At 42.9% G+C, this 144179-nt stretch overlaps 1 protein-coding gene across 2 annotated transcripts; it reads left to right on the plus strand.

Moving 5' to 3' along the window:
* The first annotated feature begins 27104 nt into the window (after positions 1 to 27104).
* On the plus strand, positions 27105 to 97049 carry LOC150082436 (uncharacterized). Of its 2 annotated transcripts, none has more exons than XM_090378608.1 (6): positions 27105 to 27665; positions 53800 to 54316; positions 84029 to 84314; positions 90537 to 90701; positions 90948 to 91024; positions 96389 to 97049. In XM_090378608.1, the coding sequence occupies exons 1-6, from the start codon at positions 27506 to 27508 to the stop codon at positions 96903 to 96905; spliced, it is 1722 nt and encodes a 573-aa protein (XP_090234734.1). In that variant the 5' UTR covers positions 27105 to 27505; the 3' UTR covers positions 96906 to 97049. The 2 variants fall into 2 exon arrangements, with proteins under 2 accessions (XP_090234734.1, XP_090234735.1); XM_090378609.1 differs by having other exon boundaries at positions 84029 to 84302.
* The last annotated feature ends 47130 nt before the right edge of the window (positions 97050 to 144179 follow it).

The following is a 144179-nucleotide window of genomic DNA, read 5'->3' on the forward strand; positions in this document are numbered from 1 at the left end:
CACGTAATATCACAGCTAATGGAGAAAGCAAATGAATATAAAACACCATTATGCCTGCCATTTGTGGATTATGAAAAGGCATTTGACTCCATACAGCATAAGGCAATGTTTCGGGCACTGGAAAGACAAGGCATAGATACCCCATATATTATGATTTTGAAGAAAATATATGAGAGTGCTACCTCCTTTATTAGACTAGACAAAGACAGTAGCAAATTTAAAATCCAGAAAGGAGTTCGACAAGGAAACACAATATCTCCGAAGCTGTTTACTGCTGCCCTTGAGGAAGCTTTCAGAAGATTAGACTGCTCGCAGAAAGGGGTCAATGTGAACGGAGAGTACCTAAACCATTTACGATTTGCAGATGACATTGTGGTCATAAGCCACGATCCCAAAGAATTAGAGGAAAATCTTAATCAGTTATGCACAGCTAGTAAGGATTTTGGACTAAAGATGAATATGGCTAAAACAAAAGTAATGATGAACAAGTATGCCACGGAAAGGGAAATAATGATTGAAGGAGCAGTAATTGAAAAGGTGGAGTCATATACTTATCTGGGACAAGTTATTAGCTGTAATAATGATAAATGGCTGGAAGTCAAGAGAAGAATAAATTTTGGATAGATAGCATTCAGGAAATATAGTCACATACTGAAGAGCAATATCCCAGTTTGTCTGAAACGTAAAATAATGAATCAATGTATACTCCCCACCATGACTTATGGAAGTGAAACTTGGGCACTCACCAAAAGAATGGAAGAGAACTACACAGCGAAGAATGTAACGAATTATATTGGGAATCAGACTGTTAGATAAGAAGAGAAACACATGGATTAGGCAGCAAACTCAAGTAAAGGACATTCTTATCAAAACTAAAGAACTAAAATGGTCTTGGGCAGGACACATAGCTCGAAGACATGATGACAGATGGACTAAGAAAATAACAGAATGGTACCCAAGAGAAGCTAGAAGAAAACCTGGAAGACAAAGGCGGAGAGGGATAGATGAAATTCATGAGTTTTTGAGTAGTAAATGGATGGAAAGCAACTTTCCAGTTCCAGAAGGAACTGGAAAGTTGCTGGAGAGGCCTTCATCCTGCAGTGGATTGAAAATGGCTGATGATGATGATGATGATGATGACTCTGCTCCAACTCAGAGCGAGTCCTCCCAGGCACACCGATGACAAGATCGTCTGCATAAGCCACCTTAAAGATTTCGTCTCTTTGTTCGATTAGCCATTGATTTAATACCGTATTCCAAAAATAAGGTCCCAAAACTGAGCCCTGCGGACATCCTCGTGTAATTTGCTTAGTATACACCAAATGCTTGGCAGAAACTTTAACTACTCTATTCTGGAAGTAAGATCTAATAACCTGATAGATATAATAATTACAATTTGCTAATCTTAGGGATTTAAGAAGAGTCTCCCACCAAACAGAGCCAAAAGCACCTTCAAAATCCACGAACACGGTCGAAACATATTTGCTCGAAGACAACTTGATATAATTCAGAAGAGTAGTCATTGCATCTTCAGTAGAATGTCCTTTTTTTAAATCCATACTGGTGATCAGAGCAAAGTCCATTTTCCTCAAACATCAACAAAATTCTAGGCACCAACAATCTTTCAAACAATTTTCCCAGATTCGCAAGAAGAGATATCGGGTCTGTACGCTTCGGGTCACATTTTGGTTTACCACGCTTATGCAGAATCTTAAGCAATGCTAATTTCGAAGAGCGAGGAAAAACTCCTTCCAACAAACATTTATTATACATTTCTGGAGTGGTCGAGATGAAGGGTTTGGAAGTTTAAAGAAGAATTGGGCCTTTTGAGGATGTGGAGTGGATTGATCGGTGGAAATTTTTCGCCGATGGCAGAAAATAGGTCTGTTCCTTGTGTCATTCAGCCATTATTATACTCATGGTAAGGGGACTAGCCTAAATGGTGCATTGATGAATCCTGATACTTTGGATAAAAGGTCAGATGGACAGCTTCGTGAGGCTTCTTTCTTCAGTAATAAAATTTTATTTATGGCACCTATTAATACTTTACAATTAGCTTTTGTTAATGGCTAAATATTAAGTATTAACTATTAACTATCAAAGCTAACTATTAATATTTAACAGTTAGCTTTCGTTAACCAGGACCTTGAAAAATATCGTTAGTTAATATTAAATAATACTTGCGAGCTTATCAACTATTATATTACTCGATATTTATGTTAAGATTAAGATTAAGGTTAAAGATTGAGAGTTAAAATTCCAAAGTTAAAGAAATGATGTCCAATGTTCACCACATTCGATCGCCAGCCTGTTGAGAATGGTTCCTTCAAGCGGACGAGACGGATGGGGCGAGGTTTAAGACAATAAATCCCTCTCCGTACCACGAGGTCACTAACCGCACGACAGAAGGCAGTAATAAGCAGCGCCATCTATGGACACCGATCGTCCATCCATCAAGCTCCCAGCATGACACGCGACATTCGGATTGATTTAAAGTCACTTAACTTCCCCTTTCGCTCGATCCGACACCTGCGCGACGTGGTCAGGATGTAAACCTGCGCGAATCCTCGTGCGACCATGCCGAGGACCCAGATTTACGACCACTCGCTGTGCCGTTAACCTGGCAGTGTTTCACCTTCACAAAGCAAGTAAATACACCCTGCAGGGTTGGGGGGGGCAGGCACCGTCCGTGTATCTTAGCTGTCAGTGGGAAAACTACTGGGCACGTGAGGTTTTATTAGCGATATTTATAGGACGCCCCTCGTTCTATCTCCAATGGTAAATGCAACGAGCAATCGGCACAGGTGAGGAATAGCTTTATCAGAAGACTCTGCGAATACGAGGCTGCATGTTCAGTGAGGTTGGCGTCCCTTCTCATTAATCTCGGACTACATTAATTGAAAAACCATTTACACCAGTGGAAGGAACCCAATGAATCAAACGAATCCTTGATTAGAATATCATTTCGTATACATCACTTTCAGTTGAAGTACTCAAAATCCAGTTGGTTTTTTTTTTTTTTTTTAATGAAAACAAACAAACATACACCGCAGCAAAAATGTATGAGGACACATATACATTGAATGGCCCCTTTATTAGGGACGCCTACCTAAGCGAGTGAGTTTGCAACCACAGGACCACTTGGGTGGATGCTATTTGGTTATTGGGTCAATATGGTGCTCCCGAGACACAAGTTGTAGGTGCAAACCTCAGGAAATTCCGAGATACTGGTACCGGCGCCAACTATCATGGCACGTGCGTAGTCATTTAAATTTTTAATTTCTTGCCCATTCTCGTACTGGGTTTATTTTATTGAATACTTGAGATTGGCGAAGAAATGAATGTGAGAGTCATTTGGAAATACTCCAGGAGCTTGCAGTCTGCACTAATTCTTCTGGAGTGAAGCGAATGGATGTTGAAATAGACACAGAAGGATTCTTAGTAGATACTGTGATTTTACAGGCGGTTCCAGAAGGGTGAGTTGCCAACAAAATTCTTGTGGGTGGCTTCGATTTGTTCTTAAGGGCGATCCTAAAGCATTGCATTCAGGAGAACCAAATTCTAGTCAGAGCTAATACAAATAAATTGTATAACGGCATAATTATGGCTTTTAAACCTTAAGTTGCTTGTGTTGATTCCGGATCTGATGAGTCCGGAAAATTTTAAATCCTTGGTGGCAATTTGAGACAGTAATGCTTTGATCCTTCACGTAATTACGCTTGCAGTTCGATTGGGAATCGTTGAAGAAGCAGATCCACTGATAGATGAGGGAGTTGAAGGAGATTATCTGACATTTGGAAGAATTTATGGTCATTACATCCAAACCAGACTGCTGACACAACGTATCGAGGTCAGTTGGAGTTTTCAACGTCCTCTTTGTTTTTTATTCGACAGTATGTTTGGGGGTCGTCAGCGCTATAAAGCGATTTTTTTCGCCATAGCTCGAAAAAGCGAGATAATAATTTAATTGAATCTTTTCAGCACGTGTGGAAAAGCAAGGCTGACTAAGGCTGGCCACGAGCACGTCAAATACAATCGTTATTGAGAAATCGCTGCAGGAATGCAAGTTCGTTGACTGAAAGGTCCCTCGAGTCCCAAGCAGCCAACAGAGACATCTGGGATGGCTTCGATGCACGTTTCCGTGGCAGCAAAGACATGTGGGATGAAGTTGAGGCACGTTTCCATGAAGTCATTTCTTTGGCCGATGAGCAACGGCAGTTTAGACGACACATTCCCTCCCAGTGGGTCAGAGGTAACCGCGAATTACAAGCCGCGTGCAATACTCGTGGCCTTCCTCGGCGATTTCGGCTCGAGCACCAACGTCAGGGGTTCGTCCGTCGAATGTTGGCGAACTTTGCTCCTACCTCACACACGGGGATCACGCTTCCCGAAGGCCCGATGAGGAAGGACTGCAAACGCGTGACGGCGTTCACAGTAATTTCGGTTGTAATTGCGTTCCATCCGATAGCGGCGTAAGTAAGTTGTCGGCAATAATCGATCTGTCATGCCTGGCATCTGGTCACGTTCGGCAGCTGATTGCAATGCGAGAGACAGAAAGGCAGGGGAACTGTTCTCCCCTCACGCGCGCACACACACCTCTCCGCTCTCGTGGGCAGAGTTAATGTCCAGGGTGCGCCGTCGAGGACTTCGTCGAAGCATTCTGGTTACGTCTCCCAGGTGGCAACCAGGTGGCGCTGTGAACAGCAGTAATACACGGGCACTGTTTGTGCGAAAGTTCACGTGGTCTCCACAAGGGGTCGCCCGTTGTCACCCCGCAGACTTTACTCGAGGAGATAACCGAGTTGCCTTCGGAAGAAGACGAATTGCATTCTTTCCATCCAGCTTCGTCGTTCGAGGTGTGCAACATGCACGAGCATTTTATTAGTGTCTCTTCCCATCACGCGTGGAACTAATCGCAGCCTGCTTGTCAGCCAACTGCCAATTAGCCCGATTCAATTACCTGCCGTCGGAATTAATTCGGCAGCCTCCCCAAGTTACCCGAAGAAGCAGCACGCGACCAAACAGAGATGACCTCAATACGAACCCCTCATTGCGTTTTCTCAGTCCACTAAGACGGAGATCTTCAGATAGCGCCTGCTAACACCGTTATCACGTGAGATTGGTGTCCGATCTCATTAATGCTCCATCGCGTGATTGATGCGAGCTTGGGGTGCACAACCAATCTGTTCCGATAAGCTTTGTCGGATGTCCAAAAACAGCGAATGAAGTTCGGCACGTTGTAAATCAAAAGCCACGTTGAAGGACAACTCCCTCGTTATTTAACAAGTGCAGCGTTCACAAGGGAAGTAGAGCGTGTATCGCTGTCCTCGGGAGAAAGTGATTCTTAGAGTACTTTTCACTTGATCTTAAGTCAGATGACTTATGACCATAAGGAAAGACACCAAAACTTTTGATTTCACGTTTAAAACTTCTGTGAAAATGAGAAACCCCATTTTTCCTTTTCAACGATATGTAAAGAAGATAAGATCTTAGAACCTCCTCCGAGTAGGAAGATATATCTCATCAAAAATTAACTTTCAAAGAACAGACATCCGTGCTGTAAGATGATCGCCATCTTAATTAACTGTTTGTTGTCAACCGGATGATAGAGAACAGAGCCCATTATGTGTGTGTAACATGGGCAGAACTGCTAATATCACACGCACTGGCCAAAAAAATGCGAACCTTTGAATTAAGACAGTCACAGACAGAAGAAATGCAAATGGTGCAGAGGAAAATTGAATTGTGAAGGGGGTGACGACGTGTTTGTCTTGTTCAGTGTAAAGAGTGGACAGGCGGTTCGACTGCAGTAATCTGAACCCCGAATGGGAGAAAACGAAGCGATATCAGACTTTCAAATAAGTGGGTGCACGTTTAGCAGAAGCCACGATTCAAGAAACGAAAGACATAACTGGTGTCTCAACATCATCCATCTCAAAGCTTTTTAATGACTGCAAAGCAAGCGGTTCTTCCACATTTCGAGGTTCACTGAAAATAGAAAAATAGTTCAAAGAATAAAGCCTTCGTCCTCTAGGGAGGACTGTATCAAAAATATAGGACATGCAGTGTGCAGTAGATAACATCAATCAAGAATTCAATCAAGCTGCCCTGTTTCAACCCACATGCGGCCCCTAGCCAAAAACTGCAAATCCGCTATATACATACATACAATGACATACTTAGAATCTGTTAATTACAATGTCATAAGTGCAATGAACATGTCACATGTCCACACAGCAAATCACATCACGCAACTAACGAGAAGTATAAATTTTGCCACAGGAACCACAAGAAAGCAGTCTTTTCCTGTCCTAGGAAGGACGAAAACCGCACCCACTGGAGGTTGTGCTATACCAGTGGGTGCTAGTTAATTCTGTACCCACGGCTGCCCAAATTTGGGTACTAGCTAAGAGAAGAAAAAAAAAAGTAGATGGCAGGCGATATCAGTTTTAAGAGGTATCGATAGACATTGCAGGTGTTGGGTTGGTTCCTTGTTGTTGAGATGATGATAGGCTCCAGAAGAGTTTCTTTCTTTTGATGAAATCAGCAGAGCAGAACTGTTGTTGAGATGATGATAGGCTCCAGAAGAGTTTCTTTCTTTTGATGAAATCAGCAGAGCAGAACTGTTGTAGAGCTGAGAACGATTGAGAATTTTCAGTCAGCGCCACTTCATTTCCTTCAGAGAAGTTGCTGACAGCAGCTTGTAGTGTAGATCTGTCGTCGTGGTACAAGCTGCAGCGATACAGAATGTGCGTCCAGGTTTCCTCAGCACCACACAAGCAGAGATTGGTGTCAGACAAGCCAAATTGAAATAGTTTGGAGTTGATGAAGCCGTGCCCAGTAAGTATATACGATGTTGTTAGGCTGGGAGGGAACCATTGGCGGACGTTCTTGCTGAGAGGGAAGGTAACTGCAGGAACAAAAGAGCGAGTGATTTGACCAGTAGTACTGGAATCCCATCGTGATTGCCACACACTGATAAGTTCATTCCAGATTCTCCGCTTCTCGTCTTTGATGTTAGCAGTTAAGTTGCATGCGATGCCGAGAATCTCGCCAGGAACTCTGTGCTTTACACGATAGCATAGTCCTTTGAAGGTGACATGCAGGTCTAGTGGTAAGATTCCAGGCAAGGACTTGTAGAGCAGCAGAGGACACTGTCCTGCAGGCCCGGAGCATGGCAAGCAGCATAATCCGTTGAATGGAGGTGAGCTTCGAACGGAGTTTAACGGAGTCCAGACTCCCGAAGCATTTGTTGTTATTGGTACGAATACTGCTGTATAATATAATAAGAGAGTCTTCCTATTTAGTCCCCAGTACGATTTGGAAATTCCGATAACTGCTGCAGTGAACTTCTTAATCTTCGAGGCGAGGTGGTGATTAATATGAGAGGAGAAGGTTAACCCGTCATCTAAAATTACGGCAATATTCTTTAATTCAGGAACAAAAGGGATTTGCTTTCCGTCTATCTTTATATTAGGGGGACTTCTGTAGTCTAACTTGCTCTTAAAACCATCAGTTTTGTTTTTGTGGCAGATATTCGCAGTTTATTTATACTTAACCACTTGATTAGCTCAGAAAGAATTATATTGGCTAATTATCCGAGTTGAAGACGCAATCGATCTGGAATTAGAAGAACCGAATCATCGGCGTAGGCGAAAGCAGAGATATTGTCAGTTTTTTGTGTGAGCCAGCTGTCCAAATCTATGTTCCAGAAGAGGGGTCCCAGAACTGATCCCTGGGGGCATCCTCTCGAGATGGTACTTGAGAGAGACTGCTGTTTGGAGATTACCTGGGCGAGTCTATTTTGGAAGTAGCTTCTGATAACTTGGAATAGTTGCTGAGAGCACTTGGCTTTGGTAAGACAATTGAGAGCGCTCTCCCACCAGAGGGAATCGAAAGCTTCCTCGAAGTCAATGAATATGGCCAGTTCATATTTACCCCTGGAATCTGATATATGGTTAACTAAAGAGACCAAAGCGTCCTCACAGGATTTTCCTTTCTTGAAGCCAAATTGGGATGGAGACATTAAGGTTTGGCCTTCAATTAAGTCTGTTATTCTAGGTACTAGCAATCTTTCAAATAGTTTACCACGGTTTGCCAAAAGAGAGATTGGTCTCTATGCTTTGGGATCAGAGTTATTTTTTCAGGCTTGTGAATAATTTTGATCAAAGCTACTTTCCAGAGATTAGGAAAAATCCCGTCAGTAAGACATTTGTTGTACATAGAAGTATTTCTGGAAAGATTTCAGCAAATTTGAGAATTACCGAATTTTCCACAAGATCTAAACCTGGACATTTATGAATATTTATTTTACTTAGGGCCAGCTTTAGCTCGGGAAGAGTGAACAGATCTGTTTCATATGAGGAGTGGTAAGTTGAGTTGCTATTCCTAATAGATATTTGTTCTGGAGTTTCTGTGGTGAGATCATCTAGGGAAGCAAGCGATCCCGAATGGCATTAGCTGGGTCATTCCAGTTAGTGGTTTCTGTATCGTTGTTCACTACAGTGTTGCGCACTTCATGATAGTGAAACTTGTTTTTGCCAATTTTATATAATAGACCCCAGGGATCAGGATTTCCTGTGGAGTGAACTAAGTATTGCCAGGAAGTAAGTTTCTTTTGCCATGGAACTGTAGTATGTTTTCTAATTTTCTTCTTAGCGGAGCGTACACAGAATGCATATTCTGAGGCATTGAACTGGTTCAAAGAGCGTAGAGTGTCAACGTTAAAATCCTGGTGAACTGAAGACATAAATAAAGATCATTTGATGGTTTTGATGGACAATCTTTTGGAGGATGAGAAGGAGGCGGACTTGTAGTATTTGGAAGGAGAGATACCTTAAAAGTGATTGCTCGGTGGTCACTGTTTGTGTAGTCAGTATATATGGTCCAATCAGAGATCCTCGATGAAGTGGCAGGTGTTGAAATGGTTAAATCAATGTTTGATTTGATTCTCCATGGACGTTTGAAAATATATATGGTTGGTTGGGTAAGTTGTTCAGATTTAAATTGTAGGTGAATAAAAATTCCTCAAAAATCCTACCTCTGTTGTCCAAGACACTGCTGAACCATAAGAAAGATTCTGAGCTAGAATCGGTTGCAATTATTAAATATGTGGGATTTAAAGTAGCAAACACCTGTTCTAGATATCTTTGTGATAAATTAATATCTGCTAATGGTGGACAATATAGTGGCAGTAAGTAGAACGAGAAAGTTGATGTAGAGACCAAAATATAGGAAGAATTTTGATTACACAAGCCCGAGATAACAGTGATATCCAGCTTGTTGTTGAATACGATGATGGCAGATTTGCGAACTGTTTCAGAGGACTGAATGATTCCTGAATCCATGGGATATCCCATAACTTTGGAAGATTTTCCATAAAAGTGCTTAGAGACATAAGGTTCCTGAATGCATATAATATCAAATAAATTTTACATTGCATTGAGCCTGATCTCATCAGCAACGCAACGCATCTAGAGTGTTGTGCATTGACCTGCATGATTGTAAGTTGGCAGGGACAGTCTGGTTCGCTGCCTAGCTATGCAGAGAGAGAGGCACACTGTCCGTCCTTGGTCTCGGGATCGCTTGTACCGCTGGTTGTTCACTATGATTACCAAACTATGCCATTACTAAGAGACTTGCGGCCAGATAGTATTAGTATTAGTATTAGTAACGGCCGTATGGTGCAAGAAAGCCTATGGCTTATGCTGCACCAGCCAAAAAAAAAAAAAAAAAAAAAATCCGAACAAAACAATGATAAAAACAAAAATTTAAATAAATAAATAAAAATAATAAAATGAAATTAAAAATTAAATAAAAAGGAAATTAATCCCATCATCCTTTGCGCTTCCCTTACCCGAAAGTACTATCCAGATGACCTTTGAATTTCCCCAAACTGTCGGCCTCTACCACCCATGAAGGCAACTTATTCCAGTAATTTATAACTCGCTGGCTAAAATAAAACTTCCTGCAGTCCAATCTAAACATTTCCCCCCGTAACTTGAATTTATGTCCCCTAGTTCTAGCATCATTTATAATCTTGAAAATTTTGTCCCCATTCATTTTACTGATGCCTCTCAGAGCCTTAAACACCTCAATCAAATCTCCTCTAAGGTGTCTAGTTTCCAAACTCTGCAACCCACATATTCGAAGTCTTTCTTCATAAGGACGCCCTTTTGCCGATCTCACCAGGCGAGTTACCCTTCTTTGCACCCTTTCAAGAAGCTCGATGTCTTGTGTTTAGATACCTTTCTTTGTTGGGACCTTTGATCTTAACCCAGAAATAGGATGGATGCCTGGTGTGGATCTTGATGGGAGTACCGAGTATGTCAAGCTGCTTCAGAAGGTTTTCAATTTGTTCTACCGTTGTTTCTGGACATAGTCGGCTTATAAAAATGCTGGAGGGCCTTGCCCTCCTTCCTCTACGCTGCACCGTTTTAATACCTAGTGTGTTAGGATTAGAGCCAATAACTGCATCACGATTCTGATTTGCTTGTGTGAAGGAGGGCTCCTTTCTAAGGCTAGTCTTGCCTTGCTTGGGAGGAACTTTACTGCTGATAGGTTTTTTTTTTAGGTGCTGATTTCATCCCCCATGCTCTTGGTTCAACTGTCTTCTTGGAACTACTTTCAAACTGAATGTGGTGGCCATCAGATGTATTTGTTGCATTACTGTTCGTTGTTGGTCGGAAGTAATGTTGTTGTATGTTCACTGCAGCTGTGTTTTGCTGCAGATAGATTGATTTGGGTTTTTTGTATTATTTATAGTTCAGTTCTGAACCTCTGACATCCGCTTTAGTTGGTCTTCTGGTGTTCTGATGCATTATTTCTCCTTGTGGAGCTGGTAATTGGGTGTAGTCTGGTTCGGTCGATTTTGCTGAGAGGGTCTAAAAAAAAAAAAAAAAGGTAAAGTGCAGCCATTATCAACCCACTGCAGGATGGAAGCCTCCTCAACAATTCATGCTGAGGGAAATGGACCATAATCTGCCACGCTGGTACAGTGCGGATTGGCAGATCTATCGTATTCAGCAGTCAGGGGCTTGAACCCCGGTCTACTCAAAGAGCGTGTGCTACTGCACTCCCGCTCCTGACCACTCGGCTAGGGAGGCATTCTGAGAGAGTCTATCACCACTTAATAAATAATCTGGAGTTTTTCTTTGTGTGATTTTTTTTCGATAAATCTGAAAAATCTGCTTGCTGAGAACGTCGTGATTGGACAGTGGAACAGTGGAAGAAAATCATGTGGCCAGATGAATCGCAGTACACGTTTTTTTGTGCTGAAGGTAGGTAAAGAGTGTGGCGAGAACCTCAAGAAGGGATAGACCCTGCTTGCCTCAATAGGACAGCCTAAGGCATCTGGAGGGGGGGGGGGGTATCATGGTATGGGGAATGTTTTGTTGACACCAACTGGGTCTGTTGATCCCGGTGGAAGGTCGGAAGTCATTCAGGCAGTACCTGAATTTTGTATCAGATCTAATGCACCCCCCCCCCAACCGCAATGTTACACTTTATTCTGAAAATATTGGCGCTTTATGGATGAGTGGGCAACAGCGGATACTGCCAGAATCATGCCAGAATGGTTCTGAGAACGTGACAGGGATTTCCATCATCTTCCCTGGCCCCAACATTCAACTGATTTCAGTCCTGTTGAAAATGTTTGGAACATGCTGCAGAGAACTATTCACCAACGAAGTCCTCCTTCTTCAACCTTTGCAGTTACGCAACATTTTGCTGGAAGAATGGTTACAATTAGGCCAAAGCACACAAAAACCCCATACAGCAGTGGTCTCAAACTCAAATTGCATGCGGGCCGAATGCACGATGCGAAAGCAGCTGACGGGCCGGAATTTTTTTTTAACAAAATGAGAGTGAATATAAGCACCGTGTTTACAACAAATACATAATTGAAATGTAAAATTACTTCGGGGGCCGGATGCGGCCCGCGGGCCGCCAGTTTGAGACCACTGCCATACAGAATCCGTGCCGCACTGCACACTTGCTCTTAATACAAAGGCGGCCCGAGTCGAATACTGAATAAAGTTTGTATTTTTTTGGGGGCAGTGTGTGTATTTCAATAAATGAATAACTCCCCCAACATCGGATGTACCACGAGAATAAAAGATGAAGGAAAACCATCTGATTCGATATTGAAGCCTAAGAGGTCTCTCTGGAAACCTTATCACAGGGGCATATCAGATCCCAAAGATCATGCTGGCAAGACTTTGTGCAGGAAATAGGTAATTCCGAGCCGTAGGGACTTCGTTTACAGAATTACGAGGAATAAAATGATTTGTGATGAAATATATAACACAGTTATTGACAACGGACAGGAATCCCAGGACCTCTACGGTCAAATCAGTTATTGAAAACCTCTTTCCAAGAGATATACCTGAGCTCGACTCTCCTTAACAAGCTAGGATTCGTGAGAAAATTGCATCCTACTTGGGTCCTTCAGATACCTTGCCCTTTACAATCTTAGACCTAGCCTCAGCCGTGGCAAAGCTAAACAGTAAAAAATGTCCAGGACTGGATTTAATTGAAAACACCATTATTCTTAAGTTTTTTGATCTTTATCCCCAGGTGTTATTGAACATGATGAATAAATGCTTTTTTGAGTCAGTTTTTCCTCTTCAGTGGAAGATTGCCCTCTTAAAGATTCTTGAAAAGCCGGGGAAATTACCATCAAACCCTCGTGCTTATCGTCCTATTTTTTTGCTGGTGAATTTGGGAAAGCTTTTCGAGAAAGCGATTTCGAGCAAGCGATTCAGGGCATGCTTGAGAACAAGCATGTAAATTCCAACTCTCAATTTGGGTTTAAAAAGGTCAGGTCGACGGAGGACTCTATTTATTCCCTGACAAATTACATTCAGAATACACCTCCAAAATACGTTCTAGTGGTGTTCATTGACTTTGAGGGCGCTTTCAACTCAATTTGGTAGGAGAGCGTCCTCAGGTCATTAAGGTCTGCTGACTGTGATCAATACATATACGGCGTTCTTAGATCCTACTTTGATGAAAGGTGTGTAAAAGGTTGCGCCAAACGTCTTACTTACAACGCCCAGATCTCCAGAGGATGTCCCCAGGGGGTCGGTTTTGGGACCGCTCCTCTAGAATGCTGTGTTGGACCGTGGCTAATACGACAATGTCCAGAGGTATTAAAGATTGCCTCCGCAGATGATCTTGTGATTGCTATTTAAGGTCTGTTGCTACTGAAGAGAAAATGCAGCCATTACTTGACGATCTTGAAGCATGGACGAGTATGAACAAACTTAAAATCTCTACGAGTAAATCCGACTTCATGACTTTTAAAAATCACTTCAAATATGCGAAACCCCCTAAGATTCTTCTGAACCATTCACAAGTACCGTACGTCTCACAAACCAAATATCTCGGCTTATTATCGGATGACAAACTGACGTTTTTGCCACATGCAACTAATTTGGTACAAAAATCCGAAATATTACAGCTTCTGCAACAAGAATTTCTAAGAAGGAATGGGGTCTGAACAGGAAAACATTGAGACTGTATTGCAAGACGATATTTTTACCTATTTCTCGTACGCTGCAAGCGTTTGGCATCAGAATGTTGTTAAGGTTGCTGTGAGGAGGAAGTTAACATCAATTCAAAGACCTGTTCTTCTCATTGTTCACTGCGTCCTTCGCACGGTTTCAAATAATGCACTCTAAATTCTTGGTGGTGAAATGCCCATAGATTTATATATTTTATTCAGAGGCACAATCTACAAGTTAAAGAAAGGAATATCTACAACGTTTTTTGGGCATAACATCAGACCAAGCAAATGACATTAAAGTAGAAAAGAATCTGTACTGAGATAACAGCTATTTGGCAATCCAGATGGGACGAATCTGTGTCTGGACTGGTAACAAAAAAGTTCATTCAAGAGGTGACTTCTCCTGGAATCTGTTTATGGTTCACACCATCTATGACTACAGCATTTTTACTAACGGGTCACGGTTCTCTCAGGACTAAGCTCCATGAGATGAGGATGCAGTCAGATCTCTTCTGCACTTGTGGTCCCAACGAGGATTGGGAACATGTCCTGTTAATGTGTCTACTGTATTCGGAGCAGAGACGACGCCTTATAAATAGGGTCCCCAACCTATCGGTGGATAATGCTCATATCCTTCTAGAAAATGAACAAAATTTTACCGCCCTCCAGATCTTCTCAGTGTCAGTTTTTCCCAAGAGAACTAAACTCAGGAATCAGCTTGGTTAATTAATTTTTAATCGAGTTGGTGTACAAGTTGCATGAGGTGCCTTTTAACGAACAAAATAGCCTGTTTCGTAATACCACTTGTTGTAAAGAAGGCAGAGATATTAAGTAGACAATGTAAATAAAAAAATCATCAATACTGTACTAGGAGGGAAGACCTTCCTGAGATACTTCGGGAGAAAAAAAAAACTCTTAAGTTCATTATTTGAATCTTGTAACCTCCTGATTGGTGGACTCAGGAAATCATGTATACCATACTGATCCAACACCACAGCTCAATATAAAATTCAAACTACATACTCAAAACGGCACTTTTGTATTAGATGATATAAATCGTGCCGTGACAGTCTCATTGCGACTGTTCACTGCAACTTTCATCACTCCTAATTTCCTCATCAAATGATTTCCTAGATTTGACAGCGTGGGACATGATGAATTGTGAAATAATGTATTATAGAGGCACAGTCTCATTGTGGCTGTTGACCTCTCTTTCCTGACGCTTCAAGTTTTTGTCATCTGCATCCAGTACACCTATTCTGGGGAAGATTGAAGATTTCTAATTGTTGAGTACCATTGACTGAGAGGATGACGAGGATCATTATGCTCTTCCGTGGCAGGGGCGTCTTGTAAGGTTGATATTTCAGATATATAACGTCGTTTTGGACCACCTAATATTAATGGGCTGTGGCAGTCTCATTGTGGATGTTCAATATTTAGAGGATTATGCTTCAGGCTCAAAAAAGGAATATCTACCTCCATATGGATATAGACCTATCGCTGAATGATGACAATAAAAAGGAAAAAGCTCGATGCTTTAAAGAGCTAATAAATGTCTAGCAAACAAGGTGGGACAATTCAACTGTTGGCACTGTAACCAGAAATTTTCTACTGGGCGTCTCCTTTGTGATGTCGAAGAAGGTTAGCTCATGGTTTACAATTAGTCTGGAAACATCTTATCTTATAACTGGACATGGGTCCCTTAACGAAAAACTCCACCAGCTAGGCCTGTTAAACACTGGCCTCGGTTTCTGTGGAGCAAAAGAAAACTGCGAAATGAGCTGCAAAATGAAGTCCCGTCCTTCAGCATAAATCAAATTGACCAACTTGTTCTGACCTCACATCACTTGTCTACACTCCAGGCTTTTGCAGCTGCTGTATTTGCCAGAAGGAAAGATATGCTTACAACTAATGCGGTAGCAACATACCCTCAAGCACGACCCACCTTCCCGTGGTGTGGACGAGTACCAAGAATCATCTGCCCTTGGCATTCCTGCCGTGAAGGGTACATTGTATACATCCTTTTGTACACAATAAAGATTATATATATCTGTCCAGGTGACTGATGCTTCTGGGTAGCCAAGAGGCCCGAACAGAACACACACACACACAAACCTACGTCACACACATATCAGGCCCATTTGCAGTGATACTGTTCTTCACAGAGATACGAGGCGGAGTTGAACGAATGTTCCAGGTACCGCCCTTTACATATACACATGTTCACATGTGGATGTTCATGGAAGTCATCATCACCACCATTAAAATTTGATCAAATATTCCTCAATTTGACTGCATGGCAATCAATGCTTTTAAAAGAAGCAACGCAGTCCATTGAGGCCGTTGTTTCCCTGTTGACGCTGCTGGCTTTACCATCTGCTTTCAGTACGCCTCTTCTCGTGGAAGACTGCAAAGATGTATTTCATTGCTGTGTATGTTGGAGCTGAAAAGACGAATATCAACATTCTTCCTGTAGCAGTAGTCTCATTGTGACCACTTCCCACCAGCTGTCCTTTTAAATGCTTTTGTGTATAGTTAAAGTTTTAACTTTCCTTGCAATGTCTTAAAGTTAAATTTAAGCAAAGTAAAAATCAGAATATTTCTGAGTTAAATAATTAATAGGTTAATTTACACACCGCTTTTTATTTTTTATTTTTTTTTTCGCTGGCTCTCTCTACGGGTCGTCCCCTCTACCAGGCCATAAGGAAGATAGACAAGCAGCGTGCCCCACTCTAATTGAGGGAACCCTCTCCCGCCCAGACGAAGAAACGAAGACAGAAATATGGGTAAAGAAGACACTCCATGGCAGACACTTCAATTACCTCCATCAAGACCACATAGATAAAACGGCTTCCAATGGACAGCTGACGAACGGGACGCTCTTCTAAGAGACTGAAGGATTCATGCTCGCCATCCAACACCAGTTAATTAACACTAGGAACTATGGAAAATGCATCGCCAAAGTTATAGATGACACATGCGTACGATGCCCTTGCACTTGCACTATTGGGATTGCGCCATAATAACGGATAAGACGATCCGCAGAACAGACCGAACAATTCCCTCGTTGAGAAGAAGGAAAAGACTATTTGTGTGATTGACATAGCGATGTCCAATTCTGTCAACATGCAGAAAATATCAGGAAGTACACAGACCTAAGACGGGAGGTCAAAGAGATGTGGCATATGCAACGAGTAACGACCATCCCGATCACCGTGTCAACTACTGGCATGGTGCCAAATACTCCACACAACAGCCTATCAGCAATAGGCCTCCCAGAAAACACGTACAGGGAACTCCAGAAAGTCGCAGTCCTAAATACCTGTAGGACAGTCAGAGAGAGAGAAAGAGAGAGAGAGACCAACAGTAATAGCCGGACATAACAACCATCACTCTGTGCACTTCGCAGCAGTAACTGTCATCAGGTGTAGCCCCTTTCATCAGGAGGGAGAGATAATAACATCAGAACAATAATAATAACAATCTGGCACAGAATAAGGATTTCTGTGGACAATGTCCAAGGAGAAATTAAAGCTAATTTTAAATCCCTTACTGTACTGGATCATGAGGCTTGAGCCCATGGTCCGCAGCTAAGTTCATATTGTTTTTGGAGCGCAAAAGCAATATTAACCCCCCCCCCACATCCATTTTAATTCGGATTTCACAAGGGTCATCTTAGATGTGGACTGAGAACTTAAAATTGGGGTCAGGTGCAATGCCAGACACACCAATGCTTCCTAGTTAGCGCGGTGATATGCATAAAATTGAATTTTTTTCATTTTTCACTTTTGGTCTGCCACACCGAACACCGACCTGTTTGTGCGCTGTCCATAATAAAAGGTTTTTCCTGTAGAGGGCGCTTTTCTAGTATTCAATTACCAGGATCGATACTGTGGGTTAAGGGCGTGAAGGCCCCTCTCACAAAGAGGCTATGACACGGCCTATTGTTGGTTAGTTTGTCTCTTTTCTTCGCAAAGTCAGTGGCGAAGGGGGGCCAAAGGTCAAGCTGCCGTACCTCGTGCCACATCTTTCTGTAGAATGGAAGCCCACCGCGGGGTGTCGCCATGTCATTGATCGGAGACCTCCCGTCGAGGACGAGGACGCCGGTGATGGTTGCAAATCGGGAGGGGGGGAGAGCAACTGGCGGAGACAGGGATGATCCCGACAGTGGTGGGGACCCGGAAGACACAATGAACGCGAGGAATTCCGTGTTTTGTTGCGGTTCGCCACGGTGGTGGTGTTGCCACCGAGTTCATTAACAGACGGCGAGCAGACACTCGGAGATGCCGAGTCGCAGTCGTAACGTGAAGATGCCCAATCAACGGCTGTCATGACCTCGTCACCGCTTCAGAGCGCTCACAATGTCACGTGTCTGTTGGAGAACAGGATGCTCGACAGACGTTGTCTTACGCCTGCGAAGAGACTGACAACGCGCGCACAATGCCTCGGCTCGCTAACTCCTTTGTCACGTGCGACCCTCTCGGTTGTCATGGAGACGGAAAAAAATGGAAAGTGAACCCGTCATTTGTCGGTTGTCGGCGAGAGATGGTATCGGCGCTCTCAGCTGTCACGAGACATCACGGTAAACACGAGGGGGAGGGGAGAGGGGCGCAGGTAGAGGAAGGGGGCGGACCACGCAGCGACCTTTTAAGTTGTAAGTTTTGAAAGAATCTGGGAGCGAGCAGTTGTGTCATCCCCCTGTCTGCGGTGATGCCGAAAAACGGAGAATAGACTATTTGGAGCGCCTTCGACCTTTTCGTAGAGTGCGATGTACAATTGAGGTTTCTTTCAGTTGTCGAGATGAGAACACTTCGTCTCGGTTGAGCCACAGGAAAGTCAACGTCTCAGAGATCATCTTTTCAAATTTCGTCACTACGCATCAGGCATCTTTAATGAGAGCAAGTTCTGCTCGAACGTAGATGGGTCTCCACTTTTCAATTTCGATTTTAAATGCGAAAATTAAGTGAAACGGAATCCGGTGGATCAGTGAAGGATGTACACCACTCGACAAAATTAACGGAACACGTAGGAAACGAGTGTAACTCGTGCAGCTTGCGATGAAGGGGGACAAAATTGGATACAGTTCTGTTCTCTGGCGAGTCAAGTTTTAGCCTACAAACAGATTCTCGACCCAACTTCATCTGGAGATAACGAGGAATGCAGCACCATCCCTCCAACATCAGAGACGGTGTTCAGTGTGGGGCAAATTAACGATCGTACTAGGTCCCTCTATACCCCAGTTTATAGCCCAATACTTCAAAGGGAAGATTGTCAAAAGCAATACTCAAATGAAGATATATAATTCTGCAGTTGTTTCTTGTATTCATCTGTTTCATGATCATCATGGAAGTTAACCAGACCAGTCAAGCAAGTCCGTTCTTTCCTGAACTAGCCTGCGATTCTTTTAGGCTGTTGCGGCACCATGTCCTTAATCGTAGACCTTATGGTTTTGCTGACCAAACTTAAGATTCGCAGGTCTGTAGTTGCCCATGACATCTTTAACACCTCCTTCTTGGATTTGGGAGATATCAATATTTCTGCAATCCAAGCGGGAAAATTTAAAAGTTGAATGGCAGTCTCATTAATACTATCAACAGGGTGGAGACCAGAACAGCTGAAGCTATGTCCACTCTTGCAGATACTCTTTTTGCTGTCCATTTTCTCATTCAGTTTCCTTAGAGCTTCATTGTAAAATTACCCAGAGGCAGCCCAACGCTTTTCCACGTCATTAAATTAACGCCTTTCGTATCGAAAAGGATGATGATGACACGCTTGCTAGAACTTTGCCACCTCCACCTCCAAAGGAGGCACGAACTGTACCTTCTTTGGCTCTGGACGTGGGCTCTGCTTCCACTGCGAACTTTGTTTCGTCCCTTTGGGCGGTTCTAATTTCAATTGTGACGTAGAATTGTATTGGTGGATCCGGAATTCATTTTCAGTTAATGTTTCGCCGAAGAAATTATTTTTCTAACTTTCGCAGGTTTCTGAAACGTAAGAATAAAATCTAACTTTCGGAAAACCCTTGAATGAAAAGCAGAAAAATTGTGAGGAAAACATCCGCGAGATGCAGAAAATTATTGAAAAACTGATGGATCCCACTGGCACTAACCGAACTGGAGCTAGAAACGTATTACGTGAAATTAATATCAGCAGAGAAAACTTAAAGGAAGCTATTAACTCGCTCCCCAGTAAAGCAACGATCGGGCCGGACCAGTTCCCGCTATTCATAATAAAAATATGTAGCGCTTACATAATCGACCCGCTCCACCACCTCTTCCAGCGAATACTAAGTGAGGGGGTTATCCCGAAAACATGGAAGAGATATTACGTAAAACCAGTTCCAAAAATAAGCAATCCTAAAACCAGTAAAGATTTCAGGCCCATCGCAATCGGATGCTCTCTGCAAAAAATATTTGAAAAAGCAATCCTGAGCACCGTCAATCAGCACTGCTTTGGGGACAGGCCAGAATACTTACATTCTGTGCTTCCTCGAAGGTCGACTATTACTAATTTAATGGAGACTCTACTACGGATACAGCGAGCATTAAATAATTAACAACAGTTGGACATCGTTTTCCTGGATGTAGCAACAGCCTTCGACAACGTCTCAATCCCAGCTATAACAGTAATCCTCAAGGAGTATTTCCTCATTTCAGGAAGCACTTTAAGCATTCTCACTAACACCCTTCAAGAAAGACATTATCGCAATAAACGGGAAACAAACAGCAACTTACTGTATCTCTAGGGGAGCACCTCAAGGGAGCGTATTGTCCGCCACCTTCTTCGCAATAGCACTAGCCCCATTTTTAGCTCAAAACTGTGAACAATTTATTACACATGCAGACTATTTGAAATTTTTTGTAATCTGTAAAGAACAAGAAACTGCACCCCATCTATCAGAGGAAGCAAACAAGGCAATCAAGAAGCTAGAAGAATATCTGCACTACATTGGCCTGAAACTTAATGAAAAGAAAACTGCCCAAATGACCTTCACCAACAAAAAGAAGAAAAATGAAATTACGATTCTAGTGAATAATACCAGAGTCCAAAAACCCCCGCAGATGTTGACCTTGGCCTTAACTGGGATGAAGGATTAAACTTCATACCTCACTTCGAACACATTAAGAAAAAGACATACGCAGCACTGTGGAGCACTAGACAAGAACTCACCGGTCTCCGAAGCCCTCATCTCATGATTCAATACATCCTTAAATGCGTTACACCGATTCCGTTGTACGCATCGACTATCTGGTCATCAGCCCCCGAGAGCAACATCAAGGCCTTCTTAGGAGTAGAATACTGGCTCCTGAGATGGCTAAACAAGATCGCCGGGAAACCGCTTACCATTTCAAGAGCGGTCTTATCTGCCAATCTGGACATCACACCCTGGAAGTATATCATCATAACCAGAAACATCTTAACTCTGGCAAAGCTACTAACGGAAAGAGAGAGAGAGAGAGAGAGAGAGAGAGAGAGAGAGAGAGAGAGAGAGAGAGAATAGATGCGCCGAAAGTGGGAACCGTGATCACTCACTCGCCCTCGGATGATACGACCGAGAATAAAGAGGGAAGAACCAAGTCTCAAGTGCCAACTGACTCAATTGGACTCTCTGGGGAGATTCTTCCTTCCCAGCAAATACTGTGAATTATTTTAATAATTTAAATATAGATGCAGAGAAACTATGTACAGGCAAAATGTATAGGACAGAAATCTTTGGTAATGTGTACCGGCTGATGTGTACAAATATAATGAGAAGACTAATTTAATAATTTATATAATAATATTTAGCATTTAACAACCATTCGCAATTAATCCATTAACACATATTCTGTGTCTTGTCATCTCCAAACATTGTAAATAAGTTCATGTAAATATGCTTGTAAATACTATAATATAACCACACCCTCTAGCCACGTGCTGTCCATGGGTGTCTCGTAAGAGAAATAAACAGATAATAATAATAATAATAATAATAATAACTTGCCTTTGTTCAAAGGTGCCCACGGTGAATAAACGTGTTATTCCTAAAGAACTTTTCAGATGCATTGCATAGCCTCATCACCCAATCCCTCTGCGCATTTTCTGACTGTACCACACCATAGTCGCATGAAACGTCGATATTGATGGAAAGCCTAAGTATGAAGTCATGTTTCCTGCTGGTTCTTCCATCTTTGAATTGCTTATATCTCAGTACAAGAGATCTGAGAGCAGCAAATTCCCATGAGGGTCGACCCTTCTCAAATTTCATTAAAATCGGACAAATAGAAATCCGACAATTATTATTTCTTTTTTCCATACAATTTGTATGGGAAAAGAATTGGTCCCCGAAAAGCTTTTAAGATCAATCACAGCTCCTCCCCCCACCACTACCACCACAGAAATCTATTCATATAAACGAAAGCATATTTCAAGTATTACTCTAGAACGAAAGGTTGGGTCGAGGTAAAATTTTCAGTCTATGTTCTTCTGTTGGTCCTTGGAGAAATTTCAGGTCCTCCTACGATTTCATAGCATTCCCTCCCCAGTCCCCCCTACAGAAATATTACTATATATTTGAAACAGGAGCTCTGATCCATTGAAATTGCTATGCATATTTAGAATATTTTAGAAATCTCTGTAATACATTTAGTTTTAGTTTTAAAAAGTGAAAGCCATCTCCAAAAAGTGAGAGCGAAGTGTCCAACAGTATATAATTGTTTCTTCACTGAATAGATGTCAATAATAGCATCCAAGTGGTTGGCTAAAAGTCTGATTCCACTCAGCGTGTTGCCAGTCCACGATTTCCTGTTTATGAGAGGAAATTAAACTGACTCGCAATGAGGGAACCGCGCTGGATTGCCCATTAAAGATGACTGGAAAGATTTTAATAATTGTCCTAGATGTTTAGCCTGCATGAGACTCGTCAATCATATTTTCTTTACCACCTTTATATCAAAAACCAACAAACACCCAACTTCCATTTGGACTGGTTCCTATTCTGGGAACGAAATGAACGCTTTCAGACCTTTGATAAAAAGTATAACCCAGTCTTCTCTATTTCAGGATGGTACCATGTACATCATGGTATCACCCCGATATAAGTAAACCACATACAGCATGGTCAATTGTTGGCCGAAACATGTTGTGGAAAATGAGGCAGAGAAAGCAAGAAAACTTAGTGAGACCACCTTGCAAACCTGGGAAGAATTCCAGGATCTTCACTTCCCGTACACATCCCATTTATTCTGGTCATGCTCGATATTCGCTATCACGTGCTTCGCATTTCAGTAATACGAGCAAAGTGCGCTACGGAATCTCTGGGCGTGTATTCGAACTGTTGAACAACACCGCATTCAATCGCTTACTTCAACTGTCTGTAAAAGATTCCAATCTTCTGGATTGTGACCAATACCAGTTTCTTTATAAACACCAATAAAATCCAAACAGTAGCACAAGGATTCTGCAACAGAGTATAAACTTGTATAAGTGACACGTCTTTCTGTATGCAGAAGTCTTTCAGCTGGGATCCATTAGATTCTACTCTTTTTAAGGAGTCTCAGCTTTTGGATTTGTTTAGGCTCAATCTCTCATTGAGTCATAGAGTTCTTGCTGATTAGGGAAATGTGGTGCTGTACTCAGACGGGTTTATAAGATGTAATCCCAGTTATCGTGGTCACCACATTCACCATCTAATTCTGAAGGTTCTTCTGTGGAAGGTACATTGGGAACGGTCAGGTGAAGGTTTAGAATTCTACCCGTGTGATTGGAGTTTTGAGGAGGCCAAATTTCTCTTGTATGGTCTGTGAATGTGGGTAAATTATTGAATAAATATACATTTGTGGACTAAGATGGGCAAAAGTGTCCCAATAAAGTTAATGTGATTTCTTTGAGATTATAGGTGTCTACCATCATCTTATTTCTATATTTCTTATCACTACACACTTTTTTATAATCGAATTTGGGTGCATTTCACAGTTTTAAGGGGTTTGTTAGAAGCATATCCTGTAGAGAACTCAGTTTCAGTTGCGTGTATTTTGGCAGGAGAACCTCTGCTGGATTGAACTTGATTTACGAGTTTCCACGGGGTAAGGTTGAGCGCTGCAAATAGCAGTGACTTCGAGGTGGTAGATATTAATCCACCTGAGAAACAGTATTGTATAGCAAGGAAGTTCCCAACTTACGATTGAGGAGTTGATGTCGGTCGAAGAGTAGGAATCATACGGCCGAAGTAACGCACTTTAATTATCACCATGGTGTACACAGAATCAGAAATTGCTGACGTCAGTAATCGGTTTCGAATAGTTTATAAAATGCGTCTTACTCCGTTAGTCTTTCTTAAAAATATCTCGTCTTAATAGTTAAATGGCGCTTACTGAAGCGAGTGTGGTTCGTTTGCTGTTCGGGCCAAGCGGGGATTTGCGTGATAGAAGCGAACGTCCCTAGGAGAGGCTACTCCGTGGGTTCACCTCAAAGTGGGGATGACTGATGTCTGTTAATGGTGTGCGAGGTAGCAGTTCTCCGACTCCCCGCTACAAGTACTTCCCTGTTATTTTGACAGCGTCTCGAATGGCCAACCGATTTTCCTGTAACCGCCAGCGAAATTGGCTGGAGTCCCTACAAGTTGTGGCTGCTAAGAGGGGAGCTCGACACCGAGCGAGACGTGTGCGGGCACCACGTGATCAGGGCACAATAGAGAAGCGATTCCCCATTAAAACCTTCAGTTATCCTTCTTACTAAATTTAGGAAAGCTGAGATAAATCCAGGAAAGCGACGGAATGCTCGATTACAGGGGATTGAGACCCGGAGGACATTCCCTCTCCTCCAAGATATTATCCCCTCTGTCTGTAAAGAGAGTAATGATTCAAAACAAAATACAATCTCGATAGACAGACAAAGGGCTTTAAAACGTCACTTTTCAGTGGGAGGGACCAAAAGTGGAACGCATTTTTACCACATCCCGACGTCTTTGGTCCATTCGCTGACTATAAACGCGGCAGCCCCTAATAATGTCCCGTTACACAGCCTTGTGCAGCCAGGAGGCGCTGGCAGCAATCAAAGATAAGAGGGAGTCGTCAAGCGGTATTGTCCATCAGCAGGTCGCCGTAAAGTGTGACCAGAAGCAGATTACAACATCTAGAGTGACCTTATCGGACGTTAGTGTGGGGCCACCATTAGGGGTCTGAGTGGTGCAGGCGCCATCATAAAGCTATGCCAGCAGATTAGGCTTAACACGTCTCACCAGCGTCGTAGTTATCGGCCTAGAATTCTTGCACTTTCGGTCCTTCCCCCTTCACTCGGCCCATCGTCTAAACCCCCCCCCCCCTCGGGGTTCATAAACATCGCAAAAATAGAAAGCGGTCTAAGATGACAGCCGCTGCTTTGTGGGCATGTGTTGTTGGAAGTTTGCTGAAGCGATACCGGAATTGAAATGTCGTGTGGAAAAACAACCCCCCTCCCCCAGTGCCACTTAAGAAATTTCTAAAGCATTAGCCCCTGACTTTCGATTTCATTTCTCTTTAGTTACTAAAGTAAATATGCAAATTAAAAAAGATTAGATCAAGCATATACGGGCTCCTGTCTTAAGACATTTTGAACACATCTTCGAGTGTCATAAACATCTTTAAAGATCGGTTATTTGACAACCTCGATTGAAAAGTATAATATCTCTGAGACAATAAACAAATAACCCTGAAACACGCCGGCCCTGACCGATGGCACGCAGTGCTATGGTGTTGGAGCTTCGGACATCCATAAGAATTCCAAAAGAATTCGATTCGAAATTGTTCCAGGCTTCGTTTCGCTACTGTCCTCCCTCGAAAGAATCTGCAGACAGCAGACCTCACTACTGGCGACCCGTTAACCGATCTGAGCTTGGGTTCAGCTGATATGGGTGGTCCCTTCGCTGTTTTGTGCTTGTGAACGGCGCCATGGCTTTGTACAATGCGTTGTCAAGATACAGAGGGTTATTAGCTGACCCCAGTAGTGCAATACACGGGAGAAGAGTCTTATCACGGTATCGGCGACACAGGGGCAATCGAGGCTCTTCTTTCCAGACGGGTTTCTCGAGACACGTGTAAGAACACACGATTTTCTTCGAAGATTTGCTTTCTTCTTATTACAGCACCCCATTACTGGAATGAACATTTAAATGGATTGAGTACTTCCTTCTCCCCTTCCCCTACCCTCGATGCATTATCTTTCAACCAAATATTCTTTCCCATCGTCCAAAGTTTTGCTCAAACGTGCGTCAGTTCTTTTAAATAATGGCAACAAAAACTTTTTACCAAGGCCTGTATAGCCATTAGGTGTTGTATTTGGCAAGAGGGATTGTTACTGTTTGATGCTCAGAAATCGAATTAATGAAATTAAGTAAGAGCTGAGTAGAATCTAAGAAGACAGTGACCGTTTAACATTCCTGGAAGATGCTTATTATTAAATCAGTTTAATTAGTCATTTGGATTCGTCCACTGAACAATATTCTGGCTCGGTTCGAATCCCTTTTCGAAATGCAGAAAAAGGAATTTTTCTGCATTTCTTACCGAATAACCAGAAATGGGTGTTCTCTACTTTTCTGTAAGAGGTACAATTTCTTGATAAATTAGATGATCTGAAAGTGTTTCGGGCTTTTTTTTCTTAATTAATATTTGAGACCAACAAAGCGGAGTTGCCTCACGCCATTCTCGTGTCACGTTTAAAATTTCGAATTTGGGGAATGGCGCTTGTGAGGCCACACTTCGCACTTGGAGGATGTGCAAAAGTTTGAAATTGTAATTTTCATCCGCGATTGCGCCAATGAAAACAGAAGGAAAAAAATGCGAGATTCTGACCAGAATCCTGAGGCTCACCATATTGGCGATCATCAGAATCTTCTTGGAGGAGCGAAGAGTTTGTTGGGTTTCCCTTCCCCCTGTGCCACTCTGTTACCATAGCAACCATATCTAAATACGCTGTATATTTTTGTGTCCCTGTCTCGACTCTTTGATCTCCACAGGTGAGAGGCGAAGGTCAATTTATGGCATTTGGAGTCGTCTGCAAGAGTGCAGCACAATTTCTCGGCTTTCAGGGCACCTCAAAGGGACGTTGTTGCACTACGGCAGTTGCAGATCTTTTAAGGCAGAGCAGAGGAATCCCTGGTCCTGAACAGGGCCAGTTCGTCAGTGGCCCTCAGTATTGGAAGAAGAAAGGGTGGAATCGCTCTTCACCCGCTGGACTTGGCTTGGACTTGAGTGTGGATGAGGACTTCCGCCGCCACGTGCATCTAGACTCCATTAGCGAGAAGTGCACACGTGATTGTCTATTTCCAGCTAAACGATTTCTTCCTCGCTCGGGCTTCTCGTGTCCCCTTCCGTCTCTGATTCGCTCTTCTTCAGCCACCGTCCGCGTCTCCGGCGGTCCCGCCTCTCGTTTCGTCACTGCAGCCCGCCCTGTCTCCGCCTCTCGCGGTGAATCAACCCTTGGCAAGAAACTGGTAAAACAGCGCCCCCTAGGCAGGCGTTCGCTGAGCGCAGGCGACTCACAACAGAAACCCCCGTCGCAGGTGCCGCGATCGCAGCTGGTGTCGCCAAGAGACGCTTCCGCCCGCAATTCAATCCCCGACCATCACCGGCGGTGACGCCTGTCATTGGACGCGATGAACTCGAGCACTTTGACATCTCGCAGCGGCCACTGAATCCTCCTTCGATGCCGAACACTCCTCGGTGCTTTGTGCTGGCAGAGGTGCCGCTCCCGAGCTCGCGCTGAACTCAGTGCTGTCGAAAGGTAGCGGAGCGGGAAGGAATTTTTGGGAGGTGGCGCGCAAGGAGCAGACGAGCTGCTCGTGCGAGTGATGTGAGCGGAAAAACCTCGCTGAAATGGAACTACGAAGTGTTTCGTCGTTGGTCTTCGGTGTCGCCCCGACCTTTCACCTGTTCGCAGAGACAGGTTAACGGACTGTCCCGAAAGGAACGCTGTGCCGTATCGATTTAACCCTCCTCGAACTTTTGCCTTCGCCCTCGCTTCAACGGCGGAGGTCGGACACTGATGCTCATCTTCCGGGGGCGTGCGACGATGGCTGGTCTCCAGTCGCTTGCCGCTACGGACTCCGTCGTCACGAAGCCTACTGCGAGTCATCGCGCCACGGACTTCTCGATCGCAGCCATCATGGCACGGAGCCGACGGGACCCGGAACAGACACCACTTGGTAAGTTCATTCTGTTTTTTTGTTTGTTGGGGAGATGGAAAAAGCCGAGGTCGTGGAACTGAAACAGCCAGGCCGAGCTCAGTTCAAATTGGCTGCGTTTGCGAGAGGGACACTCGGGAATTCATTCGACGTCCTCTTTACACCCTTCCCCTTGTTAGCTGCTCAATGGGTGGAAGCTTCCCTAACATTAACAAATAACTAAAGTGACCCTTACGTTGCCGCTTCGCTCAAATCCATCCGAAGATCGCAGCCTCCTCCTGCGGGGCCACTCGGTTTCTCCATCGTCTTCTGTCCACGAACTTATTGTCAAATTTTAACCCCCTTTGGGTAAAGGTTGCTGCGCCTCAAAGCATCCACTACGAAATCGAATCTTTAACTCTTATTTTCAATTTTTATCATAAAAATGTCCGAATGATTTTGGATATTGGTCAGAAAAAGTGTACCAAATAATAGTATAGGGCAGTGCAGCAAAACATTGCCTTTTGGGGGTCTTCAAATGTATTTCGTGTATCGGCCCTGTCGAACACTCGCCGAACATGTTTTTATAAAATACGCCCACATTGAAGCCAGTACTTCTCCTCAAATTTCGTTTTCCTGTCCCTTAAAGAAGGAATCAATTCAAAAGTAGTCGAAGAGATTTTTAGTGACTGTCATTGTCGAACATAATATTTTACTTGGAGGAAAGGGGGGGGGAACCAGATATGCAGCTTACTTGGGGATGTCTCAAGATCACCACACACCTTATGCCCTGTCTCCGCGCTCTAAGAGGTTTCTGAATGCGAGTAGGAACCCCCACACTGTGTCATTGTGTCGTCTATCTACCACCCACGGCGTAGATCACCCCTCGTGCCATCCCACTGCGGCAGTGTCCTGGACACCGAACAAGATGTATGGAAACGAGGGCAGCTCTGCGCGAAGGAGAAACGCCCGGTGGTGTTTTCCAGCGTCTTGCAGACTACATAATTTACGACAGAAAACCCCTGGCCATGAAGGGTCGTTATTGCAACGCAATAAAGATTTTAATTATACCGTTGCGGGCCACCCACTTTCGGTCAAGAACATACGAAACTGCGAGACAACTGCAGGGAAATCCTACAAGAAACAGTTGCCATCCTAAGGGGATCTGACTGAAAGGGATCATCTTTTTCCCACACCTTAATCCAAATTCAGTGGATGGCAACCATTTTGGTTGATGTTCTTTACCTCTCAGTTTTAACATTCTCCCGGAACAGTTCGGATGGCAATGAGGGCAACTTGCAAGTTTTGGGACATGATCAACGTTTAAAACTCCACTGCTCTGTCCAACAAATGCGTTATTTTAAGTTGCTTCGTCTTCAGGGCCCTGAATATTGGCAAAAATGTCTTTATGGGAGAGAGATTCAAAGTTAAACAACCGATAACAGTGTTTTATGATTAATTTTAATAATGTCCACTGGTGGATTTGGAATTCAAAAGAACTTTATGAATTCTAAATCCACGCCATCTTTATAAATAATTCGCGCCAGAGCGGATAAATTTAAAACTGACTACAAAACATTGTTTCATTTTGAATCAGTTTTGTATAAACATATTTCGGGAGTAATATTTTGTTCCCCGGAAGAACAGCCAATCAGCTTCCTCTCTAAAAACTTAGATTGCTGCTCAACATACAGTTTATGTAGACAAAACTTTCTAATTATTTACCCAAATCGAATTGAATTTCAAGGAAGTTTTATAAATTCAAATCAAAATATTTGTATTAAGCATGCACTCATAACCCTGAAACCTATGATATAAGACCAACCAGCAATTACCTCATTGACACGTCTGTATTATATTGGTAAATTTGCGTTTTTTCTTTGGTCGGTTTACCTGTTTATCTGGATGAAAAACCGTAGTTTCCTGGAGTCTGATTCTGAGACCGATTAACTGGGCCACGGACTGAAAAAGCTCTTAAGTTCCTCGCGGCACCAGTCTTACTGGTAAGGATCAGTGGTCCTGAAACGAATGGCCTCGTGTGCACTCTGAGGTCCATGATCATCACTAATGCAACTGGTGGTGTTTTAAAACTCTGGATGTTTTAATCTAAGTTTGGCCGAGGGTCCCCTCATCTACTAAATGTGCACAAAGCTTCGTCACGCTTCGAAAACACAATGCAACATATCCTGAGGTTTCAGCGGCTATCTCGCCTTCCACATATGGTTTATGATCATGTGACGCTTGCTTAGACGAAAGCCAAGGGAGCAGCCAACCATCGAGGCAACTAAGGATATGTGGTAACATTCAATCCTGTACTTTGTGGATGCGCGGTCTACTGCACGTCCTCGAGAGGAAAACTTCACTGAGAAGTCAAGTGTATTTATTTAAATGCGTAAATAAATCAAATAGGGGCCAGGGAGGGGGCTTCTTTTAGTCGGGGCTTCCTCCAGTTTACGACAATTATTTATGAAATGTATCAAATCTTTATATCCCTTATTCACAGTTCATCCATTTAAACCAGTTCCATCTCATGCGCGGCCACTTTCTGCAATTCAGTACGTGCAGTTGGGCGATGGGGTGCTGCTTGCCATAATTTGAAGTCGTTTGCTCCGTAGTGGTTTCTTTCTTCCTATCCGCGGCGCGTTGGTATAACGACGCAGCCAGCGTTGGCTTGTTAACCAGACGAGATTTGAAACATTGATCGAGTTCCGCTTGATGCGTATCCTCCATAAGCTCCCCCTAAATTCACATTTAGGGGGAGTGGGTGACTGTCTTGACCGTCTGTGTAACTGAAGCGAAATTCTATTGACTGCTGGTTGAACTTGTTGGAAATTTCGGCGAGGAAGCACCTCGAACGCAACCTGATAACAATCCTATGATACGAACCAAGAAATTCAACGACCTTTTTGTGTTGTTTACTTTGTGGCTAGTCAAATCCCATTCAGGTTTAATCTGCCTATTTATTTATTAAACCGCTAGAAACAGCAATGAAACATGCCCGATAGTGTAGCCACAAAGCATCATTACACAGCTTCAAAGAACAACGAGAAGTCTGAACGTTGAAGAACATAGCTCACCAAAGTTCTTCTTTCAAGTTCTTTGAAGAACCTCAAAGAACAACCATAACAACGGTCGAAATTTCATAATTAGAAATAACACACGAATCCCAAAATGGTGAAGGTTGACCCTTCCTAGACGGATGTCCAACTGTGTTTTTACACCGCAACGCAGGGTTTGCTACCCTACCTGGGATGCCGCCGGAGGTCATCAACGCCTTTATCGACATCCATCGGACCAAGCCGACCTAATGATGTTCGTAGATTTATCATTTTCGGATGGGGTAATTTGTAAGCTTATCGGTGAATTAATCCAGGAAAAGAGCGCTAAGTTTGACAGTGTCAACTTACGGCAGAGGAGGTTTTTCGGTGATTAATGAACGCTTCCTTGGCTGGCTCGCTCAATCTGATTGCGGATGATGGCGATAAGCCGCACGATACTTGCGCGCACTTCAAGGTCAACGCGAGACAATTAATTTTTCTCAGCATCTTGCATTAGCGAAAGAATTAATTAGGAAGGGGGAGGAACCGGCTAGGGTTAGGGAGCGGGCTGCCGAAACATCATCACCTACTGCAAGTGAGATGGGTGGCTTTGCACAGAACGCGGCAAATACGTGGCAATGAATACTCCCTGGAAGGACTACTCGATTACTAAGACATGGTCCGCCATTTTGTCTCTGCTCTTCTGTTTATTTCTTTATTTATGTGGACAGCAGCAGACCCAGAGGGGTGTTCCACCCATTTTTCTTTGTGTGTGTGTCAGTCTGTTAGACAAGGTCCCCCATTATGAAATACACCACAGGTGGTCTGCTTGAGTTGCTCTTCTACCATCGACCCCCAACTCCCTCTTGTTTCCAAGGGAGAGCAGAATCCTTTAATGATTTATAATTAACCGAGTGGTGCTATCTGTTGTTTGGTCACGATCTTATGTTTTCCGTTTCACCTTTCTTTTCGTGTCCCCCCACCCCCAACAAGATAGTGACAGGGTCATCCAAGAGAACTGCTACGGCTTCAACTTTTAACGAAACTGAAATTAAAATGTGCAGCGTTTATTCCAAGCATACACTGGGGAGTTAGCGACATCTGGTGACAAAATAAACCAACCGACTGAAAAGAAGGAAGGAAAAAAAAAAAAAGACAATTTAAAACCATTATTGCAAAATGTTCCCGACGACAACAACAAAAAAAGCAGAGGATTGCTACTTGGTCAGTGGCCCCCCACTAAGGAAACTGGGGTCGAGACAATCTACAGGTAATATATAGTCCCTCAACTCCTCCCTTTGGCCTTCTAGGCCCATTTGAACGTAATGAAGACGGATTAGACGCGAGGGACAAAAAGGCCGACCAAATTACTAGACGAACCCCCAGAAAACATTTACATAAGGGGCCAGCAACAGCGAGGGGAAATAATTATCATCGTAGTCTTGACATCGCAATGACTGAGTCCCCACTCATCTGTCGTGCTCTTTGAATGACCACAACGCGGAACACGTCAATCAAGCCGCGCATGCAACCCGACTCTGATTGGATGTTTGCTCAAAGCCGCGTTCCCACCTTGTTTGTTGACATCCTCCCCGAAAACAAAGAGTCGGCTCTTCCCTCCTGTGGTAAAGAGAACGAAATAAATTGGTCTCGGACTCAGCGGGGCGGAACAAATCACTGGTTGACCCCCCCCCCCAAATGTGCAACCTCGATTTCTGCGCAAGCTTTTTAAGAGGCCCTCTAGTGGCGACTCAGGTCATTAAGAATTAACCCGCGCACGGTTCATGGAAAAGTGGGAGGAACTTTGACCCGAAGATCGAAACGAAGGTGTCTTTCGCATGTCCGCATTACATTTAATTAAAATTGCGGTTTTATTTGCAATAAATGTGATCTCCCAACTGCGCATAACTCGAATGATTTTCCACAATGGAAGGCATCATTCGAATGATACGAATATAATCTAAATAATCGTACGATTTCCCATCGAATGATTATGCCCATCTCTACTCTTAATCCTGGGGATTCATGTCACAAAGAAACCCAACTTGTAGAAACAGGGTTATAATAAAAGGGTTATGCAAAGCTGCGAGTTGGAAGTTTATTTCATTTCGGGCTCAATTCGGTTGCCTCAGCTTGGAAGCTATCCGCGTTCAACGAGACCTCGGTGTCAAGGCCCATTGCCCACAGTTGCCATAGTAACAGGAAACGATCTTGTACTCGGAACCTTTTGGAGACTTTCGCAGGCCGCAGTTCGGAGGTTGCGGGAACAGCGAGACCTGCACGGGTGCAATTAGATTCGTCTTTCTTCTTCGGCTCATTTTCCAACGCTTTCCGGGGTCAAAGAGCGGACATAAAAATGAGCTATTAACGCGGGTCACTCGTGGTGTAAGGTTGGGAGACAGACTGTCTCTGATCGAAGACGACTTCATGCGGGGGTGGATGCGCTAGTCATCGGAGGTCGAGTGCTTTCCCTGACACCGAGGGCAGTCTTTATTATTACCCATTCCAGCGGGGGAGGTCTGTCTGCGGCGCTCTCTTCTTGCCAAAGTCATTGCACGATGTGACGTCATGATCCGAAAGAAACTCCAAATACGATGTCTTCCTCCTCACCTACAAATCCTCTTACCGTGGCTTTGTCCTCGGCTGCCTGTCGCCCTTCTCTCTGTGGGTTGTCGACCCACATATTCGTTGTCATTGCTCAGTTGTCTAACCAGCCAGACAGATGGGTCACCCACTCAGATAACTTGACACACAAACACACACGCACCCACGAGTGAACCCTCCGAAATCCCAGAACGAGAAGTGAAGGAGAAAGAGGGGCGGGCGCCTCTTATGCTCGATGGGGATGTTTCAGAGCATAGAAACGAGGATTTAAATGTTGGGTTTGAAATCGTGGAGTTCGAAGAGGACTTAATGTGACGTACTTCTTCCTCGTGACATCACAATGGAGACCACATCAGACCAATCATCACCCAAAGCCTTTCGAATTTGGCCACCTTTATAATCGCCCGACTAATGAGCAGCCTGTAATTTTCGCCTCTTGTCATGCGTTTGGAGAGAGAGAGATCTGAGGAGTTTAAGGATTTAAGGGAAGCCGTTAAGAATTCCTCTTATGAAGTCACCCATTATGAAGTTCAAGCAAAAACATTGCCTGAAAAAAAAAAAAAAAAAAACCTTTGTATTAAGACAGTCGCAGGCAGAAGAAATGCAAATAGAAAGACTGCACAGACTGTTCGACTGCAGTAATCTGAAACCAGATGGAGAGAAAACGCGTGATCTTCAGACTTTGAAAAGGGTCTAGTGGTGGATGCACGTTTAGCAGGATGGAAGAAACGAAAGACATCACTAGTTTCTCAAAAGCATCCATCTCAAAGGCGCAAATGTGGCAGAAAAACAATACTCCAAGGAAAACGGTACGGATACACAGGACAACATCCTGTGTGTGCAGAAATTACATCTGAATTCAACCGAGCCCAGAACTGCTCTTTTTCAACCGTACCATGAGCAGGGAATTGAAGAAATTGGGCAATGGGAGTCGCCTGCCTTTTTGGAAGACTCGTTTCACAGAAAAATAGAAAAATCCGATTGCAGTGGTGTCTGCTTGCCTTGTTAAGACAACCCCAGCGTTGGAGGTGGTATCGAAATGTTTCGTGGCACGGACTGGATCCGTTGATACAGGTGTAAGAAGTAATGTCATCCAGTTAGAACCAGAATTTTGTATCAGATCTACTGCCCCTACAATGTTATACTCTTATTCCAAAGGTAATGGATGACAAGGCAACGGCACCTCGTGCCAGAAACGTGAAAGAATCGTTTCGAGAACGTGACACTGATTTCCACCATCTTCCATTGTCCCCGCACTCGATCCTATTGGCAATGTGTGAGACACCTGAAGACTGCTATTTGGCAACGAAGTCCTCTTCCTTCAACTCTGTGGCACCTGTACGTTATTTTGCTTGAGAAATGGTTACAATTAGACCAAAACGCACCAAAGCACCTTCAGAATCCATTCCGCGCCGCTCAGTTTCTGTTTTTCGAAACAAAGTGGCCCGATGCGATACTCAATAAAGGTTCTTATTGTTTTTGAGACTAGTGTGTGTAATTACCAACACTTCCAACATAATATTTTGTAATTTCTTTGGAGCCACCCCAGATGGTACTGCGTGCTCTCAACAGAGTAGACTGTATTGCGAAAAACAGAGATTCTGTACTTCTTCACAAAGTGCTCTGGAGCAGATGTGGGAAATCCCTGTGGGACCTTCCACAAAACACTGTGCATTGCGAAATAGCGCAGTTTACTTATTTCTTCTTCCTTAATTTTAACAACTGCCGATGATGGTTATTTCAAATTATAAACTGTGCAGGCTGCACATTCGATGAATCAGATTACAGTCCATCGAAGTACAAAAGGAATTTCAAATAATACCCGTATGGAATTTCTTTTATGCGTTTTACTATTGCATACAGAGCCGGAGTTAGGTGTGATGACCCTAGTCCCAAAATATGCGAGAAGCCCCAAAATTGCAGATTTTTATCCTCACAAAAGAAAATGGCGTGGTCCCCTGGGATAGCGAATTCCAAAACCATTCGGCTTTATGTCTAAATCGGGCTTGATCGAATAAATCTTTCTGAAACCATCAACTGCTTTTTTTGTTTGAGTTAATCCCCCCTCCATTAGCTCACCGTTCTTATCACAAAGACTCTGGGTCTACTTCTTCTTCTTCTTCTGCAGATATTAGAATGGCTAAATAATTTATGCAAGGAAACAATGGGCATATTTCGATGGCATTGTTCTCTGAGCTGATATCTCCAATTCCATCAGTTTCTTCTAAACTAGCCCTTCACGGTTCAGTTCCGATCTCACCGAAGTAACAGCTTTTCTTTCTTCGTTCATTCCCCGAGGAGGATAAACTTTTCTTTATCCTTTTCCTGAAACTTGCTGCCTACTGAATTTCACGTCCAAAGAGGGCGACTGCACAGCCCGTCAATGGGCAACTCTGGGTTTCAACAACTTCTCGCGTTGGGGGTTATCGCAAAAAGAAAAGATGTTGCGAACAATGGTGTGTTCGTCCGTTGTAAACAAGCAGGGACGTGATGTTAATCCAAATGAACGAAGTCAAACACCATTCTGCTGTCAGAGCGCAAAGTGTGAACAGCTCCAATGACCATTTCAGCGAGCCAACATTCTATTGTTTTAGCCAAGCGTGACGCAATAGTTTAAGTGACAACCGCGTATTAAACACGCACCGGAACTGGGAGGACTTCATTAAGGGACGAGCAACGATGTGCGCAGATGGGCAGCCACAGTTTTTGTTGCATTAATTATCTCTCGGAGTCGCAAACAGTTGGTAGTGTGGAGCGGAAGAAATGTTTTTGCGGTGTTCGTTGGTTTCCACCCGAGTTTCTCATGACGTAGGGTGTGACACGAATCCTAGTGGCGTGTCGTGTGATCGCGTGCGATGCCTCCGTGGGTTCAGAGACAGTCCACTGCCGCTCGACGTTCAGAATTCGTATCATGTTTGGCGGCATATCAAAAAGAAGTGCCCACAGCTTGGCCACTAATAGTTGTGTGTGTGTGTGTACGCGCGCGCCCAGAGAGACAAATGTTCGGCATTTTTTAGATCGTAATTAAGGCCACGAAGATAGTCGGCGGTAGCGACAGGTCAACAAAAGTTCACACGCTGGCTGCTAAGAATCGCGTGCCAAGAGAGAGGTTTCTCTAATTGAGAAATGCTTCGAATCCACGCTGAAGCGGAGGGGGGGGGGAGAGAATAAGAAACCACGTGACACAGTCAGGTCATGGGAGGACGTTGGAAAGTGTGCTCGAGTTGAGTGGCAGAATCGGCGAAGCTCGCGCATTCCGAGCTCACTGTGGTGCTACGACTTAATTACTTTTGGCCTAAAAAACAAATGGGGAGGACACCCGAGACCCAGACGGAACGACTTTGCCAACGATCGCACTCACGTGGTCTTTGCGATGCTCCCCTAATGACGCGGGCATTCCTCCGTACCATTCGTCACGTGACTGCCGGATTTATTCGGCACCTGTCTCGTGATGCCTCCCCCTTTTGCCATCCTCCCCCGCCAGGTCTGTCATTTAGTAACGTCGTACTGCAGAGATTGAAGATGCTATCAACCGACTCGCTTTGAGTCCCTCATTGACAATATAAACAACCGCTCATGTGACCCAGGCTCGCTGCAAATGTAGCGTGTCCATCCCCCGTTAACTAATTATCCACAGTGTTGTAAAGCGTCCTCTGTTGGGCAAACGTTCATGAGAACGAAGTCGGGAAGAACCCCCGACAAGAGACCCCCCCCTATGTTCAGAACGTGAGCCTAATGGATGCTGGAAGCAGCTGGATGACGCTTTGAGCGATGAATGACTCTGACATCATTCATCAGCCAATGCGCACTCAGCAACCGTTGCTTTTTAAGTCCACTTGCACGATCATAGATGCTCGACAAATTATTCCTGGTCACTTCACAAAGGCGTTCTATTCTGGGGCATACCCCTGTTCCAGTAACTCTTGTGGACGAAACTCCTCCCTAGGAGGAAACAGAGAGAGAGAGAGAGAGAGAGAGAGAGAGAGAGAGATTTATCCTTCCTTTTCTTCTCTGATGATCTGCGTTCTACACAATACAAGTGTGGTTGTTCGGTGATTTGTGATTATTTGCTGTTTCCAAGAAGCGAGATCAAGATTGAAGAACAGGACGGCTCTTGAGATAGCTAACGAGTTACCAACTGCTTTGCTCAGTCATCTCAAGAACCAGTATTCCAGCCCAAGAAAAGCGTTGATTTCACAAGACGAGACAGAGGGCCACATTCCTTAAAAGGTTTCCTTTTAAAAAAAACTTTCAGTCATTTACTGGCCAGAATATGAAAACCGTGGTAGAATTGCAATGTGATATTCTACAGAAGTACAAAGTGCGTCTGTAAGGAAGGTAAGGAGACAAAAAAATTCTAAAATAAAAAAAAAAAAAAAAAAAAAAAGGAAACGCAAATATTCAAAAAAAGAATTTTATTGTGAAAGTTACTCAAAATAATCAGCATTTAAAATATACTCTGTACACTTCGTACACCTGTTTTGAATAGGAGGGATTGATCTCATTAACTCCCCTTTTTGAAAAAAAAAAAAAATCTTTAAACAATTAAACATGAACGCGCACGCGCATTTTTGTGCAACAACACCAACCAGTTCTTTTTCGTAAAAGTCAAATCTGATCCATCGATTGTTACGTCACTTCTAAATACGATTGTTGCACATTTATCTACTGATTGTTACGTCACTTCTAAATACGATTGTTGCACATTTATCTACTGATTGTTACGTCACTTCTAAATACGATTGTTGCACATTTATCTACTGATTGTTACGTCACTTCTAAATACGATTGTTGCATATTTATCTACTGATTGTTACGTCAATTCTAAATAGAGTTGTTGCATATTTATCCATCGATTTTTATGTCACTTCTAAATGTGATTGTTTCCCATTTATCCATTGATTGTTACGCCACTTCTAAATATGATCATTGCATATTTCACTAAATCGAAGTACAAAAAATTATGATTACATCTACCCATATATTTATTTTGTCTGCAAATTGCGTGCGTTCTCTGTTCGATTTGCCTGTTTGCTGGACGAAAAACCCCAGTTTTTTTTTGGGCAACAAAAACTGGCTCTCTACACCTGAGACCGACTAACTCAACCACAGAGTGAAAAAAGCCCACTAAAGTTCCTCGCGTCATCGACGGGATTCGAACCCGGGCCTTTTCCATTGCGGTGTGGGGAGGACGGTGTCGATACCACTGTGCTACTCGCGCAGTAAATCGAGTACAGTAGTTCAAACATTAGGGAGGGATGGTGGGTAATTCTATTCGATTACTTTACATAGGGCGTTGTGTATGCTGTTATGGGTCTCGTTACCAACTTAACATATTTATTGCCAACAGCTTCCATCCGTGGTAGGATTCAATGTATAAAACCAGGACACACAAGTTGTTTTAATGTTTTGACCTCCTTTTCCCATATAATCAGGATAGTATATTGTCCGGACCAAGGCACTTTTAGGATAACTTTGAAAAGTTTCAGTTAATGTCGATGGAAGTGTTGTTAATTCGGATTTATATTGCTCATTAGCATCCACCGATGAAGGGCCAACAAGCCTTGAAACAGTGCCATCTGGGTGGTGGTGCCCACTGAGAATAAGTAACAGTAGTCTTCTCTTTTAGTGAAGCGTTAGTTATTCGAGGTAGTGCAATACATGGCACTCGTTGTGAAGGATGAGCACGATGTGAGATACAGATGAAATTATGCCCTTTCACACTACAAACGTAGTTTTTTCGTTTAAGAGTTTTTTTATGGTGTATTTACACCAATATTATACAGATTGCTCATTAGTGTACTGTTATTTATTATTATCCGTAAAAGTCAGTGTTCACGAGCCGAGTTGCATATTGTGGTAGATGAAACCCTTTCTCCGTCTGCGCGAGATTGTCTTAACTCCATTTTCAATTGAAGAGGCCTTTAACAATTCCTGCAGTGAGGGCTTGATTTGAATCCCATTGTATTCGAATCCAGACCGCTCCAAACAAGTGACAAATTGCGAAACCACTATACGACCACAGAGGACCAAACCAATCGAAGAAATAAGATTTTGTAAATTTAAACACGAAATAAAAAAAAAAATGGGCCTTTTAAATTAGACAACCGACTCTTTTGGTGTCTTCAGCTTCCTTGTATTGTATGGATGGTCAATACTAATACTATGTACTAGTTTCAGGGGCGCATTTAGACGTTGTGAGCCCTTTCGCCGAAGCATAAAGAGGCTCCAAAATATATATTTTTATCCTTCTAAAATAAACAAGGCTACGGTGTTCTTTGAACCTCTTGCACAGTGCGGGGCCAAATAACATGGCACATTGTCGTCATGGAAGATCCCGTTTTTGTCCAGGAAAAAATGCGACATGAGAGGATGCACGCGGTCTCTTAAGAGTTGAGAGTTTTTCGTCAAACCCCCTTTCGAATTCGGGAATAGGAAACGAGGCTAATTTATTGTCTTTAAAATTTTGCTTCTTCCACATACATCGAAACAAGTCACTTCTGGGACGCCAATAGTGGTTTTCACTTCCTCTAAAGAAACAGTCTTATCCTCATTTTTATTTATTTCATTTCCTTTTTATTTAATTTTATAAAAATAAATATTCCCTGGATTTGGGCCACTCAGGGTGTGGGATTTATTGCTGTAATCCACCGGTATAGCACTACTTCCATCCAATGGGTGTGGGATGGATTTTCGCCTTTTAGGGCAGACAATGCGTCCCGAGGTCCACTACGTTTCGCGATTAGTTTTAGCCCACCTCTTCGTGGTGGAAACGGGCACTGGGCAGGCTTTACAGGTGATTGCCTTCTCAGTGGCAAAGTGGCCAGAAGCAGCTGAACAACACAACGCACGCGCTGCACAAACATGGGCCTACACACATCTCTGGCCTTTTACAGACTTCTGTACTCATCACAGTGTACCAAGGCGAAGTTGAACTGATGTCCAGGTGTCGCCCTGCATACGCTGCTATACGTGTCTACATGTCAACACTTTGCAATAAAACTTGGTCCATACGCACCAGGGGTCCTAGCTGTTTCCAGAAAATCATGGTCTATGTTAAACAACCACTGCCACGTGCCTGGATATTGGACGCCATGCACGATGGACCCATGGACTTGTGTTGCTTGCGCCACACAAAGGCGCAAGTCGACGTGTTACACCAGGTGTTTGGACTCACCCGACCAGCAGATTCGTTTCCAATCCTCTGCTGTGAAACCTCACGCGTCTGAGTGTGCGATGCATCGTCATTTGGGGATCCCCATATTGTATTGCGATGTGAGCTGTCGCACAGTGACCTGCTGGTGAGCCTGTACAACATGCTGCACCCTTCCTGAACACGAAAGTTCTGTCAGCGGGAGGTGGTTTGATCCTTTCCACACCATTCTTTCTACACCTCGCACATTGGGCAGTGAGCAACCGACAAGACTTTCTCTGTCTCATATCGAAGCATTGATTTTTGAAGTTTGCGGTTGTGCTATCCAGACTATTGATTATTAGTTGTTTTTTTTTTTTTCTTGCTGGCTCCTGGTACGGCCAATCCGGAGAGCCGGATTGCTGACACCCAATGGTATTGCACTACCTCCGGTGGGTGAGGGATTTCATGCGCGAATTGCACTACAGACTCAGGTAATTTAACATACTTTTCCAGGCCTGCTTTGTAAAGGCTACACATTCACAAGTTTTCAAGGTGGAGTTGGGCTTATGCCTGGGAGCCACCCTGATTAAGGAACACACACACAAAGTGTTTAATTATATGTACAGAGCATCTAATTATATGTAAATATATCTTGTATATAAATCATGATATACTTTGGTGTACATAATCTTGAGACTGTATTTGTCTGTAATTAATAAATGAATGAATATTCATTTATTAATTACAGACATTTATTAATCGCAGAGCGAATTCGAACTGCTGGTTAAAACAAGTAACGCGTACATAATAGGGCTTACAGAGACGTGGTGCCACCCGGAAATTGGGGATGATGAGTTTCAGTACGGCTTGTATAATGTATTTAGGAAGGATAGGTTAGATAGAAGGGGTGGTGGGGTAATGCTTCTTATCAGAAGCAGCCTGAGTGCGACGATAGCTTTCCCGGATTCAGACATTTCACATGCTAGTATAGAGTCTGTATGGTGTGAGATAGTTGGAAACAAAGGCATAATGCGAGTAGGAGTAATCTACAGACCAGGTGATTGTGAAGATTATGACAAAAGCCTCTACATCCAAATGGAATGGGCAAGTAAGCGTCAATGCCTTATTATGGGTGATTTCAATTTGCCTCTAATTGATTGGAGTAAATGGGAAGGAAACTCGACATGGGGAACAAAATTTTTAAATCAACTAGATGACTGTTATTTGTATCAACATGTCAGGGAAAGTACTAGAGAAAAGAATATCCTAGACCTCATCATCACACATGAATCAGATGACATAACAGGGCTGACAGTAGAGGAACCAGTAGCAGGAAGTGATCATGGTGTTGTACGGTGGATGATGACGAGAGAGGTAGCAGAAGTAAAAGGCAAAGGAATGGGTTTTAATTTCAGAAAAGGAAATTACGATGCCTTAAGGTACTACATGGCCTCTATTATCTGGTTAGATATCGCGCAGAGAATGAATACGATTGAACTGTGGTACGCTTTTAAAACATTAATCACAGATGCCTTGAATGCGTATATACCATTAAAAAAATACTCCACGAGAAGGGTTCCAAGTTGGATGAATAGTGAAGTTGCCACATTACTTGAGCAGAAAAAGGTGGCATGGAAAGGTTACAGAGCAATAAAAAGTACTGAAGCCTATAACAGCTACAAGGTGATGTGTAATAGAGCCACAGAAAAGGTTCGACAGGCAAAGGCAGTTTATGAGAAATCACTAGCAAACAGAGCAAAGAGGGGGGATAAAGAATTCTTCACATATATAAATGCCAAGAAGAGCAGGACAAACCAGATCGGACCTTTACGTAAGGGAAAGGGGATAGTAATAAATACACCAGCTGCCCTTGCAGATGAACTCAACAGTTATTTTGCATCGATATTTACAAATGTAAAGCCTTTTGTGGCAATGGGAAATTGTGGGGGCGAAGTTAAAAAATATGTAATTAATGATATTGAAATTTCGCAAGATTATTTAATGAAAAAACTTTCAAGCCTACAGACCAGTAAGGCTCCTGGAGTTGATGGAATATACCCTATAATCTTGAGAGAGGCGGCAAGCGAGTGCATTGAACCACTGAGGCTGGTTATGCGAGCATCACTAGACTCTGGGGAGATTCCCTTGGATTGGAAAAGTGCAAATGTATCTCCCATACATAAGGGTGGCTCTAAAAGTGAAGTGGGAAATTATCGACCTGTCAGTCTGACTTCAGTAGTAGGGAAAATCATGGAGGCATTGATCAAGGGTGGAATTCAGGATCATTTGGATCGAATTGAAATTCTCAAGGATACTCAGCATGGTTTTGTAAAGGGAAAATCATGTTTAACAAATCTGGTTCGCTATTTCGAAAGGGTCACTCACGAGCTGGATTTAGGGAATAATTTCGACATTGTTTATTTAGATTTCAGCAAAGCTTTTGACTCAGTCCCACATGAGCGGTTGCTTTATAAGCTGGAACAGGTTGGAATCACTGGGAAAATCCTTAGATGGATAGAAAGATGGCTTCAGGGCAGGAGGCAGAGGGTTGTGATAAATGGCTATTCCTCAGATTGGGTTGATGTAAGAAGTGGGGTTCCTCAAGGATCAGTATTAGGACCACTGTTGTTTTTAATTTTCATAAACGACATTGATGAAGGGATAGAGGGCGTGATGTCTAAATTTGCAGATGATGTTAAAATTGGTAGAGTAGTTAATGATCACTGTCAAGCTGAGCTTCTTCAGAGAGACCTAGATAGACTTCAAGAATGGTCAGAAAAATGGCAGCTGTGCTTTAATCCAACAAAGTGTAAGGTATTACACCTGGGAAACAGTAATCCCAAAATAACTTATTCACTTGGTGGAGCTCAAGTAAACCCAGTACTGGAGGAAAGGGACTTGGGTGTTACGATACGGTCAGACATGAAATTCTCTGAGCATTGTAAACAGGTTGCCAGGAAGGCCCATGGTGTCCTATCGATGATCTATCGAACTTTTGCAAGTAGAGATAGGGACGTGATAATCCCATTATATAAGGCCTATGTTAGACCACACTTGGAATACTGTGTTCAAGTATGGAGACCGCACCTAAAGAAAGACATCGAGCTTCTTGAAAGGGTGCAAAGAAGGGTAACTCGCCTGGTGAGATCGGCAAAAGGGCGTCCTTATGAAGAAAGATTTCGAATATGTGGGTTGCAGAGTTTGGAAACTAGACACCTTAGAGGAGATTTGATTGAGGTGTTTAAGGCTCTGAGAGGCATCAGTAAAATGAATGAGGACGAAATTTTCAAGATTATAAATGATGCTAGAACTAGGGGACATAAATTCAAGTTCCGGGGGTAAATGTTTAGATTGGACTGCAGGAAGTTTTATTTTAGCCAGCGAGTTATAAATTACTGGAATAAGTTGCCTTCATGGGTGGTAGAGGCCGACAGTTTGGGGAAATTCAAAGGTCATCTGGATAGTACTTTCGGGTAAGGGAAGCACATAGGATGATAGGTTTAATTTCCTTTTTATTTTATTTTTTTTATTTATTAATTATTATTATTTAGTTATTTATTTTATTTATTGATTTATTTTTTGTTTTTATCATTGTTTTGTTCTGATTTTTTTTTTTTTTTTTTTTTTTTTTTTTTTTGGCTGGTGCAGCATAAGCCATAGGCTTTCTTGCACCATACGGCCGTTACTAATACTAATACTAATACTAATATCGAAGCACCCGACACACCAACTCCCTCAATCGTGTGCTTTTGAAACTCTTTGATATCTTTGCTTTGTCCCATAACTACTACTTTAACACTTTGGCTTGCACAATCAGATGGAAATTTCCATTTCTCTAGCTGTTTGGCTGTTTATACCGCGAGCTATGCTGCACACTCCATTACTGATGGGTAGTCATAATTCAGTGATCACTGAGTGCATCTTTAGTTGATCTTGGAGCTTGGAATCCAGTGGTACAAGGAGCCCACCGAGAAATTTCTCATCGTCTCGGTGATCCAATCCACCCAACGATCTAATTCATCTCAGGTTCTGTCCTGTGTATTAAAGCACGCGAATCTCGTGGCATTCATCAGACATTTTTAACCAACGTAATAAGGAATTATAGTCTCAAGTCATGTTTATATTCCGGAGGATTATGTTGAAGGGATGTTTGCTCTTAGATTGAAAGGGCGATTTATTGACTCAAAAAAAAAGAAAATAAGATTGCTGTTGGTCATAGTCAGTAAATGCAAGTTGCGGTAGAAACCAGAAAAGTCAGTCTCTGAAAATGCAGATCAATGGAGAAAGAGGAGTCATAAATAAATTCTTTGGAAAAAAATTTTGATATAATCGTTCACAGACATCTCGCATATTTCCACCTGTTTACCACGGACACACAACGTGGATTTACACCTGCTAGATCTGTGATCACACAGTCATTTTAAATTTCCAGTGGTTTGCGTTAAATCTTCACCGGACATATTCTGGCACCCGATCTCCCTCAATATTTAGTGAAATATTTCAATTCATATACGAAAGCATAAATAAGAAATTCAGATCAGAAATTTATTGGTAACATGATGCAAGGAAGAAAGCTAAAAATACATCCCACATCAGTCCATCTCCTCTAACAATTTGTGCAGTCCTTCCTTTAATTAATACAAACTACCCATTTCCACAACACCAGATGGAAGTTTTTTCCAACAATCAACTGACCTCTGGCTGAAGGCAGATTTCTACGCGTATATCCTGCAGATATTCTTTTTTCAATATAAATTTAGGCCCCCCCCGTGTATTGTCTGAGCTAGAGGAAGAATGCCATCAGCATTGAGCTTACTCAATCCAATCAAAGTCTTAACCACTGCAGTCAGGTCTCTTCGCAGGTGCGTAGTTTCTAGACGCTGTAGGGTTGCAGAACTTGTCTTCCTTCTCTGTCCCTGGGTAATGTTCTCTGTCTTCTCTGCACCTGTTACAACAATCAAAATTCTTCCTAAAACAAAGCTTCCACCAGACCTGTATGCAGAACTCAAGATGTTGAACAAATACTGCCTTCAGGGTGGACCAAAAGCCTTTAGCCATTTGAAATGACTGTGAACTTTTAAATTTTTAATGGAAAATTAATGCTCCCTGAAGCGTCATATTGAGCGGGTTTGGGAAAGTATTTCTTAAAGCCCTCATTGCTTTTCTTTCTGTAAGGACTGTGACTTCCATCCTGTTGAATCCATATGGTTTCTTAGCCAATCTATTGCAAAAGAGATTCTATATTCTGTATATCTGCCACTGCCCTTAAAGAAGTAAGGACCGATATTGTTTGAGTAGAACTGCCACACCAAACAATGGTACAACTTGGATTTATTGAGTTCAAAGATTAAACTAGGGTTCTGAGTACCCCGAAAACCTTTAATTTTTCATAATAACGAATGCCTCAATGGTAGCACGCTGATTATAATCACCGTCATTCCCACACCGGGTGGAAAAGGCTCAGGTTCGAGTCCCGTCAGTGACGCGAAGAAATTTTATGGGTTTTTTTCACTCCGTGTTTGTTAGCCGGTCTCAGGTGTGGACAGCAAAGTTCCCATACCCGAAAACTGTTTTTCTCGCTGTAAATTTAACAGGCAAACCGACCAAAGAACACACGAAATTTAAAGACATAACACACACATGGTAGATGAGATAAATCTTGAGTGGCATGAAAATGCCCGTGTTGCTTGCTCATGTTGACGAAAACTGCTTGAGTCCGCACAACGGAAGAGGCACTTCTAAATGAAATGCGTCACTTTCGCTCTTCGCCAAACAGTCTACTTTTCCTGGTATATTTCCAAGGATTTCTTTCTTTCCGAAAAAAAATTAAAAATAAAAGAGTTAAGAGTAATGGGTAGAGGATTTTGGACCACCCTCTACTACAACAGGATTATCGCCCCTTTGTCCCTGGGCGGTGGCGTTCCTGATGTTGTCAGAACGTGAGGAGCAGATTTTGTTTGAAGTAATCAGAAAACCTCTCGTACCACTGAAACATTCCTTTATCCACGCCCTTAACACCTCCCTAACTGCATATTGCATCAATTTACACAACAATCGCACATGTGGTGCAGTATACGAAGCTTTACTCAAATATAAATACACTGCTTGACAAAATTAACAGACCAAAACGTTTTTCACGAATATTTTATTATGAACAGTGTCTCCAAAAGCGAATATTTGATATTATAGACATGCTGGCTTGAAAATTCCGATTATCCAATAGAAATCGATTTACCACCTTGCAGAGCCATACATTATGCAAATTATTCGTGCCTATAAAAACACGGGGTGTGACCAGATCACTTCATTACGTTTTCTGGCTCTCTCTCAGTGGGACAGCCACATCTCCAGTACTCAGGATGGCCAGTCATCCTCCTCCAGATGGTTTACCGTCGCAGGCAGAGGTGGCACGTTGGCTGAATGTGTCGCACAGTGTCATCTTGGCACTGTGGAAACAGGTTCAGGAGACAGAAACCATTACAGGAAGAGCTGGCCAAGGCTTGTTGTTACATCAACCAGAACAGATCTCTGTCTGGCTCTAACAGCAAGACGGAACCCTACTGTCAACAACTGCCTCTTCAGCCTTGTTAACTGTGTTAAGAAGGCTCAGTTCAAGTGGATTCTACGCAAAGGAAGCCAGTGGTCTATCCCATTAACTCCAAACCACCCCAGAGCTCGTCGAAACTGGTGCCATGAACGTGTGACTTCAAGCCCTCAGAAATGGGGAGGGCTGCACACCATTTCACATATACAGTAGTTTTGTTCTCTGATGAGTCCCATTTTAGCCTACAACTAGAGTCTAGACTTTATTTCATCTGGAAACCACGAGGAATCTCCTCGAATAGATCCTCGAACCCCACATGCCACGATCTATATTAGTATTAGTAAAACCCATATGGTGCAAGAAAGCACCATAATAATAATAATAAATAAAATTAAATAAATAATTAATAAGAGGAAAGGAAATAGACAACCCATGTGTTTCCCTCCTCCCGTGGGTAATTATCCAGCTGACCTTTGAATTTCCCCAGACTTTCAGCCTCTGCCACCCATGTAGGTAACTTATTACAGTAATTTATAACTCGCTAGTTAAAATAAAACTTCCTGCAATCCAGTCTAAAGAATTCCCCCCCCCCCGTAACTTGAAATTATGGCCCTTGTTCTAGTTTCATTCATAACCGTGAATATTTCGTCCTCGTTCATTTTGCTTATGCCTCTCAGGGCTTTAAACACATCAATCAAGTCTCTTCTAATCCCTTAAACCCTCAATAAAGTCAATGGGGTGCCTAGTTTCCAAGCTGTGCAATCCATAGGGATGGCCCTAATTTTCTTTTCATGCACAACAATGCTACTGGAAATGGTGCTGACGTGCTTGAGGATCTTGAAAATGAATATATCCAACGACTGCCGTGGCCAGCACGATCACCACACTTAAATCCGATCGGTGGCACACTCTTGGGTGTCGCAGTGTACTCCAATGGCCAACTCCTCGTCACTTGGTGAGCTAACGTCTGCGCTGGTGGAAGAGTGGTATTTTAGGCCACAGAATGTTATAGACGCCCTTGTATCGAATATTGTTCACCACTGTGAGACCTGTTTATCCATTGGAGGGGGATCACATGTGACCGTGTTTTCGAACATCTGATATTGACTTCTGTAATGTAACCTTTTTGGTAATTCGTATTCACCCCTTATAAATATCCCTGTCAGAAGAGTCTCGCCGTCTCCTCATTACATCGTTGTTCTATGGTACATCACCATAGCAGGTTTTATCCCGGTTTATCAGAAGCTGCACGAGTCACACCACGTTTTCTGCGTGTTCTGTTAATTTTGCCGAGTAGTGTATAAGGAAACAGGAAGGTCGGGCTTTTCATCCCACAAAATAGGCAAACTGATACCAGAACAAGCTGGGATCGGTTTGCCCATCCCAAAACAATAAAACATTATTTACATTTTCTCGATTTACCAACATAATAGCAAAAACTTTTGGTTCACGCTGTACATGTTAGTGTGGCTCGCATTCCCTTTGGGTTTCCCCTTTAATAACTGCGGAATCTTTGAACAACTTTATGTGCATTTAAACTTTCTAAACATTGCCTAACAAACGCAAACTTAGTTTTGTAAAGGAATTTCGCCAAATCTGCTTCCTCCTCACCCACAACCACCACCACCACTTATCTTGGTTACAACAATCATAGACTCCGCGATCCCTTTCCTTTTAAAGGCGGAGTTTTTACAGATGTCATCCCTGTTGAGAGCTTACAAATTTGGATGCCTCCCTTTAGTTCATATCCTCTTTACTCCATTCAAAAATATCAAATGTCCTCCTCTTCTGACTTCAAACGAAATTTCCCCAACTCATCTGAAAGGTAAAGGAGATTACACCTTTCTAGAAACAGGACCACCGGTCTAAATTTCAATAAACTTTTGTGCAGATGTACAAATATGCAATAATGCTGTTGTACAAGCCCTTCACGGACAGATGGAAGCCAGGGGTTTAATGGGAAGGGCGCGATCACCCCATTAATATTTCATAACATTTGTTCAAGGTCCGAATTGCGCTGCACTCCATTACGAATTGGCTGCCTTGTGGAAGTGGGTTAGAAAAATGCAGATATTTTCCTGTTGCATTTCACTGTTAAGATATCGGTGGACTTCTTGAGATGTTCCTGGTTTAACCAATAAACACTCACCAAAAATAGTAATTTGGTTCTAGGATGGAGACACGAGAGTTGCATGTGGGGGTATAAATAGGGAGGCTGGATTTCGACTGGACTCGACGTAGTAATTCAGCGTTCCTCTTCGGATATTTCAGTTTTAACCTTCTTGAGTAAAAAAACACGCTGAGGATCTCAATGTCCGTATTTCTATGTCCTCAATGAGCATTATTATTTACAGTTCTGATTAACGTACGAGGGTAGAGTTAAGTTCAGATGACAGATCCATGTTTCTGTAGGATTTATCCTATTGGAGAAAACTTCCTCCCGGGGGAATGACGTTACACTACATTTATAGAGAACGCAATGCTTTTCTTGTAAGCAGGATCAACCATCAAGAGGAAAGCTAACTCCCAGTACCCGTCCATGGCACGAGGAAGCGGGAGGCTCATGTAGTGTTTAACATCATTGGCATAATAAGCAGAAAGTGGGTGATGCACAAAATAATGTTCCCAAGACAACTACCGACAATGGAACCAACCACTACATCCACAGAGAATGGTAGTTTTATAGATTTCTTCGTTTTAGATGTTTTGCCTTTAGGATTGTTTCCAATCTTTGAACTTGATGTATGGTTATTACGATTACAGTCAATTATTTATCTTGAAGTTTTGAAAATTATCTGCAGATTTTTCGAGCTTCTTTGGTTAAACTGGATGAGAATCAATAAGATTACTTCAAGATTACTGTCCCTGTTGCAATGGCCGAAGTTGATCCAGTATTTGTAGATCGTGTTACCACAAAAGAGCTGTGGCATTCGCCATTTCCTGATCTGAATTCTCTAGATGATTTCGTGTGTGGTTACGTCAAGAAATATGTTGCGCAAAACAATCCGCGTCCATCTGAGGAACTGAAACGGAAATCAGCGGGTTTATTGAAAGTATTTCTTTTCTTCGTGCGCCAGACAATATGAGTATGTTTCGCCGAATGAATTCTGACATTCAGGAGAGAAAGACTAAGCTGAGAACTATTTTTTTCTGGTTATAGCGTGATTTAACTAATAACAAGACAGCTTTTCATCTGTCTGTCCTGAGTCTAATTATATATCACTAATTAATTTGTATACAGTGGTGCTACGTAAAATCCTCGTGGATAAATGAAATATTTCCCATGGGAAGACAGCGGTGCAGTCCATTCTTAAAATAATAAAAACTGTTTCTTGTTGCTATATTTATTTGAGGAACCACTTGTGGCCCAGAAAAATGATTCAGATTCGATTGGTAGGGCTGTATGAGAACAGCAGCAAAGGAGCAAAATCGAATCATTGAACAGAAAGGAGTACGTGCGAATGATTCCTAGGAGTTTTAAAGGGTTTTCTTGTAATACGAGATTTTTAAAGATGAATTTGATGTTGACTCCTAAATCAGTGTGATTAGAAATTGGGTTGATGAACTGCTTTTGTATGGAATGATTTTGAAGGGGGATCTGTCATTCCATGCAGTTCCATTATTAGAATTCAGTGAGGACGTAATCGAAGGTTTTGGACAGTGGCACGTAAGTTACGCCGATCTGACCTTCAAAAATTAAGGTATAATTTAAGACAAGGCCTATGATGCACCTTGCGTTAGCTTCTTAGTATGATAAACAAGGGTTGCGTCAAAGATAGCCGATCTCAGATGGAGGGAGTACTTTTGCCCTTGCAGTTATTCCAGGTTTTTTCATTCAACGTCGCGTGAATAGGTCCATGAGTATACTTTACGTGTGCACACATCATTTGTACGGATTGCACAGATTTGCACAGATCTGCAAGCCTGAAAAAAAGATCCAGCTGATTACTGGCCTGTAGCCCTAATAAACACCAAGCTTACCAACTTTGCCAAATCTATAAAGTTTACCAAGCTCTTCGAAATACTGTATTAGTTTTCGGTCATCTGGGTTTATTCCCTCTGCTCGTCTTTTCCCTAATCAATTTCATTGCAGACTTGAAGGATCCGATCAAACAGACCTGCTCGTCTTTTCGCCAGTCATCCGAACTCTGAAAATGGACCTCAAGCTGAACTTCTGTATTTAGATCCGACTCTTTCTTGACCATTGACATAATCCGTTAGAATATCATACCTACCCCCATGTCAGCTATTTAATAAACAAGCAAGAAAATGTTCAGCGCGAAACTGTTGAAACCTTACCCACTTAGTCTGTCATGGCGTTGGTGACAGACCTCCCCCAGCTGCTCACAGAGCCTTTTAGGGAGATCTGTTTACGAGAAAAATCCTTCATCCCTTTTACTTTCGTCTTATATTTGTCTGTTCCAAGAATCGACGCATATAGACAAGTTCCATTTGAAATTTCGCCCCTCTCACACCAGTTTCTTACTAAAGAAGCCTACCGTTTATCAAACTGCGCCCCCTCCCCTTCACGTGTTTTGAATTGAATTAAATTTCCTCTTTCGCTCCTGCTGTCAATTTTCTTTCACGCGGCTGTTAACTCTGTACAAATTCGCATTCAGATTACTGGACAATTCTTGGGCATACGTCTTTCAGCCATCTCCCGGCAGTTCTCCAAACTTCATTGGCTGTACGGTGGTGCTGCCTTTTAGCGAATTGAACGATCAGTCTGTGTATTATGATAGTGGATACACTCGTAGATGTGTATCCCTCGGACAGAGAATCGTGTTGAGGGTGACACTGTTCTTATTTCTGAGAATCGTTATAAATATGCTTGAAAGTGAAAGAACGTACTATGGACATTTCAGGCAAGTTTAAACAAGTTTAGTGGGATTGTGGACATTACTTTGCAGCTAGCTGAAAACAATTTTCAACCAGATGTTATTGTTAAACTATTGACATAAAAGTAACGGAATATATAGTATAATATCATACTGTAGAATGTATAATAATTTAATTAATGAGACTATAATTTATTTAATAATATAATAAAACCGAACTCTCCTAACTCTTATGTTTGTATCAGGGTGGCTCCTAAACTTATTAGATAAATAAACGCAGTTGGTAAGCTCGCAAAAATAAAACTCTATTTTGATTTAATTACTGTAAAAATAAATAGTTTTGAGTCTGATTGGAAAACATTAAGAAGTGCAGCCCCTCGAGGATCTGCATTTGGATCAATCTGCGAGGAAATATATCTGTAACGCTTTATTTGAATTGTTTTCAGGGACAAAATGTATATTTTCTCGTTGTTAACTTGAGAAAAGTATAAAAAATAAAATGGAGAAAGAAAATAAGTAAATAAAATTATTTTTTCTCTTATTATAGTCAATATTAGTTCTTAAACAGTATATCCGGATAATCTCAAAATTTGTAAGGCTTCTGGAGCTCCAAATACACTCACTGGTCGAAAAATTAGAGCCATCTTTTTCCCGAGTTACATCTCCTACAGAAAGAAGTGGATTTCATCCAGGCACACGATAAATGCTACCAACCCTAGATTCTTCAACTTCTTCCATATAGTTCAGTTGCAAATGCCCCCTCCCCTCTTTGGATATATTGAATTCTTAAAGAAATTGGCTTTAAATTCCCGAAGTCTCTCTTTTGAAGTGCCGACTTTCACTTCTTCATTTTAGAGCTGCATTCAGCTTACGTCTTCATGGATTGTACATTCTTCGGATGGTTGCTTTGGACACACCGGTCTTTCCTTTGTTTTCTCAACTTTGGCTTCTGCTAAACGTGCTCCAACAATAAACATCTTAAAGATCACCTGTCTTCCTTTTGACTGGATCGCTAAGACGCCCCAGGAAAGCGTACTCAGCTGGACCTCGATAAATAAATACTTCGGATGAAAGGCGTTTACCACGCGATGCAGAGGGACAAGAAGGTGCACGTTGAGTTCAGGGTCTGAAGGCCACTCCTGAAGACAGACAGAACTCGGGACAGGGTTCAAAGAAGGACAACCAGATCGATGAGTGGTGCTTAAATGCCATATGAAGAACAGCTTAGAAGATGCGGACTGCAAAGCTTAGCAACTAAACATCTTAGAGGAGACCTAGCAGAAGAATAAATTTAACTATTATAACTTCAGTACTAACACCAAATGCTTCTTCATCTTCTCATCATTCACTCATTTTGTGTCAAGATCTGTTGGTCGCAGTTCTTAAATTTCTTGCAATCAGTTCCACGACCATCACATCCGAAGATGGTAGCATTAAACACACGCGCGATGTGCTAGAACTTTAGCGTTCAAGAGATAAGCGAAACAAACGGGAGAAATTGAACATAAACGGAAGAGGAATCGGTAAGGGATCGGGTTGTCATAGCAACTGTTCAATATTTCCATAAACATACGGCAAGCAGATGGCGGCGCTCTCTTCGGTGGGCTTTTTGGACAAGTCCGATTCGTCACAAATGCTGCCACAGAAGAAGAAGAAGAAGAACGAAATGGAAGGGATCTGATTTTAATGTTTTCAGTGTTGCGGGGAGGGAGGGAGCCATGTTTCCATGGGTCTTCATCCCCTTCCCTTTTCGCACTGTCGTGTCGGTGTTCATTGAAATACGATCCGTCTGCAGGAGCAATAACGTGCGTCCCTCTTTACCTCAGAGTTGGCGAGTGGGGTTTGGATCTTTCTCTGGAGAATATTTTTAACGCAGTGGTGAGTTAGATTCGCAGGGGGAGGTGAACCTAACAGGGTGGGGTGCAATGACACTCAGCGAGTCTGTTTTTCATTTTTCTGTGTATTTGTCGCTTGCAGCGCAGTGGCCAATGCGATAATCTTGTCCGTCTATTTGCAGAATCCCGCGAGCCATGGGGAGATCCGAGCCCTGGTGATTTAACCCGGAACAATGTGTCGAGCAGCGGTCTCCTGGCCCCATCAGAACGCTCCTCTCCCGCCGTGTCAGAAGAACGCAGCAGCCCCGACCAGTGCAGTTTTTGTTCCGGACTGTCTCCGCTGTGGGAGGGTCACAACCTGCCGGAGTCTCCCTCTTCTACCCAAGGCACCGAGGACGCCGCTTCGAACGACAACTCCGCCTGGCTCGCCAGAACGGCGTCCGCGAGCAGCAGCGCAACGGCCAAGTCTCCCGTGACCTCCACTGCCGCTGCCACCGACAACACCACGGATGCAGAACTCCCGGACAGCAGCAGCAGGGAGGGGTCGCCCGTGACGGCGAAGAACGCACACAACCCGGCCATCAAGCCTCAGTGCAACTGCGAGGAACTGCTGAAGGTGGAATGTCATCTGGAGAACAAGGAACTGTGGGACAAGTTCCACGAGCTGGGCACGGAGATGATCATCACCAAGACCGGCAGGTAAGTGTTCGTGCTAGTCCAGGAGGGAGTAAGCGATCATTTTTAAACATCAGCAATTCGTTAGGTTGACCACGAAGTTTACGCACAACAGATCTTCGTTGTCTTCTGCTCGATTGTTTACCAAACATCTTGAGCTGTTACACGTGACCGGACGTTTTAGGTTTCGGTCCATCGACTCACATTGGTGCCATACTCAATCCTCACAGAATCGGTGCAGGGTTTCTCTGTCCTAACAACGGACAAACTAGAAGACAAAGAACTCGTGCGTAGTAGTCTACCTTGCCTCGGAGTAAATAAAAAGAAACGGAATGAGTGGTGTCAAAGATTTTCCCGTTTTACGCTGGTAGGTTTATTTCCGATTGAATTGGATTATTATTTATTTATGGGGTCTCTAAGGTCACTATGCTCTCCCCCATTCAAGATTATCCTTCGCGATTTATTGCAAATTGCTCTTCTCTTCTTTCAACAGATAAAAAGCGATTTCACTTTTTTGTTCTTCTTACTGGCAAACATCAAATCATAAACTACATTGGAAAACAGAAACGAAATCCAACAACAGAATCTCTCGGCGATTGCATCTCTTACATACCACTTTAGAAATTCAAGTTGACCCCGAGCAACTAAGTCTTTGGTATTTGAGGGGGGGGGTGATTTGTGTGCGCTTTTTTCATGAAACAAATCATAATGGATGAATTATTGGCACAACAGAAATGCTCTCACGACTTCATGACTTCCTTTTAAAGTACACGTGGCAAGGTACTCGCGAGAGTTCATGGTAGAATGTATATAGCGGGTATGTCGTGCGCAGTTCCAAGGTACCTGTGGTGGACGTACTGAAAATCACCTGCGTAGTTAGCAGATGATCTTCAGTAACTCTAAAAGCTGTACCACTGGTACAACTTGGACTTATCCACCAAAATAGCTCGAAGCGAAAAATACATCATCAGTTTTGGTTGTTTCAAAGGGAGGTGTGTATGCTGATGTCACTGGTAAATATGTTGAGGGTTGGTTACTGTACAACATTACAAATGATACTATTTAAGTTGTACAATAATATTGCACAATGTTGCGGTACAATGATCAAGTACAATTTTAAACGATTTTGTACGATAGTGATGCTGTACAGTTCCATTGTACATAACATTGTGTACATTCGCTGGCTACATCCAATGTTTGCTTTATGCATAAATGATGTACAATCATCTACACTGAATGGTCACATTATTAGATACACTTACATAACAGCGAGTAGAGTTTCCCTTTAGTACCCAGAACAGCTTGGATTCATGATGGCATATATTAAAAGAAGTGTCGAAAGGTGCCCACAGGATGATGGTCTATGTTGACTTATTGCTATCCATTTATTACAAACTGAGTGGTTGGGAATCTCTACTTCGAAGAGTTCGATCTATACAGGACATAGCCCATTATCCTGTTTGAAGAATCCATTCGCAGATGGATACACTGCAGCCACAGAGGGATGCGCCTGGTTATAAACAAGTTCGACATAATTTTTATGTTATAACTTGTGCCATTCCACCGGCACCGACATTGCACGACATATCCATGGATTCATGGATCCATCCTGTCAGGTGTCAGCAAGTTCAGGATATAGCTGTTTTGGTCATATCCTCATCTTCACTTCAGCGTAAAAGGGAAGAAACTGGGATACGACAGACCACGCAACTTTAATTCGTAGGATTTATACCAAACTGTCATGATTACAAAAATGGGTGATGTTCAAATTGTTTGTATTTGAAGCAAAGAGAATGCGACACAGGCCCTTTCAGAAACTTTATGAATTCTTTACGAAGAAGAAATATTTTGTGATAGAGAAATAAGAACTGGACATAAATCTTTGAAGAAGAAGAATCACTTGACCAATCTAGTTCAATATATTGTCTGTAATTGCGTGTATTTTTCAGTTGGTTTGCTGTTGGCTGTACGAAACATTTGCGTTGCTGGGAGAAAAAGCCATGTAACCCTCTCCTGAGATCAACTCTCCCGAGTAACATTATGGAAAAAAGTCCATAAAGAACCCTAGAGTCAGTAACGGATTCAAACGCTGACCTTTTCCACCAGGAGTGGGAAGTCGGTGATTATATCCATGGTACTACTGCGAAAGCCGACGAGCTGTGCTTTCTGAAATTCCTCTTTGGTTATCGTTGTTGTACTGGGTTGTTATTTGACTGAGAGAGCCTTTCTGTTACTCTGTACAGGTCTTGTCAGCCTCCGTTGGGCTTTCGCATCAACGAGCTGCTTCCAATCCCCAGGGTGTCCGTTGGCTGGATGCTATTTTCTTGTTGGACCAATCACGATGCATGCAAGACACAGTATGTGAAAACCGCAGCAAATTTGAGTTTCCGAGCTACATGGGCGTGGTCCATTGTCCTGTTTGAACAATGCACCACGTTCGCTATCACTTACCACACTACGTTCGTAGTCGCTTAAATCTCTTCGTCTTTCCCATTTTCAAGCTGAATTGCACGCATAACATCCCATCCGTCCAGCTGCTTTTTATACAAACACTGCTGCTCTTACTGAAGGAACCTTTTCTGTTATGACAACGATAGGTGTACCCAATAATGTGGCCACTCTGTGTACAACACAACTGCTCTACATAACATCATGTACAGCAGGGAAGGACAATGTTTTTGAAGTTTATTGAATTCGGCTGTGATTCCTCGGTTGATATTTTACCTAGACATGAAACATAAATATTTTTGTTTTCTAATTATGCGAATGGATATTTTTCTACGGTTGTGATACAAGGGCTGCGAGCCATGCTCTGCCCTGCCCTAACAGAATCATCTTTGCTGCTGTCACCAGAAAATGATTTTTGTCGAGAGAAATTCTTTCGAAGGTGGTATGGCTTAGTTTTCCGGACAGGTGTGATGCGAACCCTGACTAGAAAAGGATTAGTGTTAATCCGCACTATTTCTGAGCAAAAACCTAAAAATTCATTAGGTTATCCGCTTTACGGTTAAATAGAGGTGGATTTGCTACGCTTCTCGCGCACCAACCACCTTTCCGTCCCTCAAATCAGCTGCTCTGGTGCGAAGAAACCCCTCGACGTCCTTCATAGCGCTCTTGATCCCTTAATGAGGGTCATTAGGGTTTTTTGACGGCAGATTAGAGCAGCGACGTCATTTAGAGAGGAGGAAGGGATGGATTGCTGAGCCACGAAAGCGACCAAGTCTCGACAGGTGAACGCAAATCAAGTGTGAGAAACCAAACGCACTTTCACAGGTGTGTGCGTGTCTTCGAGGCACCTGCAGTTTCTTCGGGCGAGTTTCATTTAGTTAGTCGGAGTTAACACGGAAACTCGAGCACCAGACAATCGTTGTTTTTAAATTGAGTGTGTTCCAAGGCTTTGTTGTTAGTTTTAAATTCTGCATCCCACACGAAAATTCTTTCTCTCAAAATTTCAAATCTATTTATGGCATTTATTAGTGGCGAGTTAAATTAAGATTTATTGGGCCACGATGCGAAATGTTGTCTTTTTAAAAAGAATTCTTAGTGGCCGAAAAGGAGCTTCGGTGAACACAATAATACTTTCGGGGGTCAAACGCTGTCCCTTCAGCTATACTTTGCTTCCAGGCTCCCCCCAACTTCGAATCTTCTTTCGTGCACAGATTTGAAGTACACGGGGGATGTTTACTTTCATATTCCCTTCTAAAATAATTGGTGCAGCTTGTTTTCCGATTTTCTCTCTGAGCTATTCTTCGTAGTTTCGCTCTGGCCAACCTTCATCTTAATTGCAAAGAGTTGCACTTTGTTGTAGCCCAACGTGTGGGGTGGAGGAGATACAGCCATTCGTAATCACGGATTATAGTCCGAAAAAAACTTAAACTTCATTAAATCATTCAGCTAAATCTCTACATTTCATAGAGAACGATCTTCGACCTTTATAAAATACTCGATTTCCTTCTTATTTTATCTTTGTTAATTTTTATTCATTGCCATACTTGTGGACCAACTACATTCAGTGATCGCTGAACTATTCGTCTAGGCATTGACTCCACTAGATGTTGTTGTAGTGGGGCTTTAGGAGCATCAGCGACTGAAGCCATATTGCTCCTTGTGTATCGTCTGTAAATTGTTTGTTCTGTGGTCGATTTTATGTTTGCTGGACGAAAAACCCGAGTTTCCAGGGGGGAAAACCATGGTACCCTCGCCTGAAACCGGCTAATTCAGCTACGTTGTGAAAAGGCCCATAAAAATTCCTCACGTCATCGACCACAAGATATCTGAAGACATCCGTAGGGATTTACAGCCACGGTGCTTGCAAGGCTCTCCATTGGAATAGATGACGTTTGGCGTGTCCATACGCCTCGCTTACCGTTCCAAAACATCCCACATATATTCAATTGGATTGAAGTCAGAAGAATTTAAGGCCAATAAGATGGACGATATTTTCACTATTCCTCGAACCTGTCGTGCGTAGTGCGGACCAAATGACACGGCGCATTATCGTCTTGGAGGAACCCGTTTCTGCCAGGGAAAAAAATCGAACATGGAAGTGTGCATGGTGTTCTTGGAAGCTGCCGCTAAACTTCGACAATGAAACGTAGGTCCATACTCACCAGGGATCCTAGTTGTTGCCAGCCCCGTATTAAGCATCTCTCAGTTTTCCCTTAACCGTCCTCATGAATGTCATTAAAGAAGATTAAAACCGAGAGGGACCATTGAGCACTCATACCTGAGGGACTTCACTTACTACTCTAGTCCACTTCAAAGAATATTTGTCCTACAGATACATATACAAGTAATACAAATTGGTTTCATTTTATGGTATGCAATGACAAAGTTGTTTCTTGCTTTCAACTATGACTTTATCTACGTAATTAACCCCATTAGATGCAAGACTTTTCTCTTCAAATCTCATGTTATGATTCATTAAGGATACCGTTCTTGTCGAGATGATCCTATATTGAGCCCTTAACGACAGACACCCATCACTGAAGTCAAATTCATCCGTCTACAGTTGTCCATCACCTCTTTCGCACCTCCTTGTAGTTTGGGGCGACATCAATTTTTCTCCAGTGCAAAGAGATTATCCAGGAGTGTGTGATGAACAGACCACAACCCTCAGCCCTTTCCTTTGGCTGCCGAGATTTCTACACATTTTACGAACATTGTGGTCACTCGCTGTTTTTCCTCCGTTCTCATATCATTGATGTTTTGTTTTGAGTGCAGCTGCCCCCTCCTCCCGGTTTTAAGTTTAGTTTTGCCTCCTAAATCCCACATCGGGTGAAAAAGACCTGAGTTTGAATGAATATCGTCGACGACAAGAATTTTTATAGATCTTTTTCACAACGTTGCTGAGTTAGTTGGTCTCCGAAGAAGATCGTTCGGTTTTTTCTCCCGGCAACTCGGGAATTTTTCTTCCACCAAACAGGAAAACAGATCCCAGAACACCCGCAATTTACAGATAAACCTATACGGCGCATTATAAACGTTGTAGGGGTTTTTTAGGTGCATCAGCACCTAAAAAACCCCTACAACAATGAACAACTACAAGATCGCCCCTTAACAGACCCATGCTGTGATGCAGTATAACTGCATTTCAACAGTTGGTCCCGCTGCATAGATTTCAAAAACTGTCTGAAGCCACTGCGGTCATCTTTATGGGAACAAAAACCCTTCCTTTGCTCTGACACTAGTACATCTTTAAGTAACTCTCACATCGATACTCTGTTGGTTCTTTCGTTTCCTCTCTAACATGCTGGTGTTGAAAATAGTCATCCACTAAATCCACAAAAGCCTTGCTAGTGTGTGAGTGACCAACCCACAAGTTCCAGTCAACATCTGTAAAGTTAAAATCACCCGTTATAAGACAATCTGATTTACTGGCCCACTCTATTTTTCTGTATAATTGTTGGCAGGCAATAGGCCTATAACACACTCTTACTCTCATTTTCGTTTCCCCCATTGCTAAAGTCACCCACTGACTTGCACTGGCCACAAATCGCAAATCATCCCTACCATGTAAACTGTATGCGCTGCCTTAGAGTGTTTCTTAATTTCCTCGTTCATTTCACAAATGAACGAGGAAATTAAGAAATTTGGAAACCACTGCACTGCCTACCGTTCCCAGCCTCCTCCCAATGTCCACTTACACTCTTGCCAAGTCCCACTTAGTTTTTTCTGACAGAGTCCCTATTACTGGTTACCTCAACCACTAACTGTTGCCCTCCACGATTCTTTTCGCTTCAAAGGTGATGCTTATGTTCGCTTTGATATTCTTTGTTAGCGACTCCCTAATTTGGAATTTCCTCTTTCATATCTCTTCTCGTTTAAATTCTCTCAGCCATATTCTGTCAAATTCGTCTTTTTCTTCTGTCATTCTCTGAACTCCACTAATCACTAAGAACTCTTTGACTTCCTATATCTGAAATTCGGCTTTACTTTCGCCATTCCAACTTTCCTCATAGTCAGATGATTTTCCTTGGCGATTTTCTTGTTCACAACGCCAGTTGGCTTCTGTTTTCTAGTTACAAAGACCCTGCTGGTCAAGATTTCGAGGCTTTTCCAGTTACTAATGACCACACATAGCTTGTTCGCTTACCTATCCAAATATTATACAGTCCTAACTACACACCCAACACTCATGATCTTTTCCTCACCAACAAACCTTCCAAGTATGCTGGCAAAGTTAGTATTTCTCTGGGCGCCTCAGATCAAATCTTGGTCATGGTCCCTTCTCCAATGAAGCCTCTTTGCTGGCCATTCTCAGATTCATGTACAGCATTGCAAGAATGTGAAATGGGATGACCCGGGAGAATACTATTCTTTCTTTCTTTCTTTCCGTGGTTGCATTAATGGTTTTAAATCTTCTGATGTCAATGTTTGCTCAGATCGTATCAGTGAAATAATTCTTGGTTGGATGAAATCCTTAATCCCGCATTCCAACCGAAAATCTCGTCCTTTATATAAACCTCGATTTTCCAATAAATACGCCAAGGCTCTCGAGCTAAGATATCTCAAGGGAATCAAGATAATAATATTGCATATCGCGATTGGATTGCATCCAAATTTCCAGGTTCACCTTTGCATCTCCAGAATCTTTTCTTTATGCATATAAAGAAAAGATTAACCACTTTTGCGACAATTGTAAAACAGTTATTTGCGACAATTGTGAATCAGTCCAAATTCGATTTCGTACAGGCTAACTTGATCCTTGCACAAATGGTAAAAAATAAATAAATATATTTTCTGTTTATACTCCAAGACGAGTACAGAGAGGTGAACAAGATAAAGAATTTAAGAAACAACACGGTATTTAACAGCCAAGTGAGCTTGAACCACTGTCACTCAAAGCGCGTGTACTTATGCGTCCTCATGCATGACCGATCGCCTACTCGAACCTTCTGGTCTTCTGTTAGATTTTCCGTAACATCTGTCCATTTATACTTCGACCTTCCTTAAAACTTGATGGTTCTATTGCCTCGTCAGCTAAATTTAGATGAAGCCTATTCACTACCATCCAATAACCATCGACGATCTTGGAAACCACTGCCTACCGTTCCCAGCCTCCTCCCAATGTCACCTGTGGACCCCCATTACAAGAATGTCAGAAGAATTTTGAACAACCTTTATGCCAAGAAAGCTCCTGATTCTGGTGATCTACAACTCAGTCCTGTCTTATATCTCGCAAAAAAGGGCTCTTTTGCTCCTATGCCCATCTTCGACAACACTCAGATTTCTAGACTAATTCCACTTATATTAGGGATCATCGAGTGTAATCTTTCTTGGCATGAGTACGTTGCAAATATTGTTTCCTCTGCATCTACAAAACTGGGTTTTGTCTGTTATATTCCTTCTAAATAGCTGTTCACTCTGTACAAATCGCAAATCTGCCTTACCATGGAACATTGTTCCCAGATGTGGGTTGGTGCCCCCAGGCTTGTAGACTCCATTCAAAAAGAGGCCAGTTAGGTTAATTAATGATCCATCTCTTACCAAGTCTCTCTCTCTCTCTCTCTCTCTCTCTCTCTCTCTCTCTCTCTCTCTCTCTCTCTCTCTCTCTCTCTCTCTCTCAAGACATTCTGTTTCTGCTGCATGCTTCTTCTACAGATACTTCCATGGGCTTGTTCTTCTGAATTGTATTCTCTGAATTCCCTCTCTCTTCCAAACCAGTCCGAACTCGTGCCGCAAATAGTCAACATCCTTTTACAGAAACTTTCGTTTATTCACTCAGCTGCGGTTTTCTCGAACAACCTTCCTTCATACACGTATTTCCAGAAAATTACAGAAGTTCAAGTCTAATGTCAACAAAGTATCTTCAGTCTCAGCCATCAATCCCAACACCGTACTGTATGTTCTAATACCTATATATATCTTTCTTATATTGATGCAATGAGAGATGAGCAAAGGGAGAAGAACTCTCTCCTATTTGGACTCTCGTTTTCAAATCATTCTTCATGGAGGGATGTTTCAAGCTCATTGAGCGATGAAGGTGAAGGAAATCTGCTTCTCACTGTCTTCTCCAAATATACTCACGTTGGCTGTCACTAACGTTTAGGTCTGTGATTGTGCAGGCCATGGGAGATGCTAAGCCTCAGTTTGTGCTCCTGAAACCAAGATTGGACTCATCTCGCTTTGCGTACTGGAGGATTATCATCTAGAAACGTGGCAATTTTTCTAGGAAACAATGCTTGCAGTAAGGGATGAACCTGGTGATCCAGAATATCCAGGTAATCGGTGACAGTAATTGGCCCGTCCAGGGTGATGATAGAATACAAAGATATTGCTGCCGAAACCATTGAAATAAATAAGTGGTAATTTGAGAAATTAAAAAGATCTAGTTTATAATTGTTTAAAGAGCGAATAAGTGGACTATATTTGCATAATCAATTGGAAAAATATAGTCTCCCCGTTCTTCAACAGACAACAGCAGGAAATACCAATCATCAGCAAGACCAACATCATCAGGGAGGAACCTTTATGGAAATATGTGATGAGATTAACACGAAGAAAACAAAATTGCACTTACATCAAGAAAGGAAGTGAGTGAGTTGAAGTATTAAATGTTATTCAATTATACGGAAGAAAGCGACTTATATCACTAACCACGCTGGACTCTTCTCAGATGTGGTACTTCCGATACCTGTTTAAGCACCAATTCTGAATTAATGCAAAAGGCGAATCGCATTATTTATTATTTCTCTCTGCTCTCACTGGATTCCTCTCGTTTTCATGTTCGTCATTAATCTTGAAGAAGAGAAAAGGGAAGTTTCTACTTAGAAAGTGGTGTGGTGTGGTGTCTCGGGAAATTAATAACATTGTATGGCTCCTCGCGTTTTGCAAATTACTTCTAATTATTATTTAAAAAACTGTCCAAAGTCATTGCCCCTAATGTCTTGGACTACTGTCGATGAATTCTTGGATTTGCAGCAAGAAAACAGACAGGAAACATTCGCAGTGACGAGTTGTTGGAAAAAAAAGTCATGGACCATGCAGAAATCGTACAAGGGGTGATGGAAACATAATGAATCATAACACAATGTGAAGAGCAGGCAGTGGAGCAAATGAATCGAAAGCCAAATATTTCTCAAGCAGCAGCCATTACCGATTTCATGTTAATGAGTTTTAAGTGTCCTCTTCATTCAGAAGCATATAAATATCTGTCCTGTTTATCAGCCGTTGCTGGAAACATCTCAAAGACATTTCATCAGGGCCGAGTTGAAAGCGGATAATCTTGGGACCACGGCTTCTTATATATATTTAAATTCTTAAAAGAGACAAATTCTCTTGGTGCAAACCAAATTTAAAAAGAGGATACGCTGATGTCACGAATGATGATGCCTCGGTGGAATTGTCTCCGTCCTCACCAACACTTGTCATCAATGATCGTGTTTGGTCCATTACAATGCCAAGTTGCATCTCGTTTCTGGACCATCTCAGCCACGGTACTCATTTCATTGCCTTTTCAGATTCGTTTGTAAAACAAGTGAACGCGGTGTGACCCAATGCGCCGCGTTTAACTGCGGAGGTTCCTCGAGACGACTCTCGATCACCTTTGCCCCTTGCGCTGCGTCTCGAGATATCAGTCAAACTGGTGTCTGTGTGCGCGCGTCAAAACTTCCTTTTGTACCCGCGAGTGTGTCCGTGCAACCGGAAGGGGTTTTCATAATTTATGATTATTTATCGTCTGTCTTCGGTCACAGCGCCCCCTGTGCAGTGCCAATGCTCGACAAAAGAGAACGAGTCGGTGGGGTTGACTAATGCAGGGGCCGAATGTCGTGTTGATTGGTGAGTTGTGTTCGGGCGACTCATTCATAGATCACGTGAATTTATTGGACGCATTTCTCGTTCACCGCAACTGCACGCACCTGCCGGGCCGTGCCACAAAGGGATCCGAGTCCCCTTCCACCGTACAAAGATGGTGTCCCTCGCCGGGAGGTGGGAACGGATCCGTGCTGATGTCCTCAGCGAAGTCGGCTTTCTGATGTCCTTCTCGGACTTCGCCGACTGGTGCGCGCATTGCAGGGCCGGCGCAGTTGTCTTGTCCCCGCGCAACCTGTTAAGGGAAGTTGCGACCACTCGATTTCCGCCGTGGTTGAACGCTGGAAGGTCATTATTGTAATTCTCGCCCGAAAGGGGCCGCCAGTAATTTCTTCCTCGTCCGTGACCTTTCCCGAAACGCCGCGTCGTGCGGGTTCATCGGAGCGTAACGCTCTTCGCGAAAACGTCGGCCTTTCCCAGCTTCGGCTCCGGGGGTGCACGCTCCGTTGATGTGGCCTCACGTTTTATCGAAAGGAGAAGCGGCGGCCCCGCTGCAGCGTTCACAGCGCAATCTGGAATCGCCGTAAAAGCTACTGCGGACGAACGCCGGAAAATTAACGATTAATTCCCGAAATTGGACCCCCGACCGACGTGCCTGAACTGCATGACGGGCAAAAAGGAGCCATCGATTCGCCATCGCACCCGTAGTCGGACTCGCAGTGGCCACCACCGCAGGTGTTCGTCGACTCTGTCAATAGAGCTAATCAAACACTCCCCCCCTCCCCCGACCCCTTCTGTCTGGCCCTGATTCACTGCGGCCGTGTCATAGTTCACCTATTCTTCCGAACAGAGTGGCGAGATAGTAGCGATGACGTGTCCACCCTCTCGAAGGGCACAGCGCGAGCGATACGCCTACCCTTCGACGGATGTTTGCCACATTTGTTTCAGTTTAACGACGCGTGCCACATGCGGCGATAGAACGCACTGCGCGGTTTAAAATACGTCGCCGAAATAAAGACATCTGACCCTCACGATCATCACACCCTCACGATCGAAAGGTCATTTCTGATAATTGAAATTGCCGCAGTTTAAACCCACGAAACCGTAATTTCCAAACTCGAAAAAAACTGAACTCATGAAGAGTGGTGGTTAGATGTTTCTGGACAAGAGGGAGGGGGGGGGGACTCATCAGATGTGTTTCCAGAACAAGACTCAAAGGAAACAGATACAAACTTTTTCCCAAAAAAGAATCCCCCCCCCGCGCTCAATTAATTTCAGCTGCTCCTTTTCTTTTCTTTTCTTTTTTTTTTTTTTTTTGCATTTGGCCTCGAAATCTCCTTCACTCCATCCAAAAGACTATACTGATAATCTCTCAAATACAAACTCACTCCACTCCCTATTATACAGACAAAAGATGTTTACTTTTTGTATAGATGTGTCCGGATGGCCGTGGTCTTGCGGTTGACCTGTGCGGCACCAAGCGAATGAACTACCTGGCTCGAACTCGTACTCTTCCAAGAAAAATGCAGGGTCCACTGTGGACTGAAGCGTCACAAAAAAAAAACAAAAAAAAAATTCTGTCTGCCCTTAATTAAATATGTCCCGGGTCTCTCACTTAAAAAGGCACCTGGGTCGGTCACTCGTACGTTTAGATTTAGGAATTCGATGTTAAAATTCGACTATGGGAAAGTTGTTTACTGTCCTCGGTTTAGCCTAAAAACAACGTTGGTGTACTTCTCAACGAACTAAAGAGCGAACAGATATGCAACCATCTCGTTATTTCTCCTTTCTTCGAATAAAAGTGGTTTACTTTCTTTGCTCTCGAGGGGAGCACAGTTGGTATAATCCCCATCTTCTCCCCCACTAGGGTGGAAAAGACCTGAATTCAAATCCCGTCGATGACGTGAGGAATTTTTATGGTATTTTTCACACGTGGCTGTGTTAGTCGGTCTCGGGAGAAGGTAGCAGTATGCAGTTACTTAAGAAGCGCTTCATTTAATGAAATTTTCCTAATAAAGTGGCCACTCAGTATATATATTATCAATATTCTTTTGGAAACTAATTTACGCTTAAATTATCCACCAGCGGCGCTTTTAAATACTCTCAAAGATTTGTTTCTTGAACTTTCAGAATTATTTGTATAAAATAGGGTAATCGAAAATTGCTAGTTGGATTTCTGTTCAACAGATGGTGCTAACGACACCATTGACAGTTCGATGTCACTACTGGTTCGTCACTTTTTAAATCGACGAATCCGGTTAATGTTAATGAAAGATCAATTTACAAAAGATTTCTTAGACAGAAGAAATGAATCTTTTGTTAAAATTCCACAATTTTCTGAAATTTTCGGTCTTCCCACTTCCTGTTCGTTTCTAGAAGTCCAGTTCGAGTCCCGTTGTAGACTGAAGGAATTTCTCAAGTCTTCTTCAACCTAGACTGTACTTAGCCAAACGGCTTAGGAGTAAAGTAAATTCTTTTCCAAATCCATTCAAGTGCCCAGATGACGAAAAACTGCATGTGAATACCATGCGCAGAAATCTTAATGATATCAGAGTGTATAAATCCTCGTGGAGAGCAAAGTGGTGGTTAAAATCGCTGTCATTCCATACCTTGTGAGAACTGCTGAATCGTAGATAATCCAGCAGATGTCGCTGATGGGCCGAATAGACACTTTGTATCGATCGCGATTGAAGAAAGCAGAGGATAAAAGGTACCAGTGTGCCAGAACACTTCAAGATGTGATATTGATATCACACTAAATAATCTAACAAAAAAGGTATTGAGCTTGAAAGTGGCAAGGCTCCAAAACAATGGGCCAAACCTTTACGGTTAATAATCAGATTGTAACATTCAGAGGTAATCCCCTTGGAGCAATGATCCGGAAGAACTGCAGCAAAACATTGAAGAACTGCAGGCATTTTGAAAGCAAGAAATTCGGTTTGAAGGTGCACAGTTCAGACCAAAGACAATCATGGTCGCTGGACAAGTACTAGAAGTGGAAAGGTATGTTTACCTGGGAAAACAAATTTCAGCAGATGGAAAGTGAACGGCGCATAAAATTGGGATTTGGAAAGCATTTGGAAAGCTTAAATGTAGTATTGAACACAAACTTGCCACTCTGACTCAAACGAAAGGTTTTTGATCAGCGTATCCTTCCACTCATAACGTGTGGTTGTGAAAAAAGGGACATTGATTCCAAAGCTTTACAAAGACAGAGGAATATGGAGCACCCGAATTTTTACTTAACCAAAAGAGACTGAAATACATGTGCATGGATTCGGCAACAAAAAAAAAAAAATCTTTGACATCATTTAAAGAACAAAGCGCTTAAAATGGAAATGGGCAGCTCGTATATCAAGAATAACTGACGATGGAGTGGATGAAGTTCTACCGTGGGGATATCTTTAACACGAAGAAGTTGTGTTTTTGAGATCCAGCGAAGCTTCGGTGGATCTCAAAAAACACCCATATTAATTGTTCTGATTACTGTCTGGTCGCCAAACTCGAGGACCGCAGTCCTCTCATGGAGGAGCGGATTCAAAAACCAGAGAAGGTCACCATGAATGTAGAAGTGATTGTCAAGCACATCCAGAAGCGATTGGACATTAACAGCATGAAATGCGGCATCGAGAATGGCAGCTGTGTTTGAAACAAGATTTAGTTGTGGATCTTTCTTCGATAGCATAGTGTACCTGTGATGGCCGATGATGGAGAATCCGAAAAAATGTGGAACCACACTTGTAAAGCCATTACTTCACTTAATAAAATTGGTATTTGAGAGTGGAATCTATCCAGCTCAACTGAAAAAGGCCTTTGTTACCCCTCTTTACAAAAAAGGAGACCCATCCTCACCCAACAATTACAGACCAGTTGGTCAATTGAATACACTCTCAAAGATAATTGAATCCGTTGTAATGAAGCAGCTATTTAACTTTATGAAACTTAATTTGTCAGATTACTCTCACGGATTTATCAAGGGTCGTTCCACCTGCTGAGATGCGATTTCGTTTGTCTCGAATAAATCCCTGGCGCTTGACGAAGGAAAACAAGTCTACTCCATCTTCCTTGACTTAAGCAAAGCCTTCGACAAGGTAGTCCATCAGAGACTAATTAACAAACTGAATCACTATGGTCTCAGAGGACAAGCACTAAACTGGATTGAAAACTATTTGGAAGGTATAGAAATGTCCGTGACATTTAAAGGTAAAACCTCATATCCTTTCAAGCCTGAAATTGATGTAATACAGGGTTCATCCTTAGGCCCACTGTTATTCTTTATCTACATCAACGACCTGCCAAGTACCCGTGGAGAGTACCAAATCAAAATCAACATATTATAAAAATTTATAAAGCAATTCGAAGTACCAATGACTGCATCATCCTAAACGAAGTTCTTCAACGAGTTCTTCAGTGGCTGAAGGAGAACAAAATGGCAGTCAATGAAAACAAGTGTGAGCTGATGAGCTTTGTTAATGCACACAAGAAAACAAACTGAATTTTTCTTATTGTATCAACAACAAGTCAATCAAAAAAGTTAGTACAGCCAAAAATTTAGGTGTCTTTATTAAAGAATCATTTTCCTTTGATGTACATGTCTCTAACATTGTGAAGGCAGCTAGCAAAAAACTAGGTTTCCTGAAAAGAATTAACCGAGACTTCAATCAGTTGGCACTTTTCATCTTTCTTATAAAAATCTATGTTAAGCCGGCCCTAGAATCTGCATCTGGTTCTCACGTGCAGCTTACCAAAAATTAGAAATTGAAAATATTCAAAAAAGTACGTTTGCTTTAAAGTAGCCTCGAATAGAATTGAGAAATCCTACCAAGAGTGGTGTTTGGACTCTTTGGACTTGAAATGCTGGAAAAAAGAAGAGATAAAGCCGACTTACTCCTTCTTAACCAGCTGTTAAATGGTACCCTGAATTGCCCTCATCTCGTCTCGTCTCACAAATAAATTTCAACGCTCCGACAAGAGCGTTAAGAAACCATCCATTGTCGAAACCATCCTATGCACACGAAAGCACACAAATTATGGATACTCCAACTTCTACAACAGGACTGCAAGATCAATGAACAAAGCAAATGTGCAGATATTTGATACCCCCGGACACTTCAAGAGGCAACTGAAATTGCTAACCTCATCCGTTACCTGACCTTAGAATGGACTCCTCTTGCAAGTTCTAAGACTCTGATTATGTAATGTGTGCGAAGAAATACCAGTGCTCTGCCTTACTCCTACCTGTTCACTTATTTAGTTTTATTTTATGTGTACATTTGAATTCAGTAGTCTTCTTATGTACATTTACTTCTCTCTTTACTTTGGAAATGTATACTCCAAGCCAAGCTTCTGCTTTGAAGCTGTATAATAATGCTTTGTAGTTGCACCCTCAGGCACTTTTTTTTGCTGTTTTGTAGCTCTTAACAATAATAATAATTTCTATTGTGAATGGAGATTCATGATCGGACTGAAAAAGATATGGATATTTGACTTCATGCCATCAAGTGTGGAAAAAACAGAGATTCGCAGAAAGCAAAAAGCTTTGCCATAAGTTGGGACGATGCAGAGAGAATGTTAAAATCTCCACAGAGAATATATTCAGATGAATTATGCAATGTTTTGATTGGCCAATTAATGATGCCTATTCAATGGTTCGTCAACAGACTCAGCTGGATTATAGGCCGCAACAACGTCGATCGTAATGCGGTTAATCTGAAGTGACTCCATGACAGCTTCTAGGAGCTGGGAGGACAATTCTGTAGACTGGACAGCAGAACATTTCCCAGTATCACACAGGACAGCACCGTCCCCTCCCCTCTAGTCGATTCTTGAGACACAACAATAATTTAGTCGACAGAAGTGGCACAGGAGAGAGAGAGAGAGAGAGATCCCTAACAATTATCTAGCCCATTTCTCGATAAGGCACAGGATATGGAAAGATTTCCAAAAGAGAATTTCTTCCAGAGTCCATTTTATTGCTCAGAGATCTAACATTCTGAAAACCAAATTTGTGACTTCTGTTGGTTTCACACAATGACATTAGTCGATGGAAAATGCTTACGCTTTTCTTTTCTTTTTTTTTTTTTTTTTTTTTGGAGGTTTCCCTCATGGTGGAAAGACCGGTTACTTTATACCGGTTATTTAACCCCACTTGCAGGGAAGATCGTGGAGCCTATGGTCAAAGATCAAATTAAGAAGTATAACACCTAAATGGATCTCAACGGGGTTTTTCCCTATAAGGTAAAGTTCTTGTTGGACCAACGTTTGGGAAAATAAATAAATAATCTTTATTCCCATCACTGCATCTTGCTAGTGGTTTACATATTAAATGGAAGCAACTTAGTATGCACAGTAAATAGTTCTTAGATAGATACATATAAATATATTATATTTGAGAGTATGGTGAGTTGTCCATCCACAGCTGATGCCAGATGCAAAGCAGCAAGTGTTGAATGAATCAATCCGCACAGTTATGATGACGAATCCGCAGGGGAGCTGGCGGTGAGGATCACATGGCGCCTATAAGCTGCGTTGGTGGCAAATCGATAGAGGTCACCATCGAGTTCTTGGATTTTGTCAAGCATCCGATTCGGGAGGAACGATCCGATAAGGCTGGCCTGTTGAAATGCACAATTAAAGTTGGCGTTGATCTTAAACATGCAGGAGGGAAGAGTTATAAACATATGTCCCATATATTGGATCCGATGTAATGCCGGCGACCATTTTAGCACCGAATACTAGTCTTCTGTCTTCAACCAGTTTTGGTTGCCTCGTTAGCCCCCAGGTGTTGTTCCATTGCTGTTGGCCGTTCTAGAGGGAGAAAACTAAATCTGTGGATGGCCCATTTTTACCAACCAGTATTCCTCAGAATAAATGCGGTGCACGTTAGTGTGGGCACTGGATGCCCAGATTTCATCTCCATACACTTGGCAGATTAGCGTCTTGTGGCACTTCGTGTATATAAGATGAATAACGTCCTAATTAAAACAAAATAATGTTTCTTTAAACTGAAAAAACTCTTTAAAGGAGGAAAGATTGATCAAGAAGGGGAGCTCAGTTTCAATTAGAGGGGAAACTTGCAATCCTGTTTTTGTTTCAAATGTCCTTTTTTACAAGGCCCAGGCCTCGAAGGCCAGGAGTAATAACCGGCTCCTGAACTTATTTTAATGTCATTCTCATAACTTGACATTGAGTACTTCTGACTAGCGGGGAGATCACAGATGAGAACGAAAGCTAGAGAGGACCCTCTTCTGTGAGACTCCTGCTACTACACTACCCTTCAAAAGTATCAGGACACATATCGGTTTCACGCTGACGTCACAGCTACTCACTTCAATAACGTGTGTTTTCGCTGAAATGTAGTAAAGAAATCGAGCCATAATCGTGGGCCAAATTGTTGAGAAGGCCAGATTCACTTCTTTACAGGTAGGGTATTTTCCTGTGACAAGCTTCTGCGATTGGAGGCAATCAATGAGCTTCAAGAGGACACTCTGAATAGGAAAGGTGGTTACGTATTTGTGAGCTGGCTCAGGATCACGGACGTGGAGGAGTTGGCAGTTCGCTAGCCAGCACATCCCACGGAATTTAGCAAAAGTGATTTTTCGATATGATAGCGAAAACCTTACTTGGGATCGAAGACAATGCCAAAGACAGTGTGCACAGACACATTTAGTAACCGGGATCTTCCAATTGTAACTACAGCCTGTGTTGGATTATTTTTCAATGAAAAGTTAATGTGGGCCAATTTAGATGCGTTGATGGAGCAAAAGATAGTTTAAGGTAAGCGACGTTTTTCAGATCGCTGGGAATTGCACAGATGTCAACGTTAATATTTGTCACCTTGTTTCCAGGACTGATTCTAGTTAATATCTTTAGATCATCGGCTTAGCACATGACGTTGGGACTCTTCTCAACGAAAGGTACGATGATGGCTGAGAATAAAATTCCATAAAGTACTCCACCCCCGTTGTGGTACCCCTGCAGTATTTGTTCCTGAGATCGTGCGGGAAGTAGTACTAGTTATAAAGTGCAAGGAGGGTAGCATGGTTCACCTCAGGTAATGGTAGCGTGGTTTTCCCTCCCGGAACCTCTCGTTTTTCGTCCAGCAAACTGCAAATGGACCACAAAACATGCATATTATATATGGCGCAATAAAGCGCAACTGGCTTCTTGAGATCAGCTCTAAATCTCTTTTTCCGCGAAATTTAAATTTATGGGGCCCAGGTCTGAACTCATTTATAACAGCGAGAATTTCTTCCCAGTTCATTTTACTTCTCCCTCTCAGAGCTTTGCCCGCCTTAATCAAATCTCCCGTCGTTGATTAGTTCTCGTGTCTAGTTCCGAATTCTGGAGCCCACATAATCGAAGTCTTTCCTTATACTGCTGCCCTTTTGTCGATCTCATCAGGCGCGTTGCCCGTCTTTGGCACTTTCAAGAAACTCGATGCCTTTTTTTAGGTACGGTCTCCATACTTGAACAGAGTATTCCAAGTGCGGTCTTATAATCACTCCATAAAGTGGTATGATGATGACCTCCCTATCTCCACAAGCAAATGTTGCATAAAGCATCGATAAGACACCATGGGCTTTCCTGTTCGCATGTCTACACTGCTCAGAGTACTTCATATCTCCCCGTAATTCCAGATCCATTTCTTCCTGTACTATTTTTATTCAACCCCTCTAAGTGTATAAGTTATTTTGGGATTGCTGTTCCCCAAGTGTACGACCTCGCGCTTTACTGCATTAAAACATAGCTGCCACTTTTCTGAACCATCTTTGAAGCCTGTCCAAGTCATCCTGAAGGAGTGTTGCCAATCTCCCAATATTCGCATCATCTGAAAATTTTGATACCACACCCTCAGTACCCCCGTCTATGTCACATTATAACAATCAGGAAAGAAACAGTCCTAGAACCGATCGTTGGGTGACTCCAGTTCTTAGATCAGCCCAATCTGAAGAGCAGCCATTGATCACAACCCTCTGCTTCCTACCCTGCAGCCATTTTCACAGAACATTTTCCTCGGATGTGCACACGAATCTCGTGTGGGCATCTTGTTTTTTTCTATGGTCCTACGTGATCCATAGGAAAAGCCTATGGATTTTCCCTTAGGTCACGACCTAAAGGAATACGATGTTGAAAGCGTTTTTATCGAAAGCATATTGTATTCGACTAATTATCTGCCCTAATTCTCTATTTGTATTTCATTATTTTAGGGTGCTGCAAGGCATCTGAAACACTCTCCCCCCCTCTTCGGGTAGCACATCGATTATAATAATTTTTTCACACTGGATTGAAAAAGTGTGGAGACTGAAACCCGCATCAATGAGGCGAAGAATTTTTTGATTTTTTATCAAAATGTGATTGATTGGTTTCTGATGGAGTTGCAATCTTTTTTTTTTCTTTTTTTTATTGCTTCCTTTGGCATTTCGACTCCCTTAAACTAACCTGGAATAGATACTCAGTGTTCACTCTCTTGACCTCCATTAGTATTAGCCATACAGTGCAAGGAAGCTTTTGCTGCACCGGCCATGGAAGCAGTAGATAACAAGAGGGATCGCATCGCGTATTCAAAGTGTCCTCTTGAAACCTATTGATTGCCTCAAACCGCAGAAGCTTGTCACAGGGAAAATACCCTACTTGTAAAGAAGTGAATCTGGCCTTCTCCACGATTATGGCTCGATTTCTTTACTACATTTCAGCGAAAACACACGCTATTGAAGTGAGTAGCTGTGACGTCAGTGTGAAACCTACATGTGTCCTGATACTTTTGGAGTGTAGTGTAGTAGCAGGAGTCTCATAGACGAGGGTCCTCTCTAGCTTTCGTTCTCGTCTGTGATCTCCCCGCTAGTCAGAAGTACTCAATGTCTGCCAAGTCATGAGAATGTCATTAAAATAAGTTCAGGAGCTGATTATTAATCGTGGCCCTCGAGGCCTGGGCCATGTAAAAAGGGACATTTGAAACTAAAACAGGATTGCAGGTTTTCCCTCTAAATGAAACCGAGCTCCCCCTCTTGGTCAACCTTTCCTCCTTTAAGGAGTTTTTTCAGTTTAAAGAAACATTATTTTGTTTTAATTAGGACGTTATTCATCTTATGGACACGAAGTGCCACAAGACGCTAATCTGCCACGTGTAAAGAATCTTAATATTTAATAGTAAAAAATCACTACGTGGTATATTAACGTGTCATAAGGATGTGCAGCAGTCTTCGCTTATTGCATTTCCTTATTACTGGTTAGAAGTAGTACTTTGGAGAAATAATCTCTTCTAAATGTGAATTCGCTGTTTATTAACGTAATATCAACTCAACACCTCTGGACATAATGTACTTTTATCTGTGTTTTAATAACCATCACGACTTCTTTATATCTCCTTAAATTGCAATAAAGATTCTCTCTAATTTTGTAGCAAACATGCCTTCAGTCCCCGCCCTCTGGTCTTCATGGATCTCATCAAGGATTTTGAAGGTTCAAATCTAATTCTGTGTTTTGTGTCATAATTCTTATTTGATCCACGCAGTTCTAGTGTCCGATCTGCTATTTGAAAGGATCCAAAGAACTGAATGTTACAATACTTTTACATCCGTTTCATAAAAAATCTGATTACGATTTGTCAGAATCATAATCATAAGATCATGACTATTAAACTGAGTCCTACACGAATAAGCTGTTAATGTGCAGTATGGGATATGATCCCTGAAGAGTTAACAGGTCATACTGTCCTGGTGACAAAGCTTTGTGGTAATCAACCGTATTTCTCTTTTATCCAAAGAATATCCTCAGTTTAAAGGAGAGAACCATTTGAGCTCTATGTGGGGGATCATCGCGATCTGTAAAAATTGTTCCCCGACTTCGTTCAAAGTTAGCAGTGTGTGTGTGTGTGTGTGTTAAGCGCCAAAGCAACTAAGACTATGAGGTTTAAGTATATTTTGTCGTCCAGCAAACAATTTGCTATTTGCTGGATGAAAATTCAGAATTTCCAGAAGAAAAAATCATGAAACCCAAGCCTAAGACCAACTAAAGTACCAAAATGGATCGTTGAATTCATAAGTGCAATTACACACGTATCAAGAAGGACTCTGCGATTTCGTGTAATAACAGAACTGTTGTTTACAGATTACTTCTCTCCTGTTAGAAAACCGGTAGTCCTTCTATCTTGGCGCTGGTGGATTGAAATCTAATTTATCTACGAAGAACAGGAATAATTAGGAACGCAGTCGTTAAAATTTACTTAAAAATATGCGCAAAGAATCTAGCTGTACTTGTAGCTGCTCTGATGCACAGAAGTAGAGTTTCCCTGTGAGTTATTCCTGGTTTTTCAGTCCACACAACATGCCGATCCTCTATGATGACACACTAGTACGATATTGCTTTAAGCTGAAACGTATGAAAAAATGTGCAACAGAATCAGAAAAAATTCAATACTTGATCAAAAGCAGTTAACAGAACTTAAAGTCCAATATGGTACGAGCCCAGTATCATTGGTCTTTTTATGGCGCTTCAAGACGGAAAATAGGTATGAAGCCCTTTAGAAGGGACTGGGAAGGGGAGAAAGGGAAAGAAAAAATAATGAAAGAGCTGCCGAGAAAGCTGACATCCTGCTTAAAGGACTATCACAGAGGTCCACAATTTGTATTTGAAATCCACTCGATGTAAAGTCCAGTCAGTGAAACGTTTCAGCCTGCAATACGTTAAGTTTGCTATCATAAGATAAATGAAGAGTAGTTATTCTGGAGTTCCACATAAAGCAGAATCCAAAATTGCAATAAGTCACGATATTCCATTTGGTATCAGATGCAGTCAGTGGGATTTGTCGATTCAGCAACTAACCTAAAGTCAAGCGTTTGCAGTAATAGACTGGAAGTAAAATTCACTGGAATTTCAGTAAGTGATCCACTCGATTATAAAGTCCAGACAGTGAACGTTCCATATTAGGTAGTCCATATGAGGTCAAGTTTAGTTTGCTTCATGATTGGTAAAGTCCAGTTATTTGGCGTTCAATATTGAATAGAATCCGATTAGTAAGTTTCTCCGTAATATTAATAAAGTCCAATCATCAAGGATTGATGATTGGACTTCACTTGCAGTAAGGGCCAGTCAATGAGGAATTCCAGATCGGTACCCAGTCAGAGAGACATTTCAGATCGGTACCCAGTCAGAGAGACAATCTGGATCAGGTATTTCAAGTAAAGTCAGAATTTTTTTTTTTTTTTTTTTACTTAGTTTACTAGACAGTTCATGTCTAGTTGTCAAGATATTCCAAGTGTGATATTTCACTTGAAATATGGTAATGAAAGTAGAATTTCTTTTATATTCCATAAAAGATCGAAGAAATCAATTTGCAGTAGAATGTGAGCAAAGTCCAGTGAGTTACATATTCCAATTGACGATTATATGTGGTGGAAATAAAACTGCCCCCTTCAACTCACATAGAGAGCGGTCTCAAGATGTGAAGTCATTCGGGCAGAGAACTCAGCCCTCGGCTCCAAGAGTTATTAAGTGTAGTTCTTGTATGATATGAGGAATAACCCCTTCTGACCCATGGGGTGTTTTACTTCATATAATTGTACCGACATAATTTCTGCATACTCCATAGAGATGAGGAACATTGAGTTAGATCTTTTTCGTACTTACAAAAGACCGTCCATGCAGCAGCAACTTGGGGGAGGGATAAAGTAAGATGCTAGTAGATCAGATTTATCTTTAATCAAATGAAGCTGAAAGCATCAGGTGAAAGTAGACAGGAGTGTGGTCAATGGCTTTAGCAAGCGATTACAATTACCGACTACAACGGAACAAAAGGGAAGTTTCCTGCCCATTTGTGTTTTCCATCAAATGAGCTAAGTATGCCGCTCATTACTTAAAGAACAAAGTCTAAGATGAAATTAGATATAAAAGATTTCACCCTTACAGCAATAATTTAAGTGGCGCGATAGAAAGCAAATATTAAGATCTGGAGATTTAAGTTAGTCATCCAATTAAGAAAATGGAGGAACAGAAATCATTTCACTCCGTTCTTCAGTCAAATAATGTGAGACTGAGAAATGGGAGGGAAGTGATCAGCGCCAAATGATGATCACAGGTAGTGAGGCGCTCACATGCTCTGTACACCGTTAAAGATTGTAAATGGGTGTATTCTACGTTCGGTTTAGCTTCTTTGCTGGATGGAAAACCCAAAACTTCGTTCGAAACCGATAAACTCGGCCAAGTTGTGAAAGAAACTCCTAAAAATTTGTCCTCTTAACAAATTCGAACGCAGGTCTTTTGCACTCGGCCTGGAAGGACAGAGTTCGCAGCCACGGTGCTAGCGGCGACGGATATGGGGGAGAACATTCTCAGAAATTACTCAAGTCAAAGGGGTCCGACTGATGGTTTTTGTGATGTGATGTACATCACAAAAATAACCGATATCTGCATGGTTCAAAGACCTTATCAACGCAATATTTAATAACGTGTCTGTCCACCTTAATTACACGCCATAACATTGCAGGTATATTCAAACTAGTTTTTGACAAGTATTTTGGTCTTCTCAGCTTCTCAACTCGTTCTGCACCCAACTATTGTATTTCTTTGGCCTGCTTTCTTCTAGACTGAGCGCACATGTCTTCATAACTATTCTGAGCGGTGGAAGACGGGTACAGTTGGTTTTCTTCCAAATCCTAAGGGTTCCCTGATAAGTTTGACAATTTAGGGTACTTCATCATCATTTGTTATCTTCCTCGGTGGGGGGATAATCGAGGCTTGGGATAGACATAGGGCACGTTGCCTTGAGACACTGACAGCAGCACAACCAAGCTAAGATGAGTTCGGGCGAAGGTCAAAGTTGGCTTTATGTTTCTGCAAGTCTACGATTTCGGTATTTGTTATCCGTACAGAATGGCTCTTAATAAATTGCAGCACATTTCAATGATGAGTACTTGATTGAAACATTTGATTGTTCATCGTGACGTGTTTTTAAGCTTGCTGGTTGAACGAATATAGTGGTATAGCAACTTCTCCTTTCTGTTTAGTGGCATCTAGAGAGTGAATTCACTAAAGATAAGCTGGTAAACGACACGATGTTGCAAGGAATGAAGCCGTGTTGCAAATCGGGTTCGTAAATAAAGCCGATTTCCATTATGTGAATCGGTTCCTCGAAATCGTCTCCAACCTTCTGACTACAGCCGAAGAAGCTATCTAAGATTCGTCTCTGGACTTTATTATTTCGTGGTTAGATTTTCCAGATCAATCAGGTCTTTTCCGATGCAAGTGGGTGTTATTCTCGATCCTCTTAAAGTACTTTTGTAAAGTCTACTGTTCTTCCCATGTTAGACAAATATCTGTACGAGAGATTGCCTTTCTAATTAGTAGCCTATTTAGAGAAACCTTGATGTCCTTCTTTCATTTCTTTTATTTATCTTAGAAGAACTTTGAAAGCTTATAAAAGTAAGCGTCGTAACATTTCAGTAGTTCCTTCTCAGAATTGTTGGCCTCTTTGTGTCCTTAATGAGAATCGAAAACAAGAAAGAGAGCCCCTCTGGAATTTAATGATATCATTGCTCATTAATCCAGACCGTTATCTGACCCATTTTAATCGATTTGTATCTAGTGCAGCAACGTCTCTGTAATGTTCCGTGGTTCCGTTTACACAAAGACATCAGCTGATTTGCTTGTACAAAAAGTTCAAACCAGTCATCTGGTGTCATTCAGATGACTTGCTTGTCATTAGAAGTAGTTCTTCTCTGGCATTTGTTAGATCAAATCTTATCGCATTTATTAGACATTATCTAGCAATTTTTATTCTTTGGCAATATGAATCTATATTCACGTTGCCAAATTTGAATGTGATCCGTAAGACTTCGAAGTCTTTCTTCAGCTTGTATGTATAATGGAAACCAACTAGGTTTCCATAATACAGGCAGGGTCATGATGGAGCGTATTTGAGCATTGCACCTGTGCAGACCTGATTAGTGTGGTGAATTGAACGTGCGTTATAAGGCGCTCCAAATAATTCACTGAATGCAGGCTGTTTCATATTTTATTGGAGGTGGTACTGGTAACCTTGGAAGAATTTCGTTCTGAATGAGTTGGATTATTTCCAGTTTGACATTTTCAATTAGAAAATCCAGTTGTTACTGAATCACAAGGACTTGGTAGGGATTGATCGAACGGATAGGTCCTCAGGAATTGGCAGCGCATACATGAATAACAGTCTTGCACCGCCTGGCACACTATTGAATCCAAGAGAGTTTGGGTTCACTTTCACACACGGGTACTGTCCTCAAAGGAAGAGGTGTGTTAGGGCACTCAGCCGACTGGTGATAGAGTATGTCATTATTACCTTCGTACAGGTTGATATCTGTAAAAGGTGACTATAGAATTATGACTACTTGTATTAGCAACAGTCGGAGCAACCTCTTGAGAACACACCTCGTTTGAACAAATTTTCTTATCAAGCATGACACAGTTGTTTACATTTACATCTTCAAGTATATTAGTAATGATCTTGTTTAGTTCAGTTTCTCCAGCTTCGTGGGATTTCATCAATAATCTTGGATCTCCTTTGGCTAGTGTGCATCTTTCATTTCGGATCCAATACTTTCACCTGTGGTGCAGTTCTTTGCTTAGTGCAATTCTTATTTGGGACACATGCAATTCCCTCAACTCCTCACTGCTAGAAGAAGCATCAGTAAAAACAGGACGTCATCTGAAAATGCAGTCACGAAATGGCTTTCCCAGCGCATAAATACAGTATTATTGATCTAAAGACATGAAATCAAATCTTTTTCCCAGGATTAAATCAAAACATTCGGTAAAGTCTTCTTGGTTGCCTTGTGTTACCAAGAACAAGGTAAATCATAGTCATATACAGTATATAAGAAAGAATACTTCATCAAGATAGGTGTTTGTCAACAATTGCATACAACGTGTGTATCATATTCCTCTTCAGTTCCTCGATCTTAGCAATATTAGAATCAAAGTATGAAAATCTGAAGGATGCATCACCAATCAGTGGGCTAGATGGCTATTAAAATACATTCAAGATGAAATCCAAAAAGGTCCAGAGGACCTCAACTACAAAACGTTACTAAACAAAATAATATACAATCTACTGAAAAGCTATCTATGAAATCTGCAGCCGGTACAGAGAAACACTCTGCCTCCACCTCGAAAATTTCTGGCGTGTATACTGTTGATGCCTTCTTCCATATCTTTAATGACATCTTGAGAAGAAACCTAATACCAAGTATTTAGTGTCCCTTTCTTGTCGTCAGTAAAAGGTGTCAACCTGAAATAAAGTTCCCAAAGGAATGGTGGAGTGCCTATATGAAGTTCTAAGTTCCCTTAGACTTTCATACAAGCAACTCCACCATTCCTAGAAGATTCACTTAAATAAATTTACTTTCCTTTTCTGTTAAACCCTTAGCCTCTTAAGAGATGGGGGTGTTAGTGTTCTTCCTGCGTTGTGTATGTTCCAGATGCAATAAAGATTTATATGTATACACGTGTATATAAATTTATCGGACGTCCTTCTCAGAATTCAGTTGACAATAAACAGCGTCTCCAACAGGCGTTTATTTGTACAATATTATTTCAGCTTCAAGGACAATATTACGTCTTATAAAACTGCTAACTGACTTTATTTATTATTTAATTGTATGCAAATAAAAATTCACTTTGAAAGGATTCCGTTTATACCCGACTTCCTTATTGCTGCCTGACCAGAACTTAATACAGGGACTTTCTTTTTGTGCATTCAGCTGAATACAAAAAATCCAGCTCGCTATATTTGTTGCCGTGCTCTGATTGGACAATGTTGAGGATGCGCAGAAAAGAAATGTTCTCGGTCCATGCATATGAAGTTTTAATGAGCTTCGTTTTTTGTTATCAGTTTACCAAATATATAAATCATAAATTATTAGTATTTGCTAATTATTTTAAATCAATTTTGCATTTCAATTTTTATTTAAAATCCAGAAGGAAATGAGAAGAGAATTACAAAATTGGGAGGAGCATGCAGTGATGCAAAAACAATTCCTTTTTATATATTATTAGTTAATTAATTAATAGTTATTAGTAACACGATAATTATTTATTTACTTTTCACTTCTGATTTCTTTTCTCTTTCTGTGTTAATCTCAGAATAAGAAAGAACGCAGTTAATTTAAACTGAATGCGCCTGAAATGCATCGCTCGTGGCCCACCCGAAATTTCTGTCCCCATCAATACACGTGCTGACGAGAGCTAAAAATAAAAACAAAATAAATTCTCGGGGATTGACTTTTTGACACCAGATTAAAAGCAAAAATGCGCATTTTCGGATTCATATTCTTCAGAGATTTCGGCCGGCAATGGATCAACGGTCTCCAGGGGTTGCATTTGCGCTCCACACCCTGCGTACGAGGGTGCTTGAGGAACAGCAAAATAGCAGTTGTTCGACCCGAACAAAAAGCTGACTTTCACGTTCAGACTCGGTGTAGATTGCGGATTAGGAATTGTCTTTCACGCCTCCACTTAACCCTTCGGGGGAGATCGCCGGGGTTCCCTGTTTGGCAGGTCGGCCGAAGAGGGTTGAAATGATATCCGTGCAGCAGTTTTGTAGAACGACCATAGAAACGGTCGCCATGGGTACAATCGTGCCATCTCTCGGTAGCTAATTTCATGTGTGTCAAACGTCGGCCTGGGGGAGCCCGAACCTCCCTCCTGAGGTGCTGCCAGTCCTTTGTTGGTATTTTTAGCATTGTTCGAGCATCCTCCATATCACGGCTGTTATCTTTGGTCTCTATGAACGCCCACAGCGGGCGCCCCGACCCCTCACTCCAGATGTCAAACTCAACCTCACCGATGCTGTTACGGGAGTTCATTTTTCCGCTCTCTCTGTTGCCCCTCTTGACATCTGCTCCGCCCCGTGTACGACAAGCCCCTACAATGGTTGTTAATGAATCGAGTTGAAGAGGGATCGCATAAACAGGGACGCACCGTTCAGGGTTTGACCGTCACATAAAGGAACACTTCCTCTTTGTTAGGATAAAGTGTTTCGAGTCTTCGAGAACTTTCCCCTCCCAAAGTAGCGATTACCAAACTTCCCCTTCTCTCTCTCTCCCCTGAGTTAACTCACGAAAGGACATTCGAGTGAAGTGATAGTCTAAGGGGCTGGAATAGCGAAGTACTTCCTGCCCCCAGGCTTTGTGTGTACGAAAACACACAAATCAAATTCGAGGGTTCACGCAGCAACAATTTGCTTAACTGTAAACTCATTGGGAGTTCATTAAAGCTTCCCGAATGTGCCAAAGAGGCTGGACGCAACTGTGGACCACAATGACAACAATAACAGTTCGCCAATGATATAAATCCACCGTATCGCGATCAAAGACCAACCTGCACGCAATGCGGAGACCCTAAACGTGCCGTATTAATAACGCGATAATAATTATTTGCCGAATGCCCAAGTACGAGACAACAGAAGACGCTTATTTGCTTTTTCCCCGAAGAACCTTGGATTTTAATTCTAAAACTCGCCGGCAGGTGTCAGGACGCACTAATTATGGTCCCCCGGGCCTATCTGCCGGGTTATTTAGCGCGCACATCTATTACTTCCATTTAATTAATTAAAAATAACGCTAATCAGCTTTAGTAATTATGGGATGGACGAAACCCTTCCTCCCATCGCTAATTGGTTGATCGAATGTGACTGGAATTCGGGCGACGTCCCTGCCATCCTCGGACAGAGGAAGTTGCATTAAAAGATAGTCATCTCCGTCCCGGCGATAAAGCAGCCAAAATGATGTGGTCACGCGACTCTCAACTCGCAGGCTGCCGGGAAGGCACGCATAGAAGTATACCACGTGGGATTTGCAATTATTGCGAGCCGTGATTAATAGCGTTCCTCTTGACACGAACATCGGCTGCAAACACAGAATCTGGCCAAATGAAATCTGGAAGAGTTTGCAGAGGGGTGCGCGAGGGGTGGGGGGATCGTTTGTTTGCAGTTTAAGTTAGCGGAAGGTTATCAAACACCTTATAGTCGGGCATCGCGTGCGAGATTGCTAAATGAAAGATTTCCTTTTTCTTGTCTTCCCGCAGTTATTAGCCCCACCTGCCCTCGGTTTAGATCTTCTTCGATTTATGCTTTTTCGTGTTTTAATAATAAACGATAAACGTGGCCGTGTTAATCGGTATCGGGGTTGCGTGGTATCTTGTACAGTCAAATTTGTTTTTCATCCCAGAAAGTTCTGAACACTGCAAAATGTCTTCCAGATTTGATACGAGTAATTGGTAAGTTTCCAATTAATAGTCTCGCTGTTTCGTTTTGGAACTCTAATAACATTCTAGTAGGTAATAACAATAATTAGCGTTAATATCTGTTTAAATAAATTCTCATCTTTCAAGACAAACCAAACCCCGTGTACCATTTCTAGATCCTAATCGTTCTCATTGGAAGCCTTTAATGTAGACTTTAGGGATCCTTTAAATTTCGACAGACTTAATTTCAGGCATTTCCTGTTTCAGGAGAATGTTCCCCACCCTGAGGGTGTCCTTCTCTGGCGTCGACGGCCCCTCGCGGTACGCAGTGTTCCTCGACATCACTCCAGTGGACAACAAACGCTATCGCTATGCTTATCACAGGTCTTCGTGGCTCGTGGCGGGGAAAGCCGACCCTCCGTGTCCAGCTCGGCTGTATCTACACCCGGACTCACCCTTCAGCGGAGAGCAGCTGAAGAAACAGGTGGTGTCTTTCGAGAAGGTGAAGCTGACCAATAACGAGATGGACAAGCAAGGCCACGTGAGTACTCTAGTGAGTGACATCATGAAATCTTTTCAGTTTACATTTATTCGCGGTACACAATTTTGCAGGGACTTCCCTTAACAAAACGCTGTATTTTTGTGTAACTTTCTAACAAAACTTTTCAGGGGGAGAGGTCATGAGCAACGGTCATCTGGACCCACAGAACTTTTATTATTTTATTTATTATTTTCGCTCTTGTATCACACAAAGTTCCTACTATTTGGTGCACTTTATTCAGAAAATTGACGCGTGGGTCCAACTGTGGATAAAAGGCAGAATCCAAGAGGAAGACGGTGCTCTAATCTGTCGTTCTAGCTTATGCCAAAGGCCTAGTTTCGCAGTTCTCTCAGGCAAATTCCACAAATTCTTCTGTCCACCCAGTATCATTAAGTTAAACACTGAACTTACCAATAACACGTAAATTTTTATAAATACTTCAAAAGCAATGTGCTATCATCGGCAAAACTATGGATGGGATTTCCAGTCAATGGAAGAAGGTCATTGATATACAAGAGGAAAAGAGTGGGGGAAAGAACTGAACCTTGGGGGACACCGGCATTAGTGGAGAAGACCTTTTACGCCAAACACGATCGAAAGCCTTTGAGATGTCAAGAGCAACCACTTGTGTTTCACCGAACTTTTCAGTTGAATTTGTCCATCAACACTGATGGAATTCAAAATGTGCGATTATTGATCAGATGGAAGATTTCGAGAGTTTAGATTAATTTAGAAATCTCAACTATCTCCATTACTTTATAAAAAGTAGAACTGGAACGGGGCGATAATTGGGTGGGAGGGATTTCGCCCTTTTTGGGAACTGGTGGATATGAGAAAATTTACAAGCAAAAGGAAAAACACCAGTAGAATATGAAAGTGTAAAAGGGCGACACAGAACAGGAGTAAGCTCAACAGTTTTTGAGAACAAGTGGAGAAATACAATCAGCACTTGGAGCTTTCTTAGCATCAAGATTGTACAAAATTCTTCTGACATCCTTTTGAAAGTTGAAACTGGAGAAAGCTGGAATTGAGCTGCAAAGAGGAAAGGCAAAGAGTTCAAATTAGCGATTAATGGAATTGGGAGATCGATATAGATAGTACTCAGAACAAGGAAGAATGATTTTGAGGCTGAGAAAATCGAATAGACGAGATCCCAAATTACAAAGTGTCTGAGAGAGAAAGTCAGAGTGGACATATGCACAAATACCACCTTTGAAACGAAAGGATTCGTACAGCGAATAATTAGGACAACTGAGAAAAGCAGTGTTAGAGTTAACCGATAATTGGGATTCTGTCATAAGAAGTACGTTGGGCTTGGCAGGCTCTAATTGGAAACGTCCTGAACATCATGGAGACATCATCGTGATTGAAACTGAGACAAAAAAGTATATTTTGAAATGGACGAGGAAGGGTTTGAGAGGTTTAAATCTTTTCGGAGATAAGTTTCTTCTACCACTTTGACTATTTCGTGATATATTCACGTAACAGTCAAAGTAATAGAAAGTAAAAGTAATAAAAAAAAGATGGGGAAGATATGATATATGAAGTAATGAAATGTTGGATATGGCGTACACGTGGTAAGAATATACCCAGATCCGTGACATAACCTGGCCTCGACAATGCTCCACCGCAAGATTAGATCTCTCTATGGTGTCCATCTAAAGACATCAATCACACTGCATAATGGAAGAGATGGGGGTTGGTGGAACTTCGTTTCCGAAGAGTGAACATGAGTTTCACCACTTCAAGCCTCCAATAAGCAAAGTGGTGGTTGCACCGATTGATAAGATCATCTACCACCTTAGTATGATCACGGACGGACAGACGGCATTCTTCCGTGTGGTGTGGGCGCCACACCTCGACCTCTGCGTACGTTAGTTCATATCTGGGTGGCCACTTCCAGTGTAATAGATACCGTATTTCAGGACTTGCACACCGGGTTTATACCCAGGGTTACTATTAGTTCCACCATCGTGAAGGTGCAAGCAGAGGATTTGGTTATTGCAGAACGACTGGATTTCGCCGAAACGCAGTCCACTTGACTCAAATTTTACCTAAATATCAGTTCCATCAGCATTTTAAACTCCCAGGTGACAAGTCCAGCTAAAGCTGGGAGAATGTCTGTGACAAAAGCCTCAACCACCATTTAATGATATTCTGGTGTCGGTTTCTTTTATTAGCTATTTTTTTTAACCCAGTATATGCGTTGTATTTATGCTTGAATGGAACAGAAAAGGAATGGTAATAATGCTATTTTTCGACTTGAACACTTTTCACAAATGCGAAGTAAACCACCCTCCAGAAGTATCCAGGTAGGTATAGTCATCCAACTCTCCTCCTGAACACAGTCCAGTTGAGCTACCATTGTGAAACATGTTGGTCTGGCACTCATTTGACCTCACAGGGTTCGAATCGAAACCCTGCGCCAGCCATTGCAACTTTTGTACATTCACGTCCATGAACCAAGAGCGAACAGCACCGGTATAGGGTGTCATATTTACAGAGGATAGTTATTTACATGTTCCTTCTGCTTCTTTTTTTTTTTTTTTTTATACCCGATGGTCATCACAGTGCCATGGTTTTTGGCATGACAGGGTCGCCTAGCCATTGCTGGATCACTACTCGTGGAATCGCAATGGCAACCATTCAGGATGTTGAGAATCCTGATCACATATCTTCTGTAGGATTTGTCCTCAATAAACGTCTTGAAGTCAGCATCAATCTTCTGGACGTTGTGGAGCATATCTCTGGGCAGAAAACTGTCAACTTGCGTTGACAGTTTTCTGCTCTTGTATTGTACAAAGTGCTCTCTTCGAGGGGAGCACTTCTCTCCACGTGTGCGGGCAAAATGGGGTCCCCGATGGGACCCATGTTGCCCGCACACGCACACCGGTAGGAGGTAGCCAGACTGCCCATTATTGTCTGGCTGGTCTTCACAAGGGTCACCGGAGTTTCCTGGATGGAGACCAAGTTTAAAAAAAATAAAAGGTAAAGTCTGGGGAGCTCAGGGTGTACGAGACGGGGGAGAACAGATAGAAGTATGAAGGATATAGGAGAAGGGCTCCTCGAAGAGAGCAATGAAGCAGTTAGCTTCATCAGACGAAAGGAGGATAGGTACTCTGAAAGTGAGGAAGAAAAGACGCGCAGCATGAAAGCTGTAAGTAGGTCGCCATTAGATTGAGATGGCCCAAGCGACATCTAATCCTATCCGGCCAATAAGTAGTTAAGCATGTGCCTGCCGCAAGCAAGAATTAGATATTGGTCATGTCCGGTGGATCCCAGCGAAGTAGTACTATGTCAAGTTCGGGTCCAATCGTTAATGGCAAGTCATGTATGGTGAGTAATCAATCCAGGAACTTGAGAAGTTGTCATATCTGGTGATATCAGTCTGGGAGTTCTGTCAATTTTCTGTTTCAGGACCAAGAGGTGTTCAATGTGTTCGGGAGATGTTGCCTATTGTGCTGATGCTGGTGTTGTCATTCTCTTGGGAAAACGTTGACAGGGCAAAATGCTCCTCGTTACGAATAAGTACTCCTGTCCACGTGGAAGATCTTGAATTGTGGTTATGAGTATGGCTTATACAGCATCACTTAAAAAAAAAAAAAACCTTCCCATGTCACCAGTTCATTCACTCCAAAAGTTTGTCCAGTTCTTCCTCGAATTTGAAATTGAATCTGTTAGTAGAAACGAGACGCCTTAGGCAAAACTCGGAAGGGAGGTTAAAAACACTTCTGAGATGTTGAGCAGAAATAAATAATAAAATATTTCGGTTCTTTCTCCTTTTGTTGTTTCCGTCTGTGTTGCCAAACATGGTGTAGGTAGGTCATCAGGTGTTTACGTTCTATTTGATGTTGTTGATTGGGTCCGTGATGAACTCCATGATGGTCGTTGTCAAACCCCTTTCGAGGACGTAACGAAGGCACTTACTGATGACCCAGATCCAGCGACATAACGCCTGCTAGGACCTGTACAGCTGGGTTACTCACTGTGCGGCAGCATCTGTGCAGATGTCCTGATACTTGGCGCGAGCACGTTTCATGCCTGCATCGGAATAAAACACAAGGAGACCAATACAAGGTCATGTCCTCCTCACAAAGTCTGTTCTTCCATTGAGTGTTTGAGACAATGAATCACGGAAAGAAAAAAAATAAAAAACTATGCATTTTGGAATTCTTATGCAACTTAAGAACCATTGACAGTGTTGTTGATTTAAAAAAAAAGGTCGTGTTATTACGCAGAAACCCTTTTGTATTTGTGAACAATATGAGTTGATAAGTGGGTTGAAGTTGTTGATTGATTCACGCAGAAGTCTCAAAAATGCACAGTGCGCGTGTCAGTCAGATGTCGTGTCAGTCATCTGCATATATTCTTCAATTGGCATGCCCGCTTGCTGGATGAAAAATCTGAATTTTGGCAAATAAATCCACGCACCCTCGCCCTTAACCCCACTAACTCGTCACAATTAAAATAAACCAATCGTAGTTTTTCAAGTCCAGATGGGATTCGAAGCCTGCTCTTTTTTGTAGTAACGTATGGAAAAAGAAGAGCGATTCAGGAAGGTCATTGATAACAAGTGGTGAAATTGCAGTCGATGGCAAAATCAGCCTCATTTGAAATGACCTCAGAAGCAACCAGTTGGGAGTGCGAGGATGTGAATGCCGTGTAATACATTGTTTTGATCCCCCTGTTTGGAACGTGTTTGGATGTTGAACTCCACCAAAGCCATAATTAACAGAGGTGCCATAGCTCACTACTCCACTCCACTCCACTCCACTCTCCTTCCACATTCCTGTACGGCATGTTGGCGGCCATTTGTATTCAGACGCTGCCGGCGTATGGGCGGATGTGAATTCTCGGCTAATCCTTTGTCTACAACGCTCCTCGCAGGTGTACGGCTTATGTGAGGGGTGGCCGACATTGTGGCGCAGAGGGAAATCCACAATTAACGCCAGAAAAACGGAATTCCACTCGGATCATTAACGGACGTACCGGCCCTATTGATGCCCCACCCATTCTGGGTCAACGCAACTCTAATTCTTACCCCACCACACCTCACCCCCGATGCCTTACTGTCTTCCCTGCAAGGGAGGTCGCCGGCTGCCTCCCTAATCTCTCTCGTCTTTCCCAACGTGTTCTCAACATGGCGTCTTACGTTCGAAGAGCTCACGAGACGTCCCGCTACTGTTGCGAGGAAGTGTCACGCACAACTGCAAAGCCCCCGACAGTTCAAAGGACTTCTTAGATCGTTGAGCGCGTGAAAAATGACGTCTTGTCACGCGATCAGACGCTTTCTCTGACTCGCACTCTCGGCCAACCCGCGAACGCTACCCCCCATAAATCATAAGTCCCTCGGTCTCCCCGGAGATGGATAAGAAGCAGGTCATCTCCCATGACCTTTCTCTCGCTCGCTCTCGCCCCTCCTACTTCTGACTACCTCTTCGCCTTGCCGCTGAGGGGTCCGTGTTCCGCCACCTCCTCGTTGTCGGCAGTAAGTGCGGTCAATTAACAGAGCGACCACCGAGGTTATGATTCCAGACCTCCCCCGCTTTTGTTGCTCTCGCGTGCACAGCGGCTACACTTATTCAGATTGGGATGCCGTGACGCAATTTCGGTTACCTCGCCTCCCGCTCCCGTTAGTACAGGGTCTTTGGTTGTTGGGGAGGGGGAGGGAAGCTGTGGCGTTTAATCGGAGCAGCGAAGAGAAGTGAAGTCTGCAGAATGTCATTATCCGGTGGGATTGGAGAAAGAGAGAGAGAGACGCGGCGGTTATGGCTGAGGTAGGAAGAGATGGTTCCACGGATATAGGAGTGGTCACATTATTGGGAACCTCGCCCAAGCACGTGCTAAAAAAGCAAGTTCTTTCTTCCGTCTTCTTCCCCACCCCCCACAGTGAATCACGAAGGAAGACTCGTGTGAAGCTCTAATGGTCCTTATATAGAATGACATATCTGTGGCAGACAGACGGTAATTCGTTTGCCCTTGACAAACAGAAAGGGTGATCCACCTATCGCCCATGAAATTGAGGCGCTCCATTTGTCACTCCAAAAGAGGACCTCGCGCATTTTGCCAGCTAACAAAAATTACTATAAAAACGAAACTACAAGGGATCGAATCTTAGATTGCAGACCCGAATCCGGTTCAGTTCCACACACACACACACGACCATTGAAATTTACAGCACGTCCAAATAATGGCCAAACATTCTGACCGCAGTATTCTTTCTATCCCACTTAGATCGTCCTGAACTCGATGCATCGATACCAGCCCAGAGTTCACCTGGTGAAGATCAAAGAAGGTTTCCAAGCGACCCCCATCACGAATCTCGAATCGGAGGACTTCAGGACGTACATCTACCCGGAAACGGTGTTCACCGCAGTTACAGCCTACCAGAATCAGTTGGTGAGTTCCAGCGGACATTTTTCAAATATTTTAATTCGAATGCGATGGACAGGACGTGCAGTTATTATTAATTTATCCCAAAGTGTTTTCGAAGTATTGTATATTTGGAATACGCCCCTCTAAATTGTCGTATGGTTTCATTTTAATTGCGTGAATTCTAACCAGGTGGAGTACTTAAACTTTAACGCGGACATTGCGTATTGTATTCTCAACTTATTTTCGTTTGGTTTTTTTTTTTTTTTTCAGATAACGAAGCTCAAGATAGACAGCAACCCCTTCGCTAAAGGATTCAGGGACTCTTCGCGTCTGACAGAGTTTGACAGGTGAGTGCGCTTTCTAAACGAGACAATTTGCCCTTTTAAAAACGCTCCAAGATCAACAATCCACCGTATTGATGGAGGTAAAACTTCTGTCTTTTCCTGTTCCCCCTTAACCCACAAAACAGTCTGCCTACGGCCACCATTTTGAAGTCAACAGACCCCGTTTAATTTCCAAGACACATTGGTCAATCCCAAGGTTAAAAGAGAGGTGGATGAATGACTCCATTCCACGGATTAGAAAAAGAATGTCCCTAACAAATTTATGCGACTCCCTTCAGATGCCTCCACCAGAGGGCAGTATGGAGTCACCAGCTGGCATCGAGTCGGTCCGATGACAGGGTGTCCAACAGTAAACGCGTCTGCCACCCATCTGGGTTCCAGAACGCTGCCATGTGCGGACAGGGGTTCACGGGAGGGCGACGGCTGTGTTGCGGTATGTGGGAGTAGAAGCCCGTCTGTGAACTGGCGCAGGGCGACACGACCCATTGAGAATTTTCATCGAAGCCCCCACAGCACGAGGCAATTAGCAAGGTCGGCAGGGAAGCGGAATGTTTCAACTCGAGTCCGCCGGATTCTTGCACGAGGGAGAAAGACGCTCCTCCGTCAACTTGGGAGGTCCTCGCTAACTACGGTTCCGCAATAATTAATTTGGCTACCGCGTCCCTTCGTATGCGCATCGGGTATTTCGGGCCTTCGGAGGGGCGAGCGCAGGACCTCCGAATAACGGATGGCAGGCAAGCGTTTAGGGAACGCTGATTGATTCAAAGAGTCGACGTTCTGTTTTCGGAGACGCGAAAATCTCCCAAGGCAGAAAAGGACCAGATGCAAGGGGCCCCCGGCAAAACTGAATTTTCCAAGTTATTGATGTGTTTCGCGGGAAAGGTGGGAAATATTTGCTGTTTTCGCCATTATGAAGATTAATTCTAATTCTTTGTGGCATCCAACACGTCTCAACTCAGCTAGCGACCAAGTACATTTTAATGTGTGTCCTGCCAATTGCAATGTATGCCTCGCAAATCTGGTCTTCAGCTCCAGTTTCACATTATAAGTCCGTCCTTGGGATCGAGTACTGGTTCTTGCGATGGCTTAACAGAGTTGCTGGCCACCCTTTTACTATCTCAAGGGCCATTCTCTACTCAAACCTTAACATCACACCCTGGATGCAGCGGACAATTAACAGGAACATACACACTCTCGCACAAATGCTCACTGGCAGAGTGGATGCTCCAGTCCTGGATAATATTCTAGTCAAACCGCGTGCCACTGCTAGACGTTGCGGGGAAGTAAATAATCCACTGCGTCCAGTCCTGAACAATCTTAGTAGCCTGCAAAGATTCTTCCCATCAAATGCAGCGAAAATATTTAACTCACTACACATAGATGCCGAAAAACTGTGTGAGGATGCAACATACCGGAAAGAGATCTTCCAGAATTCTTACAGACTTACCGAAATATGAATCGGCTGCAAAGTACCAAAGAATTTAGAGTAAAAGAGAAACTTTCTGCTTTCAGAACAATAATAATTTGTTGACTGTAAAAATATACCTTCTGTAACAGTTATGTAAATATGTAATTTATAGATGGAATTATTAGTGAATTGTAAATATATCAGTTGTATAATGTATGTACAGAATCATCAATGTGTAAATACTGTATATATTAAACATAAAATGTGTATATAATATTTCGGGACGAGACTACGTGTTCAGTATATGTAACCCACTGCACGTAGTATCTCGTACCCTGATATGTACTTAGCACCCTCCTGGCACTTTGCCGTCCCGGGGTGGTTTCCTTATGGAAATAAACGGATAATAATAATAATAATAATAATAACTCGCGTTAAACTGAAACAGTCGCAGCTCCATCAGAGGCACCAAATGATCTGGTACCTCTGATGGGGCTACCAAATCTGATAGTGCTTTGACTGTTTCAGTTTAACGCGAGTTGAGACATGTTCGGATGCCACAAAGAATTAGAGGGGCTACCAAAATGTCCATCGGAAGCGCTATCAAACTGGTACCTTGCACTCACCGCAGATCTCCATTCCTGTTTACTAATAAAACAGGAAAACCCTTCTCCGGATTAATGATTATAACGTTGAAATGGCCAGATTACTCAAAGCATCCCAAGATGGGTGGGTGGCCAAAGATTAAACTGGCAAAAAGCCAATGCAGATAGTTACGATACTTGATGGAGCACCCACGGGATGCTGCCTTTGGAATAACGAATTATTTGCTTTGGCTGTTCCACAATAACAGGACTGGGTGGAAATAAATATTAAAATATGCAAAGTTAACGATATTCTGCCTTTAAAAGGTTGTCGGTGCTGAAACGTGCGACTCCCAATTCATTAGTAAATTTGATTAAATGGACGCTGATGGCCTCCGAACCACGCCTATGTTTCAACGAGTACAACTGGCAGCGAAGGGCAGGCGCCAGAACAATATCCACAATATTAAAAGCTACCCTCGCGGGTTGCACGCTGCTTGCAATTGCAGCTCTTACGACGCTGTATGAAAAAGGGCCTGGGTTCGAAACGGAAACAGTTTTTACGAGCTTTATTCACTGTGGCTAAGTTAGTTGGCCTTAACAAAACCAAATAGTCTATTCCGATACAATTTGGATAAAATTAAATGGAGAATATATTAATGAAAATTAACAGTACGGTTTGAAATATTTCTTTGAGCGCAGAAGTTCTCTGAGCAATGTAGACAGGCTGCTAAGACAGCTCATAGCGTTTTGTAAATGATTTTGGCACTAAGGATAAGTAGATGAATGTCCCGTTGAACGAGGGGCGTTTGAAAAGTTCGTGGCCCGAGTATAAAGCGTTAAAAGTTTTTGTACTTAAATGCATAACGGTTAATTCAACAGATCCAGAATCATCTATTTCTTACTTTGAAAAATTGCTGGTTGGCAATCATTTCTCACCGACAGTGACTGTTAGTTCAGCGCATTACAATATCGGTGGCAAAAAGCTGTTGACTCAAAACGGGACTATGTAGAAAGTGAATGACTCCTCAAACAAACCCTTAATACTCAGGCCAAGAACTTTTCAAACGCCCCTTCTATAAAAACAGTGGTTAGGCCACATATTCGGTACGGCACACAGGTCTGGAGGCTCCAATTTAGCAAGGGCATTGATCTGTTGGAACGGGTGTCGAGAATAGCAATGAGATTAGTGACAGGAACAAAAGGGTGGATCTTACTGACAAAGGCTTCAGTCTGCAAATTGCAGCGTCTGGAAACTAAGCACTTGCGAGGTGATCAGATTGAGGTATTCGATTGGACTGAGTGGCATTCTTCCTCGTGCTGAGGCTACACACACATCAGGGGAGATAAATTCAAGTTGAGGAAGGATGCTTGCAGGTAGACGTGAGGGAATTTTCCTTCAGCCAGCAAATAGGTGATTGCTGAAACAAACTTCCATCTGTTGTTGTTGTTGTGGAAGTGGGTAGTTTAAATAAACTCAAGGAGACAAGATATTAGAGAGGATGGCCGGTGATGGGGGAAGTGTTTTTTGCCACTGCTACTATTTCTAATTTCAGATAATTTTAGGGCTGGTTTAGTTTATTTTGAATTGCTCCAAGGTAATGAAGCATCAGAATATTCTGCCTGGCAGCGCGTGTGTTCTATGGCTGCTTGTCTTTCGAGTTGAAAAGCCAGCCTTGCCAGCCAAAAAAATATGGCCTCCCATTTGAAGACTTAATATCTGTGCCACGATATGAAAACAGCTCATAAAAATTCCGCCTTTATGGGGCTCGAATCTAGGCCTTTCCCCACGTGGTGTGGAAGGACAGTAACCATAATCAGTGTGATGTCCACAGAGTTGAGAAAGAAGCAAATGAAATCCTGTCCGAGGCATAAAATACAATACGCTAAAGCATAAGCAGTGATCGAACACTAACCTCCCCAGACTCGTGCCCTTAACCACGTGCTGTTAAGGGCTTGCTGTATATGCAATAAATGAAGATTTATGTATTTAACCCCGATCTCTTCTCTGCATAATTTCACCACCAGATTCTGAATGGAATGTACGCTGTCCTACTTCAAACTTTGACAGTGTATACGGTAATGTGACTGTGGCTTGCGTGAAAATATACGTGGCCCACCTCACTTTGGGGAACAGCAACCCCGAAATAATTTGTACACTTGATGAGGTTGAATTAAAAATAGTAGTGGAAAAAGGGATTGGGGAGTTACGATTTGGGTGGACACGAAGTTCACAGAGGCAAGGGATGTTCGTGCGATGTGTTCTCTCCATTTTATGAACTTCTCTGACCCCTAGGATATGGTCGCCCCTGGGATAAACAGGAAATTTATTGGTTTGTTTACTAGTTCTCACGTAAACGACGTAAATGATTTTGTGAAAATTGATTTTGTGAAACTTTGTACAGAGATCCTGGAAATGAGGACTTCAAACTTGCTCTCTCTTCGAGGACATGAATGTCTTGGTACGGACACCGTGAGAAGAACTTCATTCTACGCTGTGGTCAGGAAGATTGACTTGTTTATTGCAACAGTATTTCTGGACAACGACTATTTGACACTCTGAATCCCCAAATCCTCCAAAATTTGGAGCAGTAAATTAACTCCAAACATTTCTTGAGCACGTGAACCTGTACAATTAAAAATTGCAAGTACAAAGAGAAATATATTTAAAAAAAAATTAAAAAGACAGTTCCGTGCTGATGTCAGTTTTCACAGATTACCCCTTCAAACCCGGATGTGAATGAGGTCATGGGAGCAGCAGAGCTGAGCCAAAACAAATCAATTTGCGAGGTGAAATAAAACAAGAAAACAGAACACCTCCCTCCGTTTTCATTAACACCATCAGGCTTGCTGTTCAACGAGCCAGTAAACGCCCCTGCCCGACTAAATGCGATCAGGCAAACAGCCTCAACGAGCAGAAAGGCGCTGCCCAGTCACTGGGGACATCTTCTGACACCAGATCTACTACAATTGATTAGCGCGTGCAATTTAAGCAACCGTATTTATTAACTGGACACGCAATGCCAATTTGAAAGGGAATTTATCATCGCACATTCTGACACAGTTCCACGTGTAAGATTGTTTCTTCTATTAACCGAAGGGGAACCATCTGGAATGTGTGAATAATCCACCAGTTGGGTTAAGTTGCTCACAATTTGTCTTCAGAGACACCAGCGTAATGCTCGTGAAGTGTATTTTAAACGGAATTTTCGTATTCAGTTTGGTGTTTGGTCATTGACCAAGCAGCAAACTGGATCTGAAACTAGGTTTTGTCTTTGGCCTTTTTTCTTGTTCTGACTTTTGGTTGTGGTTAAGTACCTTGAACAGTACTCACTGCGCTTGCCTTGTACTCACAGTTCTGTTTTCTCTGTCCAGGGACACCATGGAAGCCCTGATCAGCGATCCAGCCTACCTGCACTCTCCCTTCAGAACGCTCTTCGACGGAGATAAGGACGACATTAGTGGCGCCATCTTCAGGGAAAATCTTCTGGGAATGTCACAGCGGTCACCCCTGGTGTGGAAACCCACGGGGGCGCTTCCGTCTTTCAGTGAAACCTACGGTTTCGTACCCACCGCAGCCAGTCTCTCTCAGCTATACTCTTTGAACGCTGCACGAGGGAATCCATCGCCCATCTCCATCCCTCCTCAGCTGTGGGCCCAGTGGGCCGCCAGCGCATCGGGACTGGGCCACTTCGGGATGCTTTTAAATGCCAACGGCGCCACTTCCGGTTCTAATTCGCTGTCAGGTGGCGTCATTCGTCCCACTGTCGCGACCCCGGAAAGTTACCAGTCGCTGAACGTGCATCGCTACATGCCCTACTTCTACAGGAAGGACTCGCCAGCCGGAAATTCGGACATTGCTCACGACCTCCTCTCCAACAGCTTCAGGTGAAGGCGGCAATCGGTGGACTCGAAGCAACGTACTCGTCGGTCCCTAAGACAGCTTCCTGCGACGGACGATCCCCTGCATATCAGGAAGCACCTCTGTGGCCGCGACTGTACATGGTGATTTGTATATGTTCTGTACATTTCTGTAAACCAGTAAAAGTAGACTGTGCTCAGATCATCCTCTCTCGTTGCACATCAACTCACACAAACACACCAATGATTGTACAGCCCGTTTCTTGGTAGCCAAACGAAACAAATAAAAAAACTCTCCTTCCACAGGTAAGTGTTGCTGGTACTTCTCGGGGAACTGCATATCCAAATAGTGGAAGAGGACATGGTTCCATTTACATTTCAGAAGGAACAAACCGGGATGTTGCCATTTTTCACATTCCGCAATGAAGGATTGGGACATTGCCTTCTCCCTTTTGTAAATTCGACTTCGAGAGTGGTAGAGACAGGAAATTTACAAGTAATCTTCTTTATTCTGGCGTGGTGTTTCCATCTTTCGAGAATCTGTACAGGACAGATCAGATCCAGCATGGTGGAGCGTGTATTAATGGTGGAACATTACCTCAAAACAGAGTTGCTTAAAAGTAGCGAGCGTGATTTTTGTAGCCAGTTTCGATGTACATTCACCATAAATCTGTGATATGGAAGTTTGATCACACATCAGACCTTGAATATGAATGTTGAGCCATTCCAGCATTGACCATAGACTCTTGTAACTAATGAATGCTTAGTACATTGCTCAGTTATGTTGTGGTCACGATACTGAGCTTTCGCAATATTTTTATGAGAAATAACGTCTGAGAATGAAGAATATTACTTGTAAATTTAATGTCTGTGGCGCCAATTTACTCCAAGTTATTCTCAGAGTCCTGGGTTTCATTAAAAATGCTAACACAGTAGTTGAATTAAATTTTACATTTAATTAAATAAAATAACATTTAAAATGACTCTAACACTTTCCTCCTCTAAGAAAATAAAGGAAGGGGGACATAAGTCCTTGCAGCTTAGTCCAGAACCTTGGAATCCTTCTACGTATTCCCATCCGGGCTACTTTTATATATTCTGGATTATTGTGATGCTAAAAAAATCTACGAACACACTGTAAGCTTTCCAGAACTCCTCTGCAGAACTGATACGAATTAATACCAATTAATAAGTTCATTACACGTATATTTTACATAAATATACAAACATAAAGGTTTGTTCATCCTCTTCATCAAATGAAAAGAGTTCTGGGAAAAGCAATCCAGAAAACACAACTTCGTTGGGAGCTACCTCAGTCCTATTTTAATTAAATCTGGTACGAATCTTTCTAAAAGGGAAAAATATGATATTTCATGAAAATCAATCCACTAGGAGTCCAGTTATTACATGCGAACGGACGGGCGAATACGGTGAAGACAAAGGTGCGCCTAAAAGTATTTGTTTGTTAAAAAAAAAAAAAAAAAGCAGTAGTTTGGTTTCTGAAAAATAATTCGGGTTACAAAGCGAAATGTTCCCAATTCTTTCTGCGTGTTTAAAATGCAAAGGTGCTCCGGATGAGATTCTTGAACAAAGATGAAAGGTCAAAGATTAAGCTCACGAAAAACACGTTTTTTTTTTTAATGTTAAGTACTCTGAAATTAATAATGTCGAAACTAGTTTCAGCATTATTGACATACGCACACAATAGTTTCTGTTCACAAGTTTGACCCCGAATGTCCAGAAATATTGTGAATATCATGGGGGTCCTCGCTGACAGGGAACGATGCAGAATTTCTATCGTGGAGAATCCATAAAGATCATTGAACTGCTTCTGTATTTCTCAAAAAATATTAAATTCTTCTGTATTTATACTCCTGGATGACCACACAGTCAGGGTGTACATAATATTCAGAATAAAAGAAACAGCACCTTATTTAGTAGTCATGGATTGGAAGCCCGGTCACTCAAAGCACGTGTGGTTATGTACCTTCGCGCTTGACTACTCGGCTACTGCAGCATGTTTACTAAAGTAAAGGGGGGAAGTGAACCTTCCTCAAGTATCACCACATGTTTCATTGAAATTTGTAGAGGATCATATGGATGTGAAATCGGCTCCAAAGAGAGAGAGAGAGAGAGAGAGAGGGGGGATTTCAATGGTAGTACCATCGTGTGAAATGTCAGCATATCGAAGTGTCTTCTGTTAAGCAGAATTACGAAAATGTTGCTGGAACATGGGGTTCAATAAATCAAGCAGAAGATCTTAAAAGTGCTGCATCGCCGGGAAGATGGATGATGGGAGGTGCGACTATATGCTGTCCCCATTTGCGGCAGTCCGAATGGGACAGCCGGGAAACCTTTCTTGGCACATGCGAATCGGTAGCCGCACTTTGACTCATTAACATTCAACATTCGTCACTCGGAAAATGGCCTTTCTTGTCGGAGCCGACGGCGTGACCCCAAGGGCACCGACAGATGTTAAGTGGTCCACTCGTACATTTCGTCGCTGTCTTCTCCCACCGCTGTTATCTTCAGACGCTGCCCCTGGCGAGTGATGGTCCAACATAAGATCTTCTCTCGTCCACCCTTTCCTTTATGGCCCACATCTTCTGCACGTAAAGGTTACGACTGTGGCGATGGGCGGAATGTGACCTTCAGTCGCCCGCTAAAAGCTCATCGCGGTCTCCCTATCGGCGCAAAAGGACCGCCGATAAGGTGATACTCGAGGGCAGGGCGTCCTCTTCTCGCGATTAATGAATTCATCCCCCTCGTGCCATCAAAGGGAATCGTTGTTGTTCTTTCGGGGACTTTGTCAGCTAATCCCTCCCTCCCTCCCTCCCACAGTGGATTACACCTAAATGAAGTTTTCCCACTGTCTTCCAAAAGGATCAAAACTGAAGGGCCATCTCTGCAAGGAGGAAAGCTGTCTTCATTTCATCGTTGACCTGAGGACAAAAATTGCAAGGACGGATTTTAAAATCTTAATAGTTGGATGCAGTAAGTATTGAAGTCCATTAAGGAAACATTACACAGTGGAATACTCCAAGCAGAATGCAAAAATAAAAACAAAAACAGCTTTCAGAAATTAAAACAAAAAGTTGTTGGCCTGTCAGGTGACCGCAGAAATGCAGATTTGAAACTTCGCGTGCTTTTAAGCGGTCTTTTAAACTGCAATATTGAACACCGATAGGTTTATGTTTTGCGTTTTTATCTTTTAAAAACATTTCACTACATTTTAATGTTACGTTTTTTTAAATAAAAGCTTAAAAGACAGCATTTTTAATTTTTTTATTAAAAATAATAATTTACATTAAGTATTGAAGTCCGTTAAGAAAAGGTGAAATATTGGTATTGTCCAAGCAAAATAAAAAAACAAAAAAAAAAAGTAAAACCTTTTCTAGAAATTAAAAAGAAAACTGGCACCTGTGAGGTCCTCTGTTACCGCCTCTGCTACACTTCGCAACAGCACCACCAATGTTAAGCTAATAAAAGAGGATCCACTTCTTTTCATGTACATTTTCTTCTCATATTAATTGTTTCTCTTTTTCCGCGATTCCTCTTTTTTGTGATCACTGAAAAGAAAAAATAAACAGCCGGTTAACCCGTTATCAGTCAATTAATAAATAAATAAATAATTCATTATTCGGGCATCTAGTAAACTGAAAATATAAACGAGCTCTGCAAAAAGGAACTTCTTTTATATGCGCAGTGCTTGAACCGAGAACAGTTCATCTGTGGCCCTCTACTGTTGTTGCCCATTCGTTCCTCCAATCGGCGCACAGAAACACGCATAATGTCCAGTGCTTCAGCCATAACGCGCAGTATGTGAATAAGCCAGGTGGCGTGTACGAAAAAGAAATAACAATTGGAGATTCGATTTTAATGCAATTTGGGACAACCCACTGCCAAAAGGTTGCGCGACTTAAGGGTTCTGTTAATGATATAGGGAGAGCGTTCCAGTAGGAATAATGAGGTGGTTATCAGTATTGGTATTGGTCGTGTGCCGCCTCAACTACCTACGAGAGCACCCTGTTCCCTCGCTGGCTAAAAGAAAACTTCCTCTGCCGTCTAATCTAAACCTCTTTCCCTTTAATTCGATTTTATGCCCACGAGTTGTGGAATTGTCCATCACAGCTTCGAAACTTCCGTCTTCGTTCATTTTGCTTATGCCTCTCACAGCCTTATAAACCTCAGTCAGGTCATCTCTGAGGTGCTTGGTTGCCAAGCTCTGCTCTGTAGCTCATGTTCGGAGTCTTTCCTCATGTAGTTGCCCATTGACTGATCTCACCATTCGAGCAGTCGTCTTTGGACCCTTTCAATAAGCTCAATGTCTTTTTTCAGATGAGTCCTCTATACTTGAACACAGTATTCCACTTGTGGGATCACAATTGCTTTATGAAGTGATATCATGGCATTCTTATCTCTACAGGATAGAGTTCGATAAATCATCGATAAGGCACCGTGGGCTTTCCTGGCTGTCTGTTTACACTTTTCAGAAAACTTCGTATCTGCTCTGTATCGTAACTCCCAGGTCCTATTCTTCCTCCGCTATTTTTAATTCAACCCCCTCCCCCGAGTGTATAATTTATTTGTGGGTCGCTGTTCCCCAAGTGTAAGACCTTGCATTTAGCGGCATTAAAACATAGCAAACACTTATCTGACCATCTTTGACGTACGTCCAAGTCATCCTGATGGAGCGCTGCCTGGCACTGATCATTAACGACTCTACCAATCTTTAAGTCATCTGCAAATTTTGACATAATGTCCACTGTCCCATCGTCGATATTATTTATGAAAATGAGAACTAACAGCGATCCAAGATCCTTGAGCGACTCACTCCCTGACGTTGCACCAATCTGAAGAATATCCATTAATCACAACCTTCTGCCTTCTGCCCAGCAGCCACTGGGAAATCCACCTTAGAATATTTCCATAATCTTAACATGTTCCAGCTTATACAATGACCTCTTATGAGGGACCGAGTCAAATGCGTCGCTAAAGTCCAAATAATGTTGAAATTGTTCCCTACATGGAGCTCATGAGTAATTGTGCCGAAATAGCTTATTGGATTAGTTAAACACGATTATGTATATCAATAAATCATCGATAGGACACCATTGACCCTTCTTACCACCTATCTACGCTGCTCAGAAATGTCCGACCATATCATACCTCCCGAATCTACTTCTTCTTTGAATTCTGTTTGTCTACTGTTTTTAATTCAATCGCAGCCACTGTATAAGTCATTTTAAGATTGCTATTCTCCAAGTGCAAGACCTTCCATTTTGCTGCACTAAAACACAGCCGCCACTTACCTGATCCTCACTGAAATTTGTTTACATTTTTTGCTGTAATTTAAGAAAATCAAAAACAACAGTGGTCCTAGTAGGGAACCTTGGGGGACCTCAGTTCTTACGTTAGTCGAATCTGAAGAAAAACTATTAATCACAACCTACCCCGCAGCCATCCTGCATCTCTAACGTATTCCGGCCTACAGTAAAGCCTCAAGTGGGACTGAGTCAAAGCTGGAAGCTAAGTAAACAATGTGGAAACATTGTTCCCTACCACTGAAGTCAGACTGGCCGGTCGGTAGTTACCCATTTCCCTCTTAGAGCCATCTTTATGTATTGGCGATATATTGGCACTTGTCCAATCCAATTTCTCAATTGTTGCTGCACTAGTTGCAGAAACCTTCCTGGGCGGTTTCCTTAATCGAGAAATAAGTTTTGGTATGGACTGGAACGTACCGAAACCGACTTCCAGTCACTACATATTTGATTATTAAAGATTGATATTTTATTAAAGAGCGCTCCTTTTCTTTAACAAATTCGATGTCGGGTCCCGGATGCATCCTCTGGTCTACATTATCGACCCAAGTCACGAGAAGAGTGCTCGTTTGGTAGATATTTTAATAATTCTTACCAAATTTTTTTCTAATTTAAAAGATAAACTTTGGAAGAGTGTCCAGGGTGAACCACTTTTCCTACTTTTTACCATTGAAAACTCCACCAATTTTATTGGAAAAGGGATGCATCCGAAGATACACAGAACGCTTGGAAACAAACAAATAAAAATAAGAAAACAGTTTTATTTATTTACCCAAATACACAAAAAGGAAACCGATGTGTGTGCCACGCGGTGTGGTTGCAAGTGTTTTGTATCTCGCGCTGTCAACCCACATCCCGCGTGTTTGGGGGCCTGTGACGAGCATGCAAGACTGGTGTCGACTGTCGGTGTCGTATCCGCCATCAAAACAATCGTGTCGTCAGCGCGTCTGTCGTCCGATAAGGATTCTTCTTGGGGCGACAACGGCGGTGCACATCGGCCGACCTGTGTCACTTCACTCCTCGTCGACTCACACACCCGCGTGACGAAAACCAGAGCCGACACGGACCGGAACTGCGGGCCAAGAGCAGCGGCGACACCCTGGAATGCCAGCGTTGTGTTTCCGAGTCAGTCGCTGCGAAGCATTTACCGAACAGCCACGGCGAGGCGGGATGTTCTCAATTAGGATTGGATTTCGCCCACACACGTGGTGGCTCGCAGTGTTCGACCACCCCTCACGAGAACACGTGGGCGTTAAAAGTAGAACTTCGAGGCGATCCTCGGAGACGAGAACAAGGTCAGTGCTGTGCAGGGGCCCCGCAGCTTCCTAAGTGCTCTAAGGGAAAGAAAGCCACGATTCACGGGGCAGAGAGAGAGAGAGAGAGAGAGGGATCCATTGTGTGAAGACTACGAGTGGGGGAGGACGTCATCCCTCGAGAACCCATTGTGGCATGTGCCCTCCGAATTGCCGACCCGAGGAGATAACCTTCGGTAAACAGATTTCCGTCAAGCCATTTGTAAGGAAATAACTGTCAGCTTGCAAATGACCTGATCTGACCCGTGTCATGAAATATTTACGAGAAACTCTTTCTTCTGTCGGAAAAAAGCGCGTTTTTTTCTGTAATTTTTTTTATTTAAAACATTTCGGGGTGCAGAAGGACCTATCAGCTTTCCCTCTCAGGAGCAAACACACACGTGATGGACGGAAGTTGGGAAATGTTCTGAAGATGCGGGACTGCCCGCAAATAATTTTATTTGATAACCCATCTTTCAGACCAGACACGAAAACAACCCAATTCCCAAAAAGATGCCAAAATGTGAAGAGGATAATTACCACCACCACCACCACCATCTACCAATATGGAATCAAACCAGTCGACTTTTGGCAAATTTTTCTGAAAATAATTTGAAGATATGGCAATCGTAAATTGTGGCACCAATGACCTGTCAGTATAGGTCATTGGTGCCACTGTGGCTAAGGATAATTTTATCAAATTACGGATGAAAACTTTCAACAAAACATGTTAATGTACGCGGAATTCACATAAAATTTAGAAGCACCCAATGAATGAAGAGCGATCAAAAAGTTCGGGGGCCAATCAAAATTTCATGCAAATTCGCTGATCATTAAAATTCTTCATTTAAAATCCCCCCCCCCCGAAACATATAAAACACCTCTTCGAATTCAAACTTCAACCCCCACCGGAATGAAAAAACCCGAGTTCGACTCTCATCGATGATTTTTATGGAACTTTTTTGGCCTAGTTATTCGGTCTCAGGGGAGGGTAGCATCTTTTTCTCCCGGAAACGCGGGTCTTTCATCCATCAAACAGAAAATCGACCACAGAACACACGCAATTGTACAGCCAATATACACGGAGCAACATGACCTTAGTCGTTGATGCCCCTAAAACCCAAGAACAACGACTACACCCGTGAAATGCAACAGTTATACTAAAATATGAGCACTGTCTGAGCACCATCTGTTAACAACGAATCGAAATAGTCGAATTTCAGAGAATTTTACTGAAAATAACTTTATTTTTAACGTCCGGGTTCTGAACCTCAAGGAGACCCTTTTACAAAGGGGTTCATCGTACTTCCATTAGTTATCAGTTGTGCGTTAATATACATTTATAGGAGTATGTGTATAAACATACAAGGAAGCGGCGAACAACCATTGAAAAAGAGGGCCATCCTGTATTCCGTATATGGGCGCAGCCAAAAACGAAGTCCATCTGACATTGTTCAATCTCAAAGACAAAGATGATGAGATCGTCTCTCGGAGAACAAGAAAATAAATAAAATTTTTCACAAAAATAATTTCTTAATCTCATCTTAAGAAAACCAAAGAAATTGCAGATTTGAGCAACATATCTTCCGCTAGATCAGACTAAGGAACCGAGAGTTCAACTTTTTTCTTGGCTTCAGCAGATTCAAATGCAAACACGATACACCGCAAGAAGCAAAGAACTATGTTTCATAAATTACAGAGGTAGCAGAGTAACAGAATTGTCCTCTCAAAGTGAAAAGAGAGCAGAAGAATTGATCACAGAAGTAACAGAGATAAAATATGAGGACAAGTCTTTAATGACTTGGATTCAACCATGTTTGGAACCCCTCTCTTGCAAAATCAACAAAAAAAAATTTTGGATCGTTCTCATTTAAAAAAAAAAAAAAATCCGGGAATTCAATCTCAAAGACATCATCTTCGTGTACGATTACAATTACAATGGGGGACCTTATAAAAGCCATAAATCACCTGTCCAAAAAGCCCATTGGAGGGCAGAATAAATTTCTGATTTTGTCCTACCGCAAACGTGGAGCACTTATTTTGTGCAACCGATCCCCAAGAGCTCCTCAAGGGATCGGTTGTACAAAATAAGATCCGCAAAAACCAACTTCCTGGATACCTCCTGCGCATAGAGCAATTACTAAATAACAAGGAGCTCGTATCTCCTTTGCATATGATATACTTCTATACTCACTAATATCCTGTAGCTCTCTTCAGCTATCTCAGGAGTAATGGCCTCTGAGATGGCTGAATTGGGTGGCTGGGAAACTTTACACCATCTCACGGGCCACGCTCTATTCTAACCTCAACATCAAGCTCAGGAATAGGAAATTTTCTCACGTTTGGCCACCTTCTTAAATGTGCCAAAAGTATAAAACATCATTTCTCGGCCACGTTCTCATGTAAGGATCTCTGCTGGCCCACGTCTACCTCCAAGCTCCCTCAATCTTCGCAGATTCTTCGCCATGAAGATAACCCTTAAAAGTTTAAAAAGACAAAACTTTTGGAGATACTCGTTTTTACCCAATTATTTTACCCAATTACAGTTCCTCTTTCAAATTTGCCTCTAATTTTTTTGATTTTCTTCTTTTAACTTTCTCGATCGCCGCCCCTATTAAATCCCTGGAGAAGCACCTGACGTCTGGAGGCCAAAGCAAGAGTGGTTTCTTCCTCAAAAAACAGCGAAGTTCTTGTTTAGGCTAGATGGGGCGGAGATGCGTTTCTAGCAAGGGTGGGGACCGGCTTTAGCTGCTGACAAGCACGATGGATGCTTGATGATTCCTAGCAGGTGCTCAGTTCCTTCAAAAGGATAACTGCCTTTTTCCAGTTCACACTACGCTGTCATGGTGCCAAATTAGTTCTCAAGATTAGGAGGGAAAGTTCAAATATAATTTCAGGATGTATAAAAATGCTCGTTTATTTAAAATGATTGAACACCTGAAAGTTCAATGACCAAAAATTTCGTAAGGATGTTTGTAAGTTTGGGATTTGGGAAATTTAATATCAAATGAAGGGAAAGACATCCACACTAAACTACAAAAATATAATAAAATGAATGGAACGATTAAACGGGACAAATGACAACTGGAACAAAATTACGACTGCACAACATCACTTCAAAACCAGCCCTCTTTGGGTCATAAATAAGAAATATGCACACGTATTTCTTATTTCATATTTCTCAAACTAGAAGCAACGCAAATGAGATTTTTAAGACCATTATTAGGCTTTACAAGACTAGACCACCAAAGAAAGTTAGATATCCGCGAGAAATTAAAAGTAGATAACACAATAAATGACATAAAACGGTATCAGGAAAAATGGATCAGCCACATAGAAAGAATGAATTCAGACCGGATCCCAAAATTAGCTTTTAACTACAAACCTACAGGCAAGAGAGATGTGGGTGGACCAAGACAACGATAGCGAGTCCAAGACCACCTCCAAGAGCTACAACAGAGCAGGTCTTAAAAGACCTAAGCCGGACCAAGTTCATGATGATGTTTGTAAGTTGCTGTATTGTGGTCGGTAGAGAACTGAGAAGCCAGACTGCTCTTTCTAATGTTCCAAGATATTCTCAACTGGATCCAGATCTGGAGAATTACACGCGGCAGATGTTGGAAACCTTGGAAAAGTTCCTCAAATTCCTAAATTTGAAAATTTCAGTTAGGACTTTAAATTCCTACGGTTGGTATTCCAAGGATGGTACATACCATACCATACCATACCATACCATTGGAATACCAACTTCTTGTCGCATTTCTTCCCTTTACAAATGCATTCTGATTTCTCCTTCCACTAATTTTATCTTTTTGAGATGATTTCTTTGGGCACACCAGTGATTTCCTTTCTTTTCTCAATTGTGGCTCCTCTTAAACATGCTTCAACAATAACATCTTTCTGAAAATCGGAAATCTCACACGCGTTCCCCACAACTGGTTCAATAAGAAGTCCCAGAAAAGCGTACGTCATTTCTCTGATAGCAAGAAACTCGTGATTATACCATCACAATTTACATTTGCAGACCGTACCATTAATTATCTGTTGATGCCAATTGCAACAGGTTTTTCTAATTTTGGCCAGTGAGTGTAGATGCAGTGGAAAACGTACTCGAAGACTAATAACAATATAAAAACAAAACTGTCAATCATTAACTTCAGTCGACATTACCTGTAATGGTTGTATATCTTCAAGATTCTTCCATTGTTTCCTGCTTAAAGCATTTATCTCATCTTAGATGAATTTAAACCTTTGAAAGGAAGCAAATTCTTCATTCACCTTTTAAGGAAGATTGTTTAACCATCTCCTTGCACGTATCCCCCCGACAGTTTCACACTACAGAACAAACAGTAGAAAACCTAATTGGGCAGAGATAAAGACAGAACCATCAATAGATTAAAGATTGGTCAAGGGATAAGAAACAGGAGAAAAAGGATGGTTTTAAGTAGATATTCTTAAGAGTGAAACAGAGTAACCAGTGGGGTCATCAGGGATCAGTGCTCTCATCTTCCTAAAATGATATTCATGAGGGAGTTAAGGGAGGCTGTCAATGTTATAGACCTTTCAACAGATATAAAACTTAAATTACGTGGTAAATTCCTTATCTGAATACACCATAACTCCTCAGGTCAATCGTAGGCCAGTGGTCCAGTAATATACCCATTTGATCTGACTGTATTTCGAGCTCACGTGGCCACTAAATATGACAGTTTCTGTACCCACAATGTTGATAAATCTCGGGCGACGACAGATTCTCACAAATGATTCACAGATGATCAGAGGCATTGATCATCTGATCAACGCCTCTGATCATCTGTGTTCGCCCGAGAAGAGAAACTTTTCTCTTTTTCGCCCCGACCCAATTTTAACACCACTATCCGGTATTATTAGTAACTCCTTGATTGCAGTTCCCCAAATGCAAAATATTGCATTTAAAAGAAATCTAGCTGCCATTTTCTAGGCCATTTGTGCAACCAATCTAAGTGATTTTAATATTACACTGATGTGCAAAATTTAAGGATCAGTCAGGTTTTCCCCTGTAGCTTCTCATAGGAGTGGTCTGGATATGGAAAAAGCATACCAAAAGAACCTCGTGAGGTACAGAAATCATGAAGGAAACAACATCGACACAACAACGGAAACAAAACGGTACAGAGGGACTTTATTCAAAAATGGCAACATAGCACTGGCTGCCATGATACAGATGCATCACTGCCAAAGACCGAACAAAGGGAAGAGGTGGTCTTCAGTAGGAGATATGTCCACCCCCCTAATGTCGATGCACCGCCTGTCCATATTTAGAACAACGTTGTTGATAAGTTCATGAAGTAACATCGTCCACTTCTCTGTCAGCGCCATCTTCAGCTGGTGAACATTTTCTGGTGAGTATGGACGTGCCGCTAGGCGTCTCCACAGAGCGCCTCATATGTGTTCGATGGGATTTAGATTGGTGGAACGGGCAGGCCAATCCATACGAACAATGTCCTCACTTTCCAAAAGCATATCAACAGCTGCAGTGCAATGGGGTGTGGCGTTATTATTAAATATCTTTATTGCAGGCAGTGATTGGTTACATGATTGCCTGATGCAATAATACCCACAACAGCGACAATGCTAGGGGTTTAACATTAAATAACTTATACAGGAAGAATTACTTAAAACATATATTAGGACATAAAACGTATAATTACGTATTTGACATATAAAATTAATACTAACATGTGAAATGAAGACACATGAAAGGACGATGACAGTCACTCGGTTGAAGACGAAAGCTGGTCCCTGATGACGCGTGTTCTGTACGATTTGTCCTCTATGAACTTTTTGTAGTCCACATCTATCTCCTGGACGTTGTGGAGCATCTCCATGGGCAGCAATCTATCCCCTATTCTGAGCCTCCACGCCACAGACTGCAGAGAGGGGAGGGCTCTTAAGGGTTTTGGGGGGGATCCTCCAATTGCACATCTGCCAATTATCCATAAACAAGAACTCGGGGTGGGCCAATGGCACCTCGGAAAAGACGCACATGGGGAAGGATTACCTCAGTACAGTAGCGTGCACCAATTACAGTACCGCCTTCCAGTATCTGGAGTTGTGTTTGTGCATCCAAGATAACGCCTCCCCAGACGAGAACACCTCGACCGCCGTATTGATTCCTTTCAGTGATGTTTGCGGGGTAGTACCGTGTGCCAACCTCATACCAGATTAGCTGACGTCCAGAATCGCTGCTGAGACTGAATCTACTCTCATCAGTAAAGAATACCTTAAGTAAAGATTTTGTGGTTGTAACCTTTAGAAATAGTGTTGGTCCTTAAGTTTTACACACCAGTGTATTAACCATATAGGGCAAGCATGCCCTGGGCGTTTGGTGCACCGGCCAATAAAGAAAAATAAAAAAATATATTAATAATAACCAACCGCCAATTTAACTCCCTCCTCACGTACGTATCTGTCTAACAGAGCCTTGAATTTCCCCAAGCTGTCAGTCTCAACCACCCATGGGGGCAACCTATTCCAAATATCGCTGACTAAAAGAAGGCTTCTTTCAATTCAATCTAAACCTCTGTTCCCCGTAATTTTAATTTATGGCCCCTATTTGTGGAATCATATATGGACGCCCTTTTTCAATCTCACCAGGCGCGTTGTCCGTCTTTCGACCATTTTTGGAAGGCCCCATATGTTTTTAGGTACTGTCTCCACACCTGGACACTGTACTTCAAGTATGGTCTCGCAACTGCTTTAGTGGAATGATGACGTCCGTATCTCAAGAGACAAATATAAGAGGAAGTCATCGATAGGACAACGTGGTCCCTGCTTGCCACCTGTCTACACTACCCTAGTAGAACTTCATATCTCCCCGTATCGTAACTTCCAGATCTCTTTGTTCCTTCACTGTTTTTAACTCAACTCCACCAAGCTTACAATTTATTTTGGGGCTGCGAGTCCCCAATGGTACGACCTTCCATTTTTCTGCATTGAAAGAAGCTGCCACAAAAGAATCTCCAAATCTTGACATCGTCTGTAAATTTGGACATCACGCTTCTATCTCTTGGTCGATGCAATTTAAGAAAATCATTGGGGGAGGGGAGGCAACTGCTCTGATTGAGGGAATTAATTTCAAACAGGTAAGCCGAAGAGCTAACCGATTCAGAGTGGAAAATAAAATTATTTGGACAATAAAAAATGGAATCGTGCGGAAGAAATGGGTGTAGAGGTGAGACTGAACCCCAAGCGATGACCACTGATTGACAAGGTCCGCAACAGCCTTTGATCACAAACAAATTCACGTCGTCGTTGGCACATCGAACCCGGACTGTGAAACTGGTTCTGCGCAACAACGAGTCACGCTCTTCCAGTCTGATGGACGTGTTCGGACATGGAAGTTGCTTAAAGAACGTTTACTTCACGAGTGTGCCGTTCCAACTGGGAAGATGAGGAGTCAATGGTCTTGGGGGTGAGTGCTTCTTAGAAAGAGATAAAGCTTTAGTTCGAAGATTACATCCATTCTGGAACGTTTTCTAATTGTAAAGTTGAGCTACGTTGCCAAAGCAATTGGGACATCGAACAGACAGAAAAGAGAGGCATTAAAGCGATGCCTTTAACACGGTTTCGAGTGGCGTTTTGTCAATAAAGTTGGCTTTTGCAACGAAGGCAGGGTAGTCACGTTGGTCCCTTTTGTTCCGCAAGCGTACGAGGCCCCTTAAAAGAAGAACAGCGCGAAGAGGGAGAGGTTGATGTTTATATCACTCGAATTTGGACTATTAGAGCTGATTTGTGCAGGTGGCATCGGGAGCAGATGCGAGACGAAGAAAAAAAGCGAAAGGCGGTTGAGCAGGGGTGGAAGAAGGAGCACCTGCCACAAATGATTGAAAATCCAAAGTCCATCGGATCCCGGAGGGAAACGTCAATAATTCACGCTTGTAAAATATGTAAAGTAGGCCATACGGTGCGGCGCTGCCATCATATTTCTCCGCCGCCCTAACGCGGGCCGGGAAATGAACGCCTGACGCAATTGCGCGGCGTTGCGAAAGAGTCCACTTAAGGCGATCAACTGGCCAATAACGACGAGTACCTGTTTCCTAGGCTACCGCGTGTCAAGCGCACTCAGCACCTCTCGTGGCACGTTGGCGCTGTACGCACGTGACCAGACACGTCAATTTGCTCGCGCACATCGCTTAAAAAGTGACCATTAGTCGATTTCGTGGCACGCTCGTGGGGCTCCCTCTCGCGCGCGCCTGCGTTTTACTTTCAAATTCACGCGCTGCGCGAGCCAAAGTAATCTGTCTCAATTGCGCGAGAAACGCGCCCAAAAACGTCCAAAATGTTCAATTTCGGGGATCGATGTTTATCCGAAACGTATGAAGTTGGCGGTCCGATGTCCATTCCCGCCTCGCAGAGCCCGCGCGAGCCGCGTTACGCCCTGCGGGTCTCCGAGGAAGACAAATGGATGCGGCAAATCTATAAAGTCAAGGAAGTTCGTACTTGAAATATTTATCGAGAAAAATAGAGTTTAAAGTGGAGGAGGGAGGCGCACGGGCCCGCTGCGATATCTCCGTGGTCAGTCAGCCCGGCAAGAACGAACCGATGGCCAGATTAGCTCCGGATTCCGAATGGGAAATGGATTCCTCTCGACGTCATTATACAAAAAAGTTTCCAGAACACTTACAATAATTAAGGAAGGAACCTGTTCTACAACACGCTCGAGGTGGATGCAGATAAAGACATGGCCGCTGCGTTCCATTCTTCAAAGTACCTGCCGTTTTCGGGTGATAGATAACCCGCCCGCGCACAAGTCGTTGGCCTACCGCGTGCACGCAGCTAGGCCTACGCAACGCGCGCTGTCCGGAGGTACTTCTTCGTTATCCCTCACTAATTAAGCCCACCCTCGCGCCGGAACCCTCTCGGGAGTTGTGGGGAGGGAATCCCACGGGGGAACAGACGTTGGATTCATCCGGAGGAGGTTACAATTCGGATGCACTTCGAAAAGAAAATATTCAATCTGACCACTCGTTGTTGTGAAATGGAAGATCTGCAACAATTTGTAACTCCAAAAGTGAAATTGAAAAATGAGAACTCAACCGGGAAGATTTCGAACATTTCAATTACAAATCTCCTGTACTGTACTGTGAGGTTTCACTGTTCTCTTATTCGGACCACCCCAGAATTATCTCATCTAATCGTGTGTGTATTGTCTGTAAATTGCACGAGTTCGCTGGTGGGTTTGTCTGTTTTGCTGAAAGTCACTGTTAACTGACAGAGCTGTGTTCCTCCACGTTACAATAATTGTTGGTGTTCCACAGGGAGGTGTACTGTCGGAACTACCATTTACGGCGTAAAACCATTTATTGTGAGCCGACACGATGCACTGTATGCTGATGTTGTTGAGCTGGTGACCCCTATTCCATCTGGAGCTTACCCCCTCCCTGGTGATGCCAACTAAGATAGTACTTCAAAGTCTTCAAAGTAATTTTGTATGATACTGGCGGTATCCAGGGTGTCCCCTATGTCCGCCGTTTATTAAGCGATTTTAGTTGCCAGCAGTACGATAAAATTCCTCTAATTAAAAAAAAAAAAAAAAAAAACTTTAGACTTTGACTTTAAAACTTTAAACTTTAAACTTTAGACTTTAAAATTTTCTTTTCTAAGAATAATTTTTTGAACTTTATTCTAATCCGTTAGGGTTAAGCTTATTTGTATTTTTAAGTGTGTGTAGTATGTTGTTCCTGTTGTTTGTGGCTGGCATCTGGCATTTAGCAGCAGGGAGTCGAGGGCAAGATGTGCCCCAACCCCCCGCTCCCATCCCTAGCCACGTGGAGGCAGCCAGATTCTACTTCACTAATTACAGAGGGGGGAACACACATGCTCCTTCTCGCAGGGCACAGTCCTGACCTAGAAGGGGCACGCGTGAGGTTTCATTGCATTTTCCCCTCCGGGCGGGCCCAACCCGCCCTAAACTAAGATAGTACTGTCCAGAGATAACCTCGTGCCGACCGGGCTAGCCGAGTGGGTAAAGTACCTGCCCGGCAACCCAAAGGTCGCGGGTTCGATTCCCGCCTCGGGCTTGGATCAAAGTACTGCAAAAAAAAACCTTGGGAGGTGCAATATGGCCACAGAAACCGATGCGCCAACAACTACCAAATCAAAAAAAAAAAAAAAAAAAAAAAAGATAACCTCGTCTCAATCGTAAGCATTCACAGGGACTTGGGTGTCACCTTTGACCCAATTTTCGCTTTTACAACCAAATTGAAGGTTTGGTAAATGAAGTAACCTTCCTCAGGTGGCATACCAAAGAGCATCTACTCCACGTTGATGAATGACACCCCACAGAGAAGCATATCCGGACCTCAATTTATTCTTCTGCTGCATTAAGCTAGCATCTGGAGGGTGAACAGAGTAAAATCCTGCGACTGATTCGCACCAGGACAGATCCTACAGTATCTGCAAATGTTGAAAGCCAACGTTTAGAGTCCAGTGCACATCTATTGATGTCAGTCTCGTTGCGTGGACGTGGACAGATCTTTATCGGATGGCCTTAGTTGCTGATGCTCCTAAAAACCATAAATAACGATAACCTCATCGGATGGTAGATAAAGATTCTTTATTCAAGTGTGACATGTTGACCTTGAACATAACTATGGCTTCGCAAATTATTAGATGCATCACATTGCTTTGGATGGACTCGAGTAAAATCAACTTTAACTACAGGCAGCGTGTGTGTGTGTGTGTGTGTGTGTGTGTGTGTGTGTGTGTGTGTGTGTGTGTGTGTGTGTGTGTGTGTGTGTGTGATCACGTGCAAGTCTCTCGTGTGTTTTCTTGCTTTTTGAAGAGATCAGAAAGAACTGCAGATTAAAAATGACTGTCAGACATTTGTATGGTGCCCAGACAAGCGCTATTGGCAATTTGAGGCGTAACTTGGACTTTTTTCCCTCTCGGAAAGGTCCCTAAGAGGTCCCTTACCCAGAAGAGTGTTTCTTTTACGCATCTTTCACCCCCCGGCACATTCGGGGGTGATTCTGTAGCTGTACAACACAGCGGACGAGTGAGACGAACGACAGAAATAGTCACACGCGCATTTGAGTGCGTTCGTTTACATGCACGTGGGCATCGGGCGATAGAGACGCATCTTCTGTCTACACACCCATCAGATAAACCGTTCCCTCCCCCCGAGGGCTGACGAGGGGGTTCCAAGTTTATCCGAAGCGCATCATTAAGCGCTGATGGAGGTAGCTGAAAGGGATTTGGAGGACAGACGTCGACGGGCTTTGTCTTGTACGTCGTCTGCATACTCGTGAAAGATGGAAAGTTGAAAGACACGCACCTAACAGGAACTGGTAGGAATTAGGGATCCTCAGCTAGCGACCAAGTACATTTTAATGTGTGTCCTGCCAATTGCAATGTATGCCTCCAAGTCTGGTCTTCAGCTCCAGATTCACATTATAAGTCCGTCCTTGGGATCGAGTACTGGTTCTTGCGATGGCTTAACAGAGTTGCTGGCCACCCTTTTACTATCTCAAGGGCCATTCTCTGCTCAAACCTTAACATCACACCCTGGATGCAGCGGACAATTAACAGGAACATACACACTCTCGCACAAATGCTCACAGGCAGAGTGGATGCTCCAGTCCTTGATAATATTCTAGTTAAACCGCGTGCCACTGCTAGACGTTGCGGAGAACTAAATAATCCACTGCGTTCAGTCCTGAACAATCTTAGTAGCCTGCAAAGATTCTTCCCATCAAATGCAGCGAGAATATTTAACTCACTACAGATAGATGCCGAAAAACTGTGTGAGGATGCAACATACCGGAAAGAGATCTTCCAGGATTCGTACAGGCTTACTGAAATATGAATCGGCCGCAAAGTACTAAAGAATTGTGAATAAAAGTGAAGCCTTCTGCTTTAGGAACAATAATAATTTGGTAAGCTGTTGACTGGAAAAATATACCTTCTCTAACAGTTATGTTAATATGTAAGTTATAGATGGAATTATTAATGAATTGTAAATATATGAGCTGTATAATGTTTGTACACAATCATAAATGTGTAAATACTGTATGTATTAAACATAAAATGTGTATATAATATTTCGGGACGAGACTACGTGTTCAGTATATGTAACCCACTGCACGTAGTATCTCGTACCCTGATATGTACTTAGCACCCTCCTGGCACCCTCCTGCCGTCCCGGGGTGGTTTCCTTATGGAAATAAACAGATAATAATAATAATAATAATAATAACTCGAATTGGAAGTGCCTCGATCCGTCAAGCTTTTTTGCCTTTGTTTCCTCTCTTTTATTCAGTCAGCCACGCGCATGCGTGAACGTTCACACGCACAAGACACGTAGCTGGTACTTCGGAACGTATTCGTGATGAGGAAAACGAAGCAGACGCACGAAAAGAAAGAGCAGACGAGTTAATGAACGACAGAAAGCTTTAGAAAAGTGCGGAGTAATATCGAGTTCGTGGGAACGTCTCTCTCGCGAGGGATCCCCACCCTGGCGAGAATTGCCTCCGATTCGGTTCCCGTAAATATTTACGGCGACACGCCATCGGGGAAGACGAAGGGGAAGCTGTTTAATTACGTCACCCTCTGTGGCGATTGCCATCGCGAGCAGCCTCTCGCATCTGTCGCGCGGGTGACATCTGTCACTTTCGGGAAGGGATGCGCCGCCGTTTATTTTCGTAGTGGTGCGTCCCGTACGCACGTGTTCCGCTGTGTCGGGGTGGTCGACACGCGCCACTTGCATCGCGGTACGCTCGGGGGAAGGGACCGGTTGAGTGACAACGGGGGAAGGCGGATTAACCGGCTCGCCAGGGGGCGCCGCGCCCAAGCACAATAAGCCACGCAGACGTCGTGGAGAAAAGTTTAAGCCGAACACCTCGCGATAACTCGGATTCGACTCCGAGGTTAATTGGCAGATGTCATCGAAGACAGTTCGGTGGCAACGGTAGAATGCATTTGCGCGTGGTAGTATCCTAGCAACAACGCACGAGATTAAAAACAAAACAACTTTTTGTGCGGTCACGTGGACATGGAAGGTAGCGCCAAGGGTCCAACACGGGCAGTTGGGAACATTGTCGCCCCCAACAGAGGGGGAGGGGGGTTATCCCTGTTGGTTTAATCACCCACAAGTTTCCCGAACGCGAAGTGATCTGTCTTTGGAAGGGAAGTTTCGCTGACAGGTGGCGCTGGAGCGAGAACCCCATTTCCTGCGGTGGGCCACTGGGAGTCGTGTAACCCTCGTCTACCTGCCGACGAACCGCAACCATCTGCGATGCACTCCACGGCGAAACCATTGTGCCCCGCCAGCGGATTGCGTGCCCGTCACTTTCGGAAGTCATTTGGCGTGTTATTAGCGGCCGACCTTCCGCCATGATTTATGTCCGAATGTGAATGGTACGGCGGCGGCGGTGGGCCGGCGAAAAGGCTGCCGCCGCCGGAATATTATTTACGCCTTCGGCAGCCATGTTTCAATTACACAAGGGGTATTTATCCCGGGGCCCCGCTGCCGTAGACAAAATCCAGCAGAGGTGAGCGCCACTTTGCGTGAATTATAGGCGCCATCGCAAGTGTTTATCGCTTCCTCTCTCCCTCTATTAATCTCCCCCCCCCTCCACGCTGACAGACTCTTTAAGCCCTAATTGTGGCAATCAGTTGCTCGCTGGCCCGCCCTCCCCGATTTGTCTTCCATATCGTGGTGTCCTCGTGCATCCATCGGGTGGAGGGACCCCTCGCCTCTGCTAATCGGTGTGTTCCAAAGCTGCTCTTCCGTGGGAGAGTAATGGGAAACCGTTCCCATGACAACAGACGAACCCGTCTTACGCGATCCTACCATGGCGGTCCAAAGATTTACTTCTGGTCTCTGGAATGGAATGGATTGATTTCTGTTTCTCGATTGTCCCTTCCATTGGGGCTTCCAGTAGGTTGGGAGTGTCCACTTCATGAAAACAAAAAAATAAACGCAAAAAACTGTTCTTGGATTGAATTGAACAATTTGGAACCCTTTGGAATTAGAACCCTTCTGCAATTTGTGTGATTAGACGAGCAAATGTAAGTTTGTGGCAGCCATGTTTCAGTATCCATGAGGTGAACAGCGTCGGCTTTCGTTAGGCTTGTTTAGTTGAACCCGTGGTAGGCAATTCAGGTGACCTTTGCGATTTTCAGAAAGGTGTCATTGTTGGAGCACGTTTAGCAGGAGCCACAATTGAGAAAAGAAAGGAAATCCCTGGTGTGTCAGAAGCAACCGTCTCAAAAAGCGGAACACGAAGGGGGAACATGCAGCTCTACAAAGAAAGCCGGTACTCCAAGGACGAAATTGCAAGAATTTTAAGCGAGCTGTGAGTTAGAATAGAAGGTCCAGGGTGTAGCGAATGAGTGAATTCCAATTAGGCGAAGAAGAATCCATTTGAGGACCCGTGTTGCTGCGGAAGTTGAAGAATCTCGGATTTCGCAGTCAGGTGCGTTTACAAAAGCCACTTCTTTATGTAAAAAGTCGAAAGTCGTTGTGGGACACCACCCTAGTCGAATTGATTGGGGTGGTGTCCCCCAACGCCAAGACTGAACTGTGGAACGGTGTAAATAAGATCATGTGGTGGAGCGAGTCTAGATTTACATTTTGCAGCAATGGTAGGTCGAAAGTGAGGCGTGAATCTGTTGGTACGCACTAGTTCCGCTTAATGAACCTTTTTCTGTCCTACGGAGCCAACTTCACCCTGCAATGATTCATTCACTCCAGAATTGTGAATTGAGAGGGATTCTTTCGACACGACAACGCAAGTATCCATCGTGCAAATTTTGCATCTGAACGGTTTGAGGAACTTTCCAAGATTTCTAAGATGTACGTGGTCGCTTAATCCTCCTCATCCGAGACCAGTTGAGAATGTCTGGGATACAAAAAGGGCTTTACAGTTCTCTAAGGATACAGCAGCCGACAAATATCTTGAGGGAACAACGGTCAAATGTGGAAGTGGAAACTCCACATTCCGGGAAACAGTGGCCCACTAGATATTAAATAAAGGTTTCTGTTTTCTTGCCTAGTGAGTGTATGTACTCTTGGTCTTTGGCAATTGGCCAAAGAACGTCAAATCTCTTCTCATCGAAACTCCAGCTGATGACGTCCTTGATGGAAGTTTCGTCACGACTTGCGTCAAGTAAGGGACCCGACCCAATAGGGATTTGGAGCGAAAGTCCCCTTTTCCGATTCAGAATGAGAACTTGCGTCGGGTCTGGGTTCGTTCCGTACACGTGATGTGCGCAGAAGGATCCGAGGGAGAGCTAAATTGACCCCCCCGCCCTCCCCAAAATAAACACCGTAAGTGTGCCGTGCTTCGTGCTCGCAAGACCAGCGTTTGAGGGAGGGAGGGAGCTACGTTGGTGGGCATCGCTGATTACGAGTGTCCCGACCCGCTCTGGTTAGACCGCCGTGTCAGCGGCATCCCGGAGTGTAGCGTCGGTGTGCCGTGACACGGGCGTTGACGGATTATCCTCCTCGCTTGCAGAAGCCAATTAGGGACGATTGTTGCTCTTTCCCCCACCCCACGGTCCACGGGGGCTTTCTGAAGGCACGCGGTCAGGTGCGACACCGGTTAAGGTAAACAGCGCCGGGGATTCCGTCACAGGGCGCACTCTTCAATTAGTTATCGCGAGCCTTTTTTGCACCCCGCACTCCTCCGAATAAAGGCGCAAATGTCAACTTCGCGCACCGGGGGACGGGGGGGAAGAGGGAAGGGGAAGGCATTTATCAAGTGGACGGATCATTGCACGAGCGCGCGTTCAACCTTCTTCAAAAAAAAGCCATTTTCGGACTAGAGGGGGAAAACGGGGGGGAGGGGAGGGGATGCTTAGAAAGGCGTTTAAAAGTTTCTTCGACAAACAGAAAAAGTTGTCCGACACAAAAGGGGAAACGGAGCGGAGGTTAAGCGAATCGAACGACCTCAGAGAACGCGCAGAGGGCAGCACTGCGGATATTACGACGAGAGGGCGGAAGGGGGTCTGTTGCATCGACGTAATTCGTATTCCGTCCGTCTTTCCATCAGAACCCTTCCAACAGGCGACGCCAGTGATGTCACGGCACGGTGCTGCCCTCTGTTGGCGCGATATTAAGCAAATATCGCGATTTCAGAAGAATTCCAAAAGTGCAAAAAAAGGCGGCAAATTACGACATGCGCGTGCAGATGAGGGGTGGGGGGTGCACAAATCGGGGAAAAGAGGAAACTGCGGCGGCCGAAACGCGAAAACGCTACCTCGAGCGCGCAACGGATGAACCCTGCGAGTGAGTGGCCAGCACCCAGCGGTGTCTGGGACAGGCACGCGAAGATAGCGAGAAGGGGAGAACGAAGCCTCGGGCGACTGTAGCGGCGCGGCCGGAATACCAACAGGGCACGAGAGGAGCTTCCACGCCCGAAAAAATTCATTTCCCGCCCAAAGATGCCCAAATTACAGGCCCGGACCTGAAGTTGCACAATGAACGAGACCCCTCACGCCTCGCCGTATAATTTAAATCCATTGAGTCCACGAGGGATTTGATGGATCACCCCAGCGCGAAGATATTCAGACACGAGGGCCCGCGGGTGAGTGTCGAGCTAATGGAATGCTTAGAAACGCTGGCATCGGGCGCGCATTAGCAACACTCGCTCGGACTGCGCGAAGAGGGCCACCGAAAGGGCTTTTTATTTCGCCATCTGGTGGAAAGCTGCCCAATTAATATCGTTCTATTAACTTAAGGAAAAGAAAGAGGAAACCGCGTTCTTCGCTAAAAGCCGTTTGAATGAAGCTATCGGACGGATGGACAAACCGCTTATTAAAGCGTTTAATAATCCCCACCTTGGGTTTGTGAAATTACTATGTTTTACTCTTATGCATGACCCCCTACTTATCTGGGAGAGAAAGGAAGGGGGGCAATTGAACTTTGCATGGGTGAGTATTTAAACAACGGTGTTTATAAACACAGTCTCGTGTCTGCTCCTTGAAATCAAGTCGAATACATTTCTCCATTAAGAAAAGGAGTGGAGTGAAAACTCTAGCTTACGTTTCAGACACAATTGCAAAGCTTCTTCATCAGAGTGTAAATGCTCTTTCTTATGAAGAAGCCTTACAGCTGTACCAGTATATTCAAAAAGTTCCCGGAATTTTATGCAAAAGTTTATTGAGTGGTAGTTGGGTCGAGCCAAACTGTTCACTCAATAAATTCAGGACCGCTTCAGCGTTTTCTTTGATGTCATCCATTGTAGCGAAACGACAGCCCCGAAGCCCCATTTCCAGTTTAGGGAACAGCCAGAAGTCAGACGGTGCAAGGCTAGGGGGGGGGGGGGCAGGCTGGTGTATGACCTGCGATTATTTTTGCAGCCAAAACTGCCGGACTGCCTCCAGTCCATGTGATCTTCCGACAAGAAAACTTAGGACCGTAGCGCAAAAATATGCAAATACCAGCGTGCGATTCCAGAAACCTTTTTGAATGCACGGTTACATTTATTTACCAGTACATTCAAAATTACCTCTGTACTTCTGGGTTCTCTGATGGGAATACAGAGGATAAATATATAAAGATACACTACGTGACCAAAATAATTCGGACACTCTCCTCCAATATTGTATACTCTGCCAGAAGTTGCCCGAGAATGTGTATCGGCCCAGACACGATGTATAAAACAAAATGTCCTGGATACGCCTGTGATATGTTAATATCCGGTATGGTTCTTGGATCAGAACTTGCAGACTTTCAATGGGATCGTGGTTGATGCTACTCCTCTGACCATTTGGTCGTCCTGGAGTATAAACAGAAAATTTATTTATTTATTTTATTTAATTAACACTCCTGGTGTTAGCAAATGAAATTCATCTGAACCCCGGAAAATTCACTTTGGAACTTTGAGCAATCACGAGGAGTGCTGTGTGAGCAATGTTGAATTTAGTTGAGCCGGCTGGAAATCCAGACCGTTTATTCCTTTTCTTCCATTTATTCATTCATCCAGACCAATTAATCCTCGAACACCTGTGGGAAGAAAATGGAATGCTGGATTAGCCTGCTGCCAAACAGGCTTTCTTCAAACCGACTCTGGGAGCCGCTTTGAAGGTGAATTGTTCTGTTCTCCTGTCTCTGGCTGGTTTTGACCCCGAGCCCTGTGGGACCCTACGTTGCCTGTCGCCGTCGTTGGAAGGTGAACCAGTCTGCCCATCATACTCTGGATGGTCTTCGCGAGGGTTGCCTGAGCTTTCTGGATGGAGACCAAAGTAAAAAAAAAGGAGGAGAGAGAGTGGGGAAGATAGTACAAAAGGTGGAGTCAAAGGAGGCAAAAGGAGGAGGAGGAGGAAAGAAGAAATGGGAAAGGAGAAGTAGGAATCACCCCTGGTCTGGGAGCCCACCAGGGAAAGGAAGATTGCTTGCACAACAAGGATGATCTGCTAAGGTGAGCGCCAGATTAGCATCCCACATGTGGAAAATAGATGTCCGCTGCACTTCACCAGCCCGAGAGTATACAGATGCAAAGAAACGTTGACGAGTCAGCAGTTTCTGCGCTCTGAAGAGGACGCCTGCACGGTTCTTATTTCTGGTTTCTCAGGAAAGGAGAATAAGTCCGTTAGTAAGGTGATGCTGTGGCAGAGGCTTACATCATGGTGGGACCCCGAGATGAGGCTCTGTTGGACGGAGTTGCAGTTGCTGTTTTCTTTTTTAACGTTTCGGTTTGTAGAAAGAAAAGACCTTCTGTGTGTGAAGGCTGACTGCGCAAATATGGAGAGTTCTTTGTAGCGAAGCTCAAATATAACGACAAAATGTTCATCGCCACGTGAGAAGAAGTGGAAGTTTGCCAGCATGATGCTTCTGAATGGATGATAATTTTCCCAATGGTATTTTGCACCATCCAATCCTTGGAGGCGCCACAAACACAGAATGGACTGCCGGTGAGGACCAGGTCAGCAAGCGTCTGTAATGAGCCGTGTCCCGTGAGATTACTGGCATAGAGACCTACTGAAAACCAAGAGGGTGGCCACGGGAAGGTGATGATGACTTCGGGAATGAATCTCCTTGTAAACAACGGTTTAGGGGTGGTTTCTAGTCGTTTTGCCAAATTTGAATGTGCACATGCATTCTTTCCTTTTCTTGTTTCCAATTATTGGTTGAGTCCAGTGTGAAGTTACCATTATTATTATCTTTATTTTCTCCTAAGAGACACCCGCTTACGGGTATTAACCAGGGGATGCACATTCAGATATACAAATATACATAATTATCCACTTATAATTTATACATAGCATTGCCTTAATAAATTATACAAATTATACATTGTCTAACTAATTATATCATTCATATCATTGCCTTATTTTACATGACAGAGAGATAGAGAGAATAATTTGTAGTTTTACAAGCAATAAGAGAACTTTAAAGAACGTTCACATCTATTTACAGCGAGATAACAGAAAGATAATGAACAGGAACAAAAACAATCCGACTTCAGTTCATTTCCTGCATTCTCTTTTGTTTCCATCTGTGGGCTTCTCTTCCTCGCAGCATTTATAGGTGGAGTAATGCATTCTGAAACATTTCACTCCTGGATCTCTTCTCTACCCAAAGCTTTTCTGGGTCTGCTTGAAGATCGTTGAACATCTTAATGGTGTTAGAAGGAAAAAATCACTGAAGGCTTCCCAGCTGCGTGAGCGCGCTACTGAGTGGAGGGGATGGTGTTCTATTCGCCCACCTTTGAGTCAGCAGTTTTGCAAGCGTGAGGATGTTCTTGGTGACAATTATGTGAGATCAAGAAGTGACATTCAAGTTGCCATATAAAATAGCTCTTGAGATTGTAAATGGCTGCGCAGTGATCCTGTTTAACCATCTGAGCATCCAGTACTCTGGACCCAGGAAAGCCTCGATGGTAGCAACTGGGGCAGAAGACCAAATCTGAGATGCGTAGAGAGGGATGGGGATGACGCATCTTAAAATATATTGTTTTACAAGGTCAGGGTTCCTGATACCTACCAGTTCTTGTCTGGAGGTCTATAGCGCTGCTTAATATCGCTGTGTCCCATTTCAGACCAAGATCAATATGTGTCCTGACTTTTTTTGACCACGCTGCCATTCGCTCGTATTGATATGTGGTTCTTTATTACCTTGTTGGTGAAAACCACTTGTGTTCATTTAGTGGGAGCCCCATGCAATTAAGGTATTTTTGCAACTCGGTGATTTTGGAGTTTGCTTCGTTGTTGCGTTATAAGGATGTGTTTTGGTCGCTCGAGAGGATGAAAAATTTCAAGTCGTCTGCATATACGACAAATTGTTTTTGATTTTTGGTCAGGAAAGGATGCAGTGCTGTTGCAAAGAGTGTAGCAGAGAGGATACCACCTAGTGGGACTCCCCTATTGAGTTTGAAGGTCTCTTCGGAAATTCCATTTATGGCAGTGATGTGGCTCTCCCTCAAAGAACTCATTATTTTTTAGACGTGCCCAGTTGTATGGAAATACTGTCGAAAGCGGATGCAACGTCTAAGAAGACAATATCTAATTATTGTCTGAAATCAAGAGCGTGTTGGATTCGATAAACCCTGTAAATGAATGGTTTAACAAGGGTTCCAAGGATTAACAAGGATTGGCGGCCAGATTGTGGGATCTAGAATTATACTTTGTTTATCCGGAGGACAGAAGATGACGAATGAGCTGTAACTAGGGCGTCTTGTTTTGACGGGTTAATAAAATAAATTTCTCCACCAACGAAATAAACCATTCGACATAGTAACCAACAGACCAGGAACATATGCACCCGAAATGCCTTCAGCTCTTTGCTTCATCCAAAATGTCACCAACAAACTAAACGCACTTCAATCCCTGCTCCTCATGGAAGAATATGAAATTATATATACCACAGAAACATGGTTATCCAAGAGCAATCCCCTAGATACACTCACGCAGCCGACAAGGTATAGCCCTCCTGAGAATTCCAGAGACGACAGAAGAGGATGTGGAGTCACTCTGGTCTTCAAAGAACATTTTCAATCCACTAAAACTAAAACCAGCCAAACATCTAACTTTGAATCTCTTTCCACAGTGTTATCGTTCAATGACACCCAGATTAAAGTCTGTGTAATATATCTTCCCCCAGATCATACTGAAGATTCAAGAGAGGAGCTACACAACTGGATAGCCACAAACTTAGAAACAAACCACAAAACCATAGTGACCGGTGACTTCAACATGCCTACACCACGCCGTGAAGAAGCTAAGAAAGAACTGGACGCCATATTTGCTTCCCTGGGCCGCGTGCAAATTATTACGAGCCCAACCAGAGGTAATAGCGCACTCGACCTCGTATTCCATATTCTTGACAGCATCTCTATGATCACCTCTTCTAATTCTACTCTGACCACAATCCTATCACGTGTGAAATCGCCTTACAAAAAAAATCACAATCATCACTTGCCCAAGAAAGAAAAGAAGAAGAACTGTTTATTGTATACAAAAGGCACACGCCGTACACAATACCCTTCACGGCTACAAGCCACGGGGTTTACAGTAAAGGCTAATACAAGGTTGCAAAGGCTAATACAAGATTACAGTAAAGGCTAATACAATGAAATAAACAATGATGAGATAGGAGAAAAAACAATATTATTACTAATTATACAAGTATAGGAAAGCAAATGAAAAATTTACATATGAATATATTACACAACAACACATTATCATGTTAAATTATTCTCCAGGGAGCGGTCTTTTTACAGTGCTCGGGTCATCAAAGCAGGAGCAGAACGTTGGAGCAATGTAGTGAGGGATCCATGGGACTGATGGACAGGTCCTTGGGAGCAGGTTTTAATGTCCTGTGACGTGGCCCTGAGAAGGAAGTCGATGGAGTAAGTTCTGCCTGCATTTTTTATCCAATGCGAACTTGTAGAGATCGCCATCCAAAGAGTGTATGTACTACAGCATTTGTACGGGTAAGAACCGATCGGATAGCTTTAACCGGTTTGGGGTGGCCCGAAGGCTTGGGACTGGGCTTCTCCAATCGCAGTTAGCCCAGAAGTCTGGTTCCGAAATAATGCCAACCATCATTTTCACAGCAAAGACGAGTCTTCTCTCATGAATAATGGCAGGAAGACGTCTGATGTTTAGAGCTGCTGCCATCTGGATGGTCCTTCGTGCAGGAGGAAGCCGAAATTTCCATATGGCCCACTTCAATAGCCAAAATTCGCCCGAAAAATCCATCTCAGATGCGTTGTGGCAGTTGAGGTCCAGACTTGTACACCATAAAGTATGACCGGATAGATACATGTCTTAATACACCTGCACCCAACGGCCTGGTCATGGACATGCATAAGTTGTTGCTTAAACATCCACCGGAGTCGACAGAATTTTTTTTGCAGGTGGTCAATGTGTGGTAGAAAGGAGAGCTTCTGGTCAAAGATAACGCCCAGGTCGGTGTGTTGCTGAACAGCAGAAATCGCGGATCCTCTTATATTGGGTTGCACCATTGTTGGGTTGCGTTTGAGCGAGAAGGTCAACTGTTTCGACTTCTCAGGATTGATGTGAGGGCCGAAACCGGAGAGGAAGGCCTCGAGGTTCTGGATTTTTTGTACGATTAAGACATTTGTGCAGTCAGCAGTGTCTCCGGGGTTGATAGCAGAAAACCAACCTGAGAGAGAACTAATGTTTTCCACAAAATTCCTGAAACCAGAAATCAGCCTCAGACGTCTCACAGAATTCAACTAGACACACCTGGTTACTGTCCCTCCTGGCGTAGCCCTAAGCCACCTAGCTGAAGAGCTTTATGGAATAGCGAAAGAGAGAGCTGCAAAAGAAATACGCATCACCTCCAGAACCACTGTGCGGTTTAATCGAACAATCAAGCAAACTTTCCTCCAAAAGCAGAAGGCCTACCGAGGAATGAAGAAAATCTGCTGGTGCCGACGACTTCAGCGCCTATAAAAAAGCAAGGGCTCCCTTTTTAAGACAAAAACGACTTATCTGCAACAAACTTGCCCTGGATAAGCTTAAAAGATCTAAAAGGCTTCAAAAATAGAGCCACAAGGAAATCATTATGCAGGAAGAAATATTTAAGGAATGGACTGAGCTCACTTTTCAACAGACCGACCAGTCACATGCACAACCCCCTGTTACACTTTTTGGCACCCCCCTGCAAACCTCTAATATCACTCCTAACCATAACCCGAAGCCATCTGATGGACATCGCCAAAAGACTATCACTGAAAGCTGTAGTGGGTCCCGACCGGTTTCCTCTGTTTCTAATCAAAATCTGTAGTTCGTATATTATAGACCCCCTAGTCCATATTTTCAATAAAATCTCAGAAAGTGGAGAAATTCCAAATATCTGGAACACATACTTTGTTCGGCCAGTTCCTAAATGCAGGTACCCCAAGCAGCCTCAAGATTTCAGGCCTATTGCCATCGGCTGTGGGTTCCTCAAGATATTTGAAAAAACAATCCAGCCCACCATTGCAGACCACTGTTTCAGTCACAGCCCCCCGTACCTCCATACCGTGATTAAAGGGAGAATAACAAAAACCTCCTGGACACCCTTACCAGAATCCAGAAAGCCCTCAACAACAGGACACAGCTTGATATTATTTTCTTTGATATAAAAGCGGCCTATGACAAAATATACATAACAGCTCTAATCACTATTCTTCAGCATTACTTCAACATCACAGGAAGCATCATTAAACTAATCCTGGAGCATAGACATCTCAACATCTCACATCGCAGCTTTCGGACAACGTGCATTACTAATAGGGGTGTCCCACAAGGGTAAGTCCTCTCATAAACCCTATTTGCCTCAGAGCTGGAGCCCTTCCTGGCATCCCAAACTGACTTCGAATCATACGCTGATGACCTGAAACTTTACATCACATCTGACCAAACTCAGGTTCTTAGCACTACCTTGCAGGCAAGTAAAATCTTGAGAATTAGTGTTTAAAATGACATTGATGCAGATTTAATTTATGTACTGGTTCACCCTCCCTCCCCCCCCCAATCAAGAAAAGTAGAGTACATACATTAAAGTGCGTTTTCTGCTTTGTGTTAAGAATAAAATAAAAGGTGAAAAAGCCAAGTACTTAGCACCCTCCTCTTGTGCAGAGCTCTCCTTGACAGTTGTAAAAATGATTTTTGTGTTCCTTGTAATTCCCACAATTTGTAAAGGATGCATTTCAATATTAAAATGTGATTATGAGCACTGCAATGTACCTTATGGAACAGCTGCATCAGATAGTCAAAGATTAACTGCATTTGTGATCTGTGATCATAATTATCAGCCCTTAAGTAAAAGATGTCACTTGATATTTTAAATATTTGACATTAAATTGCAAATGCTAATCTAAAATGAATATAAAATTCATAAGCTCAGCTAAACAAGTGAATATCTGATTCCTTTGTTTATTTATTACTATTCCTGAAAAGGGGACTTATTTTATCCCAAAGAAGCTGGCTGTGTTAGAAAAACTATTAGATATTCATTGTATAAAGCATTGCCTGTCACCTTTTATATAAAAGCATTGTTTTTTTGACGTTGTAAATTTCTTTGTGTAAGATTAAGGCATTGCTACATATAGAGCTGTCTGCTTTTATGCAGTGTTGCAAAAACTAAGGTTTAAGCAACAAAGATTTCAGAAGCTGACCATGTAGATAACCTCTTCATTGGATTTGAATTTTGGGAAAGTAGTAGTAGTAGTGCTTCATTTTCTATACTGAACTGCTTGGTGCATTCTAGGTGACCCCCACACCACCAAACGTAATGTGAATATTATAGCTATACTGTAAAAAAGGTTTTCATAATATTAACTTAAAGCTGTATTTATTGTTCTGTGGTGCTGTACATTTACAATGTGTGTGGTGTGTGTTTTTTTTTTTTTTTTTATGTATAAGTGAACCTTTTTATACATAAATCTGAACAGCATTCTCTTAATAAAATGTGCAACTTCTGAACATTAAAGTTGTAATATAATAATTAAAATAAAATTAAAAATAAAAATATTCATAACCTTCAACAATATCTGGCCTTAATCGGATTGCAGATTAATCAAGCAAAGACAGCTCAAATGTCTTTCCTCTGGAAGAAGTCACGCAATGATATCAATCTTACCATCAATGGATCACCCATTCAGAAAGTTAAAAAACACAAGAATCCCTGATTAGTATGGGATGCCGACCGGGCTAGCCGGGTAGATAAAGTGCCTGCCTGGCAACCCAAAGGTCGCGGGTTCGATTCTCGCCTCGGGCTGGATATCACGATGGTGCCGAACCAACCGGTTGGTTGGATATCCCGGCCACGATACACGAAGGAAGCAAGAAAAAACTGGTTCCTTCGTGTATTGATCACATCATACGAAATAAATAAATAAATAAATTAGTATGGGATGAGGGGCTGACATTCCATGCTCACCTCCTGAACACAAAAACTAAAATGTACTCCGCTATGTGGGCGATTCGCCAGGAACTAACGGGAATTCATGACGCCGACCTGGTAAAGAAATATGTCGTCTGATGTCTCTATCCCATACCCCTCTATGCAGCAAACCATTTTGTCCTCTGCTCCCACAACACATTTCAACAAGTTCCTCAGCCTGGAATACTGGCTTCTGAAATGGCTCAACTGGAGGACTGGCAACCAGTTTATAGGGCTCAACTGTACATAAATCTCGAAGCCACCCCATGGAAACAACGGTTTGTGGCAGCAAAACTTCTTACACTTGCCAGACTAAGCACAGGAGGACTGGACGCCCCTGACATCACTGATCTGAAAAAAACTCCCCGCATTGCCCGAAGAAATCAAATGGACCCAAGGCTCCCACTCTGACTCAGTTTGAACAACGGCAAGGCTTGAGACGCATGTTCCCAGGAAACACGGTAGATTTGATCAACAATCTGGTCATCGACCTGGATAAATTCTGCCAGCAGCATATATACAGACTCCAGAAGCTAACGGACACATTACAAAGTTAGTTATGACAAATCCCCGGATGGCAAATTGCCACGACAATGCTTCCCATGACAAGATGAATGGAAAATAAAGTGAAGCCATCACTGGTCCCCTCTCTTGTCATCTTTTATTCCAAAGACGCCTGGTTGTGAGCACCAAGACAGTCAAGATTGAAGAGAGATACCACGGGCAACAACCGGTGATGGACTTCCTCGATCCTTTATATTTCTCATGTTTTTGTGCCCTTTTTGATAAAATAATATCCTTTAATTCGGAACACTTCGGTATTGCACAACTTTCAAGTATGTAAAATAATAAACACTGTAAGTTGTGTACCATTGGGGTTAAGCATACATGTGCTCCATGTTACCCCGGGACACATGTCCCTGTCTTAACCTCTGAATGTAAATATCACCCCCTAGCTTACTGCTGTCCCCCTAGCTTATTGCTCTGCTCAAGAGCAGAGCAATAAACAGATTTAAGAAATAAATAAATAACAAAGCCTCTGGCAATGGCTTCCAGGTGAAGTGGCATGGCCCGAGCCAGTGCTTGAAGGGCAGGTGTGCTGACGATGCAGCAAGTTCGGGTGATGGCAAGCAGAATGTGCCGCTGGATGGAATCCAGCTTCCTTTTGTTTCTGTCGATAATGGCCCTGTGAAACCAAATGCCAGCACCGTAGCAGACCGTCCGAATGAAGAGTCTTATAGATGGTGGCCAAGGCGCGGCGCTTTAGTCCCCAATCGCATTTGGAAATCTTAGCAATTAATTGGGTATACTGTATTTTCTTATCTTTCCAGCCAAGTGGACAAGGTGAGGATAAATGTCATCAACGACCACGCCGAGAAACTTGAGGGTCTTTACCAGTTTAATGAGTTCGATATGAAGATGTACAGTTGATAATCTTCTGGCTCTCGTCAAGGTTCTTTTAATCAGAAGGGCTCGCGTTTTCTCTGGTGAAATTCGAATTTTTGAAGATGGGACCATGTTTTGATTTGGGTTAAGGCAGATGTGGCTTCTAGTTGTGCCCTGCTGTCTGCTTCAATCAGGACGAGGGCATCATCCGCATATGCTAGGATTAATTAATTAATTAATATTTATTTGTACGTTATCTGTCTGCGCGGTGGCACAGTAGTATCGTCACTGTTCTCCCGGGTGGAAAAGGCCCGGGTTCGATCCCGTCCATGACGTGAGGAAAATTTAGTGGATTTTTTTCACTCGGTGACTGAGTTAGTCGGTCTCAGACGTAGATAGCAAGGTTTTTTTCCCCAGAAACTGAGGTTTTTCACCATGGTGCCAGGTTTTTCCTGGTCATTTTCATGTAATTCACTTTGAGCGTTTTCGCGTTATTTTTGATGTTATTCGTAATGGTTCCTTTATTGTCTTCGCTGAATGTCTGGGTCGAGTCTTCTGTCGATTTAAGGATTAACAGATTAGGTCTGGATCTTATCGCTGGCGTTTTTGCTTGCTGTTGTGTCTCCCGGTCAGTTTGAATATTGCTCCTCAACGTCTGGGCATTTGAGCAGGAACGCCGTAGAAAATTCTAGTATTTGTTTCTCCCGCTCAGTAATACAAGTCTGTGCCTCCAGTTCAGTTGACATCCTTTCATATCTGATATGGAGAACCAAAAGAACCTTCTCCATGGTCGTCCAGATGTGAATTATCTGGGATCTTACAGCAGCTGTGACCTTGTTGGGTTTAAGGGAAAGCACATCCTCCAGCTTAAGTCTCTGTGTGATTATGGCATCCAGGGATTTTGTTGCTGTTGAGGATTCAGTTTCTGCACGACCTGGCCTGTTTTCCTGGCCTTTTGCTTCGTCTGGACGTGGAGAGCATCGTTGATCTCCTCATCAATATCATTATTGACACATACTTCCTCTATGGCAGTTGGACCCAAGAAGGATTCTGTGGATCCTCTTGGACCCTTAAGTCTTTTATTTAGAAAAGACCGAATTGTTAATAATTATACTTCACAGAGGAAACTGTATACAAATTGCAAATTTTAATTTCTAAATTCGCTAACATCACAAATTTTAAATTCAGTACCACCGAAATGATCGCGTGGCCAGAATGGATTTCGTTATCATTTATTTTCCAAGGTTTTCGACTGCAGTTGCCCATGTTCACGGACATGTTTGGTAGTTTTTCCCTTGGTGAAAGATTCAACACTCAACTGCCCTCTCATTTCTTCCAAGATCTCTGCCACAATCCAATTAAGACAATTTTCTAAATAGAACATTCAAGATACTTATGAGTAAGGAAATGTGGAACGATCCTCAATGATGAAGGCAGCCAACTTTCTACAATTAATGCGATCGTTGCAGTAAGATTCTGCGTAAGCTCGTGAAGAACTGCTCTGCTGCATCGCCCACTGAAGGTTAAAACTAAACACGCTCGTTCTTCTGGAAACATAAAATTGTCTACAATAATTAGAACTTGCTCACGAGGGGCTGACTGTCCCTTAACAAGTTCTTTGGCGTCTAAAATTTATTACCGAAAATAAATATTGTATTATTATTATGATTAGGAGTGGAGGTGCACGAGGGTGCTCTTTGGCGTAAGGGATGTTGTCGCCTGTCACATTCTCAGACATCGTTACTCTTTGGGCGGACTCGGTTAACTCTTCGTGTCCGTGCTCAACCACTCGCTCACTCCCGCCTTGGCGAAGCGCATTCGAAATTATTCGTTCGTTTCGCGATGAGCACGGACATAAAACCCGAGAGTGCGCATCCCTAATTATCTCATTTGGCCTTCGTAATGTCGTAATGCTATTAGGCCCGAATTGGCGTTCGAATTTACATCTGACGACGATTTTCGTGCAATTCCTTCCGTAGCCGGCCCGAGGGCGATTAATCCGACTAATGTTTCCGCGGACACTCTTCGGGCGCGTGTTTAGCTACGGCGGGCGTGTTCCACCCGCAACCGATATCGGTTCTCGTCAATAATTCAAGCAAATCGCTTCCATATATTTGCCGCGCCACCTGGGGGTGGTGGGGGACGCGGTTAACGGAATACTATTATTATTATATAAGCCCTCATTTTCATCTTGCCGCTAATAACCTTCCGGCCCCGAAATATCGAGGATGAATTACGTTTATGGCGCTGCCTCCCCCTCGAAGGTCCGTCCAGGGGACATTAATCACCCCGGCGAACAGCCAATCACGCGACTGCTCTCGCTAATCACGGGGAAGTTCAGAAACGGAAAAGTTTAGTTAGAGCGGATAAATGCGCGTTTATAGGGCATCGGCGGTAAGCGGAGCATGCGGCGTAACAGCGCGGAGGGTCGCTAATCACCCTCCCCCCCGAACAACCCTCCCCCCCGCGCCACTAATCCTCGTCTTACTCGCATTTCTGGAACGGCGTGTCTGAGGTTGTTTACCCTTCGTCCGAAGAGGTCACGTGCTAACAGTAACTCTACCCCACCCCGCAAAAAATTAACGTGGGGGGGGGGGAGATCAAGCGAGGAGCTCCATTCCCTCATTAGATGCCTATCTCTGCCCGATATGCTGCCTTTCCAAAGTATTAGACACGAAGTGTCCAACGTTAAGTATCAGTACAGCGACAGCGACTCCAGTTCGTTGCTTGTGAACTGGAGTCATTTGTGGAAGCAGCAGGAATGGGTGACAAATTGGAGTCGTTTATGGCAGAGGGTTTTCCAACTTGTAGTCCGCGGATTTTGCACGCGTAGTTTAATATTTTTCTTGTGATCCGTGCCATAAAATATAAAAAGTGGTCCGCGATTTAAAATAAAACAGTGATCTCTATATTAAACTATCGGAATTACTGACTAACTGGAGTCGGGTATGGAACTGTCGCATTTGGTGACCAACTGGAGCGGTTTATATAACTATCGTAATTGCACGTACTGGAGTCATTTATGTAACTATAAGGAAATGCTGGTGAACTAGAGTCGTGTATGGAACTATCGGAATTGATGAGCAATGCAGTGGTTTAGGTGATTATCGGAATTGGATGAACTGGAGTTGTTCGTGTAACTACTGGATTAGTAACGAATGGAGTCGTTTATGTAACTATCGGAATTGGACGAACTGTAGTCGTTCATGTGACTATCGGAATTGGTGAGCACTGGAGTGGTTTATGTAACTATCGGAATTGGATGAACTGGAGTCGTTCGTGTAACTACATGGATTAGATCTTATGTATAGCTTTAGCTACAGGGATTAGTAACGAACTGAAGTCGTTTATGTCACCTATCGGAATTTGACGAACTGAAGTCTTTATGTCACCTATCGGAATTTGACGAACTGGAGTCGTTCCTGTAACAATCGAAATGGGACGAACTGGAGTCGTTTATGTATCTATAGGAATTGCTGACGAACTACAGTTGTGTATACGGAACTATCGGACTTATTGAGCAACTGGAGTCGTTATGTAATTATCGGAATTCGATAAATTGGAGTCGTTTATCTAAATATCGGAATCAGACGAACTAGACTCGTGTATGGAACTATCGGACTTGGTGAGGAACTGCAGTCGTTTATTTAACTATAGGAATTAGTGATGAACTGGAGTCATTTGTGTAAGTATCGGAATTAGACGAACTGTAGTCGTTTATGTAACTGTAGGAACTGCTGAGCACTAGAGTCGTGTCTGGAACTATCAGAATTGGTGACTGACGAACTCGGAGTTGGTTGTGGAGCTGGTCGGAATATTCCACCACACAAATGGGTACCAATTTAACTTCAGAGGTGGGTGCCCACCAACGAGCAAACTGGGTTTGCTGCTTAGTGTAGCGATCTCATATTATGAAGGTGATTCGCCACGAGTTACCTCGATATTGCGCTGCTCTAAATAAAAACAACTTCTCCAGTAAAGTATTTATTTAAATTATGCCAGTAGCCAGCCAGATCGTGGTTTCCTTCCTGATTCAGGTCTCCCCTGTGGACAGGTGGGGACTGTGAAGACCCCCAAATACAAAAGAAGCAATTCCATTTCCTATCCATTACGCTCGGTGCTTCACTTTGTAATTCTGCAACGAGAAACACAGACCTTGAAAACATAAAAAAAAAGGATAATTTTGATTGTATATACACTCCCTCCTAAAAGTTTGGAATCACGTTTCCTTACTCTTAATTTTCAAACGTTTATTAAAATAGGACCAACTCGTTTACCAGTTTTTATTAAAATATTTTTTATTATGTGTAGAAATCGAAACATTTAAATAATATTTGGAAATTTCTAGAATATTCCAGAAAGGTGAAGAATGAATGTAAACGAGTCCTGAACGTTGCGGATAATTTATTCAATATTATAGAAGATTTTGGAATGTTTAAAGTAGTTTTGATTCATTTGCCAAAGCAACTTAGGCTCTGAGGTGTCAGTTTCCTGGAATTTACACTAATTTTTCACCCCGTGAATAGAGAAATCAGCCTTAGAACACACGCAACGCTGACGCTTTTAAGTTCTGATTTTGCAATAATTCCTTTCCACGTGAGGGAGGGAGGAATCATTAAAAGCATTCAGAAACGTCTTTAACGCTCGATGGCAACGTGCCCCGGCAACGACTTCATGTGCCGTACACTTCGTAAAAATTAATGTGGAACGCGAAGAAAGCGAAGCGGTTTAAGCGAGGGGATGCCACTTATTAAGAGTAATGTCGCTTTAATTAGTGTCAAGCGATGTCAAGTCTAAGGCGGACTCGAAACGCATCCGAAGGAAACACCGAGTGAGAAATGGAGCGAAAGATGGAGAGATAAATTCAAAAAAAAAAAAATTAACTCTTTTTAAGACACGAGGGTGCAGGAAACGCACATGGCACGCGCACTGCTTAATAATAGTGGCGATAGTAATACATCACTGGGGAGATATTCTCAAGACTCACTCTCCTGCAGGAGTCGATCGATTATTACGTCCAATTAAGAGTTTGGCATAAACATTCTGCAGGGAAAGTCGACACCGCAGGGACAACTCGTGCATCTTCAGCTCGCTTTGGTCGCTTGGGAACAAATAGGATGACAGAAGAAGCTCCTTTTCTCTCCCCCTCCCTTTGGGGGGGAAAGCAGGGTCCCTTAAATTATTTTACACTCGTATTCTACCGACTGGAGATTGCAGAAATCGGAGCACTTGTAATCGGAGCCTCATGTTTAAACACGAAGATCCGATGATGTAACTTCCGGTACAAATGCGAACACCGGAAGTGATGTTTCTGGCGTTCTCTAAGAACATTCTGTCTACTATCGAGGTAGCCGCGCCGAGGCTCCTTTTCCTCGCCATCTCCACGGGGAGCATCGTCCCTCATCTATCACCTCCTCATTTTGTCCAAACAACTCATAAATTCCGGATGCCGTGGACCACCCCGTTCGCAATCGTGGCTCGGACTGTCACATCCATTTCGCTGCGTCTCGTGAGATACTCAGCAGGTAAAGGTGAAGGGTCACGAGAAAGTTTGAGTTGCCGTCAGCGGGGGTGGACCGCGTCGTTCTCTCTGCGTGTGGGATGAAATGAACATGTTAGTCAATCATGGCGGGTCAAAGGTGAAAAGTGGCGCTTAAACCAGGACGGGACACACTGGAACGTGTCTGTGTGTGTGTGCGTGCGTTTTGAATCTGGCGTGGTTCGAAGACTTCCCTTTCCCGATCATCTCTGCGAACTGCCAGACGAGTTTCTCGCATTTCTAAACATCCCGGGTCGAGTCCCAATTCCTCTTCAGCACGCGCGAGTCCAAAAAGGATTCGCCCTACACTAAGCGACACTCGAGAACTGTTTTCGACCCGCGCCACTCTTCAACGTCTCCAGAATGCGCGGCCTCTAATGAGCGGGTAATTAATTGCGGCTTTTTCGGTGGTCGCCCGCCAGAGGGACCACCCGGAATGAGCCACACCGACACGAGAAGTGAACAGCGAGGGGGGGGGGGAGAGGCAGAGGTGGAAATCACCGCTGTTTTAGGACGCTAAATGCGATGGGTCGAAAGTGAGGACTCGAGGAATTGAGATGGCGGGGGTCAGATTTCAGATGACCGCGACGATGTGTGCGCGTTTAATACGAAAACAGAAATGCCCCAAAGGAACGCCGACAGCAGAGGTTGAGCGGATGAAAGTGGGACAATCGTCTGTGTGCAGCGACAGAACGATTAAAAGAAGTGAACCCCACAGACAGAAGTGGAGTGCGCGCTTGTAACAGGGGTGGGCACACTTCTCAAAGAAGGGGGTGTGCGTATGTGTGGCCCTTGGTAAGTGGGGGCACAACGAGACAGATATCGCAGTGCTCGTAAAAGAGCGAACCTTGTCGCCCTGACCTAGGACTGCTGTAATTGTGAAGGTCCTTCAAGGTTAGTTGGCCGAAGAAAAAACTGATTTTATCAACATCTTATCCGTCTGTCTTTCTTTCTGTCGCGCTCTTTATTCTTACGTGAGCAGCAACAGATGTAGTGAGCTTCAGTTATTTCGTTGTAAAATTTGCCCTCAAAGAACGCTTCAAAAAACTGCTGTCTGCAAATGGACGTCACAGAATAATGTGACCTTTTTGTTGGTCCCAATACTCGTCCCTCCCCCACTAAGTTTCATAATTTTTAGAGCAGGACCACTTCTCAGCAATCACTCGTTTAACAAAGATAGAAATCCCGAGTGTACGCCATCAATCTGCTTAAAAAGTCGATTATACCCTGGCTCTGTCAGGTCGGCAAACTGCTTTTCCAACGGCGGCCATTTTGATTTTTTGACTGGTCCATCCAATCAATTAATCGTTTTGATTTTATTCGTTGAAGTCACTCCCAGGAATGCTTGCGAACCGTAACTTGGCCGTGTTGATGCGTAATATTAATTGAAGTTAATGAATTTACGGAGAACACACAAATCATCTTTAGTAAACTGATAACAAAACCAAGATATTTAAAAAGCCACAATCTTTTTATATAAATTAAAGAAAAATGTTAAATGCAAAATCGCGGGAGATTCTGGGACTTTGCATTCGCTCACACTTCGAACATTCATGATGATTAGGTTAATACCCGCAGTAAATGTAACCACTTCACAAAAGTGTTTACCTTTACTGCAGCGCCTCCGTAGCCAGGTGGGAAGGAGCAGCAGTGCGTAGCACACTCTTCTTGATTAGACCGGGGTTCGAGCCCGTCACCACCAAATACGGAAGATGCGGAAAGGTCAGGGAATGACCACCGCATATCCCTGAGCAATATGGCCTTAGTTGCTAATGCTCCTAATAACAACAACAACATCCAAGTATACCTTTACTGCGGGTAACATTCAGCCACTTTGCAAAAGTCGGACATGTTAAAACTTGAAATTGTGTCAGCGTTTTCTTGGACATTCACTTTTCTAACCCCACCGGCAGTTCGTCGAAACTTCTATGGTTGTACGGTGGCGCTGGCAGTCTGCAAATTAAATGATCAGCCTGTGCAACTTGCTTCATTTCATGCTTGATCAAATCTGGATCTAAATACGATTTTTTTCTCCATTTTTTTGTGTTTGGCAGGAAGTAACGAAAATATAGAGAAATGGGAAACTTCACGGATTAAGTAAATATATAGATAACTTATGTGATATGGATAAAAAAAGAAAAAAAAATAGCGAATTTCTATTGGTCCGATTTTAATGAAATCAGGGACGACCATAAAAATCTTTCTAAAAGAGTGAAATGTAAAATTTCATGAAAATTCACCCAAAAGGACTAGAGTCCTTGCATGCGGACGGACGGACAGACATATATATATATATATAATCTTTATTGTATACAAACGTGGTATATACAATAGACCCTTCACAGCAGCAATGCCAGGGGTTTTACATTGGAGACAATAGGAAGACAATAGTGAAGACAATAGGCGCGCGCCTAAAAATTAAAATACAATTATCTCGGTTGAGTTAAAAACATTTAAACATGCATATCTTAGAAAAAAATTAGATAGTCTTGGCACATTAAATACCAATAAATAATAAATATTTACTGGTAGTAGCACAAGTGTAGTTACAAGCAAATACTTTCTGACAGCCACACGGATGCAGAGGAATTTACAAGGTAGAGAGAGAGAGAGAGAGAGTAGAATATCATTGTTTTCAGCATCAGGTGGGCTTTATTGGTCAACTCAAACGCGTATACTGTCTACCTTATCGGGTTTTAGGCGTATCAGCAATTTAGGCCATATTCCAACGTATATAATGTGTCTGCACATTGCGCGTGTTTTCTGATCGATTTTTTTGTTTGCTGCACGCAAAACCCACGTTTCCAGCAGAAAAACCATGCTACTCTCGCTCGAGACCGACTAACTCAGCCACGTTATGAAAAAGGTCCATAAAAATTCCTCGCGTTATTGACGGGATTCTAACTCAGGTCTTTTCTTTGCTACCCACTAGGGCCCGTACTTTGTGGTGGTGGTCTCCGCTGGAGGGGATTTGGTTTGGTTTTGATTTTATTGGCGCATTAGCTACTAAGGCTATATCCGCTGGAGGGGAAGACCACCACATGTTGACAGTCGTGGTGAACGATGACTGGCACGTACTGTACGGGACAGTTCACGATCTCACAATTAACAACACACTACAATCAGGGCGCACAGAGGAAAGTTCCCAACCTCACCATTGTGCAGACGCTCTTGCAGATAGTCCTATCAAGTAATCATGATTTTGGGAATGTTTCATGGACATCACTGGGGCACTTGATCCCTCCCCACTGCATACAGATTCTACCTCGGGATTGTTTGTAAGTTTTCCCTAGATGTGGACCGTGAATCTAGAGGGCACTAGACTCCTTCAACAAGACGACACCCATGTCACAAGGCCAGCATTAGGCAGGAATGGTCCGAAGATCATGTCCAAGCACTTCGCGTGCATCCCTTGCCGCCAAATCCACCGGACATCAATCCCATCAAACCTTTGTGGGATATGGTGGAACTCAGTTTTCGCCAGTCTATGCCAGTGCCTCACTCCGTTGCCAAACTGCGGGGTATCCTTCTGTCCATCTGGTCCAGGATACCTGAGGATATCTTCCGCGGTCTCGTGGAGTTGATGCCATGCCGAGTAGGAGCGATTATCACGGAGAAAGGAAGCGCAACAAGGTGTTAAATAGGTAGTCCTAATGTTTTGGCTGATGAGTGTATGTGCAGGACAAATGAGATATTGGATTTCAAGTGCATTGTTTGACAGAGCAGTGTTGGAAAGTATTCTCGAATGCCTTCAGTTAACTGTATTGTAGTAGTGACTTTCTCGATGGCTTACCTTCAAGGAGATTTTGAGGGCCTAGTTATCAATCTTCTCATGATTGATGGTAGAACTCGTATTTGCTTCCAATACTCGAGAATTCTTTGGATCTGAAGGCTGCATAGTGATATACAAATGGTTATATTTCGTGTCTTGGGACCATTGAGAGACTGACTTCTGTGGGTCGACATAAGTCCTACTATTATTGGACCCTTGTTAATTGCACGTGGCGTTAGTGGGCACGAAGAGATTTTAACAAAAATCAAGGCTCCAGTGCTGAAGAAGTTTGGCGGCAAAATTTGTTCGAGTCACCCGAAATATAAAAAGTGAAATAACAAATTAAATTTTCTCTCCATACTCCAAAAGAGCCACATCTGAATAGTGTGTGTAGTCTTAGAAAGTGATGTCTTCGATGTCCACTTGAAGGATGGATTGTTCTGATGGATTCCAGAATGGTCTCGAGTATTAAGTGATGTGGTGTTGGATCGAATGAAAGCGAGCGGCGTATTCAATTTTAATCCATCGTTTCAAACCTTAACTGATAATGGAGAGAACGATGTGGTGCATAGCCTCATTGATATGCACCGCAGTAAAATTGAACATCCCTAAGGTGATGAAATGCAGCGCGTATTCCATGGATTTTTTGGAATTTATTAAAATAAACAAAAGGCAACGTGCAACTTCAGATCACAGTTTGTAGTCAACATTTACGAAATGTACTTTACAAACAATTTCTACTATAACTGTATTTAATGAAAATGTTAATTCATGAAAATGTTGATTTAGTTTTATGTAAACCCAATAAACCTCCGAAATTAGAATTAAACTTTTAAGCGTTTATTAATAAGCGATGGTGGAGACGTTCGGTGGCCCACACTGCGTCCGAAAAGTGAGCGAAGAAAAAATTCCCAACAAGCAGTTCGCCGCGAGTGACGTCAGCAAGAGCATGGCGGGTACGTGAGAGCATGGCTCGTGTTTCAAATGTGAGCCTGCAAATGCGTGGAAACGCGGCAGTTACTTAATTATAAAGCCGAGTGCAGAAGTATCAGAATTTATGAAGCGTAATTATAGCTTTGGCAGCTCTTACCGCTAGAGGTAGCTGCTGCAGTCTCGCCAATACTGTGGCTAATTGTCCTTAAAAGCGAGCTGATTACACTATCACCTCACAATAAAAGCCCTAATGATGGTGCCGGGTAAATTGTTAACACCCCGAGGGCCCCGAACAAGATTTTCTTCGAAGCGATCACATTTTCTTACTTTTATTCGGGAAAAGCCAAAAACGGCTTTTCTTAATCGGACACAACGAGAAATGGACGGAATTCGGGCCAGGGTAAAACGATGGGGGGTGTACGGAGAGGGAGCAATCTTCGGAAAGAGAATTAGTTCAGATCACGAGGGGTGGTTAAAATTCTGGGGACGGAACATAAAGACACAGGTACAAAATTCTACATTTATTTTTAATTTTTCAATGTCTTCAACCCGAAATTCCCTTCTTGTATTTAATCTGCAAAAGTTTCATTTCTTCCGGATGGTCATCAAGCCAGCCTCCCACTGGACCATTTGAGGAAGAGGAGGAGACATCGCCCCTCATCCTGCGATAATAAATTAAAATAAGATATTTTAAGACTTCGAGAAAAGCCAGCCTTTCTATGGACATTTAAGGAGGCGCCATCACTGAAATCAAGATTGCAGTTGTTGGTAGTGGTGGTGGTGGTGTTGGCAAGAGTGCCTTCACTGTGCAGTTTGTACAGGGTATTTTTGTTCAGAAATATGACCCAATGGTAGAAGACAGATATCGAAAGCAAGTAGAAGTCGATGGCCAACAGCGTAAGCTACAAATTTTGGACACAGCTGGCCCGGGACAATTTACAGCAATGAGAGATCTGTATATGAAGAATGGACAAGGATTCGTACTTGTATATTCGATCGCAGCCCAATCAACATTCAATGATTTGCAAGATTTGAGAGATCGGGCATTGAGAGTCAAAGATACCGATGACCTTCCAACGATTCTGGTTGGAATAAATGTGATCTTGAAGATGAACGAGTAGTAGGTAAAGGTCAAGGAACAATTTTTTTCACCACAGTGTATTTATGATGACGTATAAAAATGGTTTTGAGTAAATAATTAGAAAGGTATTTTAGCACATTTATCTCCCTTAATTCAGCTGTAGCCGTAATACACTGAAAGGACAGAATTCACGGGACACCTGGTTGCTGGGCAACACGACACTGTCACTCCCTCTTGCTAGTGGACGAACCCACAGCTTGGCAGGTACACTGCATTCACGTAGACGGTAATTCGATGTCAGTATGGATAAGCGTCGTGAGTTAAGCGACTTTGAAAGAGGGATGATAGTGGGTTCCCGACGAGTGCATGGGTGGTGCAGAAATCGCACTGTCCCCGTTCGAGAGTATCGGGAATACGCCATTTCCGGAATAAGATCTCATCGTGGACAACGCTGTGGGTGGAGAAATGTGGTGGATGAACGTGGCCGTCGACGACTGTCTCTCATTGCAATAGACCCACCAGAGTCCCATTGCTTTGAATTAAAATTTTTCTACATTTCAAAGAGTAGGGGGGTCATCTGTGTGAATATCTTACCATCTTTTTTTTATGGGAGATATACTGCTGGTGTAATTGGTTACACAGCCAGCACACTTAAGATGGCCATATGTAGACTCATCAAATCCACATTATTGAATCTTGGAAAATGCACCCTGGGCTTTGCGCACGGGTGCATTGTCATTTTCAAGCAAAATCCGATGACCCAACTTTTCTCGTGTTTGTTCCCCAATTTCAGTTTTTAACTTTGTCAAAATGTTCCCTTGTTTCTGTGGTTTTGGGTGCAAAGTACTCAACCAACAACAATCCTTTTGTCTTCCGAAAAACATAGGCCAACACTTTTCCAGCTGAAGATTGGGTTGGGAACTTTCTCTGGGTTGGCGATCCCTGGTGCTTCCATTGCATGCCTTCATATTCGGATTCAGAAATCATACAAATGTAGCCAAGTTTCATCACCAAACTGGATGAAAATCTTTCTGGATTAGCAAGAATTAATTTGGAAATTCTCTTTTGATGACTCCACTCACGAATGGAAATATTTCTTGAAATCGATCTTGCTTTGGACATTCCCAAATGCTCATGGGTTTTTGTTAAAATGCTGCCATGGAAAATGTTAAGTACTCTTTCAAGTCCATACATTTTTACGATGGGAGTTATTTCTGAATTTATTTCTTCCAACCAGGCCTTGGATCACCTTCAATTGATTCCGGACCTCTTTCGAACTACGTCAACAATCTTGCAAGAGTAACGTAACTAGGTGAGACTCTTTCAAGCACTCGGCTCCTTTTATGGATTTCTTTAGCATTTCCAACCTCTTTCATCAAAAATTTAATTACTGAAAGATGCTTTGAGTTCATTCCTCTATCACCCACCACAAAAAACACCTATATGTTGATGTTGTTGTTGTTGTTGCACAGTTTTAGGAGCATCAGTGACTAAGGCCATATTGCGCCGTGTATATTGTCTGTAAATTTCTTGTATTCTGAGGTCGATTTTCTGTTTACTGGAGGAAAAATCGATATTTCCGGGAGAAAAAACCGTGCTACCCTCTCCTGAGACCGACAAACTCAGCTAGGTTGTGAAGAAGGCCCATAAAAATTCCTTGTTACAGGAAGTAAAGACAAAAGACAGACTGGAAGCCATCCGAAAAGATATGTGTCCGCTTACTACAGCTCTACTATTATGTAAATGACGTCAGCATTTTACGTAGAAGCATTTTGTGCACAGAGCGCGTGTTTTAAATTTTGCCAAAGATGTCACCTGAAATGTCTATATGCCTCTGATGACGAATCGATATAATCATTAACGAAACGTAAAACATAAGTTTATACCTCTGATGATGAATTAATGTAATCTTTAGCGAAACGTAGAACTTATTTATATGCCTCTGATGATTATTTAGGCTTTATACATATCAGAGTACAAATCGTTGAAGTAGGAGAATTATGTACACCAGTTACCTAAATATTTTGAGGCAAAAACTTGCAACTGGGGTTAAAACCAGTCCGTTCTAACATGATATTCCAGGCACATCTGCAGCAGGCGTGTCGAAATGCCGATAAGTTAAATTGTGGCATTTACTTCCCCGATTGGGTGTGCCTCGTTGCGTCTACAACTAATGTACAAATCTAGAAGAGCGTGTTCGGCCACCATCGGAGATACCGAAACTGGTTCGTGTTATGCAAACACATAATTTAGCTTTCTGCAGATCTCTGACTTGTCCGCTTCGATGATGTCCGGTCCTGTCGCTGGCAATGCACGTGCTGTTGAAACGCTGAAGCGTGTGGGTATTATTCCCTCTGCCGAATATATATCCAGGGTAGGTAGGCTACAATTGGCCACACCTCTGCGCGAGTTCTGTCAACGTTTACTGTAAATTGTAGTAGCGCCATCTCTCGGTATTCCTAAGCAATACATTTTCTCATTTTCGCAGAATAATTATAAAAATTGCGCGGTTAAGAGCGGTAATGAGGATTTTACTTCTTAATGAGCTGACAGAAATGCACGAGGTAACGAAAGGTACGCTCAGCATGCGCAGT

This window comes from Mastigoproctus giganteus, chromosome 7, assembly GCF_048544385.1.
Source record: "Mastigoproctus giganteus isolate SK-2022 chromosome 7, ASM4854438v1, whole genome shotgun sequence".
Classification (NCBI taxonomy): domain Eukaryota; kingdom Metazoa; phylum Arthropoda; class Arachnida; order Uropygi; family Thelyphonidae; genus Mastigoproctus; species Mastigoproctus giganteus.

Excerpts from the sequence above, each read along its gene's own strand:
- LOC150082436 (XM_090378608.1), top strand. The coding sequence starts at position 27,506 with ATGCTCATCTTCCGGGGGCGTGCGACGATGGCTGGTCTCCAGTCGCTT. Across the intron at positions 90,702-90,947 it reads CAGCCTACCAGAATCAGTTG|ATAACGAAGCTCAAGATAGA; the intron begins GTGAGTTCCAGC and ends TTTTTTTTTCAG. Across the intron at positions 91,025-96,388 it reads CGTCTGACAGAGTTTGACAG|GGACACCATGGAAGCCCTGA; the intron begins GTGAGTGCGCTT and ends TTCTCTGTCCAG.